Source organism: Anomaloglossus baeobatrachus, chromosome 12 (genome assembly GCF_048569485.1).
Source record: "Anomaloglossus baeobatrachus isolate aAnoBae1 chromosome 12, aAnoBae1.hap1, whole genome shotgun sequence".
In the NCBI taxonomy this organism is placed as follows: domain Eukaryota; kingdom Metazoa; phylum Chordata; class Amphibia; order Anura; family Aromobatidae; genus Anomaloglossus; species Anomaloglossus baeobatrachus.
Window position 1 is genome coordinate 88,645,255 of NC_134364.1, and position 139,588 is coordinate 88,784,842.

The 139,588-nt window shown below is 49.7% G+C and overlaps 1 protein-coding gene across 1 annotated transcript; it reads left to right on the forward strand.

The window, feature by feature from the left end:
* Positions 1 to 730: 730 nt before the first annotated feature.
* LOC142257922 (NACHT, LRR and PYD domains-containing protein 3-like) lies at positions 731 to 74,292 on the forward strand. The gene is made up of 10 exons (XM_075330212.1): positions 731 to 785; positions 15,449 to 15,525; positions 15,989 to 16,149; positions 16,750 to 16,927; positions 17,340 to 17,402; positions 69,756 to 71,433; positions 71,564 to 71,650; positions 71,785 to 71,955; positions 72,811 to 72,975; positions 73,818 to 74,292. The coding sequence occupies exons 2-10, from the start codon at positions 15,492 to 15,494 to the stop codon at positions 73,903 to 73,905; spliced, it is 2,625 nt and encodes an 874-aa protein (XP_075186327.1). The 5' UTR covers positions 731 to 785; positions 15,449 to 15,491; the 3' UTR covers positions 73,906 to 74,292.
* The last annotated feature ends 65,296 nt before the right edge of the window (positions 74,293 to 139,588 follow it).

Sequence of the window (139,588 nt, forward strand, 5' to 3'; positions counted from 1 at the left end):
GGTCATCTGGCGTAGCACCCCATCACTCTCCTTCTTAGTCAAATAGCCCTTACACAGGCTGGAGGTGTGTTTGGGGTCATTGTCCAGTTGAAAAATAAATGATGGTCCAGTTAAACGCAAACCGGATGGAATAGCACGCCACTGCAAGATGCTGTGGTAGGCATGCTGGTTCTGTATGCCTTCAATTTTGAATAAATCCCCAACAGTGTCACCAGCAAAGCACCCCCACACCATCTCACCTCCTCCTCCATGCTTCACGGTGGGAACCAGCCATGTAGAGTCCATCCGTTCACCTTTTCTACAAAAACATGGTGGTTGGATTCAAAGATCTCAAATTTGGAGTCATCAGACCAAAGCACAGATTTCCACTGGTCTAATGTCCATTTCTTGTGTTCTTTAGCCCATGCAAGTCTCTTCTGCTTGTTACCGGTCCTTACCAGTGGTTTCCTAGCAGCTATTTTACCATGAAGGCCTGCTGCACAAAGTCTCCTCTTAACAGTTGTTCTAGAGATGAGAAGGTGTGTCCAAACTTTTGGTCTGTACTGTATGTATATATATATATATATATATATATATATATACACCGGTATATTATAAAGATTAGTTTATACGATATTATGTGTATAACATTAAGAAGTACTGTATTGTTCCACCTTAATAACATAATATTTTCTTGAAGACTCCTGTAAATAGTTAACCAGAAGTCACGTCTGTCTCTAGTGCAGTTCCTGGGAGTGACAGCCTCTGTAGTTTCACTTTCAGAGATTTCAGGAAGAAACGTGAAGGTAAACTCTCTAATTCTTTTAATTTCTTTAAAATAACTTTGTCGTAAAACAGCTGAAATATCATCCGACATTTGCCATATAAAACATGACTGTCCTCGTGGGGAGTAGAGATCTTGACATTATTGCTGTTTCCATTATGTGAAGAGGAGAGGCTTGCTGAGAAAAGGTGGTGGCTAAAAAGATATGGGCATACTCAGGAGGCTTCTTAGGGAAATTTGGGTTCTGATTGGGACATTCATGGAAGGATAGGTGTCCTAACTTGGAGGGTTTGGTTTTGTAATGGATATTTTTGGCACTGGAACATTTCTGGATGGATTGTTGCTGTGATTGGGATATTCCTGTAAGAAGTGAGGTCCTCATTTGGGACATATTTTTAAGGATTAGGAACACACCTGGGTAGATATGAGGTCAGAATCAGGACATTCCTTTTAGGAATGGGGTCTTGAGTGGGTCATTTTTTTTGAAGTTTTGTACATTCATGGTAGGATTGGTGTCCAAATTGGTAGATCAATGGGAGGATTGGGGTCTAGATTGGGATATTGTTTGGAGGAATGCCATTCTAAGTTGCACTTTCCTTGGAGGAATTATATTGCGATTTTGGAAGTCTTTAAAGGACTGGAGTCCATATCGGGGCTATTTTGGGATAATGAGGGGGACATCTTTGTGAGGATCTGGATCTTCTTGAGTGTATTGCATGGATTTACAGTAGACAGCTCCACAAATATAGACCTCTTTCAAGAGCTGCATCACCACATATTTAGCCTCCAGCAACAGGTATTTCCATAGTCCACGTTCTATTTTTGAAACACAAATACGTTTGCTTGCTTTGTTTATGTCTATTTCTGGGAAATTAAAGTCTTGATTGTAACAAGTCTGGGAGGATGGAGGTTGTTACGGTTGCTGTGGCACTGGAGTCTATGTCCAGATTTCTTGCTACTGCACATGTGTGAGCACTGGAGACTATGTCCAGATTTCTTGCTACTGCACATGTGCAAGAGCTGGAGACTAAGTCCTATCTTGGAGCCATTGCACATATGCGGGTGAGATCATCGCTGACACGAGGTCACATGTCTCTGACACCTTCTATGCCGATTGGCTGCTGGTCATGTGCTTGTGACACGTGGTTACATGTCTCTGACACCTTCTATGCCGATTAGTCGCTGGTCATGTGCTTGTGACGCTTTGTTCGGTGATAGGCCAGTGTGACGTCATTCCTGTCGTTCTGGCAGCGGATTGGCTCTGGTGTCCTCCATCTTGGATGAGGCACAGAGTCTATATAAGACCCTGACACACGCCGCGCGGCGCTCAGTCCTCTTGGTTCATGCATGAGAGTAGACGCTCTGTGCACGTTCCTCTAGGCATCTCTCTGTCTATGCTAGGTGAGCGCTACCGGCAGGGTAGCGTTCTTATACCTTACAGCTTCGGCTGCAGTCCGTATCCTTACCTCTTAGGGGAGCGGACATAGGCAGGTACCTGAGGCACATGGTCTGGCTGGGCCTTGTGATTCTACTCGTAGGCGGACGTTGCCGCTAGGGTAACGTTCCTTATACTGCGTCTGGCAGTTGTTCGTATCCTCGCACACTAGGGGAGCGAACAGAGGTAGGAGCTTTGTGCGGCTTATGCTGCTGTCCGTCTCTTTTGCACCACTAGAAGAGCTGACCTAGGCAGGTGCCATATCTAGTGGTTCGTGTTCTCGCACACTAGTGGAGCGAACGCAGGTAGGAGCTTTGTGCAGCTTACGCTGCTGTTCGTCTCTTTTGCACCACTAGAAGAGCGGACCTAGGCAGGTGCCATATCTAGTGGTTCGTGTCCTCGCACACTAGTGGAGCGAACGCAGGTAGGAGCTTTGTGCGGCTTACGCTGCTGTCCGTTTCCTGGCACCACTAGAGGAACGGACCTAGGTAGGTGCCATTTCACACTCACTGCCTTTGTCTTTGTGATTATTAACAGAGACCATTCCACACACCCTCCAAGTAAGGGAGGAATTCCCTTATTTACTAATTATATTCCTCTGTGAGTTTAACAGAGGTATTGCACTCTGCCATAGTCTGCAGCAGAGTCTTTGCACGGTGGACCCTGACTGTCTGTTACTCCTTTAGGTTTTATTATCAGACAGCCCCCCGTAACATTAGGACTGAGCCAAGGGTCTGGCATTTATGGCAGAATATCAGCAGTTACACCGTTACATACAAGTACTTGAGTCACGGCTCAAGAGTATAGAGGATAAACCTCAGACCATGGTGACATCTGCACATGATCCTCGACTTGCTCTGCCAAACAGATATTCTGGCGATGCCAGATCATGTCGTGGTTTCATTAGTCAGTGTCAGATACACCTAGAGGTCAACTCTTCTCGCTTCTCTACGGAGAGGTCCAGAGTAGGCTTTATCATCTCCTTACTTCAGGACAAAGCCTTAGAATGGGCGACTCCCCTATGGGAGCGCTCTGATGTGGTTACTCTGAGACATCAAGACTTTCTTGATTCTCTTAAGGCGGTATTCATGGGTCCGCAGGTTACCCATGATGCGGCCCTGAGACTGTTAGATCTATTTCAGGGTTCTTTATCCACTAGTTCTTATGCCATTGCTTTTAGAACTCTGGTGGCAGAACTAGATTGGCCAGAGAAGGTGTTGATTCCTATCTTCTGGAGAGGGTTGGCAGGCTATGTTAAGGATGCTCTTGCTACTCGTGAGGTCCCTGCTTCTCTGGAAGACTTGATCACAGTAGCAACGAGGATCGACGTACGCCATAGGGAACGTAGACTCGAGGTCTCTTCCTCGCGCCCTAAGCATCGGGCTATTCCAGTTGTTGAGGGTCCACTACCATCTTCCTCAGCATCTGAAACATCTCCCACTCCTATGGAGTTAGGTCATATGTCCTCCAGACTACTCAAGTCTGGTCCTCCTATATGTTACGTATGTCGTCAGGCTGGGCACTATGCCAACAAGTGTCCTAGCCGTCAGGGAAACTCCCAGGCCTAGTAACCATTAGAGGGGGGTTACTAGAGACGTCTTCTGCACCCTCTAAGTGTTGTATCCCAGGTCAGCTCTCATTCTCTGTGAATACATGGCCTATTATGGCTTTTGTGGATTCCGGAGCTGACGGGACTTTTGTGTCCTCAGGATTTGTAAAGAGACACAATATTCCCTCTATCATGTTAGAGGCGCCTATTCCTGTCCATGTTTTTAATGGAACTATGTTGTCTGACTCCATTACATTGAGGACAGTTCCCTTGCGCCTTTCCCTGTCTCAGGGTCACATAGAGGAGATTTCTTTTCTTGTTTTGCCTGAGGGTATAGACGACGTCCTTCTGGGTCTCCCATGGCTTCGGACTCATGCTCCTCACATTGACTGGGAGTCCGACAGCATTATTAGTTGGGGTTCGAAATGTCAGTCTCGATGTCTTCCCTTACCACCTAAGGTCGTTGCGGTTGCATCAACTGATCTCTCTCCCATACCTACACCCTATTTGGATTTCGCTGACGTGTTCTCCAAACAGGGTGTTGAGGTTCTTCCACCCCATAGGCCGTATGACTGTGCCATAGACCTTATCCCAGGTTCGGTTCCACCTAAGGGCAGGGTTTACCCCCTGTCGATACCTGAGTCGGAGGCCATGTCGACCTATATAAGAGAGAGTTTAGAGAAGGGGTTTCATTCGTAAGTCTGTCTCTCCCGCAGGAGCAGGGTTTTTCTTTGTTCGGAAGAAAGAGGGTGATTTGCGTCCCTGCATAGATTACAGGGGTCTCAACGCAATCACAATAAAGAACAAATACCCGTTACCTTTAATTTCGGAGCTCTTTGACAGACTGAGGGGAGCTCAAGTTTTTACGAAGTTGGATCTGCGGGGTGCGTATAACTTGGTACGAATTCGAGAGGGTGACGAATGGAAGACCGCTTTTAACACCTGAGACGGTCACTATGAATACCTCGTCATGCCTTTTGGTTTATGTAATGCACCCGCAGTATTTCAGGACTTCGTAAACGATGTGTTCAGGGATTTACTGTTATCCTCTGTAGTGGTGTATCTGGACGACATCCTGATTTTTTCTCCTGATCTGGAGACTCATCGTCAGGATGTCGTTCGCGTCCTTTCCCGTTTAAGGGAGCACTCATTGTTTGCTAAACTCGAAAAATGTGTATTCGAGCAGTCATCCTTGCCTTTTTTGGGCTACATTATCTCACAAGAGGGTCTGGCTATGGATCCTGCAAAGCTCTCTGCTGTCCTGGAATGGTCCGAACCTCATTCCTTGAAGGCGGTGCAACGCTTCTTAGGATTCATAAATTATTACAGGCAGTTCATACCCCATTTCTCTACTTTGGTGGCCCCTTTGGTGGCCTTGACTAAGAAAGGTGCTAATCCCAAAGTCTGGTCTACTGAGACATCTCAGGCTTTTGAGGCAGTAAAAAGACACTTTTCAACTGCTCCCGTTATTCAAATACCCGATGAGAATAAGCCCTTCCTCTTGGAGGTTGATGCCTCTTCAGTGGGTGCTGGTGCGGTCTTGTATCAAAAGAACGGTGCAGGTAGAAAAAGGCCGTGTTTCTTCTTTGCTAAAACCTTTTCAAAGGCAGAGAGAAACTATACCATTGGGGATAGGGAACTGCTCGCCCTGAGATTAGCCTTGGAGGAGTGGCGTCACTTGCTGGAAGGAGCGAAACATCCTTTCCAGGTCTATACAGACCATAAGAATCTGACGTACTTACAAACTGCTCAGCGTCTGAATCCTCGCCAAGCCCGCTGGTCCTTGTTTTTCTCCCGCTTTCACTTCTCCATCAACTATCTGTCTGGGAGTAAGAATAACAAGGCAGACGCCCTGTCTCGCTCTATGGTTTCTACCCAGGAAGAGATTGACGAACCTCGTCTTATCCTTCCCTCCAGGGTTTTTCATACACTCTCCCCTGTGATGTTAGACCAAATCCCACCGGGCAAGACCTTTGTTCCGCCTGATCGACAGAATGATATACTGTCATGGGCCCACACCTCAAAGGTGGGTGGGCATTTTGGTATTAGGCAGACACGAGAGTTACTGGAGAGGTGATATTGGTGGCCACACTTAGCCAGTCACGTCAAGAGATATGTCGGTTCCTGCTACTCGTGTGCTCGCAACCGTCCATTATGGCAGAGACCGGCTGGGCTCTTGCATCCTTTACCAGTGCCAGATAGACCATGGGAGGTGGTAGGCATGGACTTTGTGGGTGATCTTCCGTGTTCACAGTGACATAGATTTGTGTGGGTCATTACGGACCATTTCTCCCGGATGGTTCATCTCGTACCGTTATCGAGAATCCCATCTTCCAGGGTACTAGCCAAACTATTCCTCAAGCATGTCTTTAGGCTTCACGGGATGCCAGATCGTATCATTTGTGATAGAGGCCCGCAATTTGCTTCCCGTTTCTGGCGAGATCTTTGTAGCCTTCTGCAAATTGAGTTGAATCTCTCTTCGGCATACCATCCGGAGACCAATGGTTTGGTTGAGCGTACCAATCAATCCATGATTATATACCTTCGACACTTTGTTGCTGAGAACCACGATAACTGGTCCTCCCTCCTACCCTGGGCAGAATTTGCCCTTAACAATTCTCTGGCTGAGGCCACTGGGCAGACACCGTTCATACTCAATAATGGGCAACATCCTAGGGTACCGGTACCGTTTCCCGCTGCTGCACCTCCTCCTCTTGTGGCCGACTGGGCAACTAATGCCAGAGAAGTTTGGAATCGGACTCAAGAGTCGATCCAAGCAGCTAAGGACCGTATGAAGACGGTGTCCGATCGGTTTAGTCGCCCGGCTCCTGTCTTTTCTCCGGGGGACTTTGTGTGGCTCTCTGCAAAACACGTGAGACTTAGAGTGAGCTCTGTCAAATTTGCTCCTCGCTTCCTGGGTCCTTATGAGGTTCTTCGACAGGTAAATCCTGTAGTCTACCAATTGAAGTTACCCGTCCATCTTAGGATCCATGACAAATTCCATGTCTCACTGCTAAAGCCGGCTATTTTGCCTCACGCTCGTGAAGTGCACTCTCCTGCCTCTGATTCCTCTCGCTCTAGCTATGAGGTAGGAGCCATAGTTGGTTCTAAGATGGTTAGAGGGCGCAGGTTCTTCTTGATAGATTGGGAGGGCTACGGCCCGTAACATCGCTCTTGGGAGCCTGAGGAGGCTGTCCATGCTCCCGACTTAGTTGCCGATTACCTGCGTCGCCGGTAGGGGGGGCCCTTGAGGGGGAGGTACTGTTACGGTTGCTGTGGCACTGGAGTCTATGTCCAGATTTCTTGCTACTGCACATGCGTGGGCACTGGAGACTATGTCCAGATTTCTTGCTACTGCACATGTGCAAGCGCTGGAGACTAAGTCCTATCTTGGAGCCATTGCACATGTGCGGGTGACATCATCGCTGACACGAGGTCACATGTCTCTGACACCTTCTATGCCGATTGGCTGCTGGTCATGTGCTTGTGACACGTGGTCACATGTCTCTGACACCTTCTATGCCGATTGGTCGCTGGTCATGTGCTTGTGACGCTTTGTTTGGTGATAGGCCAGCGTGACGTCATTCGTGTCGTTCTGGCAGCGGATTGGCTCTGGTGTCGTCCATCTTGGATGAGGCACAGAGTCTATATAAGACCCTGACGCACGCCGCGCGGCGCTCAGTCCTCTTGGTTCATGCATGAGAGTAGACGCTCTGTGCACGTTCCTCTAGGCATCTCTCTGTCTATGCTAGGTGAGCGCTACCGGCAGGGTAGCGTTCTTATACCTTACAGCTTCAGCTGCAGTCCGTATCCTTACCTCTTAGGGGAGCGGACATAGGCAGGTGCCTGAGGCACATGGTCTGGCTGGGCCTTGTGATTCTACTCGTAGGTGGACGTTGCCGCTAGGGTAACGTTCCTTATACTGCGTCTGGCAGTTGTTCGTATCCTCGCACACTAGGGGAGCGAACAGAGGTAGGAGCTTTGTGCGGCTTATGCTGCTGTCCGTCTCTTTTGCACCACTAGAAGAGCGGACCTAGGCAGGTGCCATATCTAGTGGTTCGTGTCCTCGCACACTAGTGGAGCGAACGCAGGTAGGAGCTTTGTGCGGCTTACGCTGCTGTTCGTCTCTTTTGCACCACTAGAAGAACGGACCTAGGCAGGTGCCATATCTAGTGGTTCGTGTCCTCGCACACTAGTGGAGCGAACGCAGGTAGGAGCTTTGTGCGGCTTACGCTGCTGTCCGTTTCCTGGCACCACTAGAAGAACGGACCTAGGTAGGTGCCATTTCACACTCACTGCCTTTGTCTCTGTGATTATTAACAGAGACCATTCCACACACCCTCCAAGTAAGGGAGGAATTCCCTTATTTACTAATTATATTCCTCTGTGAGTTTAACAGAGGTATTGCACTCTGCCATAGTCTGCAGCAGAGTCTTTGCACGGTGGACCCTGACTGTCTGTTACTCCTTTAGGTTTTATTATCAGACAGCCCCCCGTAACAGAGGTCCTAATTATGACTATTTTTAAATCAGTCAAGTTGGCCAAGACTGATTGGACTTAAACATATATAATAATTTAATATAAAGTCACCAGCATACTCTCATAACTGTCCCTAAAACACAATAAACTTTTGACTGAGGCAAGAGTTCATGTGTGTAGAGGACTAGAAATGAGCGATTCTGATTGGCAAAGATCAGAAAATGTTTAAATCGTACTATCTTTGGCCGGATCGAATTAGGATCAGACATCCGAGAATTTACCACAAAAATCGGCAATCTTGCCAAGGATCGGTAAATGTTGGAATGGCAAAAACCATCCTCTCCCTGCCCATGACAGTCAAGTATTGGCATGGCTGTGATTGGCCACTGTAAAAAATAAATGAAGCAAAAGGGTTAAAGCAGTACATACTTACTGCTCTAACTGCTCCTACGTCTGTACTTCTGGGGCTGATAATTATCCCTCCTCCATATTCACTGCTTTCACGAGCCATCGGTGTATCTGATTGGCTGCAATCAGACCCCTCCCCCAAACAGCGTCTGTGATTGTTTGGAATCACAGATGCTGTGTTCAGGTCTATATTGTGGTATAAATACATAAATATATTGATACCAGCACAGATAAAGCCCACAGTTACAGGCTGCAACCTCCAGCCGTGCACTTATCTTGCCTGTGTATCAAAGTAAGAGAAACCGCATGCAGTTTTTAAAAAAATCAAAAATAAAATTGAAGAAATAATTTTTAAAAAATGGCGTGCGGTCCCCAACAATTTTGATACCCAGTCAAGATAAAGCTGGGGGCTGGTATTTTTAGGCTGGGGAGACCCATGGTTATTGGGCCCAGCAGCTGCCCAGGATTGTTGCATCCATTAGATGCAACAATCCCAGGACTTTACCCGGCTCTTCTCGATTGCCCTGGTGCAGTGGCAATAGGGATAATAAAGGGTTAATCACAGCTAACATGTGCCACTAAGACCTGGATAGGTGATGGGGAGGGTCTATGACACTCCCCATTACTAATCTGTAAGTTTTCACTTAAATAAACAAAATAAACACAAACACAAAAATAAATCCTTTATTTGAAAAAAAGATACAAAAGTCTCTTACTTTTACAACTGTATTAAGCCCTAAAATAGGTCCGACGTAATCCACACGAGGTCTCATGATGATTCCAGCTCTGCTACATCTGAACTAAAAGTGTGAGGCAATAAAACATTCGAATTGTAAAAAAGGCGGTATCCGGGCACTGCACAGAGCCAGGCTACATCAAGTAGGATGTTTAACTCTTTAATTGCACTAATTAGTGTAATTAAAAAGTTAAACCTCCTACTTGGTGTAACCTTGCGCCCGGATACCGCCTTTTTTTCAATTTGAATTGGATCTCCAGCTCCCGTTAGGGAGCAAGCGGCCGGTGCAGCAGCACAACCCAGGGAATTAAGCACGGAGGGAGACTTCGCTACATATTACCCCAGCGATCCTGACCTGGGTTAACCCGACCGCGGGTTGCATGTGGGCTGACCGCTCACACAAGCTGTGGATTAGTTGTGCCTGCCAGCACAACAGTTGAGTGGAACCCAGGATAGCAGTGATGTGCACTCTGACCCGGATTAACCCTATGGAGGATGGTGGATAAGGAGAGTGCATATATTTGCTACTCCAGAGTTGTGCCTGCCAGCACAACATCTAGAGGTGAGTCCAACTTAATACTGCACTTTCACTAATCATTAGTTGTTTACATACAGGAGCGCTTTTCCTGTCTTTTTTCTTTTACAGGCAATAAAACATGTCCACACGCTGTAACTTCAGGCATAGACTGAGCCGCGCTATTAGTGATGAGGTCAATCATGTTATTTGCGGTCACAGCTGGAGGTTCCCACGGCCCTCCACCTGTGTCCGCAAGTAACCTGACCTCAGGGGACCTCAATAAACTTTCACTGATTTCACAGACCTGCATCTCCTGGCAGAAAATGGCGGGGGTTTTTTGCCAATAGATGCAGATTTAGTGCTAAAATTTTTACACCATATTCCAGCACTCAATCTACACCTTCTAGCAAAATAAATGTGGTAGTGATGTGAGGTTTTGTTTTGTTTTTTTTTGCCTTTTTGCCTGGAGGTGTAGATTGGGTGCAAAGAATATAGTGTAAAAATTTCAACACAAAATCTGAATCTCTCAGCAAAAAAATGCACAAAAATGGTTTTGACGGCGTTTTGGTGCACTTTCCTTCCAGGAGGTGCACATTTGGTGCTGAAATCTGGTGCAAACCTACCCATCACTAATCCAGGGCTTAGTGGCAGCTCACAGGTGACATTAACCCCTTACTACCTCAATTGCCACCGCACCAGGGCAATCGGGAAGAGTCGGGTAAAGTGCTCGGTAGTCGCTGTGACGACATGGACACCCAATGCCTAGCATGGGTTAAAGTGTCTTAAAATTCAGCCAGACATTTTGTTCTTCTGTGTTAACTCATGTTTGCTAAACTATTGTTTGGGACCAGACCCTTCGGAGAAATCATTGTAATGTAGTTGTGTATTGCTAAGCTAATGTAAATTACCTTAGTAGCCATTGTCAAGTCTGTGACTTGCAGACTTCATGTAGATATCCTCAGTCTTTCTATACACATAATTTAAATGAACATTATCCATGCAGCTTGAAATTCATCCAATAAGTGAAGCAACCCTGTACAACCAATCCGATAAGGGCACAGTTTATCCTAAGGGAAGGTTATGGCTATAAAAGGTGATTTCTTTAAGTCACCAGGGGTTGATGGATGTGCATGATCCAGTCTAAGATCTTAGGAGCTGGCTAGAGGATCAGGATACCTTGTGGCTTCAATCTAGGGACTCCGGTTCCGATTGGAGACCATATCCACAGTCTAGGGATTTCGACTCCGGCTGCCAGGATTATATCATCATACCAGAGACTACTTAAGGAAGAAACCCAGGTTGGGACAATTTGGTCACCTGGCTACAGACGTTGCAGACCTCAACCAGCTTCCTAAATCTGGCGTTGTTCCAGTCTCAGTGGATGCCCGCCAAAAGCGGGGTGCTGCTGGATTGGAGTAAATAGCCCTGGAAGCTCTGAGGCATGGACATTCTAAATCCCTGGTGAGCCAGCGGAAGGGTGAGACTCTGTTGCCTTTTACATTTGTGTGTTTTGCTGGTTATGTGTTATGTGCCGTTAATATTTTGGGATCCAATAAAGTCTTAATATTGTGATTCCCTCACCCTATGTTGTCTGAGTAGTGTTCCGCCCATGGTTAAGGAGGTCGTGCGTTCAGTTGGGATGAGCCCTGAGCCACGCTGTCTTTCTAAAGACGGCCGGGCCAGCGGACAAGAGCACCCACTGAGCCCCGTGTCTCCACAATTGGTGGCAGCAGTGGAACACTACTCAGCCTGGGTTATCCAGGGGAGTTGCAGAGGACTGGTGTTCGTGGACACCGTCCAGGGCTCAACAACCAGGGAGGCACATAAGCATACCTAGCAGGCCATAAGGGAGACATTCAGGTTTCGGACGCTGCCATGTCCAACTTCACCAGCTCAGCCATGGGACAAGGACCAGAGAGGAGATACGACCGAAGCAGTAAATGGATGCTACAGGATCTGTGCCAGAGGCGAAAGATTGACTACAGGAATGCTGACACTTGGTCGGACTTGATCCGGAAATTAGTTCGTTGGGATGCCCAGAATGATGCAGAGGACGATGAGGATCCCGCCGATATTGACCCAGAGGATTTAAACTATATGCCACATCATGTATCTAGTGACAATCGGGAATCAACTTGGTCCAACATGGCCCAAGCCACAGCATTGTTGGTTGCATTGGGGCCTAAATCCTCAAGAGAAGAGAGAGCTTGGGTTCTGGAATATGTTTATGGGATTCCAGCTGCGGTACTGCTAACACCAGCCGCTCGAGAAGGATGGCCCCGTTACCCAAGCATAAGCTGCCCCAAAACAAAGAGGCTGCATGCTTGGAGCCCGTCTGCCACTCCAACCAGTCAACATATGCCGAGATGAACCAACGAGACGTGAGGAATGCTACTCCCGAGAAACACCAATAGCTGAGGAAGTGGTTTACCCAGTCCACACACTACGGCAGGCCGGACACCGTACACTAGCCAACCTCCATCCCCACATCCAGACGGTCAAGGTAGGTGATATACAGGCTCAGGGACTTCAAGACACTGGATCTTCCATCACCCTGGTAAACCCAGTTGTTGTTTCCCCAGAAGACTATTTACCAGATTCCCAATTATCCATCACCCTGGCTGAGGGCCAGCGCTCGGACATCCCTCTGGCATGTGTGCAGTTGGACCTAAGGACCGACCAGGGAGAGCTCGAGGTGGAGATTATGAACAGCCTCCCCACACCTGATATTTTGGGAACCAACCAGGAAGCGATCGATGTGGGACTTGTGAACAGCCTCCCCATACCTGTCATTGTGGAGACTGACCAGAGCAAGGCTGATGTGGAGCTTATGAACAGCATCCCCACCCCTGTTATTTTGGGGTCTGACCATCAAGAGGTCCATATGGAGCTTATGGACAGCCTCCCCACACCTGTTGTTTCGGGGACTAGCCAGGAGGAAGTTGAAGTGGGGTTCATAGATGGCCCCACCAAGCCTGTTGTTTCGGATACCACCCAGAGGGAAGTGAAAGTGGGGCTTGTGGATTACCTGCTCACACCAGTCATTTTGGAGAATGACCTAGGACAAGGACTATCCAGCCAGTTTGTTACAGCCATCACCCACAGCCAAGCCAAACACCATCCTTGTGCAGATGTCAGATGTAGAAACCAACCCATCCGAGGGGAACCCTCCTCAATCTTCAGCCTCCTCCTCAGATGCAACGAATGTGAGTACCTCAGACCCAACTGTGGCCATTGACTGGGGGGAGATAGATGATAAGGAATTCAGGGAAGCCCAACTCACGGACCCCAGCTTAGTGCTTGTCTGCAATATGGCTGCTCAACCTGGGGGAAGTAATCAGGGGGAGGTGTATAGATGCAAGCCTCTGTTGCTGACCTCACCATTAAAAAGGACAATGCCGTCAAGAGGAGAAGGATGATCGGAAGCCCATCCTGTCTGGCTAATATTAAGAAGGGGGAGGAATGTGACGACATGGACACCCAATGCCTAGCATGGGTTAAAGTTTCTTAACATTCAGCCTGACGTATTTTTCTTCTGTGTTAACTCATGTTTGCTAAACTATTGTTTGGGACCAGATCCTTTGGAGCAATCATTGTAATGTAGTTGTGTATTGCTAATCTAATGTAAATTACCTTAGTAGCCATTGTCGAGTCTGTGACTTGCAGACTTCATGTAGATATCCTCAGTCTTTCTATGCACATCATTTAACTGAACATTATCCATGCAGCTTCAAATTCATCCAATAAGAGAAGGAACCTTGTACAACCAATCCGATAAGGGCACAGTTTATCCTAAGGGAAGGTTATGGCTAAAAAAAGTGATTTCTTTAAGTCACCAGGGGTTGATGGATGTGCATGATCCAGTCTAAGCTCGTAGGAGCTGGCTAGAGGATCAGGATACCTTGTGGCTTCAATCTAGGGACTCCGGTTCCGATTGGAGACCATATCCACAGTCTAGGGATTTCGACTCCGGCTGCCAGGATTATATCATCATACCAGAGACTACTTAAGGAAGAAACCCAGGTTGGGATAATTTGGTCACCTGGCTACAGACGTTGCAGACCTCAGCCAGCTTCCTAAATCTGGTGTTATTCCAGTCTCAGTGGGTGCCCGCCAAAAGCGGGGTGCTGCTGGATTGGAGTAAGTAGCCCTGGAAGCTCTGAGGCATGGACATTCTAAATCCCTGGTGAGCCAGCGGAAGGGTGAGACTCTGTTGCCTTTTACATTTGTGTGTTTTGCTGGTTATGTGTTATGTGGCGTTAATATTTTGGGGATCCAATAAAGTCTTAATATTATGATTCCCTCACCCTGTGTTGTCTGAGTAGTGTTCCGCCCATGGTTAAGGAGGTCGTGCGTTCAGTTGGGATGAGCCCTGAGCCAGGCTGCCTTTCTAAAGGTGGCCAGGCCGGCGGACAAGAGCACCCACTGAGCCCGGTGTCTCCACAGTCGCATCTAATGGATGCGACAATCCTGGATAGCTGCAGGATGCTACTTTTAGCCTGGGGACCCAATAAGCATGGGCTTCCCAGTCTGAGAACACCAGCCCCAAGCTGTTGAGCTTTATTTTGGCTGGGTATCAAAATTGAGGGGATACCAAATATAGGTTTGTTTTTTTTTAAATTACTTATGCAGTTCCTCTTATTTTGATACACAGCCACGATAAGCGCACGACAGGGGTCTGCAGCCTGTAGCTGGCTTCATCTGTGCTGGTATAAATACAGGGGGACCCTACATATTTTTCATTTTTTTATTATTATTATTATTATTATTAATAATAATAATAATAATAAAGTGTATGTTTATAGCGCCAACATATTCTGCAGCACTTTACAATCATGTGGGGGCTTGTACAGACATAAACAAAACAAAATAGCACATAGTTCAGCAGCGACAGTAGGAATGAGGGCCCTGCTCGAAAGCTTACATGTATTTATTTATTTAATTATTACCAGTATCAGGACATAAACAGCATTTGTGATTCCAACCAATCATAGATGCTGTGTCAGAAAGTGGGGGCGTGGTGCAATGGCAGCTAATCAGAGATGCCGGTGGAAGGGGAAAGCAGTGAATATGCATTAGGGATAATTATTGGACTCAGAAGTAGCGCTGCAGCCACAGGGAGACTTTGTAAATATGTACTACTTTAACCCTTTTTTAGTTTATTTCTTTTACAGCCCCCTAAACCATTTTACAACATGTCACTTTTGCCTCTCATTGAATTTAATGGGCTTGGCTAGGATCGCCGATCCGATGGGCAATCTCAGGCGGAATTGGGGATCCTGAACCGATCCTTGGCAGGACTTGCTGATCTCTATAGGGGACTAAAGAAGGACGACTGTCTGCAAAACGAGTGTTCGGCCAACAAGGATCAATTGATTTATTAACCATTTTTGATCTTTTTTGACTGCTCTTCATCATGTTATGATGGCTACACCGATGTGTCATATTATAAGTTCAACTCAATGGCGTTATGTCTAACTTCGACCTTACAAGCTATTAAACCATGTATTACTTTACACGTTGACACCCTTAAAATCTGCTACCTTGTTTTGACATTTTAGGTTGAAGTTAGAAGAAATCTTTAAACCGTGGAGAACAGAAGTGATGGAGCAAAGTTGTTCAAGAGTCATCAGCGATGGTCAGTAAGGGGACTCTGGTCACACCAATAATAAAGTTTTACAGCACATAGATACAGTATGTTCATCATGAGCATTCAACAGGGATCAAGAAATGGCTCAATTTCAGTTGTCTGCTAAGCCATCATCACATTGGTGGAGTTCAGCCTCATTAGGTTAAGTCTCCAGGTTGAGGAAACCACATTTAGTAGCCAACAAATGCATTGTTTTGTGGGTAAAACAGATACCTCTGGCAAAATTGTGCTTTGACCACTGAATGCAGCTGAGTCTTTGGGGAATGTGGCTGTCACTTCATGGAATACCATCCTTAAGGCTGATGGTTGCTCAAAAGATTGTTCACATGCATATGTCTACAGATGTTCTCATAAATGGTTCCACAAATATTTGTTTTTCACCATTTCCATAATTTGTGAGTATATTGAAACTGAGAAAAGTCATTAAAACCATGTGATTTTTTTTATCTAGATGACATTGAGCAGTTTTGCCGGCAACTGAAACAGTATGAAATGGGCACCCTGAGGATTCTGTATGAGTATTTCTGGAATGACCTGAAATATATAGTGGAGATATTGAACACACGGAACCTCCTGAGTGAGCTGAGCTCCCGAAATGTCCTCAAGCCGGGGGTAAGAAGAAAGTTGTTCATATAAGTACAATTAGTTATTTCCAAAACTATAATATGCACAAAAGTATTAGCTGGTTGGTTCATAGACAATGTTCTAATTGGGTCTTCAAGACCCTAAACTTAAATCACTTTCTTCTTTGATCTTCTAGTCAATAATGACTAATAAAATGAAAAATCTGTAAGACAATAAGAAAGCCACCCAAAATTTTCTACAGGGGTAATCCTCTTCAAGAAGTTGAATGGTAAACATTACATATGATAGGGTCAAGTATTAGTCTCAGAGGAGGGGAGGTCTTTTCCCAGCGGTGGTCTTCACTACTTAAGTTTGATCAGAGTGATATGAGATAGATATAAGTCGGTCATCTTGTACCAACAATAAGCCCATCGAGAAGTTTTATTGGAGTCCTTTGTCTAGTGAAACCTAGAACAATTCATAATCAGTAGACAGTAGGTTGGATTGATGATGATGAAGAAGCCATGTTCACGGTATTTGTGAGGTTGAGGCCTTAAGTGTTTAAGACATTTTTGTCATTTGCCACTTTTGCCCTCCCTATAATCCCTGAATATGAGGAATTGTGAAAAAAAATATTTTATATTTCAGGATTACCTTCAAACTGAGAAAGAATTAGGATCCTCTGCATTTTCGGAAATTCTAATTCAAGATATTCTGGACATGGGGCGAGAAGCTGTACTGGCGTTGTGGGAAATTCTTTTTGTACTACAAAATGATTATCAGCATCCTAATCTAATTGGAGTAATGGCTGAACTTAATGAAAGAGGTAACGATGTTGTTCATGACATGGACAGAACGTCTACCCTAATTCTTACTACTATTAGAAGAGTTTTACACCAGTCCTGCAAATTAGAGCAGGTCTCCTAGAAAAATAGGACGCACCTGTAAAAGTTATGATTGTAGTCAGTAACCAATGAGACCTAGAAATCTGCAGAGGAGATGCATATATTTTAATATTTTAGATGAATTTCAGCTCTAAATTATTTCTTTTTTTAAATTAGACACACCCTTTTATTGTGTTACAGTTTCTTAGCTTCAATTATACATTAAGCAGCTATTACGCCTAATCCTTAAATTATGTATTTTTGAACCCCATTAGTTCTGAATATTTATTGATAGGTACAATTGGCTAAAATGGCTTCAGATGACTGATTACCTGTTTATTTCCTTTATTGTAGGTGATACATTAGTGACACAGCATAATCTGGATGTAGACGGACACCAGTTATATCAACTACGTGGTAAATTATGCAACAATTTGGATTAAGTTTTTTGTGTGTTTTGTGTTTTTTGTAATTTGGATTAAGTGCAGGCAATTGTTGATGTTGAACTTTTTGTACTAATTTTAAGGGACTTTTCCACAATTTACATACAATGGGGAAAATACGGTCAGTATTTGATACACTGCTGATTTTGCAGCTTTTCCCACCTACAAAGAAAGGAGAGGTCTGTAATTTTTATCATCGGTAACTTCAAATGTGACAAACAGAATACAAAAATCCAGAAAATCACATTGTAAGATTTTTAAATAATTAATTTGCATTTTATAGCAAGAAATATTTGATCAAACACAAACCAGTAAAAATTCTGGCTCTCATAGACCTGTTATAATTTTTTTTTTTAAGAAGCCCTCCTACTCTGCACTCATTACAGGTATAAATTGCACCTGTTTGAACTTGTTACCTATATAAAAGACACCTGTCCACATACTCAATCAATCACACTCCAACCTTTCCACCATGGCCACGACCAAAAAACTGTCTAAGGACACCCGGGACAAAATTATTGACCTGCACAAGGCTGGGATGAGCTACAGGACAATAGGTAAGCAGCTTGGTGAGAAGTCAACTGTTGGTGCAATTATTAGAAAATGGAAGAAACACAAGACAACTGTCAGTCTTACTCAGTATGGTATTCCATGCAAGATCTCGCCTCGTGGGGTAAGGATGATTCTGAGAAAGGTCAGGAAGCAGCCCAGAAATACATGGGAGAACCTGGTAAATGACTTGAAGAGAGCTCAAAGATTAGTTAGTAACACACTACGCAGTCATGGATTAAAAACCTGCAGGGTACGCAAGGTCCCCCTGCTCACACCAGTATATGTTGAGGCCGTTTTAAAGTTCGCCAATGACCATCTGGATTATACAGAGCAGGCATGGGAGAAGGTCATGTGGTCAGATGAAACCAAAATAAAAGTTTTTGGTATCAACTCCACTCACTGTGTTTCAAGGAAGGAGAAGGATGAGTAGAACCTCAAGAACACTGTCCCAACGGTGAAGCATGGGGGTAGAAACATACTTTGGGGGTGCTTTTCTGCAAAGGAGGCAGGATGTCTGCACCATGTTGAAGGGAGGATGGGGTCATGTATCGCGTGATTTTGGCCAACAACTTCCTTCTCTCAGTAAGACCATTGAAGATGGGTCATGGCTGGGTCTTCCAGTATGACAATGACCCAAAACACACACCAGTAGGAGCGACTCTGTAAGAACCATTTCTAGGTCTTGGAGTGGCCAAGCCAGTCACCAGACCTGAATCCAATAGAAAATCTTTGGAGGGAACTGAAACACAATGTTGTCCAACGACAGCCCCAAAACTTGAAAGATCTCGAGAAGATCTGCATGAAGCAGTCACCAAAAGCCCTGCTGCAGTGTGTGTGTGTGTGTGTGTGTGTGTGTGTGAGACGCCCCTGGACTATTCAGGTCGTTACAGGGTACTGCACAAACGGCCCTCCCTATGCAGTATTCAACCCCCCTTGGTTCTGGGTCTCTATCCTGCAGTACTGCCTCCACCAGCATTCACAAATCCTAGATACACTTTGCACCACACCTGTCAGGCACACCAGTGGGCTACTTAAGCAGGAATAGGGCCGCCTACCTAGGGGTCAGACAGGCAGGTGGGAGGTGTCAAGCAGTTGAGGAGTAGTGAATGAGGAGCTTTGAGGAAGCGGGGAGTTGGAGCTCCCAGGGGAGAAGCAAACTAGGTCGCAGACGGTGGTCTGGACCTAGAGGAGTCGGACCCCCGATCGCAGGAGATTGAGGCTAGGTGCTTGGAACCCATCGAGGAGGACAGTCAGCAGCCTGGTCCTATCACCGGAATGGGACTGAAGGTACGGCGGGGTACACGGACCCTAGGTTGGGGAGAAGCTTCATTCGACCCGGCAATTAACCTGCAGAGGACAGGGCCTTTATGGACTGTTCTTACCAGGTCCAGAATCGGGGCACTAGCGCAATGAGGGGGATAGGGCTTTTCTAGCCAGCGGCCCATTAAAATCCCAAGCGTGAGCCCCGAGAGCAGGCTCTTCCACTTAGCCACAGTGGGGAGCCTGCTCCAAGCTACCGGGCCACTACGGACAATCTGAATTGGTGCCAGGAGGCAGGTTACAGACCACCGGCAGTGCTGCAGGGGACGGGACCCGGACAAGCTCCCCTTGAGAAGCAACGGCAGCCAGAGACTTGGTTTACCCTGTTGTCAGCGTCTGCTTCATTGCTGAGTGAGTACCCGACTGACCCCTGCACTGTGTTCCCTCATCACCATCCACAGTCCCGGGACTTACCCCTACCCGTGGAAGGTAACGCCATCTTGCTGCCCCACTCCATCACCCCGGGGACTCCTAACGGCAGCGGTGGTATTCCTCAATTACCGTACACCACGGGTGATGTCACAAACTATACCAAATCCCCTGTAAATAACCCCTTTCACATTTGAGTGTGGCCCCTAGGCCCCGGGTCCAGAGACCCTCCAGCCACGAATAATCACCACCCCCGGATCCGAGCAGTTCGATCCGCTGCAGGGGCGGCACATGTGCAAACCTCGTCAAGAACTACTGGAAACGTCTGACTTCTGTAACTTCAAACAAAGGTTTATGTTCCAAATATTAAGTTCTGCTTTTCTATTGTACCAAATACTTATTTCATGCAATAAAATGCAAATTAATTATTTAAAACTCATACAATGGGATTTTCTGTATTTTGGGGGGGATTCTGTCTGTCACAATTGAAGTGTGCCTACAATAACATTTACAGACTTCTCCATTCTTTGTATATGGGAAAATTTGCAAAATTGGCAGTGTAGCAAATACTTATTTTCCCCACTGTATTATTATTATTTATTATTATAGCACCATTTATTCCATGGCGCTTTACAAGTGAAAGAGGGTATACGTACAACAATCATTAACAATACAAGACAGACTGGTATCGGAGGAGAGAGGACCCTGCCCGCGAGGGCTCACAGTCTACAGGGAATGGGTGATGGTTCAATAGGTGAGGACAGAGCTGGTTGTGCAGTGGTCTACTGGACTGAGGGCTATTGTAGGTTGTAGGCTTGTTGGAAGAGGTGGGTCTTGAGGTTCCTCTTGAAGCTTTCCATGTTAGTGGAGAGTCTGATGTGCTGAGGTAGAGCGTTCCAGAGTATGGGGGATGCGCGGGAGAAATCTTGTACACGATTGTGGGAAGAGGAGATAAGAGAGGAGCAGAGAAGGAGATCTTGTGAGGATCTAAGGTTGCGTGCAGGTAGGTACCGGGAGACTAGGTCACAGATGTAGGGAGGAGACAGGTTGTGCATGGCTTTGTATGTCATGGTTAATGTTTTGAACTGGAGTCGTTGGGCGATGGGAAGCCAGTGAAGGGATTGGCAGAGTGGCAAGGCTGGGGAGTAGCGAGGGGAGAGGTGGATTAAGCGGGCTGCAGAGTTTAGGATAGATTGGAGGGGTGCAAGAGTGTTGGAAGGTAGGCCAGAGAGCAGGAGGTTGCAGTAGTCGAGGCGGGAGATGATGAGGGCATGCACTAGTGTTTTTGCAGATTCTTGGTTAAGGAAAGCACGGATCCGGGAGATATTTTTGAGTTGTAATCGGCATGAGTTGAAGAGGGCTTGGATGTGTGGCTTGAAGGATAGAGCAGAGTCGAGGGTCACTCCAAGGCAACGAGCTTGTGAGACTGGCGTGAGTGAGCAACCATCGAGTTTGATGGAAAGGCTTGTTGGAGGAGATGAGTGAGGAGGAGGAAAGACAATAAACTCTGTTTTGTCCATGTTAAGTTTTAGGAATCGTGCAGAGAAGAAGGATGAAATAGCAGAGAGACATTGTGGTATTTTGGTTAGTAGAGAGGTAATGTCAGGTCCAGAGAGGTAGATCTGTGTGTCATCGGCATAGAGATGATACTGGAAGCCGTGGGACTCTATGAGCTGTCCCAGGCCGAAGGTGTAGATGGAGAACAGCAGGGGTCCAAGAACTGAGCCTTGAGGGACACCGACAGATAGGGGGCGAGATGAGGAAGTGGTGTGAGAATGGGAGACGCTGAAAGTTCGGTCGGTTAGGTATGAGGAGATCCAAGATAGGGCCAAGTCTGTGATGCCCAGAGATGACACGTGGAGAAGACTGTGGAAAAACCAAGCGCAAATAGGGTTTTACCCCAATATGTACGGGGTAGGGAGGGGGGAGTAAGAATACTCACCAAATGCAGTTGTGAAAGTCACAACTACTATGAACGCATGTAATGTGGATCCCAGGCAGCAGCCACCAGCAGACAGCAGATCACAGAGAGTAAAGGAGAGAGGTGTTCACTTGCTGCGCCAAAGAGATCACTCCAGCAGATGTTCAGATTAATGCCACTTTATTAATCATATGGGTCAACGCGTTTCCGGAGCCTCTGCCCCCTTCATCAGGACCATCAAGAACAAGAAACATCAAATCTGTCCCAGTCGGACAGAGACATACATTTATATGGTATATATGACGTCATCAAAGCAAAAAAACAGGCGGGAAGCACAGCCACGCTGTCAAAACGTGACGTACTTCAAACAACTTACTCAATTAAAAAAGAATTAACATGTGTCGCCCATCAGAAAGCAGGACCAATGTGATAACACCACCACCATCTGAATCGATTGAAATTGAGAAAACTATATAGATAGGTGAAAAATCCAACAAAATATAATAGTGAACACACTATTCACTAAGTGTGCAATTTGGGGTTTAGTGTACAAAAGCCGTATATATCCCAGTTATAATGTATCCAAACTCGAAATGGAGAGGTACACGAACTTAGGAAGCACTCAGTCTGCAGATCCCAATGGGATCTGCAGACTGAGTGCTTCCTAAGTTCGTGTACCTCTCCATTTCGAGTTTGGATACATTATAACTGAGATATATACGGCTTTTGTACACTAAACCCCAAATTGCACACTTAGTGAATAGTGTGTTCACTATTATATTTTGTTGGATTTTTCACCTATCTATATAGTTTTCTCAATTTCAATCGATTCAGATGGTGGTGGTGTTATCACATTGGTCCTGCTTTCTGATGGGCGACACATGTTAATTCTTTTTTAATTGAGTAAGTTGTTTGAAGTACGTCACGTTTTGACAGCGTGGCTGTGCTTCCCGCCTGTTTTTTTGCTTTGATGACGTCATATATACCATATAAATGTATGTCTCTGTCCGACTGGGACAGATTTGATGTTTCTTGTTCTTGATGGTCCTGATGAAGGGGGCAGAGGCTCCGGAAACGCGTTGACCCATATGATTAATAAAGTGGCATTAATCTGAACATCTGCTGGAGTGATCTCTTTGGCGCAGCAAGTGAACACCTCTCTCCTTTACTCTCTATGCCCAGAGATGAGAGAATCTGTAGTAGGAGGGAATGGTCTACTGTGTCGAAGGCAGAGGACAGGTCCAGGAGGAGGAGGATAGAGTAGTGTCGCTTGGCTTTGGCGGTTAGTAGATCATTGGTGTCTTTGGTTAGGGCAGTTTCGGTAGAATGATGTGGTCGGAAGCCAGATTGAAGCCGGTCAAAGAGGGAGCAGGAGGAGAGGTATGAGGACAATTCAAGATGGACATGCTGTTCCAGTAGTTTTGAGGCGTAGGGGAGAAGGGATATGGGGCGATAGTTTGACACAGAGGATGGGTCAAGGGAGGGCTTTTTGAGGATGGGTGTAATAGAGGTGTGGCGCCCCTGAGGCTTCCGTCGCCACAGGTCATTGCACCCCATCCAGCGGTGTGATGCCCCATTCTGGGAGAGGAAGAGAGTGAACTCCGGTCCCCTGGTAAATCCACACTACACCCATTGTTAGGTACATACTGGGACCAGGGAAAGTGGCAGGCAACCCTCCCATGCTGCATGCTGAGAGGGGCCATAAGACCCATCCCTGCTCCCATAGGGTGGTAGCTTAGCAACTGGGGAGGTGGGAGGAGCCACCAGAGAGCAGATAGAGAAAGGAAGGTCAAGTTTAGTCAGTCTACCTCAGGGAGTGAGAGAGTGAGCATGTAGTTGGAGGAGAAGAACGAGAGAAAGGAGGGAGGAGGAGGCCTGCTGGAGGCAGGCAAGGAAGAAAGAAAGAAAGAAGGAAAGAAAGCTCCAAGTCAGACAGGAGCAGAGAACCAGAAGGAGACGCTTCCTGGTGAAGACCCTGGGACCCAGAGGTCCAGGTGACACCACGCAGAAGACAGAAGGAGTCGCAGGGCCACGGGTAGTCCTAGAGGTACCACGAGCAGTCCTAGAGGTACCACGGAGAGGGCCTGGAGGCGCCACGGGTAGTTGTAGGCTACGGTGGCCTGTTCCACAGTAACATCGGTGGAGGGATCAAGCTGCGACAGGGGACGGTCCCTAGAGACTGGAGGAGTGCAAAATCATCTCCAAACAGTAAAAACCGAGGCCCAGGGACGTTGTAAGCTCCCAGGGCCAGAACCCATAGCAGACTTCAAGAAAAGGGGTAATCAGCCGACAGGTGACCCCCAAGCCTGGAGGCTGTAGTGGAGGCCAAGCCAGGTCCATCCTAACAAAGGCAAGGCTAAGGAAGACAGCAGAAGAAAGAGACACTAAGAGAAGGGCACCGGCTTTCACTCTCTGAATCAGCCAGAAACGGCGGAGGTCCCTGACAGTGGTCCCAGCAGTCCAAGGGGTCCTACAGAGCTCTGACAAGAACTGTGAGTAAAAGAACTTGAACTGCACCCTTGGAGTTGCCTCTGTTATTTCATCTGCATAGACACTTATCAGCACCAACTGTGCCCTGGGCATTGCTCCACCTGTGGGGAGCAGTACTACCATTGCTGCCATAATATCATCCCGGAGGCCTCACACAGCAGCGGCGGCTTATTAGCCGCATACCACAGGTGGCGTCACGAACACAACCTTTATTCAGCAAGCCACATATTTTACTGACACCCACCAGGGCCACGGAGCCGGGCCCAGCCACCACTGACTACCACCGGACTAGTCCGGCCCGGCACCGGGTGTCCCATAGCCCTGGGGTGGGCGAGTCAACTTTGGCGTCACGAACAGGATTTCATGCCCGGTCCCACCGGGTACTGTGCGCCTGAAGAATCGTGAAATAGCCTGTGTTTTACTGTGAGAAATTGCCGCCATTGAAGCCACTGAGCGCGGGAAGAAGGGGGGCGTGCCAGAAGAAAGGGCGCGAAGAGAAGCCCCGCCCCCTTGTCCAAGAAAAGAGCGTGAAGCAGTGCCCGCCATAGAAGGCGGAGGAAGAAGAAATGGCGACTAGACAAGCTGGCTGGCTGGCAGAAAGAGTCTAAATGCCAGACCAGCAGATAAAGAAAATGTACCTTATCGCAAGCAGAGTGATGCCAGCCGTGATGGGCTGGGCGCCAGTCTGGCGCCAGATACTAGTGCAGCCTCCGGCCCCGCCTCCAAGAAGGGAAAGGGTGCAGCCGAGTGGCGTGGTCGAGCACCCGAGCAGTGTTCCAGTCAGCATTCCCCAGGTCGGCAGCATGGCGGAGGAGCTGCAGCAAGGTGCACCAGGGACCGGAAAAATGGATCCTGAGCTGGACCTGCTCCGGGAGGAGATGCGAACCTTGGCTCGGAGGCTGAGCAACATGGAAGTAGAGGCGGACCGGCAGAGAGAAACACCGCTGGTGCCGGAGGGCCTGGGTCAGTGGATGGATGCCGCGGAGCAGCAGCAGGGTGAGCAAAATGAACCCCCGACCCGTCCGGACCCATGGCCCCGCCAAACGCCATCGCCTAGCCCCTTCACCGACCCACTGGCCTTCCCCGCCAGCCCCGCTGACGCCCGGTGGGGTACCGGAGGCCTGCCGGAGACCACCGCAGACAGCGCCTGGGGTGGGGTGGACCCCGAACAGCTAGCGGGCCCCCTACCGAGTCCCCCTGTGAGCCTCCTTGGAATGACATCCCCGGGAGTGAACTGGGACGCAGCGCCCATTGAAAGTGGGGGACTTCAGCAGCCACTGCGCCCCAAGGAGACTCCCCTAGCAAACGAGCTGACTTGCCGGAGACTGGTGGTAGAGTACCAGAGGGAGTGGGAGGTCCGGGAGGAGAAACGGAAGGCCAAAGAAGCCTCTAATCTGGCCTCCAAGGAACAGGTCAGGAAGGCCCTGAAGGGATCCGAGGGCCCAGTGCGACGGGGCCTAGTAGTGGACTTCAGACAAGCTGGTGGCTGGGGCTTCATAAGGGAGCCCGGTCTGGGCAAGGACGTGTTTGTGGCCCGAAGAGACATCGAGGAGCACCTGCCCAGAGGCCACCCAGGGCGCGATGCCAAGCCGGGTGATGTGGTGGAGTATACACGGCTGATGGGGGACCGTGGACGGTACGCGCTGCATGTACATATCCTGCGGGAAGAAGCGGCCCCAGAAGAACCAGAGTGGCGCCGCACAGTGCAAGAGCGCAGCATCTCCCCTAGCAGCAGCACCACCTCAAGGCAGACCCAGGCCACAGAACTGAGCAGAGGTCCTGCGACAGCCACTCAGGAGACACAGACCAGGATCTCCATGGCGTGTGTGATGCAGGGAGCCCAGCCAAAGCAGGGCCCTAGAGACCACAGCAACAGCCCCCTGCAGACAAGCAGCCCTCTGCAGCAGCGCCGTGCAACACCTGCAAGCAGTCCCACTCCAATCCAGGCTGCAGAACAGCGCAGAAGGTCAGGGACCAGCGCCCAGGGGACCCAGACGATGATATCGTCGGCGTACCTGCTGCCAGGAGCAATGCCAGAGTGGGACCCTCGCATCTACCTTCGTGAGTGAAGATGAAGAGATGCTGAACTGTATATAGCCCCTGTCTGCCCCTCATTCTTTTTGAAGAAGTCCCTTGTGTTCTGCCCCTCATTCTTTTCGAAGATGACACCCTTTCCTGCTGTACTGCCCCTCATGCTTTTTGAAGACGTCACCCCCCATGTTTATGTGTTACCGGGCCACTGAACTGGAATGTGGGCCCCGGTGGATGTGTATGTGTCTTATGTAACCAGGCCATTGGACTTAGTGGCTGGTTGATTATGTCATTTTGTTGTTTGAAAGGAAACGAACTGCCAGGCTACTGGACTTGTTGTAGCCGAAAATGTATATAGTTGCACCCGTTGTGCCCCCTACCAGAATTATGGGGGAAGTGCCCAAACCGTGCAATGAACTGGAAGTGCACACATAGTTTCTTTATAAGAAGTTTGCAACGTTAAAGTAATTGTGCCTCCCATAAAGGGAAGAAATGTTTTATTGTTTTATGTTTTGCATACCAAAAATGTTTTGCAGTTCTTCCACATGTTTTTGTTGTTTTTCAGCCCGAGGACGTGCTGGGATTTGCTGTGGGGGAGTGTGGCGCCCCTGAGGCTTCCGTCGCCACAGGTCATTGCACCCCATCCAGTGGTGTGATGCCCCATTCTGGGAGAGGAAGAGAGTGAACTCCGGTCCCCTGGTAAATCCACACTACACCCATTGTTAGGTACATACTGGGACCAGGGAAAGTGGCAGGCAACCCTCCCATGCTGCATGCTGAGAGGGGCCATAAGACCCATCCCTGCTCCCATAGGGTGGTAGCTTAGCAACTGGGGAGGTGGGAGGAGCCACCAGAGAGCAGATAGAGAAAGGAAGGTCAAGTTTAGTCAGTCTACCTCAGGGAGTGAGAGAGTGAGCATGTAGTTGGAGGAGAAGAACGAGAGAAAGGAGGGAGGAGGAGGCCTGCTGGAGGCAGGCAAGGAAGAAAGAAAGAAAGAAGGAAAGAAAGCTCCAAGTCAGACAGGAGCAGAGAACCAGAAGGAGACGCTTCCTGGTGAAGACCCTGGGACCCAGAGGTCCAGGTGACACCACGCAGAAGACAGAAGGAGTCGCAGGGCCACGGGTAGTCCTAGAGGTACCACGAGCAGTCCTAGAGGTACCACGGAGAGGGCCTGGAGGCGCCACGGGTAGTTGTAGGCTACAGTGGCCTGTTCCACAGTAACATCGGTGGAGGGATCAAGCTGCGACAGGGGACGGTCCCTAGAGACTGGAGGAGTGCAAAATCATCTCCAAACAGTAAAAACCGAGGCCCAGGGACGTTGTAAGCTCCCAGGGCCAGAACCCATAGCAGACTTCCAGAAAAGGGGTAATCAGCCGACAGGTGACCCCCAAGCCTGGAGGCTGTAGTGGAGGCCAAGCCAGGTCCATCCTAACAAAGGCAAGGCTAAGGAAGACAGCAGAAGAAAGAGACACTAAGAGAAGGGCACCGGCTTTCACTCTCTGAATCACCCAGAAACGGCGGAGGTCCCTGACAGTGGTCCCAGCAGTCCAAGGGGTCCTACAGAGCTCTGACAAGAACTGTGAGTAAAAGAACTTGAACTGCACCCTTGGAGTTGCCTCTGTTATTTCATCTGCATAGACACTTATCAGCACCAACTGTGCCCCGGGCATTGCTCCACCTGTGGGGAGCAGTACTACCATTGCTGCCATAATATCATCCCGGAGGCCTCACACAGCAGCGGCGGCTTATTAGCCGCATACCACAGGTGGCGTCACGAACACAACCTTTATTCAGCAAGCCACATATTTTACTGACACCCACCAGGGCCACGGAGCCGGGCCCAGCCACCACTGACTACCACCGGACTAGTCCGGCCCGGCACCGGGTGTCCCATAGCCCTGGGGTGGGCGAGTCAGAGGCATGTTTAAAGCATGAAGGGAATACACCACTTGCTAGTGATAGGTTGAAGAGATGGGTTAGGGCTGGGATGAGGACTGTGGTGATGTTGGGGATGAGGTGCGATGGGAGCGGGTCCAGTGCACAGGTGGTTAGATGTGATCTTGAGAGTAGAATGGAGAGATTGTTTTCTGTCATTGTGGAGAAGCTGGATTTGGAGGAAGAGGGATGAGTAGCTATGATGAGGGGCTGTGGGGATTGTGGGCCAAAGTTTGCTCTGATGTTGTCAATCTTCCGCTTGAAGAAAGAGGCAAAGTCTTCAGCTGAGAGGAGAGGAGAGGGAGGTGGTGCCGGAGGACGGAGGAGAGAATTGAAAGTGTTGAATAGCTGTTTAGGGTTGTGAGAGAGAGAAGATATGAGGGATGAGAAGTAGGTTTGTTTTGCAGCAGTGAGTGTGGACTTGAAAGTGGTGAGGGACTCTTTATATGCAATGAAGTGCTCAGTGGAATGAGACCTCTGTATATCGCCTATTTACAGTATAGGAGATAAAATTCTGGTTGATTGGAGCCTCACTGATAAAACCAGGTCTCCCAAGTCCCTTGAATCTCCAAAGGCATGTGGCTGCTGCCCCATTCAGTGTCTGTAGGGCTGACTGATACTTTTGAGTGGCAAGACTTTGGCCAACCAGATGACCTCACTCTATGTAGATCATAGGAAATATAGAACATACATGAGGAACTCCCCTTTAAGTTTAATCCCATCCCCTCCTTGAAAAACTAGACCTAATGATTCATTCTTGCATTAATAGAAGTAAATTCTTCTTCTTCACTTTTTGTATGCTACTAAAGCTACCGTAAACATGTCCAAAGGTGTCCATTGCCAGACAATAGCCTAAAATAGTTACCTTTTTGTTAGTTCACTTACAAAAAAAGGTAAAAAGATAGCACAGTAGAATAGCATAAAACAGAGGCCTATGGAGAAACTTTAGCTATTACTGAGCTTCTTCTCTCTATGCAGAGAGAAACGGATAAAGCAAAGCTGCACATAGGTGCACATTGGATCTCCAAATGCAAGTCTCCTTTCATAAATTCTGCAGCTGTCTCCACTTCTTTGTAGTTTGCAGAGCTACCTACCGCTCCTTCCTTGTGGGTTGGAGAGGTAACAGTCTCTGCTTCCTTGAAAGATACAGAAGTAAAGAATCACACAGTGACTACTGGGATTCCACCAGTAAAGATGAGCGAACCGGCCGTGGTTCGGCTCTAGTTCGGTTCGCCGAATGGAGGTCTCGTTCGAGTTCGGTTTGGCGAACCACTCGAACCGCATAGGAAACAATGGGAGGCAATCACAAACACATAAAAACACCTAGAAAACACCCTCAAAGGTGTCCAAAATGTGACAAACAACTCACAACACAAACACATGGGAGAGTGACAAGGACATATACTCATGCAAAAACAAAAGAGCAGGACAAGGAAAAAGAGGAGGAGACACAGATATAGGCATGGCACGCCCTTCTAAAATCATGTAAAACACCGCAAGGTGACTCCAAGCGGAGTTCTCCCTTTTTTCCAAAAATTGGGCCACACACACACACCCACCCCTTCAGTGGCAGCACTTGTGCCCCAGTTGTACACTTCACAGCTAGATTTGCATCAAGCACATTCAAAAATACGCCATACTTAACCGTCCGCAGGATGACACCGGGGTAGGTAGCAAAGTCTTTCCTGATCCCAGCTCTGTGCATCTTGGCTCATTTTTAAAAACAATGTAAGCAAGGGTTACTCCAAGTGGAGTCTCCCTTTTTTCCAAAAATTGGGCCCCACACACACCCACCCATTCAGTGGCAGCACTTGTGCCCCAGTTGTACACTTCACAGCTAGATTTGCATCAAGAACATTAAAAATCCACAAGCATTTACTCTCCCCAGGATGACACAGGGGTAGTAAATTCCTTGTGGATCCATGACTTGTTCATTTTGATGAACGTTAGTTTGTCCACATTGTCACTGGACAGACGCGTGCGCTTATCTGTCATCACACTCCCAGCAGCACTGAAGACACGTTCAGAGACAACGCTGGCAGCTGGACACGACAAGATCTCCAAGGCGTAAGTGGAGAGCTCTGGCCATTTTTCAAGATTTGAAGCCCAAAATGAGCAAGGCTCCATTTGCAAAGTCATGGCATCGATGTTCATTTGGAGATATTCCTGTATCATCCTCTCCAGCCGTTGACTATGTGTCAGACTTGTTGTCTCTGGTGGCCTTGTAAAGGATGGTCTAAAAAAATTATGAAAAGATTCAATAAAATTGCTGTTACCAGCACCACATACGGTGCTGCTGGTACGGGTAGACTGTTGAAGATGACGAGACCGTCCCATGTTTGTCAAGTTACAACTGGGAGATTCACTACCTGCACCAGGGTTGTTTGGTGGAAAAGCCGAGCTAAGATCGAGTAACAGCTTTTGCTGATACTCCTGCATACGTGCGTCCCTTTTGTATGGCTGGAATTATGTCACAAAATTTGGACTTCTACCGGGGATCTAATAGTGTGGCAAGCCAGTACTCATCATCACTTCTAATTTTGACAATACGAGGGTCATGTTTGAGGTAGTGCAGCAAGAAGGCGCTCATGTGTCTTGCGCAGCCATGCGGACCAAGTCCACGCTGTGTTTGTGGCATAGAGGTGCTAACCGTTCTTTCTTCCTCTGACATCTCTCCCCAACCTCTTTCAACTGAAATTTGACCAAGGTCTCCCTCATCCGCTGAGTCTTCCATGTTCATGGACAGTTCGTCCTCCATTTCTTCATGTTCTCCTGCACCTTCCTCAACATTTCGCCTGCTACCATGCGCCCTTGTTGATCCCTGTCCCCCATGGTCCCATGGCTGCCGCGTTGGTGATGATGAACGTCTGGACCTTGGTGATGTTGTTGTCTCTTGCGCATATGAATCCTCCTGTAGTTCCTCCCCTTCCTGTTGTCCCACCCCCTGACTCCGAATAGTGTTTAGCGTGTGCTCCAGCATGTAAATGACTGGAATTGTCATGCTGATAATGGCATTGTCAGCGCTAAACATATTCGTCGCCATGTCGAAACTGTGCAGAAGGGTGCATAGGTCCTTGATCTGAGACCACTCCATCAGGGTGATCTGCCCCACCTCTGCATCTCGTTGGCCCAGGCTATACGTCATGACGTATTGCACCAGGGCTCGACGGTGCTGCCACAGTCGCTGTAACATGTGGAGAGTTGAATTCCAGCGTGTCGGCACATCGCATTTCAGGCGATGAACCGGCAGGCCGAAAGACTTCTGGAGCGATGTAAGTCGCTCAGCAGCGGTGGTTGAACGGCGGAAGTGAGCAGACAGTTTTCGTGCCCTGTTCAGAAGGCCATCTAGGCCGGGATAGTGTGTTAAAAATTGCTGGACAACAAGGTTCAACACGTGAGCCATACAAGGCACGTGTGTCACCTTGCCCAGGCGGAGGGCCGCGCCCAGGTTTGCAGCATTGTCGCACACGGCCTTACCAGGCAGCAGGTTGAAGCAGGTTCAACCAGGCAGCAGGTTGAAGGTTGGAGACAACCATTTACCAAACTCAGTCCCCAGAGCTGCCCACAACTCAGCCGCTGTGTAACTCTTATTTCCAAGACATTTCAAGCTAAAGACCGCCTGATGCCGTTGCGCTCTGCTGCCAGCATAGTAATGAGGGGTGCATGATTCCTTCTGCGCAGTTAGAACGCTGGTGGCCTGACCAGGCAGGCTTGGGGCGGAGGTGAAGGACCCAGACGAGGTGGAGGAGGCAGAAGCAATGGCGGAACTTGGACAGACAGAGGATTGACACACAAGTCGTGGGGACGGCAAGACTTGTGCAGCAGACCCTTCACCATCTATTACCATAGTTACCCAGTGCCCAGTCAGCGACATGTAACGTCCCTGTCCATGCTTACTGGTCCAAGTATCGGTGGTGAAATGCATCCGTTCACACACAGAGTTTCTCAAGGAAGCGGTGATGTTGTGTGTGACATGCTGGTGTAGTGCAGGCACACCTTTCTTAGAGAAGTAGTGGCGACTGGGCATCTGGTACTGGGGCACAGCGACAGACATAAGGTCTCTAAAATCCTGTGTGTCCACCAGGCGGAAAGGCAGCATTTTGGTAGCCAAGAGCTTCTTAGCTTTGTCATGGGTCGCAGGAAATGGCCTTTTATTTGTCCACATCTGAGGGACAGAGATCTGGCTGCTGTGTGTAGATGGTGTTGAGTAGGGTGTCCCTGGAAAAATGCAGGTTTGTGAGGAAAGTGCAGGCATAGACATGATGTTGCCTTCATCCAACGTTGATGCTATCGATGTCTGAGAGAGCTGTACACACGCACTTGTTTCCCCTTCCAAACCAACTGATGACCTACCAAGCAAACTGCCTGTTGCGGTTACAGTGGTGGAAGTTGTGCGTGGAAAACCAGGTGTGACAGCTGTCCCCACAGTCCTAGAAGATGAAGAGCGCACGGATGCACTGGAAGGGGCAGGCGGTGGATGGTTCGCTCCGCTAGGCCGCATTGCAGCACGGTGAGCTTCCCACTGGGACATATGATATTTATTCATGTGACGATTCATGGAAGAAGTTGTCAAACTGCTGAGGTTTTGCCTTCTACTAACAGAATCACGACAAATTTTACAGATCACATAATTTGGGCGATCTTTTGCTATATCAAAAAAGGACCAGGCTAGGCAAGGCTTAGAGGGCATGCGACCTGCTGATCCACCCCGACTAGTGCTCAGAGGCAGAGTGGTGGCTGAGGATGCAGTTGTAGACGTGCTACCAGTACTCCGACTCTGTCCAGGAAGGCGCAAGGTAACTTCGTCGTCAGTTGCATCCTCCTCCACCACATCTGTTGGTGTTGACCTCCTCGAGTGCCTGACTGTGGGTTGACAGTAGGTGGGATCTAGAACTTCCTCATCAATTGTTATGTTTGCACTTCCCTCACCCTCAGACCGAGCCTCTTTTTGCCCTGACCAAATATTTATGTTGTCATCCCAATCTGGTATCTGCGTCTCATCGTCATCAGTATGTTCCTCATTGTCTATAACAACAGGTGTTACAGTTTGTGAATAAGGGTCAACATTATGCTCAGAAACTTGGTCCTCACAGCACAAAGGTTCTGGGCATCACTGCAGACCATTTCCTGGTCTGTACTCACTGTAGTTTGGGAGCACACCTCTGATTCCCAGGCTATAGTGTGACTGAACAGCTCGGCAGACTCAGCCGTCTCAGTTCCACCATACTGTGCAGGGCGGATGGAGACTTCAGAGCTGGGAGAAAGCAAGTGTGACTGGGATGACAACTCAGAGGACTGGTGTTTTTTGGATGCGGTAGTTGAGGTGGCGGAGAGGGCACTTGTTGGACCACTTGAGATCCATTCAAGCATTTTCTTATTTTGGCTAGCATCTACCTTTGTTCCAGTTGTTCGTGTCCGTAAAAAAGGGAGCACATCGGATTGTCCATGGTAAGTAGTAGACATCTTACTTTTGCTGGAAGATGGTCTATCTTCAGCAGATGTTAATGGAGCTTTGCCACCTTCCCCACGGACAAACCCTTTTTTTCCTTTTCCAATACGCCTCTTCCCCTTCCCACCAGCATCTGTCATTTTGCCACTCATTTTGATTGCGACAAGATTGTGCACTTAAAATGTGGTAGTAAAAATTGAGAGGTGGTGTAGATTTCAGCGGTGGTCTAGCTTTATTAACAGCAGAATAATAAAGAATAAATATCCCTGACAATGCAACTACGGCCCTTAAACTGGCAGCATAGTTTGCTATTAGAATGGCTTAGTAACAATGAGTTTCAGTGTGCAATGCAGAAGTGCTGCAAATAGATTTGCACTAGTGGGACACTAATAGAAGTCCAACAGCCACTTTTAGGATGCCACTAAGTTTACTCAGTGTTTGCTAGTATAATGGCTTAGTAACAATGAGTTTCAGTGTGCAATGCAGTGGTGCTGCAAATAGCTTTGCACCAGTGGGACAATAATGGAAGTCCAACAGTCATTTTTAGGATGCCAGTAAGTTTACTCAGTGTTTGCTAGTATAATGGCTTAGTAACAATGAGTTTGATTGTGCAATTCAGTGGTGCTGCAAATAGATTTGCACTAGTGGGACACTAATGGAAGTCCAACAGCCACTTTTAGGATGCCACTAAGTTTACTCAGTGTTTGCTAGTATAATGGCTTAGTAACAATGAGTTTCAGTGTGCAATGCAGTGGTGCTGCAAATAGATTTGCACCAGTGGGACACTAATAGAAGTCCAACAGCCACTTTTAGGATGCCACTAAGTTTACTCAGTGTTTGCTAGTATAATGGCTTAGTAACAATGAGTTTCAGTGTGCAATGCAGTGGTGCTGCAAATAGCTTTGCACCAGTGGGACACTAATAGAAGTCCAACAGCCACTTTTAGGATGCCACTAGGTTTACTCAGTGTTTGCTAGTATAATGGCTTAGTAACAATGAGTTTGATTGTGCAATTCAGAGGTGCTGCAAATAGATTTGCACTAGTGGGACACTAATGGAAGTCCAACAGCCACTTTTAGGATGCCACTAAGTTTACTCAGTGTTTGCTAGTATAATGGCTTAGTAACAATGAGCTTGAGTGTGCAAAGAGCAGGAGGGTACAGTGGCAGGGTTGTGGGTCAGTGTACAGGAAAGGAAGACTCACTTTCTATCCCTCCTAATGGGGAAATGCAGCGAGGAAATCCCTGAGCTTAGCTACACAGACGCTGGTATCTTCTGTAGCTGTTAAAATCTGTTTCCACGGACCTGACTGTCACCTATGGCTCTGAGCCTGCTGGAATTAGCCCTTACAAGGGCTAATAAAAACTTCTATCCCTATTCTGTATAGCGCTGTGTATAGAGCGTACACAGCAGTATCGGAGACAGGAGATACGCCAGCGGTGACTGACACCCAGACGCAGAAGGCAGATAATGGCGTCTGGACGGGCAGATACCCGTTTTTATAATGCAGGGACATGTGACATGGACATCCTATCACACATGCCGTTGCTTCTCTGGCTAAAAGTCCACTTAGCTGTGTGTGTATCTGGGATTGGCTGACATGCTGGGCCGCCCCACTACACGCGCACGCTTAGGGAAGGAAGACAAGGAAAAAAAAAAAAATGGTGATCGCCATTATCCCACCAGCAGTGATCTGAATGCGCTGTTCCTGCACACTATACGCTGAAATTTCATAATAGTGTGAGTCACAGAGTGACTTACACTATTACAGCGGAAAGCCAGCTAGTAATTAGCTTGGCTTTTTGCTGCTAGAACCGTTCTCGAACGTAACTAGAACTATCGAGCTTTAGCAAAAAGCTCGAGTACTAGTTCGATCTAGAACAGCCTACCTTCAGTAGGTTAGGGACTGTCTCATATGGGTACACCTTGACGAGGTGAGACAGCTTTTTACCTTTTTGCAAAAATGTATACACTAAGTACCCTGTTATTAAGCACTTGCAATTTATTCATTTATAGTCAGGGTATTTTCCATGCAATTTTTCTCTTTGGTTTTTTTCTAGTCTTAAGGCTGCAATTCACATGCTTAATGTTGCATGTTTACTGAACATTGTTTCAGCTCAGTTTTTTGTTTTTTTGTATGTTATCTTGCTTTGTTGCAAGTTGGGGGCGCAGCCCTCCTAGTACTGAGACTGAACAGCTAATTGCGTCTCACTTTGCGGTGTATTTAATCTGGGACACAGCTGACCACTTGCCACCATTCATATTGGAGTTTTTGACATGACACAAGTCAGGTATTGATAATGTTTTTAACTTCAGTAGGTTAGGGACTGTCTCAGATGGGTACACCTTGACGAGGTGAGACAGCTTTTTACCTTTTTGCAAAAATGTATACACTAAGTACCCTGTTATTAAGCACTTGCAATTTATTCATTTATAGTCAGGGTATTTTCCATGCAATTTTTCTCTTTGGTTTTTTTCTAGTCTTAAGGCTGCAATTCACATGCTTAATGTTGCATGTTTACTGAACATTGTTTCAGCTCAGTTTTTTGTTTTTTTGTATGTTATCTTGCTTTGTTGCAAGTTGGGGGCGCAGCCCTCCTAGTACTGAGACTGAACAGCTAATTGCGTCTCACTTTGCGGTGTATTTAATCTGGGACACAGCTGACCACTTGCCACCATTCATATTGGAGTTTTTGACATGACACAAGTCAGGTATTGATAATGTTTTTAACTTCAGTAGGTTAGGGACTGTCTCAGATGGGTACACCTTGACGAGGTGAGACAGCTTTTTACCTTTTTGCAAAAATGTATACACTAAGTACCCTGTTATTAAGCACTTGCAATTTATTCATTTATAGTCAGGGTATTTTCCATGCAATTTTTCTCTTTGGTTTTTTTGCTGGTATCTTCTGTAGCTGTTAAAATCTGTTTCCACGGACCTGACTGTCACCTATGGCTCTGAGCCTGCTGGAATTAGCCCTTACAAGGGCTAATAAAAACTTCTATCCCTATTCTGTATAGCGCTGTGTATAGAGCGTACACAGCAGTATCGGAGACAGGAGATACGCCAGCGGTGACTGACACCCAGACGCAGAAGGCAGATAATGGCGTCTGGACGGGCAGATACCCGTTTTTATAATGCAGGGACATGTGACATGGACATCCTATCACACATGCCGTTGCTTCTCTGGCTAAAAGTCCACTTAGCTGTGTGTGTATCTGGGATTGGCTGACATGCTGGGCCGCCCCACTACACGCGCGCGCTTAGGGAAGGAAGACAAGGAAAAAAAAAAAAATGGTGATCGCCATTATCCCACCAGCAGTGATCTGAATGCGCTGTTCCTGCACACTATACGCTGAAATTTCATAATAGTGTGAGTCACAGAGTGACTTACACTATTACAGCGGAAAGCCAGCTAGTAATTAGCTTGGCTTTTTGCTGCTAGAACCGTTCTCGAACGTAACTAGAACTATCGAGCTTTAGCAAAAAGCTCGAGTACTAGTTCGATCTAGAACAGCCCCCAAAATCACTCGAACCGCGAACTGGAGAACCACGAACCACGAACCGCGCTCAACTCTATCCACCAGGTAAAAGGGAACCCCCAGTGAGCGCCGCAATAAAGAGGGTACACCTGGAACACGATACAATGGTAGGCCCTGGCGATAGGGAGAGGGGAGCAGGGTCACCTTCAGCATTCACCTGAGCCTGTTCCCTATGTGACGCCCTGGCCTATCAGGTCGTCACAAGGGTGCCGTGCAGTCTGCCCTTCAGCATGGTACCCGCTTCTCCTTGGTTACGGGTCCTGTCACTTTGGTGTTGCCACCAGCAGGTGTACACAAATCCTGAGGAACACACTGCACCACACCCACCAAACACCCATTGGGCAGCCTGAGGGGAATAGGGCCACCCAGATGGGGGGCTGGTCGAAGGAGGGCAGAAGTGTCAGTACAGTTCAGTAGTACAGTTCAGACAGTCGAGTTGAGTGGAGGAGGAGAGAGACAGCGGTGACAGACCAGGTCACGCTGTGGAGCTGGGATCCTGTACCCGTCCCAGGTGCCAGACGTTGGCCTGGCCAGAAGGAGCTGGAACCCCGGTTGCAGTATGTAGTGGCAGGGAGCACGGTGCTGTGGAGCAGTCAATTGTCTTCTCTACAGCAGCAGGAGTGGGACCTCTCAGTCCATCGGTCCCACCATCGCGCAGTCTCCCGACGTCTGTTGGGGCCGCACAAGTTCAGCTCAAGCCGGAGCCAGTGGGAGAGCGGAGGCCGGACGCCAATGCACCCTAGTGGGAGAAGCACAGACAAGAATTGCAGCAGGAGATTACTACCAGAGAACGGCGGCGGCAGGAGCTGGCCACTTGTAATAGAGCAAAGGAGCAGGTTAGGAGTGCTGCTTCACATGTTAAAGGGCCACGGTGCCATGGTCTGGTGGATCGCTTTGACCCCGAGCAGGGATGGGGTTTCATCCATGAAGGAGACCTCACAGCGGGGGTATTTGTGTCCCAGCGGGACATATCCCCGCACCTTCCCTGGAAACATCCTGGCCGCAACTTAGAGCCTGAAGAAATGGTCACTTACACCTGGCACTGCGGGGAGAGGGGTTGGTATGCCCTGGAGGTGACCAAGCATGTCATGTTTGAAGAAGGGTACATGTCCGCAGAGGTAGCACGCAAAAGTAAAGAGGCGTGGCTACGGGACCCGACCATATATTATTAGAAAAAGAAACAAACCGTATCGTAAAAATGTTAGGTATCTGTGTTTTCTGTTTGTTATTTTCCACAGTTTGCTATTTTTCATGTAGAAAATGTTAGAAAATGTGAGAACCAATGAAACACTAATTGCAGGGAAAGTAAGCTGATTTTCTCTAAATTTGCAACGGTTGTACTATGGTACAGGACTTTTGGTCAGTTTTATAGAGAGTTATGCATTTTATAGTTGATTAAAAAAGGACAATGGTCACAGGACCATGACCATGACCAACACAAACTTGTTTCTCGTAAAAAGACTGCACCTGTTGTGCCATCAGAGTCGTCTGACCAACCCGGGACCTTAACCCGACCAAGGACCTACGTAGGTTTCCAGGGGAACCAGGTTGTTTAGGGGTGGGGTTATTGGGATCCGGGACATTGGGACTGGACTGTCGCAGGGAGGGACCGCAACGTGGAAGTTTGGGTTCCCGCTATCATCAAAACCGCTAGCGTCCCCTGTGGCAGACGATCTCTAGTTTAAAAAAGGAAAAAACATTTGTAACGGTTTAAGAATGCACCTCCCCTATGTGGGATGAACCAGTTAAAATAAAATGTTAACAATTTTTCCTCTTTATAAAAAAAAAATGCTTGGTATTCTGTGGCTCGCGGATGAGCCACGTTTAACCAAGGGGGAATGTGACGCCCTGGCCTATCAATTCGTCACAAGGGTGCTATGCAATCTGCCCTTCTGCATGGTACCCGCTACTCCTTAGTTACGGGTCCTGTCACTTTGGTGTTGCCATCAGCAGGTATACACAAATCCTGAGGAACACACTGCACCACACCCACCAAACACCCATTAAGCAGCCTGAGGGGAATAGGGCCACCCAGATGGGGGGCTGGTCGAAGGAGGGCAGAAGTGTCAGTACAGTTCAATAGTACAGTTCAGACAGTCGAGTTGAGTGGAGGAGGAGAGAGACAGCGGTGACAGACCAGGTCACGCTGTGGAGCTGGGCTCCTGTACTCGTCCCAGGTGCCAGACGTTGGCCTGGCCAGAAGGAGCTGGAGCCCCGGTCGCAGGGGGTGGTTGCAGGGAGCACGGTGTTGCTACAGAGAGCTGGCTGGCTGCTCTGTGCTACAGCCGGGCAGGGACCAGAGCACAACGGGGTACGCGGACCCTAGGCTGGGAAGTAGCTTCACGCAGCCCTGTAATTCATCCGACGGGAACGGAATCTTCAGGAACCGTTCCCCGCCCGCTCCAGAATCGGGTAACTAGCGCAACGAGGGGGATAGGACTTCCCAAAAACGTCCAGAAAATCCCAAGCGTGAACCCTGAGAGCAGGCTCACCTTGCTAGCCAAGCAGGTGAGCGGTACCTGAAGCGCTCCAAGTGTAAGGGATCAACAAGTAGGACAAACAGTGCCAAGGGTCAAGGCTTCAGTTCAACAGGCAACACCAAGAGGATACGGACCCACCGTGCCCGTCCAAGGACCACAGAGTGCTCAAGAGTTTGGTTTACCTGGTGTCAGCGTCAGTGACTTTGGACTGTGTGAGTACACATCACTCCGCTTGCACGCGACGGGTGCCCCATGCCATCCATCACTGGACCCCGGGACACCACTCCCCTGCCCACGGAGGGGTTAACAACTTAAGCTGCCACACGCCAGCGTTGCCGCGTTCCCTAACCGGCAGCGGTGGTCCCTTATGTGGGTGGCGTCACAAACATTATCCCCAAACCAAAAAGCCCCCCTTTTTATTCCCGTGTAGCTGTGCGACCCCGTCTCGGATCCGGAGACCCCTCGAGCCACTGCAGATCTGGGTCAGAGCAGTCCGTCGGCTGTCGTGGGGCGGTACACCTGCACTCCCTAATATCCCTATTCTGGTTCTTTCACCCCGTAGTCAATCACCTGCCTAGGCCCTTGCCCTAAACTCACCCTGGCTAGTAAGAAGGACGGTGAGAACCCTAGTCTTACCACTGCAATAATCCAACGCAAGGGTAGGAAGACAGAGGGAAATAGAAGCAAAAGGAAACCACTCCAACAACTCCAAATCCACAGCTGCAATTGTCATGAAACTTTAGCTTCTTCCAGAACCAGGCTCCTTCCAAAGGAGACAGCTTAGATAACATTCTCTATAGCTGGCATCAGATGTTAAGACTCATGACTATTTATCGCAAAGGTGGATGGTCACAAAGAGCTGCACCTGAGAATAAGGCTCCAAAGGATAACCAGAAAGGAAAGAGTCTGTAACCCCTACAGCACCACAGGAATGCTAATGCATTTAACCATAAGATGCAAAACTGCGCACAATAAGGAGCTGTGATCTTCTGGTCTCAGACTCACCAGAGATCCCCCCAGGGCAGGGCACATCCATGACAGTACCCCCCTTCTACCATGGGCCTCTGGACCCACAGGACCAGATTTCTCTCAATGAGACACATGGAATGAATGCACTAATCTACTGGCATTTATTTCATATGCCAGTACCCATTACCTTTTTTTATGGGCCGTAACCTTTCCGGTGCCCCAAGTATTGGAGAGAATGGCGAACAAGGTGAAAATCCATGATTCTTGCCACATGAAACTCCAAGTTCCCATCAACAATAACTGGCTAGAGGCGGCAATAAAGATGACTCTACAGATTCAACATACTTTTTGTGTAATGACCTGTGAAAAACGTTGTGTATTGTAAGTGCTGAGGGTAAATCAAGCCAAAAGGCCACAAGGCTAATGACGGAGATCACTTTATATGGACAAGGAAAATTGTTTCTCCCCAGTAATCCTTGAAGCCCGTTCCCTACTGAATGTACAGAATTGAGTGTAGAATCCGTGGGCACAAAAAAAGCGTGACTTGCCAGTGGATTCATTGAAACGGTTATTTAATGCAAACTAAGCCAAGGGTAAGAAAAATAACTTATTTTCCTGGTTATTGGACACAAAACACCTTATGTAAGTCTACAAACTTTATTTTAAGCTTTCAGTTTGCCCATTGGATTGGAGATGTAACACTGAGGAAAAAGACAGATGTACCCCCAAACAAGAACAAAACACCCTCCAAAATTTAGAGATAAACTAGGTTCCCTGTTCTGTCACATCAGAGGGAACTCCTTGAAGCTTCATGATGTCGTTAACAAACACATGGGCTAAGGTTTTTACATTAGGGAGAGCAGATAGAGCAATGAAATGTGCCATTTTACTGAACCTACACACTAGTACTAAGATCTCTTAGGAATGTCAGTAATAAAGTCCATAGATACTTGAGTCCATGGTCTGGTAGGTATAGTCAAAGGTAGGAGAGACCCGGATGGATGAGTGTACAGGGTCTTAAAATGTGTGCAGACATTACAGGTAGATATAAAATCCACTATATCCTTATGCAACCTAGGCCATCAAATCTGATGAGAAAGGAGGTCATGGGTTGCTTTATTACCTGGGTGTCTAGTTAAGATGGAGCTATTGTGCCGCCCCAGCAGCGGATCGAACCGCTCGGATCCGGGATGGTGTCAGTTCGTGACTCGAGAGCCTCCGGACCCGGGGGCTTAGGGGCCACACTCTAAAGTAAAGGGGGATATTTACAGGGGAGTTGTAGTTCGTGACACCACCTGTGGTGTGCGGTAACTGGGGATACCGCCGCTGCCGTTGCGAGTACCCGGGGTGATGGAAGGGGCAGCCAGGTGTCGTTGCCCTCCACAGGTAGTGGTAGGCCGCAGGACTCTGGATGTTGCTATTGGGTGCCGTGAAGGGGAAATCACTCAGTTACTCACTCAGTCAATAAGCAGACGCTGACAACCGGGCAAACCAAGTCTCTGGGTGCTGCTGCCGTTCAAGGGGAGATCGTCCGGGTCCCGTCCCCTGCAGTGCTGCCTGGTGATCCGTAACCTGCCTCCTGGCACAAAGTGTAAATTCACTGTAGTAGCCCAGTAGTCTAGAACTTGTTGGGCCCCGCTCCCCACTATGGCTAAGTGTGGGAGCTTGCTCTCAGGGCTCACACTCGGGATTTTATTAGGCCGCTTGTATGGAAGACCTGATCCCCCTCGTTGCGCTAGTGCCCCGATTCTGGAGTTGGTGGGAACAGTCCATAAAGGCTCAGTTCTCTGCAGGCTAATTGCCGGGTTGCCTGAATCTTCTCCCCGACCTAGGGTCCGTGTACCCCGCCGTGTCATCGGTCATGGACCAGTGATAGGACCAGGCTGCTGATCGTCCTCTCTGACAGGTCCCAGGCACCTAGCCTCAATACCCTGCGACCAGGGGTGCGACTCCTCTAGGTCCAGACCACCATCTGCAACCTAGTAAGTTTTTACTGGGAGCCACTACTCCCAACTTCCTTCGCCTTATTCCTCCACTTAACTACTCTTCAACACTACCACTCAACACTCCTCACCCCCCTTCCTGACTTCTAGGTGGGCAACCCTATTCCTCTCAAGCAGCCCACTGGTGTGCCTGGTGGGTGTGGTGCAGGGTGTATCTAGGATTTGATTTGCTGTTGGAGGCAACACTGCATGATAGGGACCAAGAACCATGAGGGACTTGGATACTGCACTTAAGAGAGAGAGCGTACAGTACCCTGTAACGAACTGATAGTCCAGGGGCGTCACACTATGATGCTCCTTTAAAATTTTTAGGCTCAACTTTAAGAGTACAAAAAATTTCCCTGAGGGGCAAGAAGCAGGGGTGTTCTCATGCACCTTCAGCACCTCCCCCTCGAGTTCAGAACATAAAGTAGAGATGACCGCCCCTACTGTAAAATAGAGAGGGTCATCTGATCTTCTTTCCCCGGGAAAACTCTGGACAAAGCATTAGCTTTGACATTTTTCACCCCGGGATGAAAAGTAACCACAAAATTAAACCTGGAAAAAAATAATGACTGCTTATCTTGTCTAGGATTAAGGTGTTTAGCAGACTTTTGAGGTACAGAAGATTTTTATGATTGGTAATCACAGTTTCAAGGTGAACTGCCTCCTCTACAAAATGACACAATAACTGAAATGCCAGTTTAATGGCCAACAGTTCTCTATTACCAATATCGTAGTTCATTTTGACCGGTGACATTTTTGTGAAAAAGGTGTGCTACCCCCACACCAGCAGCCGTAGCTGCTCGGATCCGGATCTACGGTACGGCTCGAGGGGCTCTCCGGACCCAGTGGTCGCGCGGTCACTCCGAATAAAATGGGGACGTTTTTGTACGGGGTTGGTTGTAGGTTGTCTGTGACGCCACCCACGGTGTGTGGTGAAGTATGGCACCACCACTGCGGTTATGGGAGACCCGTGGAGATGTGATGGCAGCTGGATGTGTACCACCCCGCGGCCTCGGCTGCGGCCGCCGAGCCGCTTGGATCTGTGCTCGCGTTCTTTGGGTGGTGGCTCGATCCTCTCACGGACCCAGGGGTCACGTCGCTCTGCAAGGGGGTTTGGCGTTGCACACGGGGGATGCGGGTGTTTGGTTTCGGGATGATTGTTCGTGACGCCACCCACGGGTTGTGGTGACGGTGGGCACCACCGCTGCGGTGAAGGTACGGGGACTCCCGGGAGCGGTGTATTGGCGCAGCTAGATGTTGACCCCTCCATGGGTATGGGATGTTGGTCCCGGGGCCCGGTGGTGCGAGGGCCGGGGTGCAGGGTGCAGTGTTGCGGTGCAGCGCGATGCGGTGCCTGATGGCACTGGTGTACTCACGATTAAACCGCACAGAGTCCCTTTTAAACCAAACGAAGGTATGAAAAGGGCCCGCAGCCGGCTGCAGCTTCCTAGTCGGGTTGGCAATGTCCACCTTTCTCCTGCACCTATGTTGTAGTTTGACCACTGTGCTTGAGCACTGGTAGTTCGCTCCCCAGCGTGTAGATGTCGGAGGAGCTCCTTTGCCCGCAGGCGCTGGCCCTTGGATCTCTGGCCTTTGGCGGTGGCTACTATCCGGACGGGTTGTGCTTTTGCCGTCAAACGGGACTTTCGTGGGAATGAACCCCTGAGGTCCAGACTGCAATCAGTTAATTTGACTATGGTGGTGGCATATAGCCTAGTTCGGGGTCTGAGTACCCTGCCTGGTGCTCCGGTATCCTGTTAGCTCCCCGGTTCGGTTCCGGCGGGCCACTACCCTGTCCTGGTCCCTTACAGTTCCGCCGGTCGTGTTCCCGATCTCCTGCGGGCGGTCACTGTTGTCTGCCTGCCTGACTGTTTTGGACTCTCTCTCCACTCCACTGTCCTGCACTGAACTGTTTTCTGAACTGCTCACTGTTTTCCTGCCTCAGGCCAGCAGACTCCTTGGGGGGCGTGTCTTTCCGACTGACTCCGCCCACCTGGGGTGCCTGTCTAACACTGAGGGAGGCAATCAGGTCTTTGTGATTGACTGATGGTACCTTTCTAGTGTGGGGGTGTATGTGGTGAGTGTTGTGACCTGTGACCCCTGGGGTCCAGGGCGTCACATTCCCCCGTGGTTTAATGCAGACCATCCGCGGGCTGTTACGAACCGGCGCCGCCATAGCTGCAAGCAGCCTGCTGCGGTTCCTGTTGCACCCAGGCGCCGGCTGCCGTTTTTGGCCGTGCCTCGGGTCGTCCAGTTGGCTGCTCCTTCCACCACGTCTAAGTGTGGAGAGGCGGCTAGTGCGCATACGTGCGCAGATTTACCCCAGCCAGAGTCTAAGCCCGGTGTTTTGCCTAGTGAGCATGCTCAGCCTGATGGTGTTATTTCTGAGACTAAGTCCTCAGTCCAGGCTACTGAGCATGCTCCCACAATTAACCCTAACAGCCTCTTTGCACAGGTACTTGGACTTCGTGCTGTGTCTAAGTTCTGGGATGTGCCTACTGAGTATGCTCAAACTGATAGTCTGCTTTCTGAGCCTGTTGCTCAGGCTGCTGGGCATGCTCAGGCACTTAGTGCATCAGAGGCTAGGTCCGGTAAGGACCTCACTGAGCATGTCCGTGAGGTGGCAGGCCCTGATAGGGCAGAGGGTGTCAGGTGTCCTGATGACGTGGCAACTCCGGACTGGCTCGCAGAGGCCTGCCCCTATGATCTGGCACCTCACCATTGGTCGTCAGACGATGACTGGTGAAGTGTTTGGGGCGTGTTTGCCATGAGGTCATCAATGACGTGGCGGTTCCGGATAGGTCACATGTGACGTCACTGATGACATGGCACTCTGCTATTGGACCTTGGTGGTTCCAGCCTGGGTTTGGGGCGAACCCAGGTTATAAAAGGGGCTGGAGACAACATGGAGGTGCGCAGTCTTCATTTAGAGTTCTTGGTGGCATAAGCCTTGTTGGAAGCGGTAGGTAGGGCTAGGCGAACGGTGCCTGTCACGCCAAGATTCGTGGCTCAGCACGAGGGTCAGGCGCCGTGCTTCCTTGCTACCGTTCCTGTTGTGCTAGAGCAGTCCAGTGGCATTAACTGGGCTGCGGCTGCTGCGTCACCTATTCAGTTGTGCTTCCTACGCACACGGACAGAATACCTGTTGCGTCACCTGTCCGAGAGTGCCCTCTACGCACACGGACAGTGTACCTGCTGCTCCACCTGTCCGGTTGTGCCCTCTATGCGCACGGACAGCGCACCCCAGAACCCCTGTGAAGTTAACAGGGTGTTCCTGGATTGGGTGTGTGAACCTTATTATCCTCCTCGGCTTCCCAGTCAAATGGTACTGGTGTGACTACCTGGTCTGACGTGTCCTTTACACACGTGGCCAGTCGAGTGGTGGCCAGAAACGCTAATCGGAGGACCACTCGGCCTGACGTGTCTTACACACGTGGCCGACAGGGCGCTGTCGCAGCGGTCTTCTCGGTCAACGCTAACTGGTTACCATCCGGCCTGACGTGTTATTACACACGTGGTCCGAGTAGCGTCCGCTCCACCGAAATGCTAACTGGGTTGTCGTCCGGTCTGACGTGTCCCTACACACGTGACCGGTTCCTTAAGTTATCTCAGAGCCATCCAGCTCTATAGTCTCCGCCTAACCCACAGGGTGCCAGCAGCTCCATTACCATCTTTAGCACGGTGGGCCCCGACTGGCGATTGGGATATATACCCCTGGTCCTAATCTGCCGGTCCCCCCGTAACACGGGCTGCCCATCCACACCGGTTTATTTTGTTGTTAACTGCAAAAAGATAAATAACCGGTAAAACATTCAAAAAGCATTTTCATTTCTTCCCTTACGGGAGGCACATCACTTAAACCGTTGCAAACGGGAAAAACATTTTTAATAACATAAACGGGGACGGGTCCTTCCGCTTTACCACCCAAGCAACCTGAACCTTGATGCTGCCCCTAAGAAACAGGCAGCACCCCCTTTTCCCCAGTCCGGAAAACGGGAACTGGCCCAGGCCACCCAAGCGGGAACGGGTACGGTGCTAAGCACCTGGCAGTACTTCAGAGGTCCCACGTCCAAGGAGACCCCTGATCCGGAGGATGGTCACCAGTCCTGGTGGTGACGGGACGCCAGCCTGCTCTGCTGCGGGTTTTTTCGCCAACCAGCCTCTCCGGGGACTGGCAATTGCGGGGAGGGGCAGTTGGGCACTATTTACAAGCCCAATAGTTTTTGGGTGGCTTGCAGGTTCTCAGCCTTGTCTCTAAGGGGTAAAGGTGACAACATCAGTCCCAACGGGGTCGGGCACTTCAGCAGCCAACGGGCTACTAGAAAATAAACTGTTGGTCCCAATGGGGACTGGCACTGTCTGAATCAGGTGAAAGCCTCGGGTGATTATTGCTCATTCATTCAGATATTTACACAATCAATACATCGCACCCCTAAATAGCAGTTTCGCTGTACCTAAGCGGGGGCCTACCTAGATTAGGTCGTGTGGACCTTCTGAGCCCAGTGTCATCAGCGGGAGGTAGTGGGACAGAGGGGATAACTGGCTCCTCTTCTGTCAGGTATGGCAGATAGAGACCTACGGGGGCGTAGTATAGGTTCATCCCTGGGCACTGGTTCGGCTGGCTCGCTGGTGGATGTCTCCACCTCTCTTTCTTCCACGGGTTGTGGGAACGTTATTACGGGAACAATCACCATGCCATTCTGCATAGGCTAGTCCGCTGGAAAGTCGCCCATTACGGTATGAATCACCTCCTTTTTCTTTTTCCCGCTCGACACAGAGGCCGGAGTCCCATCCACCAGCCTTAGGGGATCTGGGCATCTCTTCAGGTGGTCTCTAGAAACGGTAGCCGTGGTCTTCCCCTGGTCGCGACTGATCGAATAAGTCTTCTCATTCTCCCATCCAGTGGGTTGCACGACATATGGTGTCCTCTCCCACTGATCATCGAGCTTGTGCGTCTTTCTCTTGCGTTTTAGTACCACATACACGGGTGCAAAGGGGGCAGCCGGAGCCCGCCTGTTGAAGCGCTGCTCCTGTTTTTCTCAGCTCTGGCGCAGATTCCTTTCCACATATTCCTGGATCTGTCGATACTGCATCTGTTGCTTGGCGTCCCAGCGGTTAGTGGATGAGAGGGCTTCAGGTGCTTCTATATCCATCTCCAGGTCTACGGGCAGCCGCCCCGGTCAGGCTCTCATTAGATATGCCGGCGTGCACTTGGTGGAACTGCAGGGGATGTTATTGTACATATACACCAGGTCAGGAAACTTTTCAGGCCACAGGTTCCTTTCCTCCAGTGGTAGCATCTTGAGGAGGTTCAGGACCAGGTGATTCATTTTCTCACACATCCCATTAGTCTGGGCATGGAATGGCGTAGTCCGGATCTTCTTACACCCATATGTGGCGCCCCAGGACCTGGTCGCCACAACAGCATTGCCCCTCCAAAGGGTTAATGCTGAGCCTGGAGGTAATTGGGGGAATCTTTGGCCAGTAAGTTCAACATCCAACGTAGTTTCTCCCTCAGGCCAGCAGGGGGATCTCTGAACCTGGAGTTCCAGGGAGCATTCCTTAAGTCTGACCTGAGGGAGGAGTTAGTGTTAGTCTGTAGAGAGAGAGCAGAGAGTCCAGACGCAGAGTGTGCTGTCTTGTGGAACTGGGGCCTGGAGCTGGAATAGCTTGGCCCAGTGAAGCAAGATTTGCAGAGAGGCACAGAAGAGACTCAGACATCGGAGTCTGTGGTTGCCAGGGTATAAAATCCTTCCCTGGTGGCCGAATCCGGAGGGCAGGAGAGCTGCAAGCCCCCTGGCCCATCAGCAATCTGGAGGTACAGCTGCAGTCCAAGGGCCCGGTGTGGACTCCAGCAGAGAAGCACCCGAGAGGGCCTGCGCAGCCTACCACACAGAAAAAGGGGCGAACCACCGGTCCCAGCAGCAAGAGGGCCATTGCTAAATTCAGAGTGCAGGGTCCTGTAGAAGAAAAGAAAGAACAGGGAGTAGGCCTCATACTCAACTAGCCAAGGAGATCACCCCCAGGCACTTCCAGGCCGGCCGGATCACCTTTACCACCTGTGACGGTCTCCCTGGACTACACTGTTGCCAAGTAAAAGAGGATACGGTAAAGAGACTACTGTTTGTGCCTGTTTCTTTCACTGCCTGTCGGCCCTGCACCGTATTATTCACACAACATCACACCATAGACTCTCACGAGCACCAACTGTTGCCCCGGGGTACCGCTCCACCTGTGGGGAGCAGGACCATCTAAGCTGCCATTCCATCAGCCCCGGAGGCCCCCTACAGCAGCGGTGGCTTAATAGCCGCAAACCACAGGTGGCGTCACGACATCCATAAATTTTATTCACCAGCCCTATTTAATTGACACCCACCAGGGCCACGGAGTCGGGCCCCGCCACCACTGACGACCCCCGGACTAGTCCGGCCCGGCACCAGGTGTCCCATAGCCCTGGGGTGGGCGAGTCACATACAAGTGATAGAACTCCTGGAACACCTCCGCTTCAAAGGCCCTGGTCTGTGAGCACTCTTTCCGGATAGCCGTGTGGTCGACAGAAGTAGGCCTGGAAGGCTCTAGCTGCAGTACGGCCTGTCAGATCTTTAACTGGGACAACCACCATGAACCTGGAGTAATGATCCACGATGGTCAGGGCGTACTTCTCAGTGTGCATGGGCTACATTCTCGACACCAGGCCTCCACAGACTCCCGCATCCCACTCCAGTAGAACAGCTCTCTCAACAACATCTCCAGCTTCTTACAATCGAAGTGTCCTGCACCATTGTGGTAGGCCTTCAGGACCCTGGGTACACTGGCTAGAGGGACCACCACTTGGCGAACCTTCTCATGGGTCTTCAGATTGATCATTTCCCGCCACAGCTTCCCTTGATGAAGGTGTAGCTAGTTTCTCTCCTTCCACAACTGTTGGGCTTCTGAGGGGGCCGCGGGATCCATCCGGGAGGAGCCCTGCGCGATCATGGCTCTAACCAACTGGACTGCACGAAGCCCACTTCCTGCCACCCCTGACCGGGCAGCGGGTCAAGGTTCACCTGCTGTTGGTTAACGCAGGGCTTCTCATCTCGGGGCTGATGTAAGGCGGGTAACTCAATTTCTTCAAGGTCGTCGTTCTCTACCCCATCATCAGGTTCGGTGCGGCATTCGAGACAGCGCATCCGCATTGGTGTTCTTGCGGCCGGCCCTGTACTTGATAGTGAAATCGTAGTTGGATAGTGGAGCCATCCACCGCTGTTCCAGGGCACCCAACTTGGCCATGTCTAGTTGTGTCAACGGATTGTTGTCCGTGTAGGCCGTAAACTTCGCCGCTGCGAGGTAATGCTTGAACCTTTCAGTTATGGCCCACACAAGGGCTAAGAACTCAAGCTTGAAGGAACTGTATTTTTCGGGGTTCCGTTCCGTCGGCCGAAGCTTTTTGCTAGCGTAGGCGATCACCCTTTCCTTCCCATCCTGCACCTGGGACAGGACCGCGCCCAGGCCCACATTACTGGCGTCGGTATAGAGGACGAATGGGAGACCATAGTCCGGGTAGGCCAAGATTTCTTCGCCCGTCAAGGCTGACTTCAACTGGTGGAAGGACTCCTCATGTTTGTCACTCCAGACAAACGGGGGGCCAGGGGCGCTCCCATTCTTGGTCTGTCCCACAAGGAGGTCTTGCATGGGTGCGGCCATCTTTGTGTACCCCTTGATGAAATGGCGGTAGTAGCCCACCAGGCCCAGGAACTGCCTGACTTCTCTCACCGTGGTCGGTTGTGGCCAGCTCTGGATGTCAGCAACCTTCTCCGGATCCGGGGCTACGCCTTTGGCGCTCACCACATGTCCGAGGTATTGCACTTTGAGTTTCAGCAGATGGCACTTTGACAGCTTCAACTTCATCCCATACTTGGAGAGGGCTGAGAACACTTCTGCCAGGTGCTCCAGGTGGGCCTCATACGTCTTGGAGTACACGATCACATCATCCAGATACAATAGGACAGTCTCAAAATTAAGATGCCCCAAGCAGCACTCCATGAGCCGTTGGAAGGTCCCCGGGGCATTGCACAGCCCGAACGGTATGCTGTTGAACTCTCTGAGTCCCATGGGGGTAGCAAATGCGGTCTTCTCGCGATCTTCTGGTGCGACCGCCACCTGCCAGTATCTGCTGGTAAGGTCAAGGGTAGAGAAATAATTAGCAGTTTTTAGTGCAGCCAGTGACTCTTCAATGCGAGGGAGGGGGTAGGCATCTTTCTTTATGCGTTATCTGATTAATCTTTCTGTAAGCCACACACATCCTCATGGTACCGTCCTTCTTCTTTACCAGCACCAACGGAGCTGCCCAGGGACTACAACTATCACGGATGACCCCTGCCTCCTTCATGTTCCTCAACATGTCTTTGGTGCATTGATAGTGTACTGGTGGTATCGGCATACACCTCTCTATGATGGGTGCATGCGTGCCTGTGGGGATATGATGTTGAACCCCTTTAATCCTCCCAAAATCTAGCAGGTGCTTGCTAAAAACCTGCCCATACTCCTGTACTACCCTGTATACCCCGTCTTTGTGATGTACCAAGGTAGATTCGGTGCCGACGTGTAGCTCTCGGCACCACTCCTGTAGTGGCGGAGATGGAGGATTACTACTCATGTCGGGTGTAGAGGTAGTGGTGGTGGTCTCATGGATGGTGTGGGGGTTGATGGTAAACAGCTTGGCTATGGTGGCGTAACGGGGGAGCCTAACCTCTTCTTCCCCGCAGTTTAGCACTCTCACAGGCGCCCTCCCCTTTTTGACGTCAATCACCCCTCTGGCTACCATTACTGTGGGCCAGTGCTCCGAAGGCGAAGGTTCCACCAATGCTGGGTAATCCCGTCCCTGGGGGCCTACTGCTGCACTACACCAAATCATCATTTCGCTTCTTGGCGGAACCACCAAGGGGGCTGCATCAATCACTCGCACCCCACCAATCTCTCCACCCGTCAGGCTCACCTGCTGCTGGTGCAGGAGGGCCCGGATCTCACGCTGTCGACCCCCTCCTGCAGTGGCAGACAGTTGCTGCAGCAAGCTCAACACCTCTCCCATACAGTGCTCAGTCACATTGGTCCCGAGGACTACTTTTGGGTTACGGTCACTGGACTCATTCAGCACCACAATCATCCCTTGGCATTTCAGCTGGGTCCGTCCCACAGTCAGGGTTACTTCCCTGAGTCCCACTTGCGTCATGGGGAGCTCATTGGCCGCAGTGATGGTCATGCTATCATCAGGAGGGACGAGTTCACTATCGGCCCAATATCGTTGGTACAATGAATAAGGCATAGTGGTTACCTGCGATCCAGTGTCCAGCAGGGCCATAGTCGGGACGCCATCCACCGCGAGGGGGATGATGGAGCGGCCTCCCACAAACCGGTCTCTCCAGTCGGCCGGGCCATGCGGGTCTACTCCTGAGGATTGGCCCTTGGCCTCAGGGGTTGCTCGTTTAACGGACATCGCCTAGAGTAATGGCCAGGCTTGTTGCACCTGTAGCACACGGGTGACCCATACCGCAGGTCGGCATTCTTCCTCCGCTGTATCCACGGGACGTCCTCCGGGCTGTCGGCAAGTCTGAATCTTCTCTTGGGGCTTGACTCTCGTCAGGAGCTGGAGTGCGGAGAGGATCCAGGTAAGATGTTCATTCATAGGCTGGACCTGCGAGGCCAGTGCTTCTATTGTCCCGACAGCAGTAGCAGGGGACGGTAGAGCCAAGGGAGGGGGAACCACTGAGCCGGGAGCGGTTTCAGCCGGTCAAAGGGCCTCGTCAGGAGCCTTGATGGCCCGCAAAAAACACCAAAAAACTGAGCACTGTAACTGTAACAAACTGTAACAAAAAAACCAGTAAACATGCAACATTACAAGCATGTAAATGACAGCCTCTAGACAAGAAAAAAACAAAAACCAAAGGTTAGGGACCGTCCCAGATGGGTACACCGTGACGAGGTGGGATGGCTTCTTACGTTTTTGCAAAAATGTATATACTAAGTACCCTGTTATTAAGCACTTGCAGTTTATTCATTATTTTTCAGGGTAATTTTCATACAATTTTTCTCTTTGGTTTTTCTTTGATGGCCCGCTCCTTTAGTACCGTAAAGTCTAAGTCAGCATGCTCCAGAGTCTATAACCGCAGCTGTTTGCGATCTTCGGCAGACCCCAATCCCTGCAAAAACTGCTCCACCAACATCTTGTTGCTGTCGGCGTCGCTGATGGTGTCCACCCGCCTCAGGGTCCGGAGGGCCGTCTGCAAGCACAGGGCATAGTCTCTAATACTGTCTGCGGGCCGCTGCCGACATTGGTAGAACTGCATCCGCAACTCAGCCTCGGTCCGGGTCTCAAAGGCGGCATGGAGTTTCTCAAAAATAGTGACTACTGAGGCCCAGTCCGTGTCGGTCCAGGTCTCCATCTCCTGCTCGGCTGCGGCAGTCAGCTGCCCGAGTACCACCGTCGCCCGCTGTCTGCCAGTCATGGCATACAGGTCAAGAATTGGGTTTATCTTTTTCCGGAACACCTGTAAAGCGTCCGGCTTCCCATCGTACTGGGGTAGCCAAGTAGCACCGGTCACGTACGACAGGGAGATCGGCATTACCTTGACGACCGCTGGACCTGCGGCCTCCCCTGCTCTGGCAACCGGAGCGATGGCCGCCACGTTCTCCTCTTCGGGCGCCGCCGCTCCTGCATCTGACGCCTCTCCACAGTCTCCGGTAGGGGCAAACATCTTCTTCCCGTCCACACTTGGTTTTTCTACAGCACTTCTCTTTTTTGGGGCGGGGCTTCACTTTCGCGCCTCCACTGCTCGGGGAAGACGACTCGAGCGGGAAACCTTCGCGCCCAACATGGCGGATCTTCAGATTTTTCAGCGGGATGCCGCTAACGGGGATCACAAGGCACACTTCTACCGGTAAGTAGACTGGTTCTATCGTGTTCGTGACGCCAGAAGTGTCGATGAGTACCGCCCCGCGGCTGCCGAGCCGCTCGGATCCGTGCTCGCGTTCTACGGGTGGTGGCTTGAGCCTCTCATGGACCCAGGGGTCACGTTGCTCTGCAAGGGAGGTTGGCGTTGCACACGGGGGATGCGGGTGTTTGGTTTCGGGATGATTGTTCGTGACGCCACCCACGGGTTGTGGTGACGGTGGGCACCACCGCTGCGGTGAAGGTACGGGGACTCCCGGGAGCGGTGTAGTGGCACAGCTAGATGTTGACCCCTCCATGGGTACGGGATGTTGGTCCCGGGGCCCGGTGGTGCGAGGGCCGGGGTGCAGGGTGCAGTGTTGCTGTGCAGCGCGGTGTGGTGCCTGAGGGCACTGGTGTACTCATGATTAAACCACACAGAGTCACTGGTAAACCAAACGAAGGTATGAACAGGGCCCGCAGCCGGCTGCAGCTTCCTAGTCGGGTTGGCAATGTCCACCTTTTTCCTGCACCTATGTTGTAGTTTGACCACTGTGCCTGAGCACTGGTAGTCCACTCCCCGGCGTGTAGATGTCAGAGGAGCTCCTTTGCCCGCAGGCGCTGGCCCTTGGATCTCTGGCCTTTGGCGGTGGCTACTATCCGGACGGGTTGTGCTTTTGCCGTCAAACGGGGCTTTGGTGGGAATGAACCCCTGAGGTCCAGACCGCAATCAGTTAATTCGACTATGGTGGTGTCATATAGCCTAGTTCGGGGTCTGAGTACCCTGCCTGGTGCTCCGGTATCCTGTTAGCTCCCCAGTTCAGTTACGGCGGGCCACTACCCTGTCCCGGTCCCTTACGGTTCCACTGGTCGTGTTCCCGGTCTCCTGCAGGCGGTCACTGCCGTCTGCCTGCCTGACTGTTTTGGACTCTCTCTCCGCTCCACTGAACTGTTTTCTGAACTGCTCACTGTTTTCCTGCCTCAGGCCAGCAGACTCCTTGGGGGGCATGTCTTTCCGCCTGACTTCGCCCACCTGGTGTGCCTGTCTAACACTGAGGGAGGCAATCAGGTCTTTGTGATTGACTGATGGTACCTTTCTAGTGTGGGGGTGTATGTGGTGAGTGTTGTGACCTGTGACCCCTGGAGTCCAGGGCATCACAGATGTTAACCCCTCCGTGGGTAGGGATGAATGCCCCGGGGCTCAGTGTCCTTATGCTGAGAATTGGGAATGCAGGGACCGGCGCCCCCGGCCAGGCCAGGGATAATACTCACGGTGGAAGAAAGCACACGAGTCCTGTGGTAAACCAAGGTGATGGTGGCCGTCTGCCGCAGATGGGTGTATCTGATCCCACACCCTTGTTTGGTAGTCAAAAGTCACTTTCCTCTGCACTGTTTTGTAGATGGGACTGCCTGGTGTAAAACACAGGAGTCCGCTCCCGGTCCTTTGGTTGGGAGCCGTGCCCATCTGACACTGAGCTGTGGGATCTATGGGCCCTGGCGGTTGACCTATCCCTCTCTGTGGGTGGTTGTCTACTTTTCGGGACTTAGGTTGGGACAGGACCTATAATCCTGCCCTCAATTGGTTAATTAGCTATGCCGTAGGTGCCGATCCCGGCTTCAGGGTCCAAGTACCCCCTCTGTGCGTATGGTTTCCGGTCGGTTCTCCGGTGTCTGTGTCGGCGGGCTACAACCCTGTCCCTGTCCACTCTGGGTCCCCAAAGCCATCTTCCCGTCTCCTGCAGACTCTGGCTACCGTCTGCCACCTAGCCAAGGTCTCATGGCTCCAACCCTGGCACCTGTCAGTTTCACCTCCACTTTGCACTTCAACTCCAACTAACAACTACTCTCAAACTTAATCTGACTGTTTTCCCTCCCCGGGCTGTCTAGACCCCTAGGTGTGTGTTTCCTAACCGCCTGGTCCCGCCCACTGGTGTGCCTGTCTTGCCATGAGGGGGGTGACTAGGGTTTCAGGTTGGCTGCTGTAACCCTTGGTGGGACTGTTGGTATGTGGGGGCTTCTATGTGTAAGTACCTGGTTTTCCAGGGTGCTACAAAGACACATGGATGCTACTTTCTAGAAGACAGCATTTGAGATAACACCTCCCTAACCCCCATCTCAGACACATTGACCTCAACAATAAATGGTTGCAAGACATCGGGTTGGATGAGCACAGGTGCTGTGGCAAAGCATCTTGCCAAAGAAGATGCTTTGGGCGAGGTCAGACCATCGTGAAAAATCTGTACCTTTCTTGATTGAACGAATGAATCAAAATATCATCAAGATATACTGCCACAAGTCTACCCATAAGGCAACAGGCAACAAATGTCATTGACAAAATATTGGAAAACAGCTGGAGCATTTATCAAACCAAAAGACATGACAGAGTTTTCATAATGCCTTCAGGAATATTAAAGGCCTTTTTCCACTCATCCCCTTCTTTGATTCTAATCAGATTGTAGGTCCCCCTGAGATCCAACTTGGAGAACCACTTAGCACCAACAATTTCATTAAATAAGGTAGGGATGAGCGGAAGAGGATTAGGGTCACGGATGGTCATTTGATTCAACTCGCAAAAGTCTAAATAAGGATGCAGAACTTCATCTTTTTTTTTTAACAAAAAAGAACTCTGCTGCCACAGAAGAAGAGGAGAGTCTGATATGTCCCTTAGTAAGACTCTCCGCGATAAAATCTTCCATAGCTTGGATTTCTAGGCCAGAAAGATTATACAAACTAGTTTTGGGAAGTTTTGCGACAAGTATACAGGACAATGATATGCACGGTGAGGAGGCAGATCCTGACATCCCTTTTCTGCAAATACATTCATAAAATCGGACAAAAAAGAGGGTAACACCTTACAAGAGACAGAAGCGATGACGGTATTCACGCAATTATTTTTGCAGAACTCACTCCACCTCACTATCTCTATAGATTGTCAGTCCACCACTGGATTACCCAAAATTAACCAGGGAAGGCCCAATACTATAGGAATGGGGAGACCTTCCAAGACATAACAGGAAAGGGGCTCCTTATGAAGATCCCATATGCGCTAGTTTACATTATTCACCACTTGTGTAAAATTTACCTGGCCAAGAGGCGCTGAGTCAATCGTGAATATGGGGATGAACTTAGCCAGCATATTACTGGAGAGACCATGCGTCCATGCTAACTGAGAATCCAAAATATTGTCTGCAGCCACACTATCCAAAAGGACAGATATGATCTCTGTTTTGACCTATAACAATCTCAGCAGGTAAAATAAACTAAGATGCACATGTGGAGGAAATATAAACACCCAAGTTGTAATCCCCACAGTTTTCTGACAACTTCCTTTGTTTAGAACACATTGGATAGACCCCGATAAAATGACCCTTATGACCACAGAAGAAACACTCCCCTGTCTTGCGGTACACTGCAAGTAATTTAGACTGTGAGGAAGACTTCCCTAACTGCATGGGATCATCAAAGCTTACAGGAAGGACTTCAGCCTTAGGGGTACTTTACACGTTGCAACATCGCTAACAATTGCTAGCAATGTCGAGCGCGATAGCACCCACCCCTGTCGTACATACGATATCTGGTGATGGCTGCCGTAGCGAACATTATCGCTACGGCAGCTTCACACGCACATACCTTGTCAGCGACGTCGCGGTGACTGCCGAACAATCCCTCCCTCAAGGGGGAGGTGCGTTCGGCGTCACCACGACATCACTAAGTGGCCGGCCAATAGAAGCGGAGGGGCGTAGATGAGCGGGACATAACATCCCGCCCACCTCCTTCCTTCCGCATTGCAGGTGGACGCAGGTAAGGAGATGTTTGTCGTTCCTGCGGCTTCACACACAGCGATGTGTGCTGCTGCAGGAACGACAAACAATATCGTACCACCAGCAGTAACGACATTATGAAAATGAACGACGTTACACAGATCAGCGATTTTTTACGTTGATGTGCTCGTTCATCGTTGCACCTAGGATTTACACATTGCGATGTCGCTACCGGCGCCGGATGTGCGTCACTAATGACGTGACCCCGACGATATATCGGTAACGATGTCGCAACGTGTAAAGTACCCATTAGTGTCACGATTCACCTGTGCGGAGCATCTTGCACTCAGGTGATGCTCTGCTGTACTACAGACCCGGCAGCGACATTATTTCTCTGTGCAGAGCATTTTGTATATTTGGAGATGCTCTGCTGTGTTTTTCTGAGTACTTGCGCTCAGGTTGTTTGACAGGAAAGGATTCCATGCAGGTTCTAGGAGATGCTGATTACTCTGATATTCCACCTTCATGGAAATTGTTCTGTTTCTTTACTGGGCATGCTCCCCCAGAACCTCACCTCACTTCCTGGTTCTTCAGTCCTACTCTGGCGTGTGTTTGTGCTTGTTCTGATCTGAGTTTCTTGACCCCGGACCATTATCTGACCATGCCTCTACCCACTCTCTATTTTTATCATTAACTCCAGGCTTTTGACCTTGGACCACTCCCTAACCATGTCTCTGTCTGCACCCTGAATCTATACATACTCTCCTGAAATACTGACCCTCGGCCTGTAACTTGACTGCGTTTTTGCTTATGTGATGCCCCAGGGGTGATGATCCTGTTCGGGGACGCCACAGGTCTTGTAAAGTCTGGCAACAGGTAATGTCAGTTATTTTAAATGTGTCGTGACGCCACTCACGGCTTGCAGTCAGGGATGTGGATGACCGCCGCTTCAGTTTTGCAAGCGTCTGGGGCTGATAGGGTCTGCAGCCAGGTGATATAGCCTCCTATGAGTGAGGCAGGCCCCAGGGGCATGGGTGAGCAGAGTAGCAGGTCCGGAATAATACAGGTGTGACGCCCTGGGTAAACCAGGGGTCACAGGTCACAACACCACACGCACCCCACATTCCCTGCAGGTACACACAAGGTCAAAACTTAAATTCTTGTTGCCTTCCTCCAGGGGCTGGTGTCCACACCAGGGGGTGGGCCAGGCGGTTGGCTCCACCCACCGAGGAGTTCACAGCTCTGGAGGCGGGAAAACCAGGCAGTTCAGCTAGGGCAGTGAAAGTGAAAGGAAGTGAGAGTTAAGCTAGGGGAGTGAAGGAGTAAACAGGGAGAGTTGAAAGTGACAGAGAAAAGTGACAGCAAGAAGCCTGAAGTTAGTCCGGGTGTGTGCCCCGGACTGAGACAGCAAGGTTGGCAGACGGCGGTGACCGTCTGCAGGAGAGATTGCTCAGAGGTTGCCGAAAGGACCGCAGATGGGTGGTGACCCGGCGGTACCGGAGCGGTATACAAAGAACAGTCAGCACCAAGGCAGGGGCCTTTCGGATCCCGGCAAGGCTAGGAGTCGCCATAATTTGCCAAATCCGTCAGTGAAGGGGACGACTGTCTCCCAACAACCAAGTCCCGATTGAAGGCAACAGTCCGACCGTTAAGGGGAGACACCGCCACCGCCAAGGCACCAGTTTCCCAGGGCCAGCGCCTGCGGGCAAGAGTGGAGCTCCTCCGGCTCATATCCAAGCTGGGGAGCGGGTTACCGGTGGGAACCCATCGCTACCAAACAACTACACATAGGTGCAGGGAAGAGACCGTCACCGTCAACTGCAGGGAACATCAGCACCGTAACCGTCCGAGGGACCCGTCCAACCAGCCGTTTGTTTACCGAGAACTGTGTCGTGTTTACTGGCTGAGTGAGTACCTCCGTGCCGTGCGGCACAGCGCTGCCCCTGCGCTCCTGCACCTCCACAGGCCCCACACCCGCCTGTCCACCATCCAATTCCATCACTGGGCCCCGGGATCACCAACCCCTACCCACGGAGGGGCAAAACAACAACTGGCTGCTCCATACCATCACTCCCGGGTTCCCCAGCCAGAGCAGCGGTGGTGTACACTCAATCACCACAACCGTGGGTGGCGTCACGGACAATAAACTATCCCAACAACCAAACCCCTTTCACTCACGGGCGAGGAGCGCCGCTAGAGTCCCCGGGATCCGGCCCATTGCTCGAGCCACCGAGCAGCAGCAGGCCGCGGTAGCAGCGGCAGCCGGACCCGAGCAGTGGGAGAGCGCGGCGTCCCCTCCTCCGCCGGCGACACAGGCAGAGTCCAAAAGTCTTTAACTGTTTTTTGCTCACTCTTTGTTGATATGGTGAGCGGACCCTGGTGATGCTGCGATAAGCCAGGTAGGACAAGGTATCCTTCGGGCCAGTCTGAGGGTAACTGTTAGCTCGCCTATCTAGCACTTCTGTTTTCGGATAACCCCCTGACCTGAAGTACCATGGGGTCTATCCAGGGAGTCGCTACTGCCTTTTCTCCCCTGTGTTTAGCCCATCTGCCGGCAGCGTGGACCAGATGAGATGGCTCCAGGCTCTGTCTCCTTATGGGTCCCTGCATTGGTGCTGAGGCTCGGACTCTGTGAGGTTGGTGAGGTACTTGTAGTTCCCCTCACCGGCCAGGTTTAGCAGGTAGATAAACTGGAGTCTGCTCTAGGGACCTGTTCCCCGTATGTGTCTAGTCACCAGGAGCACCTTTTCCAGACTCCTCCAGTGACCGTTCTCCCCCACTAACTGTGACTACACTCGCGCAGGGTCTGACTAGTGGCCGCGTGTGTCACCCTGGCAACCGCCGCTCACCACTACCAGACTGTCTCTCCTCCTTTCCTGACAGCCTCTGCACTCTAGCTCCCAGCCCCTCTGCTTCACCTTTTGATAAGATTTGAAAGCTAGCCCCCTCTGGAGTCTACCCAAGGGTCCCCTCTAAAGGTGTGGGAAACCTGGTTGCTATTTGTCTGTGTGTACACACCTCATTTTGGCCTTTAGGATTACCTGGAAGTACTGTCCCAGCATGGATGCAATCCTCAGTGGTGCCTGGCCAGGTCAGAGGCGCCACATTCCCCCTTGGTTATCGACAGCACGTCCTCGGGCTGCAAAGACAAGAAAAACAAAATATAAATTTTTCCCACACAGGGGAGATATTTACATATAAACATGCCAGGTACCATATCACCACCACCCACTACCCATGAGTCCTTAACCCAAGACCCGAATACGGAGTGATCACCAGTCCTTTTGGTGACCTGGTTTCGAACCATTCTGGCGACAGTTCTCTTTGTCCTGGTGGCATAGGGTAGGCCCCATAAACAGGCCTACCTGCTTCGTCTTTTTGTGTTGGAGGGCAGGCCCCATCAACAGGCGTGCCCCCTTGGTGGTGCAGAGCCATGACCCTCAACAGGCAGACTCTGGGGTTGGTACCACTGGGGTAACTATGTACACTGCGAGAGTTTTAGGTTCTAGCCAGTTCATAACCTATCGTCCATATAAAGTGCACATAACCAGGTGCAAGATTTAAAGATTTTACGCAAAAGTCCTTGCGGGCACATTTTTCTTAAATGCTACTTTAACCTTAAACATTTTAAACTGTACTTTTTCTATATTGATTTTCTAACATATACTTTTTCTATACCGTAGAAGGAGTTGACCAAGGTTGCTGCAGTTTGACCTACGCGGTACTATGCTGTCACCTGTCTGAGGTCGTGCCCTCCCTCCCGGTGTATGTGTCTCAATGTGAATGATGGGTGTACTGGGTGCTGATGCCTGTGTATGGTCTTCTGGTTCGGCTACACCTGGCTCTTTTAAGCTCTGAATAGGTTCTTTCGATCCTCCAACTTCTTCTCTGGGTTGAGGGAAGGTAATCACTGGGGTTACAATGGCTCTATTGTATTGAGGCCAACTTGCAGGGAAATCACCAAGCACAGTGTGAATCATCTTCTCCGTTTGTTCTTCGACTGGCGAAAAGTTAGGGACTTCCTCAGGGATTCTTAGCTGTTCAGGGCACCTCTTGAGGTGGTCTCTGGAAACCACAGGTGTCGTCTTTCCTCCATCTTTGCTGATGAGGCATGTCTTCTCATGGCTAAGTGTTGACGGTAACACGGTGTAGGGTTCTGCTTCCCAGTGGTTATCGAGTTTGTGAGTTCTCCTCTTTCTCTTCAGGACTTCTTCTCCAGGTGTCAAAGGAGCAGCAGGTGCATTTTGATTGTAGGCTTTTTCTTGTCTCTCCTGCTGCTGGGTCAGGCTTCGCTCCACACACTCTTGTACTCTCTTGTACTGGGCCTGGCAGATGGAATCCCAGTCGGCCCCTTGTAGAGGGTCTTCGAGGGTCTCAATTCCCATTTCCAGATCCACTGTCAGTCTTCCAGGTCTGGCCCTCATCAGATATGCCGGTGTGCAGTTCGTGGAACTCATGGGCATGTTATTATACAGTGCTGGCAAAAAGTATTGGCACCCCTGCAATTCTGTCAGATAATACTCAGTTTCTTCTTGAAAATGATTGCAATCACAAATTCTTTGGTATTATTATCTTCATTTAATTTGTCTTCAATGAAAAAAAATAAAAAAAATTGTCATAAAGCCAAATTGGATATAATTCCACACCAAACATAAAAAGGGGGTGGACAAAAGTATTGGCACTGTTTGAAAAATCATGTGATGCTTCTCTAATTTGTGTAATTAACAGCGCCTGTAACTTACCTGTGGCACCAAACAGGTGTTGGCAATAACTAAATCACACTTGCAGCCAGTTGACATGGATTAAAGTTGACTCAACCTCTGTCCTGTGTCCTTGTGTGTACCAAATTGAGCATGGAGAAAAGAAAGAAGACCAAAGAACTGTCTGAGGACTTGAGAATCCAAATTGTGAGGAATCATGAGCAATCTCAAGGCTACAAGTCCATCTCCAAAGATCTGAAAGTTCCTGTGTCTACGGTGCGCAGTGTCATCAAGAAGTTTAAAGCCCATGGCACTGTGGCTAACCTCCCTAGATGTGGAAGGAAAAGAAAAATTGACGAGAGATTTCAACGCAAGATTGTGCGGATGATGGATAAAAAACTTCGACTAACATCCAAACAAGTTCAAGCTGCCCTGCAGTCCGAGGGTACAACAGTCTCAACCCGTACTATCCGTGGGCGTCTGAATGAAAAGGGACTGTATGGTAGGATACCCAGGAAGACCCCTCTTCTTACCCCGAGACATAAAAAAGCCAGGCTGGAGTTTTCCAAAACTTCCCTGAGAAAGCCTAAAATGTTTTGGAAGAATGTTCTCTGGTCAGATGAGACAAAAGTAGAGCTTTTTGGGAAAAGCCATCAACATAGTTTACAGGAAAAAAAAGAGGCATTCAAAGAAAAGAACAAGGTCCCTACAGTCAAATATGGCGGAGGTTCCCTGATGTTTTGCGGTTGCTTTGCTGCCTCTGGCACTAGACTGCTTGACCATGTGCACGGCATTATGAAGTCTGAAGACTACCAACAAATTTTGCAGCATAATGTAGGTCCCAGTGTGAGAAATCTGGGTCTCCCTCAGAGGTCATGGGTCTTCCAGCAGGACAATGACCCAAAACACACTTCAAAAAGCACTAGAAAATTGTTTGAGAAAAAGCACTGGAGACTACTAAAGTGGCCAGCAATGAGTCCAGACCTGAATCCCATAGAACACCTGTGGAGAGATCTCAAAATGGCAGTTTGGAGAAGGCACCCTTCAAATCTCAGGGACCTGGAGCAGTTTGCCAAAGAAGAATGGTCTAAAATTCCAGCAGAGCATTGTAAGAAACTCATTGATGGTTACCGGAAGCGGTTCGCGGTTATTTTGGCTAAAGGTTGTGCAACCAAGAATTAGGATAAGGTTGCCAATACTTTTGTCTGGCCCATTTTTGGAGTTTTGTGTGAAATGATCAATGATTTGATTTTTGTTTCATTCTCTTTTGTGTTTTTTCATTGCAAGCAAAATAAATGAAGTTAATAATACCAAAGAATTTGTGATTGCAATCATCTTCAAGAAGAAACTGAGTATTATCTGACAGAATTGCAGGGGTGCCAATACTTTTGGCCAGCACTGTACATGTCCACCAAGTCAGGCAGCTTCTCTGGCCACTGGCACTTTTCTTCTAGTGGTAGAGTTTTCAGGAGGTCAAGAACAATGTGATTCATCTTCTCGCACATGCCATTGGTCTGAGGATGGTAAGGTGTGGTACGGATCTTCTTGCAGCCATAAAGGTTACAAAATACCCGGAACACCACAGCTTCAAAAGCTGAACCCTGGTCAGTGAGCACTTGGTCTGGGTAGCCATGTGGTCTGCAGAAATGGGCTTGGAAAGCTCTGGCTGCAGTCTGGCCTGTCAAGTCCTTGACTGGTACTACCACCAGGAACCTGAAGTAATGATCAACCATGGTGAGGGCATAGGTGTAGCCCTGTCTGCTGGGTGCCAACTTTACATGGTCCAGGGCCACTAATTCCAGGGGCCACTTGGTTTGGATCGGCTGGAGCGGTGCTCTCTGACTGTGATGGTCTTTTCTTCTGAGGTTAGAAGGGCCGCAGTCTCTATACCACTTCTCTAGGGCAGCTCTCATGCCCACCCAGTAGAATCTCGCCCTGAGGAGTGCCTCCAGCTTCTTCCAACCAAAGTGGCCTGCGCCATTGTGATAGGCTTCTTGCACCATCCGAGCATCCTTCTGTGGCACAATCACCTGCCACACCTTTTCATGCGTCTTTGGGCTGGTGATGCTCCTGTAGAGTTTGTCTTGGCAGATAAACAACCGACCTCTCTCTTTCCACAGGGGCTGTGCCGCAGGCGGGGCTTCTGAATCAAGGCTGGCGCCAGGTTCGGTGATCAGCTTCTTCACCAAGCCAACCGCTGGATCATTCTCTTGAGTCTCCCCCCAGTTGTAGTGAGGTAGCGGATTCAGGATCGCTTCTTGGTGGCTGGTGTGCGACTGCTGGCACTAGTTGGCTCCACGGTGGTGGAACGCTGGCAGCTCGATCTCTTCAAGGTCATCCACATCTTCACTCTCGTCTGCTAGGTGAGGCATCCTTGACAGAGCATCTGCGCTGCCATTCTTGCGACCGGCTGGGTACTTGACAGTGAAATCATAGTTTGCTAGCCGGGCTACCCATCGTTGCTCCATGGCACCAAATTTAGCAGTGTCCAAGTGGGTTAGGGGGTTGTTGTCTGTGAAGACAGTGAATTTCGTGGCTGCCAGGTAGTGCTTGAATCGCTCTGTGATAACCCAGACCATGGCCAGGAACTCTAACTTAAATGAGCTATAGTTTTCTGGGTTTCGTTCAGTAGGCTGGAGCTTCCTGGTGGCGTAAGCGATCATACTTTTCTTGCCTTTCTACACCTGTGAAAGCACTGCTCCTAGCCCCACATTACTGGCATCGGTGTACAGCACAAATGGTAGACCGTAATCAGGGTAGGCTAGAATCTCTTCACCCGTTAGGGCCCCTTTCATTTGTCTGAAGGAGTGTTCTTCAGCTTCTCCCCAGTTGAACGGTGGGCCAGAGGTCTTCCCCTTCTTTGTTTGGCCTACCAGGAGCTCTTGTAAAGGCGCTGCCATTTTCGTATAGCCCTTGATGAACCTCCTGTAGTAGCCTACCAGGCCAAGGAACTGACGTACCTCCCGAACGGTGGTGGGTCTGAGCCAGCTCTGGATGACTGTGACCTTTTCTGGGTCCGGTGCTACTCCTTCCGCACTGACCACATGACCTAGGTATTGGACCTTCGGCTTTAGTAAATGGCACTTGGATGGCTTCAGCTTCATCCCATATCGGGATAGTGCTTCAAAGACTTCAGTCAGGTGTGTCAAGTGGTCCTCATAAGTCTTGGAGTACACGATGACGTCATCCAGGTAGAGCAGGACGGTCTCAAAGTTGAGGTGTCCCAGGCAGCACTCCATCAGCCTCTGGAAGGTCCCGGGAGTGTTACAAAGTCCAAATGGCATGCTGTTGAATTTAAAGAGGCCCATGGGGGTGGTGAAGGCCGTCTTCTCCCGATCTTCTGCTACAGAGACTTGCCAGTAGCCACTAGTGAGATCTAGGGTAGAAAAGTAGTTAGAGGCTTTTAGTGCAGCGAGGGATTCCTCTATCCGTGGCAAGGGGTAGGCATCCTTGTGTGTTATCTGATTTATCCATCTATAATCCACACACATTCTCATTGTGCCATCCTTATTTTTTACCAGGACTAGGGGTGCTGCCCAAGGACTTCAACTGTCCCTAATGACTCCTGCCTCTTTCATGTCCTTCAGCATGTCTTTGGCGCACTGGTAATGGGCTGGTGGTATAGGCCTATGTCTTTCCTTAATGTGAGGATGACTACCTGTGGGTATGTGATGTTGCACCCCCTTGATTCTCCCAAAGTCTAGTGGGTTTTTATTGAAAACCTGCTCGTACTCCTGTATGACCCGGTGAACCCCTTGTTTTTGGTAGGCAGGGGTAGAGTCAGTCCCCACATGGAGTTTTTGACACCAGTCCTCTAATTGTTTTTGGGAGGCCTCACCCTCTTTTGAGTCAACTTGCGTCAGGGAGCCCACGGGATGTATAGCGTTATTTGGGCAGGTAAACAGTTTGGCAATGGTAGCGTATCTTGGCAGTCTAGCTTCCTCCTCCCCACAGGTCAGCACTTGTACGGGTACCCTTCCCTTGTGTACGTCAACTACCCCTCTGGCTGTCAGGATCATGGGCCAGTGTTCTGAATGAGTGGGTTCTACTACAGCCTGGTAATCCCGTCCTCTGAGACCTACCACTGTCCTGCACCACACCATCATTTCGCTCCGTGGGGGTATCACAATGGGGTTGGCATCTATCACCCGTACACTACCAATTTCACCGCCAGTCTGGTGTACCTGTTGCTTCCGCAGGATGACTCAGATCTCTTTTTGCAGGGCTCTCCATTGTCCGCCCTCAACACCCTCAGCAATCTGTTGAAGCAACAACAACACCTCTCCTAGGCAATTCTCAATGCCTAAAATCATTTGTGGGTTCCTTTCCTTAACATCATTATCCACAACAATTAGTCCTTGTCCCTTCATTTCCTGCCTCCCCACCTTTATGGTCACCTCTTTGACCCCAATCTGGTCTATAGGTTGTCCATTAGCTGCATAGATGATGAGGTCAGGGTCCGGTCGTCTGAGATCGTCGTCCGACCAAAACCTGCGATAAAGGACATACGGAATTGTCGTTACCTCAGAGCCGGTGTCCAATAATGCTAGGGTTGGGATCCCGCCCAGGGTGATGGACAGGACCGGTCATCCACTCACGTATTGGTCACGACAGTCAGCTGGGCCAGGTTTTCTTAATCCTGGGGACTGGCCCTTGGCCCCAAGTTTAGCCCGTTTAAAGGACAGACTCTCACATAGTGGCCTGCTTCCTGACAACGGCGGCAGATGGGTTGTCCAGATGAATCATAGCGATCGCTGCTCCTCCCTCGGGATGAGGGACCTTTTCTCCCTTGCATCCAAGGGACATCTTCTGGACTGTCAGCTAGCAGGATCCTGTGAGGGGTTTTGGATTCTGGTGGGAGTTGCATTGCTTTCAGGATCCGGGCGACATCCTTGCTGAGCTGTTGCACCTGGGTGGACAGGGCATCTGATGTTTCAGCTGAGGTTATGAGTCCTTTTGCTGCTACCAGGGCCTGCAAGGAGGATTCTGCTCCAGCAGTCGGGGTGTTGGCGGACCATGCTGGTTGGTTGGGGTCTGTGTCAATGGGGAGCTGGAGTGCTTTCACGGCCCTGTCTTTCAGAATGGCAAAGTCCACATCACTGTGTTCCAGGGACCACAGCCTCATCTGCTTTCTCTCCTCAGAGGTGTTCAGGCCCTGCAAGAACTGTTCTGTCATCATCCTGTTTCCCTCTGGATCACTGACAGGGTCCACGAGTTTGAGAGCCCGCAGTGCGGCTTGCAACCTGAGGGCATAGTCTCTAATGCTAACTTGGGGTCTCTGGAGGCAGTTATAGAAGCCCATTCTCAGCTCTGCCTCTGTGCGGTTTTCAAAGGCAGCTTTCAGTTTGATAAAAATGGTGTCTGCAGAGCTCCGGTCATCACAGGTCTAGGCCTCAGCCTCCAGTTCTGCTGCTCCAGTCAGTTGCCCCAGCACCACTGCGGCCCTCTGTTTGCCAGTCATTGCGTACATGTCCAGCAGGGTGTTGATCTTCTTTTTGAATCCTGTCAGGGTGTCCGACTTACCAGCATATTGGGGCAGCCAGGTTGCCCCTGGGACGTACGGTAAGGAGATCGTCATGATTGGGGAGATTTCAGCCGGCGCGGCTGTGGACCGGAGCTGGGCGCTGTTGCAGTCACCGCGCTGGGGCCAGGCGTCGCTTGGGCTGCGGCGCCCTGGCCAGGGGCAGTAGTACTCACGGTGTCCATCTTCCCTCAGAGTTCTGCTTTCTTCCTTCAATTAGGGCACTTCCTGTCTTCCTTTGCAGGTCACCTCCTACTCTCATGTGGTCAGAGCGCTATGGGGATTCTGGGATGGTCACTCCTCTTCGTGTGCGGTTACTCTGTCTGCACGCGCTGCAGCTTTCTGATGACGCACTTTCTAACGGTGGCAAAGAAAATGGCGGCAGTTCAAATTTTCCAATCGGACCACCAAGGCACACTGTCACCCGTCTGAACGGGTCTAGTCCTGGATACTGTTCATGACACCAAAAAGAAGATGTGACGCCCCAGGGGTGATGATCCTGTTCGGGGACGCCACAGGTCTTGTAAAGTCTGGCAACAGCTAATGTCAGTTATTTTAAATGTGACGTGACGCCACTCACGGCTTGCGGTCAGGGATGTGGATAACCACCGCTGCAGTTTTGCGAGCATTTGGGGCTGATAGGGTCTGCAGCCAGGTGATATAGCCTCCATTGAGTGAGGCAGGCCCCAGGGGCTCGGGTGAGCAAAGTAGCGGGTCCAGAATAATACAGGCAGAGTCCAAAAGTCTTTAACTGGTTTTTACTCACTCTTTGTTGTTATGGTGAGCGGACCCGGGCGATGCTGCGATAAACCAGGTAGAACCAGGTATCCTTCGGGCCAGTCTGAGGGTAACTGTTAGCTCGCCTTCCTAGCACTTCTGTTTTTGGATAACTCCCTGACCTGAAGTACCATGGGGGTCTATCCAGGCAGTCGCTACTGCCTTTTCTCCCCTGTGTTTGGCCCGTCTGCCGGCAGCGTGGACCAGGTGAGATGGCTCCAGGCTCTGTCTCCTTATGGGTCCCTGCGTTGGTGCTGAGGCTCGGACTCTGTGAGGTTGGTGAGGTACTTGTAGCTCCCCTCACCGTCCAGGTTTAGCAGGTAGATAAACTGGAGTCTGCTCTAAGGACCTGTTCCCCGTACGTGCCTAGTCACCAGGAGCACCTTTTCCAGACTCCTCCAGTTACCATTTTCCCCCACTAACTGTCACTACACTCGCGCAGGGTCTGACTAGTGGACGCGCGCATCACCCTGGCGACCACCGCTCACCACTACCAGACTGGCTCTCCTCCTTCTTTCCTGACAGCCTCTGCACTCTAGTTCCCAGCCCCTCCGCTTCACCTCTTGATGAGATTTGAAAGCTAGCCCCCTCTGGAGACTACCCAAGGGTCCCCTCTAAAGGTGTGGGAGACCTGGTTGCTATGTGTCTGTGCATACACACCTCATTTTGGCCTTTAGGCTTACCTGAAAATACTGTCTCAGCATGGGTGCAGTACTCAGTGGTGCCTGACCAGGTCAGGGGCGCCACACTTACTCCCTGTGTCCTGACATATCCTCCTGTTACCTGACCCCGGCTTGTCTGACTACTCTTCTGTCTATACTACCCGTAAGTAGTGACGAGCATCACACTTAGGAAGTACAAAAAGGGTCGGCGTCATCACTGGTCTATATCTGAGGCGTCGATCAATACGTATGGCCAGAGCCATGGTGGTCGGCAACGTATCAGGAGTCTCGTATATCCTCAATGCGTCCTTGAGCATTTCTGACACCCTGGCAAAAATGTCTCCTCAAGGCCGGGTCATTCCACCTGGTGTTAGTGGCCTATCTCATGAATTCAAACAAAATTTCTCCACTGGCTGATCCCTGCTGGAGCTTGCGTTGCTGAAACTCAGCAAGGGAGACCCAGTCAGGGTGATCAGTGATGAGGCCTAAGGCTGCAAAAAACTCATTGACCAACCGAAGCGACAGAGAGTGGGTCAGAATAATAGAAGCTCAAGATTGAGGGACTCCTTGGAAAAGAGAGAATACACAAAGCTGCATTTGGGATTAGGGCTTCAAAGGATAGCCAGATAGGAAACAGTCCTTAACTTCTACAGCACCAAAGGAAAGCAAACATATTTCAATATAAGATGCAGACATGAGCACAATTAAGCACTGTAACCTTCTGGTCCCAAACTTGCCAGAAATCCCACCTCAGAGCGGGACACACCCATGACATAAAGATCTTGGTGTTTTGTGCAGGATAGACAATGTTTGTTCAGACTGAAGTTATTTTCTGAGCTGTATGCCTCATATGATCAGTGGTGTTTGTGTCTGTTTATTTCAATTTATTTTAATTTAACCAGGTTGTGGTATTTTTCAGGTTGACTATATTCATTAACCTTTTGTTTTGGCAGGTGCACATGAGGAACATAAGACACATCTACAAGAAATGACAGAAACGTTAGAAGAACACAGTGCACCAGGACTTGTGCAACAGAGACGAAGTGGAAGCATTTCTACTTGCTACTTGGATCTAATAGTTGTTTCTACTCAACAGTTCAGGAATCGCACTCAACATGAGATACTAGAAACTGGAGGAAGACATGAGCATTATTTGAGAAAAGCACAAAGCACTTTGGAACGTATCTCACCCAACAGGCTGTTCCGTTGGTGTCACCGTTCTGGATGTACACCACATGCAGTCATGGTGAGTGGTGTACCTGGAGTTGGAAAGACCACACTAATGCAAAAGTTTGTCTATGACTGGGTGACAAAGAAACATTATCAAAGATTTTCTTTTATTTTCTTCTTTAAATTCCGGGAATTAAACAAATATGATAGTATCAGTTTGGAAGACATGATCCTCAAACAATATCCTTATCTAGACAGTCAACTTCATAACATTTTACGTGATCCAGAAAAATTGCTTTTCGTCTTTGATGGGCTAGATGAAAGTGTCCATGACATTGATTTTCATTCAAAAAATGCATGCTCTGACATCAAACAGTGGGAAAAACTTGATGTCCTTGTGGTTAGCTTAGTGAGACAACGTCTTCTCAAAGGGTCTTCAATACTGATAACTAGTCGACCAGCCAAACTGGCTTCTGTTGATATTGGTGTATTCCAAAGAGTTTCTGAGATCATGGGATTCTTCCCCAAGGAAAGGGAGACATACTTTAAACAATTCTTCAATGAAGAGCAATTATTTAGCAAGGTTTGGGAATATGTGAGAGAGAACGACACATTGTACACCTTCTGCTACATCCCATCATACTGCTGGATCATTTGTACAGTATTATCCATGTGGTTTACACAACAAATTAATTATGGTCACCTTCCACCAAAAACAGTGACACAACTTTTTGTGTCTTACGTGGCCAATATTCTCACTAATCACTCCCAAGTTACTGAACATCTCAAGGAGCTCATGATTTCCATTGGGAGGATGGCACAACATGGAGTAATGAATCAAATTCTTTCTTTTGATGCCAGGGACTTTGAAACATTTCAAGTGGACATTTCATCGCAATTACTATCCAGTTTCATAATAGAAAGTCATACGGGCACTTACTCCTTCCTACACCTCACCATACAAGAGTTCTTCTCAGCTTTACTCCATTTCTTGAACTTTTCTGAGACAGAAATGGAATCGACTCTTAATAGAGTCAAGTTATTTGAGGATGGTCGGGGTGAGATGTTCATACGATTTCTCTGTGGCCTCTCCGATGGCACCACTATATCTCTTCTGAGGTCTTACCTAGGCAGTATAACTTCCGCTTCTCAGCATGTCATTACGTGGCTCAAACAGGAAATTGAAACAAAATGGAAACCAGAAAAAGATCCTTGTGAGAAAATGAATCTACTGACTTATCTTTTTGAGTCCCGGAATAAACAGCTTGTTTGTAGCACAATAGGGACTCACGGGCAGCTCGACTTTTCAGAATTCCATCTTACACCTGTGGATTGCACTGTCTTGACTTTTATTCTTGAATCCTGCAAAGAAACTGAATACCTTAATCTAGATAGATGCTTCATCCATAGTGAAGGCTTGAAGAGACTCAAAGGAACTCTGCACACGGTTCGAACACTCAGGTAGGAAATCAAATTGATTTCTGAAGGACAAACACCTAAAAACACTGCATTTACATAAGAAAACAAATTATACATTTTGGGTATAGTTTTACTAACCTATCTTTGTTAATTTCCCATTACGCTGGCTTAGGCTTTCAAACAATGACTTGGCAGATGGTGATATGCAGTCATTATACGAGATCCTAGCTCAAGACACCTGCAGGGTACAAAAATTGAGGTGAGAACCTAAATTCTCCAATATATTTGCTAATTATTCCCACAAGTTAAATATCTTAATACCTTTCCTTGGAGAAGCCACAAACAGCGACATTTAGAGATTATGTATAACATGCTTCGTTATTCTTTTCACAGTTTGAGGAATAATTCCCTCACAACAGAATCATGTACTATATTGGCATCTATATTACTGGAAAACCAGAGTGTGACAGAACTAGATCTGTCCAGGAACAATCTGTCTGGTCCAGATTTCTCCAATTTGATGATTAGTCTCTCTAACCCATCCTGCACTATATCACATTTGTCGTGAGTAGTCTTTCTAAGTTTTTAATGTTTTAACATGCTTTAGTAAGATGCTTTAAAGGGGCAGTTAACATTGTAATCTTGGCATGGACTAGGCTTTAAGCATCTCATGTATCTCAACTATGATTTTGATTAACCATCTCTATTACGGAAAACATTGTAGCATAGAAAAGGGCAGGAATTTTTAAATTCTCCATAAAATCGACTCCCAATGTAAAAGTAGTCAGAAGTAAGCATAGTTGAACTTCTAGATAGTTTTAGGGAAATAAATGGTGGTATCAACCATTAGAATAGCATACACAATCACACATGCAGAACTTTCATAGACCGGGTGATCTAAGGTGATGAGGGTTAATGTTTATAAGGCCGTCCTCACCAAAATGCTCCCTTCCACTCCCCAGTTCGGAGTGAGGTGCAGTTAGGAAGGTAGGTTCCTAGAAATACTAAGCTAAAGGGTTTATTGATATAATTAACTTAATTTACTTTGATATAATTAATTACTTTAGTATGGACCTTCAGAATAGAGCGTGAAGCCTAGACATTATCTTGGTCTGCCGGGTGAGGCACGAGATTTAAATTATTCAATCAAGTGGGTCTCCAGAGAAAATCTACCTAGTGTTGACCTTGTTTAGAGATGTAAGGTGTACTCTATATGCAGATAGGTGCCTTAGAGGCACTCGTTGATGGGACTTCCGCAGGCACTTAACAAACCATGTGAAGACGCAAAATAAATAATCTTATTTACAAGGCACCAGGTTCCATTTAATAACAAGCCCCACCCGTCCTATGGTTAATTAAGGGAGTCGTTGCTTTTTGGGCTCTTTTTTGACCATTCTAAACCATTATATTTCTCCACAGTCTCCAGCAAATAAAGATGACGGATGAATATACTCTTCTTCTGACCTCACTAAATCAAAACCCAAACCTCACATATCTAGATCTGAGCCATAATTACCTTACTGATTTCAGTGCTCAACTTATCCAAGATCTTATACTAAATTCAGAAAGCCTGAAGGAGATTAGGTAAGTCTAACCTAGTATGTCTTCTCAGCCTTTACTCCTAAGGGTTTGTTCACATGGTATCTTTAATGTACCAACACACGTGCTGAATTTTACAAACAGATGACAATGCATGTAAAGAAAGAGGCGGTGTTTTTCCTAAAGCATTTTTTTAGCATCTATGCATTGTTGTTTTGCAGCCGTCATTTTTTTCCTGTGACTTAAGCACCCATGCATATTAGTCTTTTATCAGCCGCATGAACAGTCTGTGGTGTATAGGTGCCTCCCGACTTCCCCAGCAAATAAAGTTATTGGGAGAGAAGGATTCAGAATATCTGATTTTGTATCGCTGATCCTTATGTTCTTGGTGAGATAAGCCACCAATAGAGGAGTCTGTCAGCGGCATTCTCAAAGTTCATGGTAGGGTTGGTAAGAGTGAGCTCTTCTGTGTATGGAGAAGTCGGGAGGGATATTGATCAGCCCAAACATTGCTAGACTGACAGCTATATATGGCGGACATGTACCGCAAATCCACCCCCTATTTGAATCAATAGTGGGTGGGGTAGTACCCCTATACAGTTGATGAAGCTGTACAACTGAGCAGTTCCGGCCATTGCTGGCACTCGGAGCAGTTTATCAGCTGCAGTGCCTGATGTCGCACTCCCACCGATCAGATATTAATGACATCTTAAGAATAGGCCATCGGTGTAAATGTCTAAGACAACACCTTAGTAGACATTAATTCTCCAATTGACCTTCTTTTAATTACGTCCAAGGCGTAACGCTCTCAATCTTCCTTTTGATCTGATCACCAAGCTCAGTCATAGGAGATGAAAGACTTGAATTACTTTCCGTTTTTCTTGCAGGATTGACGTAAATGAATTATCCAAGGAAAATGAAAATTCTTTAAAAAAACTGGAAGAGCTTAGGTCGGGTTTACATGTCTGTGTATAAAATATAACAAGAAGATGAAGGCATCTTACAATGTGAATGCCATTATTAAAGGGCATTCTTCAAAGTGTTGTCCAAGATTGAAGTGGTTTTCGGCTACCTTTGTCATCAATCAGACTCCCACCGATCTGATACTGATGACCAAGCTAAAGAACAGGAGATCACTATCCTAATAGTAACTGTTGGGTCTCCTAAAACTTATCAAAAAGACTCCGTGTGCACATAGTCTTGGAAATACCATTTAAACTTTATTATCTTATGATTCACATCTAGGAAAACATTCCAAAATGAATTTTATATTTAAATACAACTTCTTCCCTTTCTTGTATGTGATCTTCAAGTGACAGAGTGTCACTAAACGTTTTATTCCATATACATAAAGATACAATAAAAAATTCCTATGTCTCAAATGTCACTTTAGTTTCTCAACCCAATTTTACTTCTGTTATCATGTACAGAGATTTTCCACAGGGCCTGCAGGCTTAATTATTTTTTCTTCTTGACATGTATGGAAGGGTACATTTTCGGAGATGTCAAATGATCCACTCATTCAAGATATTAGATATATATGTATGTACTCACATTAGGGTCAGCTGACATGGTCTCTTCGAGTTATCAATATATGATATATATAATAAGCTCTTATTAGCCCGGTAATTACCAGATAACATACTCTACGTTTGGAATCTTTAAAGTGTGTTGTGATGACCATCACAAGGTGGCGCTAGACATTACTTGTATACAGTAAATGGATAGGTAGTCAGACACCCCGAGATTATAAACCAAGAAGACACAACAGTACACAGGGGGCAGACAGAGTTGAGGTCAAGATACAAGCCAAAGGTCAGGGTTCCAGGAGAGTACGTACAAAATACAGGGAGCATGAGGGGGCATGGTCATGAGGAAGTCCGAGGCCAGAAGCCAGGAGGTCACAACAGAATCAGGGGAGGACAGGCAGAGACGATTAAATGGCAGTCCGGAGTCAAGACACCAAGATCTGAACACTGAGCACCACAGGAGCCAACAGCACAACTGTAAACAGGAAGTACGACTGGTGGCGTCCTGAGCTAACACGCTCCCTAATGAAGCAGAGCAATCACCGGGAATGAGTAACATCTGCGAGAGCACCTCCCAGGACCAGCCTGAAACCCAGTGCTGTGAAACAACCAGCAGAGCATTCATTCTGCAAAATGCTCTGCACCATAGCAACACATACTGGCTCAGCAGGAGAGCATAGCAGAACGATACAGAATGTTCTGCACATAGGAATCGTGACAGGTGCGCTCGTTCTTAGCAGGTTGACATTCTATCTAAAGTGCCATAAGATGGACAATGTTCCATCATCATTTACAATCATCATTAATTGGTCATAGAATTTTAAGAAACCAGATATATCAAAATCACGATTAACATTTATCTATTCAATACATTTCTCCTCTTTTAACAACTCCACCTGTTATCTCCTCTCCTTGCTTGTTTTATTTGCTCTAAAATTTGAAATCTAATTTGCGAGATGTTATGTTTCAATTTTTCAAAGTGGTTTGCTTTTGGCAACAATACATCTTTCTTTCTCCTATATATACTAATCCAAATGGACATTTCAAGGTATTTTAAAATTTCTGTCACAAGTTAAATAATCTTTGATTTTATAAGATTTCCCTCTATGTGGATGTTGAAAAGATTCCCCAGGAATGGCATTTGAACAATGAACACAACTCCGACACAGAAAAATGCCTTTTTTCTGGCTGTGTTTGAATACATTTTTTTAGGTTCCATGTCTGCTCTGATTAGTTTATCTCTTGTGTTTTTTGATCTGTAGTATCAGATCATTGGAAGGGATTGAATCACTTCTACTTTTAAGAAAGAATTGATGAAAAATATCCCAATGTCTATTCAGTATCTTATGAATGTAATGAGACCATGGATGGTATTCATTTACAAATACCATCCTCTTGATTTTTCCTTTATTGCTTGATCTGATTTTGTTCTTCTCTAGTGACAACAGTTTTCAAGGATAAGCCATTTGTTGAAATTTTGTGACATCTCATCTAGTCTCACTTCTAATGTATGCGTCTGTTACTATTCGTCTTTCTCGCTAATCCTGTGAAAAGGGTAGTGCTTTCTTCAAATTCAAGGAGTGATTGCTTGAAAAATGCAAGAGATTATTTCTATCTGAAGGCTTATAGAAAATGTCTGCTATTAAATCATTATTAACTCGTTTATATACCATTGTGTCCAAAAAGTTAACTCTCTCTACACTAGAGGTCATTGTGAAATTCAGATCATCCTAAATACTGTTAATTTCCTCCACAAAGATATGAACAGTCCGAATGTCACAGCACCACATGCAAAGATCATCTATAAAGTGTTTCCAAAAAATACAATGCTTTTTAAAAATATTCTTATAGATGTTCTCCTTTTCAAAACATGCCATATAAATTTGCATATAGAGGGGCGACATTTGAACCCATCGCGGTCCCACTCCGCTGTCTGTAGTATGTGTCCTGGAAAAGAAAATAATAATTTTCCACTAGGATTAATGATAAAAATTGTAGAAAAAACTTTTATTAATTTCACACACCACATTTAGTTCAGAAAGCAAATTGTACTTTTTGGTTGTAGTTTTACCTTTATTTTTCCATTGAGTTGGTTCAGTGCTTTCGAAAAATGACTTGAAAGACAGTGATATGATGTCATTTTATGGGATCCTAACTCAAGGCGCTTGCAGGGTACAAAAATTGAGGTAAGAATCTAATTTTTTCAAAATTCTTTCTAATTATTCCAACAAGCTAGACCTTATCCTCAGAGAAGCCACTGATAGTTGCATTTAGAGATAATGTATAACTTGTTTTTCTTGTTTAGAAAAGTAAACAGTTGAACTTGTCAATGTTTCTGGGAAAGGAAACATAGTATCAACCATGAAAATCACAAGTACATAACTTTTTAATGAGCAATTGATATCCCCCCTCCAGTTGTTGGTGAGGTGCAGCTAGGGAGGTAGGGTTCTTACAAAGGATCCACTAGGGGATTTATTGATATTGATTATTATTATTATTATCATTTATTTATAGAGCACTATTGATTCCATGGTTCTGTACATGAGAAGAGGGTTACATACAGAATACATATACAAGTTACAATAGACAGACTGGTACAGAGGGAAGAGGGCCCTGCCCTTGCGGGCTTATATTCTAAAGGATTTTGGGGAGGAGACAGTAGGTGGGGTGTAGCTTGGGCGGCAGCTCCACACGGTAGTGGGGTAGCAGCTTCGCACGGTGGTGGGGTCATTGAAGGTTATAGTCATTTCTGAACAGATGAGTTTTCCGGTTCCGTTTGAAGCTTGCGGGTGTAGCAGGTAATCTGACGTGTTGAGGCAGTGAGTTCCAGGAGACTGGGGATGCTCGGGAGAAGTCTTGGAGTCGGTTGCGTGAGGAGCTAATGAGAGATGAGGGGAGAAGGAAATCTTGGGAGGACCATAGATTACGTTTTGGAGTGTAGCGAGAGATTAGTTCAGAGATATATGGAGGAGACAGATTATAGATGGCTTTGTAGGTCAGTGTTAGTAGTTTGAATAAGATACGATGGAAGATTGGGAGCCAATGGAGGGATTTGCAGAGAGGAGAAGCGGGGTGCTATTGAGGAGAGAGGTGGATCATTCGGGCAGCAGAATTAAGGATGGACTGGAGAGGGGCGAGCGTGTAAGCAGGGAAACCACAGAGGAGGATGTTGCAGTAGTCGAGGCGGGAGATTATGAGAGTGTGCCGCCTCCGTGACAGCAGCCTGCCGCTGCTCGGATCCAGACCTTCCGGTGGGTGGCTCAAGGGTCTCCAGTCCCGGGGGTCTCACGGACACTCCGAATGAAAAGGGATGGGGGCTGGTGGATGTAGGACGTATATGTATGGGCTGAGCCGTATTAAGTTCGTGACGCCACTCACAGTGTGTGGTGAGGTTGGACACCACCGCTGCAGTTACGGGGCACCCAGGGGAGATGTTATGCAGCAAGTTGTTAACCCCCTCCTTGGGCAGGGATGGTGGCCCCGGGACCCGTTGGGGGGCTTTTGGTGCAGGGAGATGGGCGACCACAGGGTGCTGGTGTACTCACTATTAAGGAAACACATGAGTCTCTGGTAAACCAAGGTGATGGTGGTCGGTGTGACCACCCGGCTGCATTCTGGTTCCTCCACCCGGCTGGTGGTCTCTGTCTTTCTCCTGCACCTTTTATATCTCCCTCGGTGGGCTGTTGTATTCTAATAGGGACTTTGGGTGTGACAGGACCACTACTCCTGGCCTCAATCGGTTAATTAACCGGTTCCAGTCGCTTCTGGTCCCTGCTTCAGGGTCCGAGTACCCCACTGTGTGCTCCGGTTTCCAAGTCGGTTCCCCGGGCCGGTACCGGCGGGCTACAACCCTGTTTTGGTCCACCTCGGTTCCACTGAGCCGTCTTCCCGGCTCCTGCAGACGGAGACCGCCGTCTGCCTCCTAGCCAGTGGCACCAGGGCTCCTACCCTGGTGCCATTCAATTTGGGGTTATTCGCCTCTGCTGGAGCTGGGCACAGCTCCAGCCCACACTCCTCTCCAACTTGAACTCTAATACTAGACTGTTTACTTTCCCGGGCCCGGGGCTGTCCAAACTCTTCGTTGGGCGTCTTCCAACCGCCTGGTTCTGTCCTGCCCTGGTGTGTCCATCTAGTCCTGAGGGAGGTGACTAGGGTTTAAAGGTCGGCTGCTGTTACCTGTGAGGGAAGGTGTTGTGCAGGGGCCTATTTGTGACTACCTGGCCCAGCCAGGGCATCACAAGAGCATGCACTAGCATTTTTGTAGATTGAGAAATAAGGAAAGGGCGGATTCTGGAAGTATTTTTGAGTTGAAGATGGCAGAAGGTGGTCAGGGATTGGATGTGTGGTATGAAGGACAAGGCAGAGTCAAAGGTCACTCCGAGGCACCGAACTTTGGGTGCTGGGGAGAGCGTGATGTTATTTATTGTAATAGGTAGATCAGGTAGAGAGTGTAGGTGAGATGGAGGAAAGATGATCAGTTAAGTTTTGGCCACATTGAGCTTTAGGAAGCAAGAGGAAAAAAAGGAAGATATAGCCGATAGGCACTCTGGGATTCTGGACAGCAGAGAAGTGACATCTGGACCAGAGAGGTAGATCTGAGTGTCATCGGCATATAGGTGGTACTGGAAGCCATGGGACTTTATGAGTTGTCCCAGGCCAAATGTATAGATGTAAAAGAGTAAGGGTCCCAGGACAGAGCCTTGAGGGACACCAAGAGAAAAAGGATGGGATGAAGAGGTTGTGTGGGAGAGACACTAAAAGTGCGGTTGGAGAGGTATGAAAGAGATCCAAGAGAGGGCGAGGTCTCTGACACCAAGGGAAGAGAGGATCTGTAGTAGGAGGGAGTGGTTGACAGTGTCAAAGGCTGAGGATAGGTCTAGAAGTAGGAGTATAGAGAAGTGCTTGTTCGCTTTGGCAGTAAGTCATTTGTGATTTTTGTCAGGGCAGTTTCAGTGGAATGATGTGGCCGGAAGCCGGACTGTAGGTTGTCAAAGTGAGAGTTAGAGGAGAGGTGGGAGGAAAGTTCAGCATGGACGTGCTGCTCCAGGAGATTTGTGATGACTTTTCATGTACTTTTCTCATCATAAACTTGGTTGAGGAGGCTAAACAAATTTAGTATGGACTTCTGCTACAAAGGGGATGAGCCCAGACATTATTTTGATCTGTCTTGTGAGGGCTGGGATTTTTATTAGAAGATCTAGTAAGGCCAGAGCAAAAAAAAAAAAGATTGAGAAAATATAGTGATTACTGTCTGAATAGTGCCCCAATCTTTGTTTAGAAATTTGATGTGTGTGTTGTATATGCAGACAGATGTGACTTCTGCGAGCACTTAAAAAATCAGGTGAATGAGCAAAATACATAGTACCATATTGTCTGTAATAACGTCCCTGGTGTCTTAGGGTTGGCGAAGTGAGTCATTACTTCATGAGCACTTTATTTGACCATCCTGAACCATTATGTTTCTCCACAGTCTCCAGTGGATAAGATGATGGATAAATATGCTCCACTTCTGACCTCACTAGACCAAAACGCACACCTCACAGATCTAGATCTGAGCCATAATTTCCTTACTAATGTCAGCGCTGAAATTATCCAAGATCTTATACTACACTCAAAGTCTGAAGGATTTTAGGCAAGTGCAGCGTAGGGGACTTTGCATGAAGCATCTCTCCTCAGGTTGCATTCCAAGCATATGTGCACGTGATGTCCCATAAGCCAGCATACCCGACAAGTTTTACAAGAAGAAACTGTAGGTAAAAGTGTGTTCTTTTTTTAAATTCCAGAGGTGTGTCCATCAGCCAAACCATCGCTCGACAGACAACTATATATTGTGTATAGTGAGTGGCTTTGGACGTTTACTGCAGTACCACTATATAGTTGATGGAGCTCTTCTGGGCATTTCCGCAATGGAGCACTTCTGGCTGCTGCCAGCACTGGAAACAGTTAATTGGTGTGGTGCCGGGTGTTGTTAGTCACCAATCAGATATTGATTACCTATCCTAAAGACAGTGTCACATTTCTGGACAACCCCATGAAGTTTTACCGTTTGCTAATATTACTCATACAATTGAACTTCCCTAAAGGCTGTGTGCACAAAACAAAAACACAAAACAAAGAATTTTTTATAAAATGCTGATTTTTTTTACTAATATATATATATATATATATATATATATATATATATATATATAAAAATATATATATATAAAAATATATATGTATATATACTAGAAGGTGGCCCGATTCTACGCATCGGGTATTCTAGAATTTACGTATTGTGTAGTTCATGTATGATTTTTGTTATATATATATATATATATATATGTTGTTGTGTGTAGTTACCAAGTGTTTGTGTAGGGGCTGTACATGTTCTGGATGTTGTCTGGGTGTGATGGGGGGTGAGAGCGGTGTTGTTTGTGTGTTGCGTTGTTTGTGGAGCGCTGTGTGTCTGTAGCGTTGTGTGTGTGTTGTGCAGTTTGTGTGTGTGTGGTGTGTTTTGGGGGGAGGTATGTTTTGTGCAATGTGCGTGTTGTGCGGTATGTGCGTATATTTGTGTGTGCAGCGTTGTCTGTGTGTGTGGGTGTCTGTGTAGGGCAGTTGTTTGTGGTTCCCAGTGTGTGTGTGTGGTGTGGTGTGTTGTGCAGTGCGCGCGCGCATGTGTGTGTGTTGGGGGGAGGTGTGCACTTCCCATCGTGCTCCATCCCCCATGCAGCGCACTCCCCATCGTGCTCCATCCCGTATGCTGCGCACCCCCCATCGTGCTCCATCTCCCATCCTGCGCACTCCCAAACGTGCTCCATCCGCCATGCTGCGCACTCCCAAACGTGCTCCATCCGCCATGCAGCGCACTCCCCATCGTGCTCCATCCCCCATGCTGCGCACTCCCAAACGTGCTCCATCCGCCATGCTGCGCACTCCCCATCGTGCTCCATCTCCCATGCTGCGCACTCCCAAACGTGCTCCATCCGCCATGCTGCGCACTCCCAAACGTGCTCTATCCCCCATGCTGCGCACTCCCAAACGCGCTCCATCCGCCATGCTGCGCACTCCCAAACGTGCTCCATCCCCTATGCTGCGCACCCCCCATCGTGCTCCATCTCCCATCCTGCGCACTCCCAAACGTGCTCCATTCGCCATGCTGCGCACTCCCAAACGTGCTCCATCCGCCATGCTGCGCACTCCCAAACGTGCTCCATCCGCCATGCTGCGCACTCCCCATCGTGCTCCATCCCCCATGCTGCGCACTCCCAAACGTGCTCCATCCGCCATGCTGCACATTTCCAAACGTGCTCCATCCGCCATGCTGCGCACTCCCAAACGTGCTCCATCCGCCATGCTGCGCACTCCCAAACGTGCTCCATCCGCCATGCTGCGCACTCCCAAACGTGCTCCATCCGCCATGCTGCGCACTCCCAAAGGTGCTCCATCCGCCATGCTGCGCCAGCATCAGCCTCTCTCCTCCCAGCATCAGCCTCTCTGTCCCCAGCATCAGCCTCTCTGTCTCCAGCATCAGCCTCTCTGTCTCCAGCATCAGCCTCTCTGTCTCCAGCATCAGCCTCTCTGTCTCCAGCATCAGCCTCTCTGTCCCCAGCATCAGCCTCTCTGTCGCCAGCATCAGCCTCTCTGTCCCCAGCATCAGCCTCTCTGTCCCCAGCATCAGCCTCTCTGTCCCTAGCATCAGCCTCTCTGTCCCCAGCATCAGCCTCTCTGTCCCCAGCATCAGCCTCTCTGTCCCCAGCATCAGCCTCTGTCCCCAGCATCAGCCTCTCTGTCCCCAGCATCAGCCTCTCTGTCCCCAGCATCAGCCTCTCTGTCTCCAGCATCAGCCTCTCTGTCCCCAGCATCAGCCTCTCTGTCCCCAGCATCAGCCTCTCTGTCCCCAGCATCAGCTTCTCTGTCCCCAGCATCAGCCTCTCTGTCTCCAGCATCAGCCTCTCTGTCCCCAGCATCAGCCTCCTGCAGCATCAGCCTCTCTGTCCCCAGCATCAGCTTCTCTGTCCCCAGCATCAGCCTCTCTGTCCTCAGCATCAGCTTCTCTGTCCCCAGCATCAGCCTCTCCGTCTCCAGCATCAGCCTCCCCATCCCAGCCTTCCCCAGGATCAGCCTCTGTCCTCTCAGCCTCCTCCAGCACGCCGTGCTCCTCTGCCGACACTCACAGATCCGATCGCATCCACTCACACACACCCACACACACCCACCCGATCGCATCCACTCACACACACCCGATCGCATCCACTCACACACACCCGATCGCATACACTCACACACAAAGACACACACACTGACGATATTGCACATACGCGCTGATACTCACAACATCCGGGGATATCACATGCTTCTGGCCATGTGATCCCCCGGCAGGTCCTGGAAGCTCACAACTGCACAGTATCGCCGCCGAGAAGCAAGCGATATTCCAGGATGTTGTGAGTATGTGGATGCGATGTGATGTGTGAGGTGTGTGTGAGTGTGATCTGATTTGTGTGTGTGTGTGTGTGTGTGTGCTGTTATGTGTGTGTATGTTCCGCAGCTGCAGGACCTTGATGTGTGGATGCGATGTGATGTATGTGTGAGGTGTGTGTGAGAGTGAGTGTGAGCCGGTGTACACTGGTAACTATGATACACATCGGGTAACTAAGGGACCTTAGTTACCCGATGTTTATAATGGTTACCAGCTTTCACGGCCTCCGTCAAGATCCCAGCATCGCAAGGTTATGTCTGGCGCTGCCGGGATCCTGACGGAGCCGGTGTAGAAGCAAGCGATATCCCAGCATGTTGTGATGTGTGAGGTGTGTGTGAGAGTGAGTGTGAGAGTGAGTGTGATCTGATGTGTGTGTGTACTCACCTGGGAATCGGAGCTCCCTGTCAGTTGGGCCAGAGCGAGCGTGCATTGCGTGAGGGGGGCGGGGCCTGCAGAGAGCCGGGGCGAGAGGCCAATCCGTGTGGGGGGGCGGGGCCATGGCGAGCCCAGCGGCCAATCAGCTTTGTGTCACCGTAAGGACACAATTTCGGAGCATGACAGACAGACAGATAGACAGACAGACAGACAGACAGAATAAGGCAATTATATATATAGATATATATATAAATATATATATAACAGTACAGACCAAAGTTTGGACACACCTTCTCATCTCTAGAACAACTGTTATGAGGAGACTTTGTGCAGCAGGCCTTCATGGTAAAATAGCTGCTAGGAAACCACTGCTAAGGACAGGCAACAAGCAGAAGAGACTTGTTTGGGCTAAAGAACACAAGGAATGGACATTAGACCAGTGGAAATCTGTGCTTTGGTCTGATGAGTCCAAATTTGAGATCTTTGGATCCAACCACCTTGTCTTTGTAGAAAAGGTGAACGGATGGACTCCACATGCCTGGTTCCCACCGTGAAACATGGAGGAGGAGGTGTGATGGTGTGGGGGTGCTTTGCTGGTGACACTGTTGGGGATTTATTCAAAATTGATGGCATACTAAACCAGCATGCCTACCACAGCATCTTGCAGCGGCATGCTATTCCATCCGGTTTGTGTTTAGTTGGACCATCATTTATTTTTCAACAGGACAATGACCCCAAACACACCTCCAGGCTGTGTAAGGGCTATTTGACTAAGAAGGAGAGTGATGGGGTGCTACGCCAGATGACCTGGTCTCCACAGTCACCAGACCTGAACCCAATCGAGATGGTTTGGGGTGAGCTGGACCGCAGAGTTAAGGCAAAAGGGTCAACAAGTGCTAAGCATCTCTGGGAACTCCTTCAAGACTTTGGAAAACCATTTCCGGTGACTACCTCTTGAAGTTCATCAAGAGAATGCCAAGAGTGCGCAAAGCAGTAATCAAAGCAAAAGGTGGCTACTTTGAAGAACCTAGAACATAAGACATATTTTCAGTTGTTTCATACTCTTTTAAGTATTTCATTCCACATGTTTTAATTCATAGTTTTGATGCCTTCAATGTGAATCTACAATTTTTAGAGTCATGAAAATAAAGAAAACTCTTTGAATGAGGAGGTGTGTCCACACTTTTGGTCTGTACTGTACAGTCATGGCCAAAAGTTTTGAGAATGACACCAAAATTATATTTTCACATGATCTGTTGCCCTCTGGTTTTTAATTGTGTTTGTCTGATGTTTACATCACATACAGAAATATAATTGCAATCATATTATGAGTACCAAAACGTTATATTGACAGTTAGAATGAATTAATGCAGCAAGTCAATATTTGCAGTGTTGACCCTTCTTCTTCAGGACCTCTGCAATTCTCCCTGGCATGCTCTCAATCAACTTCTGGACCAAATCCTGACTGATAGCTGTCCATTCTTGCATAAGCAATGCTTGCATTTTGCCAGAATTTGTTGGTTTTTGTTTGTCCACCGGTCTCTTGATGATTGCCCACAAGTTCTCAATGGGATTAAGATCTGGGGAGTTTCCAGGCCATGGACCCAAAATCTCTATGTTTTGTTCCATGAGCCATTTAGTGATCACCTTTGCTTTATGGCAAGGTGCTCCATCATGCTGGAAAAGGCATTGTTGGGCGCCAAACTGCTCTTGGACAGTTGGGAGAAGTTTCTCTTGGACGACATTCTGGTACCATTCTTTATTCATGGCTGTGTTTTTAGGCAAGACTGTGAGTGAGCCGATTCCCTTGGCTGAGAAGCAACCCCACACATGAATCGTTTCAGGATGCTTAACAGTTGGCATGAGACAAGACTGGTGGTAGCGCTCACCTCTTCTTCTCCTAATAAGCTGTTTTCCAGATGTTCCAAACAATCGAAAAGGGGATTCATCTGAGAAAATGACTTTACCTCAGTCCTCAGCAGTCCACTCCCTGTACCTTTTGCAGAATATCAGTCGGTCCCTGATGTTTTTTCTGGAGAGAAGTTGCTTCTTCGCTGCCCTCCTTGAAACCAGGCCTTGCTGAAGCAGTCTCCGCCTCACAGTGCGTGCAGAAGCACTCACACCAGCCTGCTGCCATTGCTGAGCTAGCTCGGCACTGCTGGTAGTCCGATCCCGCAGCTGAAACAGTTTTAAGATACGGTCCTGGCGTTTGCTGGTCCTTCTTGGACGCCCAGGAGCCTTTTTTGCAACAATGGAAGCCCTCTCCTTGAAGTTCTTGATGATGCGATAGATTGTTGACTGAGGTGCAATCTTTGTAGCTGCGATACTCTTCCCTGTTAGGCCATTTTTGTGCAGAGCAATGATGGCTGCACGTGTTTCTTTAGAGATAACCATGGTTAACTGAAGAGAAACAATGATACCAAGCACCAGCCTCCTTTTAAAGTGTCCAGTGGTGTCATTCTTACTTAATCATGACTGATTGATCGCCAGCCCTGTCCTCATCAACACCCACACCTGTGTTAATGGAACAATCACTAAAACAATGTTAGCTGCTCCATTTAAGACAGGAATGCAATGATGTTGAAATGTGTTTTGGGGGTTAAAGTTCATTTTTTTTAGCCAATATTGACTTTGCAAGTAATTGCTGTTAAGCTGATCACTCTTTATGACATTCTGGAGTATATGCAAATTGCCATTAGAAAAACTTAAGCAGTAGACTTTGTAAAAATTAATATTTGTAGCATTCTCAAAACTTTTGGCCATGACTGTATATATATATATATATATATATATATATACATACAGTGTAACCTTGGATTAAGAGTAACTTGGTTTGAGAGCGTTTTGGAAGACAAGCAAAGCTTTTTAAAAATTTGTAACTTGCTTTAAGAGCAATGCTTTGCAATAAGAGCAAATACTCACTTTGCACGCTTCCGGTTCCGTGCTTTCATCACGCTCTGACACACTCTGGAGGTAACTTTCTGTACATATGTACTGTATACTGATGTCTGGGCTCTCTGCTGGAGCTCAGTGTGTGTTATTGCAGGGGAGGGCTGAGGCTGAAGCCGATGACCTGGCACTGACAGCCCGACCAGATCTGCAGCAGTTCACAGTCCTGCAATAATGCACACTGATCCCGGCAGAGCTGCCGCTGACACTATGGAATCCCGTCCTGCTCCCTCCTCACTGCAGCCTCCTGCCCGGCACCATGATGGATGACGTTATACTCACCGTGACAAGCTCCTTTTCAGCAGGAAGAAGCAGCAGCATCAGGTGCACGGTGACGTCATCCTTGCAGACACAGCCCACACAGCGTGCAGTGAGCGTGTCTGCAGCACAGTGACGGCCAGGATTGAAATTTTATAAAGGTACAGTGTGGTTCTGAACCTATGCGGCGTTAATAAAATGGTGCCCACATAGATGGTGGTGGGGGCCCCCCCAGAAGCTCTTGTGGTGGGGACCCCGGGGCTGGAGCCCCGCCTGCCTCGCCTATAATCCGGCCCTGGTTGCTGCTGCAGGTATGATGTTGTTCGTCGTTCCTGCGGCATCACACAAAGCTATGTGTGACACCGCAGGAAAGAAGGAACATCTCTTTACCTGCGTCCACCGGCCAGGAAGGAAGGAGGTGGGCGGGATGTTACGTCCTGCTCATCTCCGCCCCTCCGCTTCTATTGGGTGGGCGCTTAGTGACGCTGCAGTGACGTCGCTATGACGCTGAACGCACCTCCCACTTGAGGGAGGGATTGTTCGGCGGTCACAGCGACATCGCTGCAAAGGTATGTGCGTGTGACACTGCCATAGCGATAATGTTCGCAATGGCAGCGATCAACAAATGTCGCACGAACTACGGGGGCGGGTGCTAGTGCTAGTTCTCAGGTCTCTTTATACCGCTGCTACAATTATTGCACTGTGCTGTATTATTGTTGCTCTTCTGTGTTCTAGTGCATGATGACTCTGCTTGCTGCTGCCACTATCCATACCTACTACTGCTGCTGCAACTGTCCACACAGCTACTCTTTTATGTTACCGGGCGCTGCTGCTGCAACCACCCATCTTGGCCTTCGCTGCTGCAACTACCCATCTCGACCGCTGCTACTGCAACTACCCGTCTCTGCCAAAACTGCAATACCGGCTGCTGCTCCTAATGTCAGAGACTATTGTAGTTTATCCATGGTGCCAGCCGCCAGGGCACCGTGATCCCCTGGGGCTGCCCTTGTTGGCTACCTACCAGCGTGTTAGCCTAGTTGCACCTCCAGTGGCTTTAGTGAAGACTCGGCAGCCATTCAGATTTGCTCCTCCAGGTCAGTATTCGGTGCCTTTGGTCCAGTGGAACAACTTACCTGCTGCTTGCCCTGCGAGCATAACATATATGTTGTTTTGATTGCTTGTTATTACATTTTTTTCTATGGCTGCAAAGGCCTAAAAAACGGTAATCTTGTCGCTTTGATTTTTTTCTGATGACGCGGTTTACTGTTTGGATTAATTTATGTGTTGATAGCTTGGCTTTTATATAAACACAGTGACATACCTCCCAACTTTTAAAGAAGGAAAAGAGGGACAAAGTTTGCGGCGCGCGTAGCGCGTCGCGGCAAATTTTTAGGCCACGCCCCCTAACCACACCCATTTCACAGTCACGCCCATATCCACTCCCCATCCACACCCATTCAGCACAAACACGCAGGCAGCCGGCGGGCCTCCAGCACGGACACGCAGGCAGCCAGCGGGCCTCCAGCACGGACACGCAGGCAGCCGGCGGGCCTCCAGCACGGACACGCAGGCAGCCGGCGGGCCTCCAGCACGGACACGCAGGCAGCCACAGTGAGGCGGCCGGTCGCCTTCACAGACAGGCGGCCAGCCGCCTTCACAGACAGGCGGCGGGCCGCCCGCACAGAGAGGCGGCCAGCCGCCCGCAGAGAGAGGCGGCCGGCCGCCCGCACAATGAGGCGGCGGGCCGCCCGCACAGACAGGCGGCAGGGGGGCGCCCGCACAGACAGGCGGCAGGGGGGCACCCGCACAGACAGGCGGCAGGGGGGCGCCCGCACAGACAGGCGGCAGGGGGGCGCCCGCACAGACAGGCGGCGGGGGGGCGCCCGCACAGACAGGCGGCGGGGGGGCGCCCGCACAGACAGGCGGCAGGGGGGCGCCCGCACAGACAGGCGGCAGGGGGGCGCCCGCACAGACAGGCGGCAGGGGGGCGCCCGCACAGACAGGCGGCAGGGGGGCGCCCGCACAGACAGGCGGCAGGGGGGCGCCCGCACAGACAGGCGGCAGGGGGGCGCCCGCACAGACAGGCGGCAGGGGGGCGCCCGCACAGACAGGCGGCAGGGGGTGAGGGGGGAGGGAGGGAAATCAGCGCTGGGGAGATTAGTTTACTGTACCAGCAGCAGCACAGGCAGCGCTCCTCTCTATGCCACGTCTACTAGGATGGTAGGAGGGAAAAGCAGGGAGGCGGAGAGAGAGTGGGTGGGCGGAGCCCGGGAGCCGGCCGTCCCGCCCGTGGCAACGGGACAAACAACGTAAAGCGTGAAAGTCCCGCTGTATCCGGGACGGTTGGGAGGTATGCAGCATGTTAGAATGTGTACATAAGATCCCGCTGGTGGTGGCCGCAGCTTATAGGCCCCAAATCTGGTGACAGGTTCCCTTTAAAGTGAACCTGTCAGGTGCAATATGCACTCAGAGCCAGGAGCAGTTCTGGGTGTATATTGCTAATCCCTGCCTAACCGTCCCTGTATACACTAGCATAGATAAAGAGATCAAGAACAAATATTTTTAAAGATCTTATATCTTATGCTAATGAGCGCGGGGACTAGTCACAAGGGCGTTACTTCACTTGGCTAGTCGGCTCGCATAGCATGTTAGCATGTTATTACGCCCCTGTGTGAGTACTAACACGCTATATGAGCCGACTAGCCAAGTGAAGTAACGCCCTTGGGACTAGTCCCCGCGCTAATTAGCATAAGATATAAGCTCTTTAAAAATACTTTTTCTATAGATGCCTTTATCTATGCTAGTGTATACAGGGACAGTTAGGCAGGGAATAGCAATATACACCCAGAACTGCTCCTGGCTCTGAGTGCAGATTGCACCTGATAGGTTCCCTTTAAAGGGAACCTGTCACCAGAAATTTAGCAAAAAAAATAAAAGATTCCCCTCTGCAGCTCCTGGGATGAATTCTGGAAAGGTTCCTGTTGCTATTGTGTCCCCTTTGAGACCTAAAATAATACTTTATGAAGTCTTACCTTTTTGTATGCAAATCTGTTTTTATGGTCACGGGGGCGGGCTGCCTGGCGTCCGTTATTCCCCCTCCTGCCGTTGTACGCCGTCCCCCATTGCTCATTTCCATACATGAGGACGCCTTCCTCATGTAACTGTCCTCCTGAAGTTTTGTGCATGCCCAGTGCCACTCTCGCGGGAGTAAGCACTGTGCAAAGTGTGAACGCTTTTGAGGTGATTGCGCAGGCGCGAGATTATGGGCGGCGCTGTGATTGTCATCAGCAGCGTCATCCAAGTACCTGCCCATAATCTCGTGCCCGCGCTTCTCACTCTGCCTCCACCGTTATGCGCAAGCACTGGCCATATGAACCATGTTACCTATTACCGTGGGCGCGAGATTATGGGCGGCGCTGTGATTGTCATCAGCAGCGTCATCCAAGTACCTGCCCATAATCTCGTGCCCGCGCTTCTCACTCTGCCTCCACCGTTATGTGCAAGCACTGGCCATATGAACCACGTTACCTATTATCATGGGCGCGAGATTATGGGCGGCGCTGTGATTGTCATCAGCAAAGTCATCCAAGTACCCGCCCATAATCTCGTGCAAGCGGTAATAGGTAACATGGTTCATATGGCCAGCACTTGCGCATAACGGTGGAGTCAGAGGGAAAAGTGCGGGCACGAGATTATGGGCGGGTACTTGGTTAACGCTGCTGATGACAATCACAGCGCCGCCCATAATCTCGTGCCTGCGCAATCACCTGAAAAAGCGTTCACATGCGCAAATCTTCGGGAGGACAGTTACATGAGGAAGGCGTCCTTGTGTATGTAAATGAGCAATGGGGGACTGCGTAAAGCGGCAGGAGGGGGAATAACGGACGCCAGACAGCCCGCCCCCGTGACCATAAAAACACATTTGCATACAAAAAGGTAAGACTTCATAAAGTATTTTTGTAGGTCTCAAAGGGGGCACAATAACAACAGGAACCTTTCTAGAAGCAGCCCAGGAGCTGGAGAGGGGAATCTTTTATTTTTATTGTGAAATTTCTGCTGACATGTTCCCTTTAACTGGTAGGGCAGCCAGGATAAAGCAGAGCTGAAGCTGTTGGGAAGCTAGGACCCAGCAGCTCCACAGGCAGGAGACCACTGATCGGTAATAGAAGCCTGCAGATGTCACTCTGCATAGGTTATTACTGGCCAGTGCTATCTGCAGGAGAGAGAAGTGCTGATTGCACGGTCTCCTCAGCTTCCTGACTCCCCGCGTGTCTGCAGCAGTGAGAAGCCGCACACGGGGAATCAGAGAACAGCTGCAGAGAAACGCAGGCTCCAGGACTGGGGGGGTCGGCTCTGGGGGAGGGGGGGTCGCTCTGCTGCAGGGGGTGATTCATACCTCAGCAGCAGTCACAGGAGTAGGTGCGCGCTCGGCTCTGTAATGAATAGTAGAAGGGAGAAACAGCGAGGCGGGGCTACAGTGGGTGGGTGGAGCCGTGACAAACAGCCTCACGGGCGGGACCCGGGATCAAAGGCTCAGAAGAGGGACTGTCCCGCTGTATCCGGGACGGTTGGGAGGTATGCAGTGATATCAAATATGTGTATTTTTTAATTTTATTTTTTTTTTTAATGTGGTAAAGGGTGATGTGAAGTTTTATTTTTAAAACTTTTTTCTACTTTGAACCTGCAAGAGTCTGACCACTTGTTCTATATAGAGCAATGCTGTTTACAGAAGAAATCACAGTCACTTATATAGCACTATTAATTCCACAGCACAGCGTTTTACAGATGTGATTGTACCGCCCCGGGGCTCGGCTGTCTGCCGAGCCGCTCGGATCCGTGCTCGTCGGTGGGTGGCTCGAGCTCCTCACGGACCCGGGGGTCACGTTGCTCTGAAGGGGGGTTGGCGCTATGCGTAGGGACTTCGGTGGGGAGGTCCATGGCCGGAGCCGCGGTTGTTTGTAGGGGATTTGAGTTCGTGACGCCACCCACGGATTGTGGTGAATGGATGGACACCACCGCTGCTGTTGACTAGGCTCCCGGGGACGGTGTTGCGCAGCTTGGTGTTAACTTCTCCGTGAGTAGGGGGATGATGGTCCCGGGGCCCTGAGGGAGGTGCTAAGGCAAGGGAATGGATGCATGCTGGGGTGTCGGCGCGGTGCGCAGCCCGAAGGCACCGTTGTACTCACTATTACAAACACGCTGGAGTCTCTGGTAAACCAAACAAGATGGTGAACTGTGCCCGCAGCCAGCTGCAGTTTCCCCTTATCAGGTTGGTGGTTACCGCCTTTCTCCTGCACCTTACTTATGTAGAAAATGTCGACTCCTATGCTGGAGCAACGGTAGTCCGCTCCCCGGCTTGGTATGTACTGGGAGAGCGCTCTTTTCCCGCAGATGCTGGCCCCTCGGGTCTCTATGCCTGGGCGGTGGCGTTACCCTAATGGTTGGGCTGTTGTCTTCAGTCGGGTCTTAGGTGGGATAGGTCCTTAAGTCCAGTCCTCAATCAGTTGATTTGACTCAGCCCAATTGTTTCTGGGCCTCGTACTGGGTCTGAGTACCCCTCCTGGTGCTCCGGTTTCCAATCGGTTCCCCGGTTCGTTACCGGCGGGCCACTGCCCGTCCCCGGTCCCTACGGTTCCACCGGCTGTAATCCCAGCTCCTGCAGGCAGCCACCACCATCTGCCTCTTTGCCAGAGGTGACTGGGCTCCAACCCAGATACCTAGTGTAGACTATGGCAGGCCTGGATACAGGTCTGCCCTTGAACTCCACTCCACTCCACTGTCAAGACTAATCTCTTTTCGACTACTGTTTTTCCCACCTCCGGGCCTGTGAACTGCTCGGTGGGCGGAGCCAACTGCCTGGCTCCGCCCCCCTGGTGTGAACATCAAACCCAGAGGGAGGTGACAAGGGTTTTGTAGTTTGGCTGCTGTCACCTTACTAAGGGGGGGGGCATGTGTGTATGGGACTACCCGTGACATCCTGGCTAGTCCAGGGTGTCACATGATCATCTCATCAGTATCCCACGGCTGCACGCCAATGAGGACTCACAACAGCATGCCCCCCTGCCAGCATGCATTAAATGCCGCTATCTGAGATTAACAACAGCATTTAACAGGTTAACAGCCACAGGTGGAGTACCGCACCAACCAAGGCTGTTAGAGGCATATGAAGACTGAGTAATTCAACCCTTTATCAGCAGGGAAAGATTCAGGATCGGCGTATGAGCTCACATCAAAGGCAGGGAAATTATTCATGACGTGCATAGCAGGGTTAATGCAGCAGTCAGATGTTAGCCGGCAAAAGATAGGCTGCCTCAACTTGTTGGCCACTGCTTAATGACTGTCCCTCAAGTTAAAATTTGCCAACCTGCTCCTAATCTTCTCCATAATGCAGGTTTTGTAATACATTGTGTAGCCACATCCACCCCATATCTTACCATTGGTTTCTTAGTTCTCTTTCCATACACAGACCAGACAGAACAGAATTAAGGTCCAGTCACACTAAGCAACTTACCAGCGATCCCAACAACGATAGGGATCGCTGGTAAGTTGCTAGGAGGTTGCTGGTGAGATGTCACACTGCGACGCTCCAGCGATCCCACCAGCAACCTGACCTGGCAGGGATCGCTGGAGCGTCGCTACACGAGTTGCTGGTGAGCTCACCAGCAACCAGTGACCAGCCCCCAGCGCCGCGTGGAAGATGCTGCGCTTGGTAACTAAGGTAAATATCGGGTAACCAACCCGATATTTACCTTGGTTACCAGTGCACGCAGCTACACGTGCAGAGAGCAGGGAGCAGCACACACCGCTTAGCGCTGGCTCCCTGCTCTCCTAGTTACAGCACACATCGGGTTAATTACCCGATGTGTGCTGCAGCTAAATGTGCACAGAGCAGGGAGCAGCGCACAATGCTTAGCGCTGGCTCCCTGCTCTCCTAGCTACAGCACACATCGGGTTAATTAACCCGATGTGTCCTGCAGCTACATGTGCACAGAGCAGGAGCCGGCAGCACAGGCAGTGAGAGCGGCGGAGGCTGGTAACAAAGGTAAATATCGGGTAACCATTTACAGGGCTTCTTGGTTACCCGATGTTTACATTAGTTACCAGCCTCCGCAGAAGCCGGCTCCTGCTGCCTGCACATTTAGTTGTTGCTGTCTCGCTGTCACACACAGCGATCTGTGCTTCACAGCGGGACAGCAACAACTAAAAAATGGCCCAGGACATTCAGCAACAACCAACGACCTCACAGCAGGGGCCAGGTTGTTGCTGGATGTCACACACAGCAACATCGCTAGCAACGTCACAAAAGTTGTTCGTTAGCAGCGATGTTGCTAGCGATGTTGCTTAGTGTGACGGGGCCTTTACCGCAGTGGCCTAGTGGTTGCAAGTACAAAGGCGCTGCTGAACAAACGTAACAAGTGTCCATTAGATGGCTCCAAATGTGCCACTTTTATTAAGACGCCTTCAAGTGTTAACAAATTGGCACAAATCGCTCCATCTTGGCACAATATGCATAAAGTAGGGATTGCCACTTAATAAATGTTGGCTGTTTCCTCTGAATAGTGACCATTGCTGAGTTCGGCCCCCCTCCTGGTTGCCTCCGGGGCCACCTCTCTGCTTGTTGAACCTCTTTAGTCATTTTTTTACTCTTATACAAGGTCCTGTGTCTCCTGTATTCTGCTGCTCTATGTCTCGGTCTTCATTCTTCTTTCAGGTAGTGTGTAGTGCACAATGTTAGTGCCCCAATTACAGAGACTGAACCCCATAATAATTGTAGTGTAATTTGGGCCAGGAGTTGAATTTATGACATCTATTCTCTGTAGTGACTCCTCTATACTGCCCGATTCTAGTTGTGGTATATTCAGGGTAGTAGTGATCATTCCCATCATTATCACTGTGTGAGGAGAAATTCAGACAAAAAAACCACACAACACGATATATATCTAAATTTATGTTTGTTTTTTATTAGAAGATCAATAAGCAGCATTGTATTGAAAGTATACTGGCCCTTTGAGAAATGACACAATGGTCACAGTGCCTCTCAGGTGGCCCCCGTGTGGACTACAGAACCAGCTGCAGTCATTGGGGAGCAGCTGAGAGGCACTGGACCCAAAGATCCAGAGGAAGGCGAAGAAACCCCCCGGAGAGTTCTGCCTCAGGGGGGAAAAAAATTCCTTCCTGACCCCAGTTCTGGCGATCGGATATTTCCCTGGATCACGTCAGTCCTGCTGCAAATTGCAATATATTTATATGTAATTATTAGTGATGGGCGGATAGTAAAATATTCGGGTTTGGATTGTTGGATCGAATACCCAGTACTATTCCAGTATTCATCACGAGTAACTGACCTAATGCAAGTCAATGGGGAACTCGAGTGTTATTTTAAGGACATCTTCAAAAAAAATGCTTGGGTTCCACATTGACTTGCATTAGGTTAATTATTCTTCATTAATACTGAAATAGTACTCGGTATTCAGTACAACTAATCCAAACCCGAATATCTATTGACCCATCACTAGTAATTATAAGCTATGAAGCGCTAATCTTACAAAGAAAAATATATACACACCCTGCTCCTAGGAGCTTACAATCTAATATACAATATGACATATACACACAAACATATACACACTCAACTTGATGCTCACACACATACAGACACATATGCCCACAAACACACACATACACACTCACCGCAAGACACACATACACAAACACACCCCCCCTCAGTGCTGCAGTGCTGCGGACAGAAACGATCACCCCTTAATTGCTGGGACTCCACACAAACCATCACAAATAAATCCTTTCATTACCTGGATGCCATACAAACCCTCACACACCCCTTTAGTAGTGGGGTGAAATAGACACTGACACACAGTCCCTTTATTGCTGGGGCCACACAAACAACCTTTCATTCTTGGAACATACACCTTCAGTGCTGCAGTTCTGGGAAGCGATCATACACAGACACACACACACTTACACACACACTTACACACACACACTTACACACACACTTACACACACACACTTACACACACACTTACACACACACTTACACACACACTTACACACACACTTACACACACACTTACACACACACTTACACACACACACACACACACACACGCGCACACACACACACACACACACACACACATACATACCTTCTAGGTCTGAACCTGAAAATTCTTCTCGCTTGATAATTGTAGGTCCTATGACAGCCTTGTGAAAGGGCCAAGAAGAAGTAAAACATGCAGCTAGTTATTGCTTGGAACAATCATGGTGATGAGTCCATACAGTACACACTGCTGATCTCTTCCGTGTCCTGCTGTGCTGTGTGTGCTGTGCAGCGAGTCCTTCTTCACCCCTCTCCGATGTTGCCCGATCCTGCAGTATTCAGTGAAGAGCTACCTACCTGGACCAGTCGTCTTCAACCTGTGACACAAGATGGTTCTGGATTAGAGCTTTGTACATTCTATAGCATTTATGATGTCATGTGAGGTCTATGATATCAAGTGCACTGTGATGTCATGTGCCTTGTGATGTCATCATACCTGGAAGCAAATCAACCTTCATGTTAAAACAATAACTTTATTTAATTAAAACCACACACAATTGAGTACAGCACAATAAAAATTTGCTACAACGTTAGTCATAAATCAATATATACCTCAGAGGGGGAGGGGCCCAGGATGGATTCCCTAGACTTCCCCTACCTGGCCGCAGAGGTTGGTACTATGCAGAGATTGTTCACCCCACCTTCTGATAGACGATTGATTGGCTGTCTCGAGCATGGCCCCGCCCATAGAGGCCAGCATACTATTCAGGCCTCGGATGGAAATGAGCCCTGACTGCCTAGCGTGCGTTCCAGCTACTTGCAGGGAGTTTTCTTCCTGGTGACACCATATGTTAACAGGTATAAAAAAGCTGCCTTTGAATACAACATGGTCTATCTGGCTATATGAGCCTCAGGTCCAATTTGGGATGCCCCTGATGAAACCCCTGGCATATGGAAAGGGAGAAACGCGTCAGGCGTGAGGCTAGTCAAGCTACGTTATTGTGTCATTTGGGACATCTGTTATGCTGTGCAATATTATTTGCCATTGGGTATATTGTGCTTTTTGCTATTGAGCGCTATTTGTCATTTGGCAAGTATGATACTATTTGCATAATGATCTGTTACTGGGCAGGCCACTAATACATCTCATGTTATTACATATGACATTGCTAATACAGGCAGGGTCGGACTGGGGTGCCAGGGGCCTACCAGGAAAATTAACTCTAGGGCCCGCACTGTAGCTACCATAAACGTTTTTATTACTTGTTCATTTTCGGCTTCTCTCAGTATAACTTGCGCCTTTTAGCAAACTCTACAGTGCGCATAGAGCCCTGTCCTGTGCCTGCAGATAGCGCATAGAGCCCTGTCCTGTGCCTGCAGATAGCGCAGTAGAGCCCTGTCCTGTGCCTGCAGATAGCGCAGTAGAGCCCTGTCCTGTGCCTGCAGATAGCGCATAGAGCCCTGTCCTGGGCCTGCAGATAGCGCAGAAGAGCCCTGTCCTGGGCCTGCAGATAGCGCATAGAGCCCTGTCCTGGGCCTGCAGATAGCGCATAGAGCCCTGTCCTGTGCCTGTGAGTCGCCCACCCAAGGGCTATGGGACACCCGGTGCCGGGCCGGACTAGTCCGGAGGTAGTCAGTGGTGGCTGGGCCCGGCTCCGTGGCCCTGGTGGGTGTCAGTAGAATATGTGGCTTGCTGAATAAAGGTTGTGTTCGTGATGCCACCTGTGGTATGCGGCTATTAAGCCGCCGCTGCTGTGTGAGGCCTCCGGGGTGATGATATAGCAGCAATGGTGGTACTGCTCCCCACAGGTGGAGCAATGCCCGGGGCACAGTTGGTGCTCGTGAGTGTCTATGCAGCTGAAATAACAGAGACTACTCCAAGGGTGCAGTTCAAGTTCTTTACTCACAATTCTTGTCTGGGCCCAGGGGCCCTTGGACTGCTGGGACCACTGTCAGGGACTTCCGCCGTTTCTGGGTGATTCTGAGAGTAAAAGCCGGTACCCTTCTCTTTAGTGTCTCTATCTTCTGCTGTCTTCCTTAGCCTTGCCTTTGATAGGATGAACCTGGCTTGGCCTCCACTACAGCCTCCAGGCTGGGGGGTCACCTGTCGGCTGATTACCCCTTTTCTGGAAGGTCTGCTATGGGTTCTGGCCCGGGGAGTTTACAACGTCCCTGGGCCTCAGTTTTTACTGTTTGGAGATGATCTTTGCACTCCTCCAGTCTCTAGGGACCGTCCCCTGTTGCAGCTTGATCTCTCCACCGATGTTCTTGTGGAACAGGCCACCGCAGCTCTAAACTGCCCTGGACAGCTCTACAGACTACCCGTGGCCCTGCGACTCCTTCTGTTCTCTGCGTGGTGTCACCTGGACCCTCCGAGTCCCAGGATCTTCACCAGGAAGCGTCTCTTTCTGTTTCTCAGCTCCTGACTGACTTGGAGCTTTCTTTCCTTTCTCTTCTCCTCCTTGCCTGCCTCCAGCAGGCCTCCTCCTCCTTCCCCACTTTCTCTCATTCTCCTTCTTCAACTACATGCTGGCTCCTCACTCTCTCACTCCCTGAGGTAGACTAACTAAACTTGACCTTCCTTTCTCTATCTGCTCTCTGGTGGCTCCTCCCACCTCCCCAGTTGCTAAGCTACCACCCTATGGGAGCAGGGATGGGTCTTACGGCCCCTCTCAGCATGCAGCATGGGAGGGTTTTCTGCCACTATCCCTGGTCCCAGTGTGTTCCTAGCAATGGGTGTAGTGTGGATTTACCAGGGGACCGGTGTTCACTCCCTTCCTCACCCAGAATGGGGCATCACACCGCTGATGGGGTGCAATGACCTGTGGCGACAGAAGCCTCAGGGGCGCCACACTCCCCCACAGCGAATCCCAGCACGTCCTAGGGCTGAAAAGACAACAAAACATGTGGGAGAAATTGCAGAAACATTTTTGTTATGCATAACATAAAACAATAAAACATTTCTTCCCTTCATGGGAGGCATAGGTACTTGAACGTTGCAAACTTCTTATAAAGAAACATCTAAGTGTGCACTTTCAGTTCATTGCACAGTTTGGGCACTTCCCCCATAATTCTGGTAGGGGGCACAACAGGTGCAACTATATACATTCTTGGCTACAACAAGTCCAGTAGCCTGGCAGTTCGTTTCTTTTTCAATCAACAAAAGTGCAAAAACTCAACCAGCCACTAAGTCCAGTGGCCTGGTTACACAGGGCACATAAGACATCACATTCACCGGGGCCCACATTCCAGTTCAGTGGGCCGGTAACACATAAACATGGGGGGTGACGTCTTCAAAAAGTACAAGGGGCAGTAAGGCAGGGTAGGGTGTCATCTTCAAAAAGAACATTAGGGCAGCACAAAAGGGACATCTTCACAAAGAATGAGGGGCAGACAGGGGCTATATACAGTTCAGCTTCTTTTCTTACTTCTTTACATGTAGGGATTCTTCTCCGGCTCCCCACCTGGCAGCAGGTAGACAGCGGTCAGCACAGTCTGCGTCTGCTGGTCTTGGCGGGCCGCGCCTGGCATGGCGGCGGCCTGTATTCGAGTCGCTGCTGTGACCGATTCTTGACGGGCCGCACCTGGCGTGGCTGCGGCCTGGGCTTGGCGGGCCGCATCTGCAGCGTGGATTAACGTCGCCGCTGCGGCGGGATCTTGCTTGTCAGAGCGGGGTATCGCTGCTGGGGCCTGAGCTGGACGGGCCGGACTTGGCGTCGCTGCTGCGGTGTGGATGGGCGCTACTCCGGCAGCGAAATCTTGGCGGGCCGCACCTGGCGTGGCTGCGGCCCGGATCGGCGTCGCCGTGCCGGGCGTCTCTCCAGGGACCGCGGGAATGGCAGCGGGGGTTGGGGCACTCACGCCGGCAGGGGCAGCATGGGACTCACCCAGATCTAGGCCGGAGATGCTCTGCAGCAGGATCGGCATCGCTGGTGTGGACTCTGGATGGACGTGGGCATCACCCCACGCAGGCCTCGCTGCACAGACTTCTGCAGACTCCTCATGGCCAGCACCATCTCCTTCCCCCACGCGGCTGTCTCCCGTCCGCTCTGCTTCTTCATCTCGTCAGCCATCCTTCCGACCTCAGCCTCCAGCTCAGCGGCGGTCACAGGTCTGATCCAGGTAAGCTCTTCCTGGCCTCCGATTGCAGGAGCCATTTTCTCTCTCTGCTGGTCTGGCATTTAGACTTGTTCTGCCAGCCGGCCAGCTTTTCTAGGTGCCATTTCTTCTCTCCCCGCCTTCCATGGTGGGCACCGCTTCGCGCTCTTTTCTTGGACAAGGGGGCGGGGCTTCTCTTCGCGCCCTTTCTTCTGGCACGCCCCCCTTCTTCCCGCGCTCAGTGGCTTCAATGGCGGCAGTTTCTCACAGTAAAACACAGGCTATTTCACGATTCTTCAGGCGCACAGTACCCGGTGGAACCGGGCACGAAATCCTGTTCGTGACGCCAAAATTGACTCGCCCACCCCAGGGCTATGGGACTTTGCACTCCTCCAGTCTCTAGGGACCGTCCCCTGTTGCAGCTTGATCCCTCCACCGATGTTCGTGTGGAACAGGCCACCGCAGCTCTAAACTGCCCTGGACAGCTCTACAGACTACCCGTGGCCCTGCGACTCCTTCTGTTCTCTGCGTGGTGTCACCTGGACCCTCCGAGTCCCAGGATCTTCACCAGGAAGCGTCTCTTTCTGTTTCTCAGCTCCTGACTGACATGGAGCTTTCTTTCCTTTCTCTTCTCCTCCTTGCCTGCCTCCAGCAGGCCTCCTCCTCCTTCCACACTTTCTCTCGTTCTCCTTCTTCAACTACATGCTGGCTCCTCACTCTCTCACTCCCTGAGGTAGACTAACTAAACTTGACCTTCCTTTCTCTATCTGCTCTCTGGTGGCTCCTCCCACCTCCCCAGTTGCTAAGCTACCACCCTATGGGAGCAGGGATGGGTCTTACGGCCCCTCTCAGCATGCAGCATGGGAGGGTTTTCTGCCACTATCCCTGGTCCCAGTGTGTTCCTAGCAATGGGTGTAGTGTGGATTTACCAGGGGACCGGTGTTCACTCCCTTCCTCACCCAGAATGGGGCATCACACCGCTGATGGGGTGCAATAACCTGTGGCGACGGAAGCCTCAGGGGCGCTACACCTGCAGATAGCGCAGTAGAGCCCTGTCCTGTGCCTGCAGATAGCGCAGAAGAGCCCTGTCCTGGGCCTGCAGATAGTGCATAGAGCCCTGTCCTGGGCCTGCAGATAGTGCATAGAGCCCTGTCCTGGGCCTGCAGATAGCGCATAGAGCCCTGTCCTGGGCCTGCAGATAGCGCAGAAGAGACCTGTCCTGTGCCTGCAGATAGCGCAGAAGAGCCCTGTCCTGTGCCTGCAGATAGCGCAGTAGAGCCCAGTCCTGTGCCTACAGATAGCGCAGTAGAGCCCTGTCCTGTGCCTGCAGATAGCGCAGTAGAGCCCTGTCCTGGGCCTGCAGATAACGCATAGAGCCCTGTCCTGTGCCTGCAGATAGCGCAGTAGAGCCCTGTCCTGTGCCTGCAGATAGCGCAGAAGAGCCCTGTCCTGTGCCTGCAGATAGCGCATAGAGCCCTGTCCTGTGCCTGCAGATAGCGCAGTAGAGCCCTGTCCTGTGCCTGCAGATAGCGCAGAAGAGCCCTGTCCTGTGCCTGCAGATAGCGCAGAAGAGCCCTGTCCTGTGCCTGCAGATAGCGCATAGAGCCCTGTCCTGTGCCTGCAGATAGCGCAGAAGAGACCTGTCCTGGGCCTGCAGATAGCGCAGAAGAGCCCTGTCCTGTGCCTGCAGATAGCGCAGAAGAGCCCTGTCCTGGGCCTGCAGATAGCGCATAGACCCTGTCCTGTGCCTGCAGATAGCGCATAGAGCCCTGTCCTGTGCCTGCAGATAGCGCATAGACCCTGTCCTGTGCCTGCAGATAGCGCAGAAGAGCCCTGTCCTGTGCCTGCAGATAGCGCAGAAGAGACCTGTCCTGTGCCTGCAGATAGCGCAGAAGAGCCCTGTCCTGTGCCTGCAGATAGCGCAGAAGAGCCCTGTCCTGTGCCTGCAGATAGCGCAGAAGAGCCCTGTCCTGTGCCTGCAGATAGCGCAGAAGAGCCCTGTCCTGTGCCTGCAGATAGCGCATAGAGCCCTGTCCTGTGCCTGCAGATAGCGCAGTAGAGCCCTGTCCTGTGCCTGCAGATAGCGCAGAAGAGCCCTGTCCTGTGCCTGCAGATAGCGCAGAAGAGCCCTGTCCTGTGCCTGCAGATAGCGCATAGAGCCCTGTCCTGTGCCTGCAGATAGCGCAGAAGAGACCTGTCCTGGGCCTGCAGATAGCGCAGAAGAGACCTGTCCTGTGCCTGCAGATAGCGCAGAAGAGCCCTGTCCTGGGCCTGCAGATAGCGCATAGACCCTGTCCTGTGCCTGCAGATAGCGCATAGAGCCCTGTCCTGTGCCTGCAGATAGCGCATAGACCCTGTCCTGTGCCTGCAGATAGCGCAGAAGAGCCCTGTCCTGTGCCTGCAGATAGCGCAGAAGAGACCTGTCCTGTGCCTGCAGATAGCGCAGGATTTCTTGCAGCCTCTTATTTATTGTAGTTAATTATGGAATCTGTTATTTACAGTCAGTCGCAGTTTTTCTTACACACGGACATTCCTTGTCCTAGGAAAACCACTGAGTCCATCAGCCAAACAATATTCAAAGTGAAGCAGAATGTTCTCCAGCATCTTCATATGGAAAAGTTTACTAAAATGAATCCCCCCTATGCCACCATCTATCCACCATATAGGGTCTGTCCCCACTCACTTGGGAAATCCCCTATAGAGTCAGTATGTGGTGGTGTGAAACATTGCCACTCCAATACATTTTTCCATTTAGAGACTCCGGTGAATATTTGCTTCACTTTAGTCTGATATTTATCTAGTTTTTTCTGTCTTTGTTATCATAGTGGTATCTGTAGCGCCCCTGAGACCCTCGGGGCACTACAGGGAACTGCATCCTCTTGAGGATGCCGGACCTACCCCCTGGGACCTGGAGTACCAGTGCCGATTCCACCAAAACACGACCAAAATCCTAGTTCTCCACTGCACACTGGGCATAGAGGGTTAACCATGTAAGGGAATGGTCGCCATGGGAACGAGTCGCTCGGTATAGCCAGCCTGGTGGGAGGGGTCAGCAGTCAGTCGGTAGTGAGTCGAGTGGCAGATAGAAGAGGTGTGCGGACGTGCCTGAGCTGGGTTCGTGTAACGGTGACCGGGGGGCACAGGAGAGAGGTCGCCAGGACGGGTACCGGAGATACTGCTGGGACCAGAGCACGAACGGGGCACAGGGCCCTAGGTCAAGCGTCAGTTTCATACGGTTTAATAAATACCTGCCCAGTGAGGACACCTTCACGGACTTCACTGAACCAAATAATCCGGGAGCATCAGCAGTAAACTAGGATCGGGGTTCGGACATTTACCTCCCTGCAGGGTTCGCACTGCCCGCCGTATGGAGGAGACTGTACCCCAAAAGGGACGTTGGGGCTCACAAACGCTCCATCCTATGGGGACCCAATCAACTGAGAGTGCCGGGGACAGTGCAACCTAGGTCATTACATTGGCACTGATACTCCAAGGGACCTGAACCAGTGGTTCAAAGGTCAGAGTGAGTAGAGACTGTTAAAGACAACCTGGTGTGGTCTCCGTTATTACCCTGCAACATCGCCCAGGCACAGCTCTACCTATGGAGGACCTAACACCATTGCTGCAGACACCACCAGCCAATCACATGCAACTATTCCACAGCGTGGCTGGCCAGTAAAGGTCTAAAAGATGAAAAAATAATGACATGGCCCCCTCGTTCACCTGATCTGAACCCCGTAGACAACCTGTGGTCCCTCATAAAATGTAAGATCTATGGGGAGGGAAAACAGTACACCTCTCGGACCAGTGTCTGGAGGCTGTGGTGGCTGCTGCACACAATGTTGATCGTAAACAGATCAAACAACTGACAGAATCTATGGATGGTCGGCTGCTGAGTGTCATCATAAAGAAAGGTGGCTATATTGGTCACTCATTTTTTGGGGTTTTGTTTTTGCATGTCAGAAATGTTTATTTCTAAATTTTGTGCAGTTATATTGGTTTACCTGGTGACAATAAACAAGTGAGATGGGAATAGATTTGATTTTTATTAAGTTGCCTAATAATTCTGCACAGTAATAGTTACCTGCAAAAACAGATATCCTCCTATGATAGCCAAATCTAAAAAAAAAACCCACTCCAACTTCCAAAAATATTAAGCTTTGATATTTATGAGTCTTTTGGGTTGATCGAGAACATAGTTGTTGATCAATAATAAAAAAAAATCCGATAAAATACAACTTGCCTAATAATTCTGCACACAGTGTATTATATAGGGTCATTATAAGCAGGGTGATCTATTTCAAGTGTTTGTTTCTGTTAATGTTGATTATGGCTTACAGCTAGAGTTAAGTGAGTACCTAACTATTCATACTCGCTATACTCATAACGAGTACTGTCTAATACTCGCATATTCGTTCCGAATAGCGTGTGCAATGCAAGTCAATGGGGAAAAATATATATAGCCGAGCAGAAAGGTATAGAAAAATGTGGTAACAATTAAAATATAACCTTTAATATTTATCGTTTTTAAAAATATATAAACCACACAACATAGATGGTTTGTAAAACCAAACCAGATAGGAGCAGTTGTATATTGCTCCTAATAATGCCAATACAGGACAATTTCACTAAACAGCGGGGGAGGGGCAATTTCTCCCTCCGCAGTGATAATTATATAGACAACACAAAACACGTTGTCAAACACAATCACAATTGTTCAGCGGGGTCATATAGACAAAAAACCTTACTGATACCCAGGGGCGTAACGACCGCGGTCGCAGCGGTCGCCACTGCGACCGGGCCCGCAGGGTTTTAGGGGCCCGGCAGCCGCTCTGCACAGCCGGCTCCTCTCTGTAACAGAGGAGATGCGCTGTGTAGTGGCCGACTACGCGACCGCCAGGGGGCCGGCCTGTGAGTCAGGGGGCCCGGTGTCAGCAGGGGGCAGAGGGGCCCCCTGACCTGGAGAGACCACCAGGCGTTTCTGAGCTGCGGCAGAGCAGAAGCGCTCCTGCACAGCAGACGAAATCCATCCTTCCAGGACCTGCGATGATGTCATGCCCATGTGACTGTGTGGGAGGAGACACAGGATGCCGGGCAGAAAGCATCAGAAGATACGGATTCCTGAAGGAGACATGGACACATGATGACTGGTAATGAGAAAAGAGGGGGCACGAGGGGGAGGGGAGTGCAGGGTGAGTGGCATATGAGGGCTGCAGACTGTGACAGAAGGATGTGAAGGGCTGCAGAGTGTTTGAGAGGGGTAAGTTGGGGTACAGGCAGGGTGAGATATGTGGGGCAGGGTGTGTGACATATGGGGGTGTAGTGTGTGTGCTATGGGGGGTGCAGGCTGTATGGGGAGCAGTGTGTGTGACATATGGGGGCAGGGTCATAACTACCGTGGTTGCAGGGGTCAAAAGGAGAAGAGAGGTACTTGTTTTTTTATTTTGCTGGCTCCATGACACATGGAGGCCTGGAGGGGCCTTGCTGCATGACACATGGAGGCCTGGAGGGGCCTGGCTGCATGACATGGAGGCCTGGAGGGTCCTGGCTGCATGACATGGAGGCCTGGAGGGGCCTGGCTGCATGACATGGAGGCCTGGAGGGGCCTTGCTGCATGACACATGGAGGCCTGGAGGGGCCTTGCTGCATGACACATGGAGGCCTGGAGGGGCCTGGCTGCATGACACATGGAGGCCTGGAGGGGCCTGGCTGCATGACACATGGAGGTCCTGGGGGCTGGCTGCATGACACATGGAGGGCCTGGGGTGGCTGGCTGCATGACACATGGAGGCCCTGGGGTGGCTGGCTGCATGACACATGGAGGCCTGGAGGGGCCTGGCTGCATGACACATGGAGGCCTGGGGGCCTGGCTGCATGACACATGGAGGGCCTGGGGTGGCTGGCTGCATGACACATGGAGGCCCTGGGGTGGCTGGCTGCATGACACATGGAGGCCTGGAGGGGCCTGGCTGCATGACACATGGAGGCCTGGAGGGGCCTGGCTGCATGACACATGGAGGCCTGGAGGGGCCTGGCTGCATGACACATGGAGGCCTGGAGGGGCCTGGCTGCATGACACATGGAGGCCTGGAGGGGCCTGGCTGCATTACACATGGATGCCTGGAGGGTCCTGGCTGCATGACATGGAGGCCTGAGGGCCTGGCTGCATGACACATGGAGGCCCTGGAGGGGCCTGGCTGCATGACACATGGAGGCCCTGGGGTGGCTGGCTGCATGACACATGGAGGTCTATGGGACTGCATAAAAAACATGAAGGACACCTTATACATGGACTAGGGGTACATTATACATGGAGGAGTATGGGGCTGCATAATACAATATGAAAATTGATGGGGCTGGATTATAATACATATAGGACTATGGGGGCTGCATTATAATATATGGAGGACTATGGAGGCTACCTTATACATGGACTATGGAAGTGCATTATAAAACATGGAGGACTATGTGGTGCAGTATAATATATGGAGAACTATGGGGTGAATTTTAATACATGGAGAACTATGGGAAATGCATTATAATTGAAGGGCTACTTTATACATGGAGGATTATGGGGGTGCATTATAATATATGGAGGGCTATGTATCTGCATTCTAATATATGAAGGGTTATGTGAGACCCTTTATACAATTATTTGGAAGGCTATGTGGGGGCTGTTATAGTATTTTGAGAACTTTATACAGGGGGGACAAAGATACAAGTATGGGATGGAAATGTTTTGTGCTGAGGGAAAAAGGCTCTTTCCCTCAGCAGCCAACTTTCCCATGCTCTGCTATACATCTCTCAGCACCCAGCTTTCCCATGTTCTGATATACATCTCTCAGCACCCAGCTTTCCCATGTTCTGATATACATCTCTCAGCACCCAGCTTTCTCATGCTCTGATATGGGAAAGCTGGGTGCTGAGGACAAGATAAATATCAGAACATAGGAAAGCTGGGTGCTGATAGAGGGATTTCAGGGTGCTGTGGGTGAGAGCCAAGTGTCAGCGTCATTATCCTGTACCCCGAGTGTCAGTGTCATTATCCCTTACCCCATACCTCCCAACCGTCCCGGATACAGCGGGACTTTCACGCTTTACGTTGTTTGTCCCGTTGCCACGATCGGGACGGCCGGCTCCCGGGCTCCGCCCACCCACTCTCTCTCCGCCTCCCTGCTTTTCCCTCCTACCATCCCAGTAGACGTGGCATAACAGAGAGGAGCGCTGCCTGTGCTGCTGCTGGTACAGTAAAATCTCCCCAGCGCTGATTTCCCTCCCTCCCCCCCCCTCACCCCCGGCCGGAGCCTCTCTGTGCGGTCGGCCGGCCGCCTGTCTGTGCGGTCGGCCGGCCGCCTTTCTGTGCGGGCGCCCCCCTGCCGCCTGTCTGTGCGGGCGCCCCCCTGCCGCCTGTCTGTGCGGGCGCCCCCCTGCCGCCTGTCTGTGAAGGCGACCGGCCACCTCACTGTGTGGGCGACGGCCGCCTCACTGTGGCTCCCTGCGTGTCCATGCTGGAGGCCCGCCGGCTGCCTGCGTGTCCATGCTGGAGGCCCGCCGGCTGCCTGCGTGTCCATGCTGGAGGCCCGCCGGCTGCCTGCGTGTCCATGCTGAATGGGTGTGGATGGGGAGTGGATATGGGCGTGACTGTGAAATGGGTGTAGTTAGGGGGCGTGGCCTAAAAATTTGCCGCGGCGCGCTACGCGCGCCGCAAACTTTGTCCTTCTTTTCCTTCTTTAAAAGTTGGGAGGTATGCCTTACCCCAAGTGTCTGTGTATGTGGAGGGGGGGCCCAGATCTAAACTTTGCACCGGGGCCCATCCAACTCTAGTTACGCCACTGCTGATACCTCTCTAGAAAAGAGGAAACCAAAATACTGTTATCCAATATATACAAGGGTAGGGGCCAGAATTATAGCCACACATTACCCCTCAGTTGGTAACCATCTGACCTTAGATGCTCCAGGACCTCCCAACGCGTTTCATAATTCACTTATTCCTTAGGGGATTATGGTCATGAGGGAGCTTTGATATAATGGACCTCCAGCCTGGTGTGTCTGGGCCTGGCATTAAGCCAATTGGTGGAGCATACAACACTTTTTACCATTATTCAATGGGGAAAAACTAGCAATGTAACGAGTAACCTGAATGCTGAACTTTTCGTGGGGGTAGCAAATAGTGTGGCATTCGGGTTACTCATTACATTGCGAGTTTTTCCCTATTGACTTGCATAGCACATGCTATTTGGGATGAATAAGCGAGTATTAGACAGTACTCGTTATGACTGTAGTGAGTGCGATTAGTTAGGTACTCGATCAACTCTACTTACAGCAAATGAAAACCCAAAAATCATTATCTCAGAAAATTAGAATAATTACCACAAAATACCTGCAAAGGCTTCCTAAGTGTTTAAAATGCTCTCTTAGTCTGGTTCAGTAGGCTACACAATCACGGGGAAGACTGCTGACTTGACAGATGTCCAGAAGGCAGTCATTGACATACTCCGCGAGGAGTTTAACCCCTTAACGACCTTGGACGTACTGAGTACGTCATGGTCACATGGTGCTAAACGACCCATGACGTACTCAGTACGTCCTGGCGAAATCGCGGTCCCGGAGCCCCTGGGAGTGAAATTTGTTTACCTAAACGGTGGATTCGGGAAGGAGGGGACCTCTGCCTGACCTCAGGAGGGGTGGTGCCTCCTCCCCGAACCTACAGAGGCTGTGATTGGCTGACGAACGCCGCTCAGCCAATTACAGTCACTGTAATGTGTCAGCCATTGAAAATGGCTAACACATTGCAATCCAGCCATAATCAGTGCTGCTGTAGCACTGATGACTGGCTGGAGCTGGGTGAACTTTGTTTCACCCGCCCCCAGCTCTGATTGGAGAGACCGGCCTTGTGACCGATCTCTCCCAATCACTGTGGATCTTGTGCCGTCACCGCTACCCTCAGCTTCACTCCGTCCGTGAAAGCTGATGAGAGCGGTCGCTGCAGGTGCCCATCGGTAAGTTATAGCACCCCCATCCCCCGCCGCTCCCCGCCGAGATCCCCCGCCGAGATCCCCCGCCGAGATCCCCCGCCGAGATCCCCCGCCGAGATCCCCCGCCGCTCCCCGCCGAGATCCCCCGCCGCTCCCCGCCGAGATCCCCCGCCGCTCCCCGCCGAGATCCCCCGCCGCTCCCCGCCGAGATCCACCGCCGCTCCCCGCCGAGATCCACCGCCGCTCCCCGCCGAGATCCCCCGCCGAGATCCCCCGCCGCTCCCCGCCGAGATCCACCGCCGCTCCCCGCCGAGATCCACCGCCGCTCCCCGCCGAGATCCACCGCCGCTCCCCGCCGAGATCCACCGCCGCTCCCCGCCGAGATCCACCGCCGCTCCCCGCCGAGATCCACCGCCGCTCCCCGCCGAGATCCACCGCCGCTCCCCGCCGAGATCCACCGCCGCTCCCCGCCGATCCACCGCTGGTCGCCACGCCGCTTTACACGCCGCTGTCCCTGCCCGCCACGCCGCTGTTCCCGCCGCTGTCCCTGCCCGCCGATCCACCTCTGCTGCCCGCCACGCCGCTGTCCCTGGTCGCCACCGTCCCCTTTCAGTCGCACCCACCTTTTTCAGCCGCCGCTGCACCCGATCGGCCGCCGCCTCCATCGGCTGCCACTGCACCTAATCGGCTCCCCCCCTCCATGTGCTGCCTCCCCCCCTCCATGTGCTGCCTCCCCTCCCCCCCTCCATGTGCTGCCTCCCCTCCCCCCCTCCATGTGCTGCCTCCCCCCCTCCATGTGCTGCCTCCCCTTCCCCCCTCCATGTGCTGCCTCCCCTTCCCCCCTCCATGTGCTGCCTCCCCTTCCCCCCTCCATGTGCTGCCTCCCCTCCCCCCCTCCATGTGCTGCCTCCCCCCTCCCCTCCCCCCCTCCATGTGCTGCCTCCCCCCTCCCCCCCTCCATGTGCTGCCTTCCCCCCTCCATGTGCTGCCTCCCCCCATGTGCTGCCTCCCCCCCATGTGCTGCCTCCCCCCCATGTGCTGCCTCCCCCCCATGTGCTGCCTCCCCCCCCATGTGCTGCCTCCCCCCTCCCTCCATGTGCTGCCTTCCCCCCATGTGCTGCCTTCCCCCCCATGTGCTGCCTCCCCCCCCATGTGCTGCCTCCCCCCCATGTGCTGCCTCCCCCCCATGTGCTGCCTCCCCCCCCATGTGCTGCCTCCCCCCCCATGTGCTGCCTCCCCCCCATGTGCTGCCTCCCCCCCCATGTGCTGCCTCCCCCCCATGTGCTGCCTCCCCCCCCATGTGCTGCCTCCCCCCCCATGTGCTGCCTCCCCCCCATGTGCTGCCTCCCCCCCATGTGCTGCCCCCCCCCCATGTGCTGCCTCCCCCCTCCCTCCATGTGCTGCCTCCCCCCTCCCATCAGACTCTGCCCCCCTCCCTGATCTGCTGCCTGCTCTCTCCCATCCTTTTCACCCTCCTTCATCTGCTGCCTCTTCTGTCTGCTGTGATTCTGCTGCCTAGATCCATCCTGTAAGGTAGGTATCCCCATCTCACCCCCCCATCCTCTGCCGCTCCTCCATCCGCTGCGCCATTTCCCATCATCCATCCGCTGCGCCCTTTCCCATCCTCTGCCGCTCCTCCACCCGCTGCGCCCTTTCCCATCTTCCATCCGCTGCGCCCTTTCCCATCTTCCACCCGCTGCGCCCTTTCCCATCTTCCATCCGCTGCGCTCTTTCTCATCTGCCGCCCCGCCCTCTCGCATCGCATTATCCAGCGCAGTTGCTCGCTTCCAGACTGCAGTGGATGATGCGATACGAGACTCGTGCATTGCTCTCACGTTTGGCACTGGTCTTAGTGGCAGGCGCTCTTTTTTTTTTTTTTTTTTACTGATGTCTGTATTTTTTATTTCGCCAAACTAATTTTTTTTGTATGGGGGGGGGGGGGCTAGTTTCCAAAATGGGATCACATGTGGGGGAGCTCCATTGTTTAGGCACCTCAGGGGGGTCTCCAAATGAAACATGGCGTCTGCTAATAATTCCAATCAATTTTACTGTGAAATGGCGCTCCTTCTCTTCTGAGCCCCGCCGTACGCCCAAACAATTGATTTCCACCACATATGAGGTATCGTCGTACTCAGGAGAAATTGCACAATACATTTTATGGTGCATTTTTTTCTGATACCCTTGTGGAAAAAAAAGCTACCTGTTTGAAAAAACAATTTTGTGGTAAAAAAAAGAATAAAATATTTTCACGGCTGAACATTACAAACGCTTGTGAAGCCTCCAGGGGTTCAAAGTGCTCACTAAACAGCTAGATAAATTCCATGAGGGGTCTAGTTTCCAAAATGGGGTCAATTGTGGGGGAGCTCCATTGTTTAGGCACTTCAGGGGGGTCTCCAAATGAAACATGGCGTCCGCTAATAATTCCAACCAATTTTGCTGTGAAATGGCGCTCCTTGCCTTCCGAGTCCTGCCGTGCGCCCAAACATTTGATTTCCACCACATATGGGGTATCTGCGTACTCAGGAGAAAATGCACCATAAATTTTATGGTGCATTTTTTCCTGATACCCTTGTGATAAAAAAAGCTACCTGGTTGAAGCAACAGTTTTGTGGTAAAAAAAAATTTTTTTCTTTTCACGGCTCAACGTTATAAACTTCTGTGAAGCCCCCAGGGGTTCAAAGTGCACATCAAACATCTAGAAAAAATATTTGAGGGCTCTAGTTTCCAAAATGGGGTCATTTGTGGGGGAGCTCCATTGTTTAGGCACCTCAGGGGGTCTTCAAACCCGACATGGCGTCCGCTAATGAGTGCAGCTAATTTTGCACTCAAAAATTCAAATTGCGCTCCTTGCCTTCCGAGTCCTGCCGTGCGCCCAAACATTTGATTACCACCACATATGGGGTATCTGCGTACTCAGGAGAAAATGCACGATACATTTTATGATGCATTTTTCCTGATACCCTTGTGAAAATACTAATTTTTATGGCTAAAGTAACATTTTTGTGTTAAAAAAGTAAAATTTTCATTTTTTCGTCTACATTGCTTTGGTTGCTGTGAAGCTCCTAAAGGGTTAATAAACTTCTTGGATGTGGTTTTGAGCAGAGTGAGGGGTGCAGATTTTAGAATTGGGTCACTTTTGGGTATTTTCTGTCGCCTAGGTTTCTCAAATCACTCCAAATGTGATGTGGTACCTAAACAATTTTTTTTTGTAAATTTTGTTGGAAAAATGAGAAATTGGTGATGAACTTTGAACCCTTCTAACTTCCTAACGGAATTTTTTTTTTTTTCAAAAATTGCGCTGGTGTAAAGTAGACATGTGGGAAATGTTATTTAGTAACTTTTTTGTGTGACATATTTCTCAGATTTATGGGCATAAAATTTCAAATTTTGAAAATTGCAAAATTTTCAAAATTTTCGCTAAATTTCCGAAATTTTCACAAATAAACGCAAAACATATCGGCCTAAATTTACCACTGACATGAAGTACAATATGTCACGAAAAAACAATGTCAGAATCGCCAGGATCCGTTGAAGTGTTCCAGAGTTATAACCTGTCAAAGTGACACTGGTCAAAATTGCAAAAAATGGCCGGGTCTTTAAGGTGAAAACAGGCTGGGGGCTGAAGGGGTTAAGGCTACTTTCACACTTGCGTTTTTTTCCTTCAGTCACAATCCGCCGTTTTGGAAAACAGCGGAATCCGTTAACGGATTCCGCTGCTTCCCATAGACTTGTATGGACGATGGATTGCGACTGATGGACCTGCGTTGCCTCCGCTGGCCGACGCTGCGTCCGTTGCGTTGCATCCTTCACACAACGCAATGCAACGGATGCCGTTCAATGCAAGTGTGAAACTAGCCTAAGCCACAAAAGGTCATTGCTAAAGAAGCTGTTTTTTCACAGACTCCTGTACCAAAGCTTTTTTAAAGCATATTAATGGAAAGTTCAGTGATAAGAAAAAGTGTGGTAGAAAAAGGTGCACAAGCAACCGGGATAACCGCGGCCTTGAAAGGATTGTTAACAAAAGGCCATTCAAAAATTTGGGGGAGATTCACAAAATGTGGACTGCTGCTGGTGCCATTGCTTCAAGAGCCACCACACACAGACAGCGGCGGACTGGAGTACCTGGGGCCCACCAGGAAAAATCAATCTTGGGGCCCACCAGCACCATGCAGTTACCGTACTGTATATAGGAATAACATATGTCCATAAACTCTTTCAAAATGAATCAACTTTATTAACCAATAAATAACCAATAAAATAAGTCAAAACCAGGAGTAGAACAATCGGAGTAAAAGTACAATAGAAACACGGGCACCACTTCTGTATTTATCACTCACTCCTGGTTTTGGCTACAAATACTGAGGTAAAAAAAACTCACAAAATATGCAACACGTGAACGTGGCCAAAGAAGCAGTAAATGAACCAAGCCTACTACACAGATTTGGCACCAAAACCAAGCTTAGGCTATATTCATATTCAGCGTGTTCTTTTTCTCTGCGGCCAATACCTGCTTTCTTGGCAGTAAGAATTTCCATTTTCCGGTATTTTTGTGGCATTTTTTGGGTGTGGATTACATGTGTGCTTTTTCTACAGTACATGTGTGATAAAGGTAGTTTTAGTCATCAAAACACTTCAAAAACACTGTGAAAAAAAAGCTATTGCAGTTTTTTTTTTTACTTTTTTTGTTGCTTTCTATGAGTGCAAAAATGCTGTAGAAAGTGATGTGCTGCAGATTTAAAAAAATGCTGCAATTCACAAATTCAGTGAAGAAATAAAAAAATAACCAAACATGTGCATGAGATTTTTGAAATCTCACAGCTTTTGCTTGTACTGTTAAAAGCATCATGGAATTTGTATTAAAAAAACACTGCAAAAAATGCTGCATGTGAACAAAGCCTTAGACTAAGTTAATTGTGTACAAACACATGTAACGTTGAACCGTTTTTTTTCATTTTTTTCTGAAAGGTTTATTTTAACCTTTTAGGAAGAGGGGAGAGAGAGAGAGAGCGAGAGACAGAAACAAAGAAAGAGACATGGTGCGTTGCTTGTGACGCACCGAAAAACGTTGCATACAGTGTTCCTCCCCACCACCGGTCAGTCGATCTGCCGCGCGGCGGATACAGCTCAAGGCCATCCGTCACAATCCGCCGCTCATACAAGTATATGGGAAGCAACGGAAGCCGCCAAAGCATTTTTGGCGGTTCCAGTTGTTTCTCAAAGCGGCGGATTGTGACGTCCGGGAAATAGCGGAAATGTGAACTTACCCTTAAGGGTGCTTTACACGCTATGATATCATTGCCGATATCGCTAGCATGCATACCTGCCCCCATCATTTGTGCGACACGAGCATATCGCTGTCCGTTGTGCACAAAATCGCACACCCCCGTCACACAGACTTACCTGCCCTGCGACATCGCTCTGGCCGGCGATCCGCCTCCTTTCTAAGGGGGCGGGTCATGTAGTGTCACAGCGACGTCACACGGCAGCCATCCGATAGAAGCGGAGGGGCGGAGATGAGCGGGACGTAAACATCCCGCCCACCTCCTTCCTTCCGCATAGCCGGTGGAGGCAGGTAAGGAGATGTTTGTCGCTCCTGCGGTGTCACACACAGCGATGTGTGCTGCCGCAGGAACGAGGAACAACATCGCTAATGAGCGTTTAATGATTTTTGGTTTTAGGACGACCTCTCCGCGGCAAACTATTTTGGCCGCTTTTGCTATCGTTTTAGGTCGCACAAAAGTGTCACACACTGCGATATCGTTAATGACGCCGGATGTGCATCACTAACGGCGTGACCCTGACGATAAAACATTAACGATATCGTAGTGTGTAAAGCCCCCTTTAGGGTATGTGTACATAACATCTTTTTCAGGTGGATTCTGCCTGGAATCCAACTGAAAATGAGCAGTAAAAGAAGTTAGAAGTGATACACTCAATTTTTGCTGAAGCCACTCTCCATTAGGACAGAGTCACACTTGCGTATGACTCGCCCAAGTGCAGGGAGAAAATCTGGCATTGCACTCGGCCCCATGTAAGACAATGCTGCAGCTCTGACCTGTGAGTTTTCCTTCAGCCCGAAACTGACTGAGGAAAAAATTGCAGCATGCTGCAATTGTCTGCGAGAGCCATGTCACTCGCACCCATACAAGCGAAAAAACATCGGACTGCACTCGGATGTTATCCAAGTACAGTGCAATATATGCACAGGCTGACAATGGAGGAGATGGGGAGATTAACCCCTCACTGTCCTGTCCTCCACAGTGCCCGACCTCTCCTCCGCAGCTGTGATCCGATCTCAGGAACAGATCACAGTCACATGACACTCGGCTTACACTCGCAGCAGATCCTGAGCTGAGGGTCATTAGCAGATCGTATGAAATGCTCTCGCTTCACATACCATACGAAAGTGTGACTATGCCCTTATAAGAGTAAAATGAGTAAAGATGCTGGCGGATCCCCAGTAGAAAACTATGGCAAAGCCACCAGTGAGGACAATGCAGGAAAAAGACCTGGTGTAAAGGTCGTCACACAAGTGCTACACAGTTACTGGACCTCAGAATATCTTTCTGTTTTGTTATTTTTCAAACATACTCACGCAACCATGTCACCAAAGTATATAGACTCCACACCAATGGAAAAAGGTCATAGTATAGGATATACCAGTCACATATTACCCTGTATATGTCATAAGATGTCTGTACATAGTATATCACATCCAGAATACAGGACTGTGATGGTGGGATATTGTGGGTCATGTACCATTTTGTGTGGGTTCATGTTTAGGCGTTGTTCACTATCCATTATTTGTACTGCTTATGTGGACATTCTATTGTCTGTAGATAATCACCCCCTACAGTGTTTCTGTCCCTAGGTCTGGGGGAGGGGATTCAACTAAACTCTCTGTTTTACTTGGAGATTGGCAGTCTGTTGGAGAACTTCGAGAATGAAGCAGGAAGATTGATCCTCTGGTAGAAGCTGAGACTTCAAAGAGAGAGACCTGGACATTTATCGCTTACCAGACTATATTTGTGTTACTGGATTAATTGGACTATATTTGTGTTACTGGATTAATTTTACCCTCTTTAAATTGTTTTTGCCATTTGAGTTTTGAACTGCAAAGCTGAGTTTTTGCCCAAATTTCTGCCACAAAAAGGCACCTTTTTGAACAGCATAGTGTGCACAAGAAACCCAAATTCCCATAGACTTTGCTTGAAAAGCAGAACACATCTATTTTGGCATTAAACGCTGCAGTTGAAAAAGCAGGTAAAAAGCAGATAAAAAGCAACGTGACCACATAGCCTTAAAATGTATTTGAGGAAAGCTCCTGGACGGTGACATTATTATATGAAGGGCCCAGAACAGGGACATTATAACATACAGGGCCTAGGACGTGGACATTATTACATAATGAGGACATTATTACATGCAGGGCTAGGACGGGGAACATTATTACATATAGTTCCCAGGACAGGGAACACTATTATGTACAGGGCCATGACTGTGACATTATTACATACAGGGCTATTATTACATACAGGGTCCTGGACTAAGACATTATTACAAACATGGCTAGTACAGCTAGGATGGGGACATTATTACAGTCAGAGACCAGGACAGGGACATAATTACATACAGGGCCAGGACGGCGGCATCATTAAAGGACGGGGGAATTAAAGGGAACCTGTCAGGTCCAATATGCACCCAGAACCACGAGCAGTTCTGGGTGCATATTGCTAATCCCTGCCTGTCAGTCCCTTTATATAGCAGCATTAAAAAAAAGAGATTTTTAGAAAAAGTATTTCTAAAGATCTTATATCGTATGCTAATGAGCGCAGGGACTAGCCCCAAGGGCGTTGCTTCCCTTGCTAGTTGGCTCCAATAGCATGTTAGTACTATCATGCTAATGAATGTGCAGCTTCAGAGGATGATCTCACTCACCTCTCCGCTGCCATCTCCACCTGACACTGGATTTTGGCTCAGTGCGCATGACCCCGGAGTTTGTCATGCGCACTACTTCAGTGTGAAGCCAGGACACGTACACCCAGCTTCATAGTGCACATGACCCAAACTCCGGGGTCATGTGCACTGAGCCAAAATCCAGCGTCAGAAAAAAGTGAAAACAGGGAGCGCATGTGAAGAGTCTCAGGACAGGAGTAACAGTGAGGCCGGTAATTAAAACTGCTCACCTGGAGTGGTTGTGCAGCCCTCGCACAACTACGGTAATAGACGGGAGTGTAATGTTCCGCTGTCAGGAGGATTATTCGTAATATCCTTCCAGGGAGACGGATTCCTGTATGCCTGATCCAGCCGCGAGTTAGTGGAGGGAATAGGCGTCCAAAAGGTCCTGGTTTTGATGAAGCCTCCGTTGAAGCAGCTCTTGCCATGGACCCCCGAAGGGGAAAATAGGTATTAATAAAGGTGAATCGTGGTCTCGTAGAGCACTAAGGAGTCTACAAAATTGTTTAGTAAGTTTTATTTGTTTTATCAAAGCCACTCAGAAATCCAGCGTCAGGTGGAGATGGCAGCGGAGAGGTGAGTGAGATCATCCTCTGAAGCTGCACATTCATTAGCATGATAGTACTAAGGCTAGCTTCACATCAGCGTTTTACTGCCGGTCGGCAGAAAAACTGAAAACGCATGTTGCCAGATCCGTTGTCTGCTCAATGACTTGCGGCAACATGGATTTGCATGCGGCAGGGTCTGGATCCGGTGAGTTGCAGTTTTTAACTATGTTTCCAAATCACAACATGTAAAGTTTTTTGCCTCCGACCAAAAACTGCAGCTCACCGGATCCTGTACATTGCAGCACTAGCTGCAATGTATTTCAATGGGCGGCGGATCCTGTTTTCCCACTTCCGGTAGTATGCGGCTGGAATGATCCTTTTTGCCGTTGAAAACATGGTGAAAAGGACATAGTTTTCTTTCAAATACTTCAAAATCTTTATTCAAACCTAAAATCTATAATATACATTTATATATGTATTAATAAATATATAACTTTCAAAATAGAAATGTTAATGTGTATATATATATATATATTTATTTAATTATCTATATATCTATATTTATAAGTAGCATTATATCTAACAATATTCATGTATCTCTACCGTATCTCTAGCAATCTATCAAACTTTCCATTTTCGTTTTTATTTATAGAAAATTAAAAATAAACCTATCTATCGATCTATATATATTTATTTCCATAATCTTGCTTACTTCCTATCTATATATATATTTTTATGCATCTATCAATCTATCTATATTTATCTCCCTATCGATCTATATATCTATGTCTCTCTTCATTAGCTAACTATTGGATTTGCTATTTTTTTTTTTTTTTTTATTACAAATCTCTAATCTCTCTCAGTCGGTCGGTCTCTCTCTCTGTCTCTCTCTGTCTGTCTGTCCATGTCGGTCTATCCCTCTCCCCCCTCTCTCATACTCACCGATCCCCAATTACCGGCACGGCATTGCGCGGCATTCACACTGCTCTGGCGGCTTCTCCACTTTTGAAAAAGCCGGCCGCTCATTATTCAATCTCGTATTCCCTGCTTTCCCCGCCCACCGGCGCCTATGATTGGTTGCAGTCAGACACAATGAGTGACAGCTGTCAGTGCAAGCAATCACAGCAGCCTGTGGGCGGGTCTATATCATGAAGTAAAATAAATAAATAAATTAAAAAAAACGGCTTGCGGTTCCCCCCAATTTTGATACCAGCCAGGGTAAAGCCATACGGATGAAGGCTGGTATTCTCAGGATGGGGAGCTCCACGTTATGGGGAGCCCCCCAGCCTAACAATATCAGCCAGCAGCCGGCCAGAATTGCCGCATCCATTAGATGTGACAGTTCCGGAACTGTACCCGGCTCATCCCGAATTGCCCTGGTGCGGTGGCAATCGAGGTAATATGGAGTTAATGGCAGCAGCCCATAGCTGCCACGAAGTCCTAGGTTAATCATGGCTGATGTCTCCCTAAGATACCTGTTAGTTAAAGAAAATGAAGACATACACCAAAAAATCCTTTATTTGTAATAAATGAAGAAAAACAACAATCTCTTTCACCACTTTATTCAAGTCCCCAATTAACCTTCCATGTCCGACGTAATCCACCGAGGTCCCACGACGACTCTTTCAGCTCTGCGAAATTAGAAGCTGACAGAGAGCGGTCACAGACCACGACCGCTCCCTGTGACCTCCCCGCAGTGACTGAAGTGAGTCGCGCTATCAGCGATGACGTCACTCAGGTTACCCGCGGCCACAGATCTCAGCTGGAGAACTTCAGCTGTGGCCGCGAGTAACCTCAGTGACGGCACCGCTGATAGCGCAGATCACTTCTGTCACTCATGTGATTTGTCAGAACCGGTGAGAACATCACTGGTGACAGAAAATCAGGCCATGACACAGAGACAGAGCCGCGGGATGACAATGAAGTCGGGTGAAGTTCATCCGACTTCATTCTGTTTGCGCGGCTCTGTCTGTGTCTGCTGTCAGCGGCCATTCAACTCTGCTACATGGCTCTGTCTGTGGCTGCTGTCAGCGGCCATTCAGCTCTGCTACATGGCTCTGTCTGTATCTACTGTCACTGGCCATGTAGCAGAGCTGAATGGCAGATGACATAGTAAAAACGGATCCGTCAAAACTAAGCCAAAAAACAGCACCCAAACGCATGCAAACGCAAGTGAACGGTCCGTTTTTATGCTGGATCCGGTAGATGGATTCAGTAAAAAAACGTTCAGGTCACTAGCGGTGGCATGCGTTGTTCTCCTTTAAAAACGGATCCTGTAACATGCAGTTTGCATTTTTTTGCCTTAAGGCAAAAAAACGCTGATGTGTAGCCAGCCTAAGGGCCGTTTCAGATCAGCGGTATTCTGCCGCACTCGCAGATCTAGCATAAGGGCAGTACAGTACTTTACAGTTCACTGGCAAGCTCCGGGCACATAGGGTCATGTGACCGGAGCATGTGTCAGCATGTGACCGGGGCTTGCCGCACTGTCTGTGAACTGTTAAGTACTGTACTGCCCTTGTGCCGGATCTGCGAGTGCGGCAGTATACCACTGATGTGAAATGGCCCTAACATGCTGTTGGAGCCGACTAGCAAGGAAAGCAACGCCCTTGTACCTAGTCCCCTCACTCATTAGCATATGATAAAAGATCTTCAGAAATACTTTTTCTAAAGATCTCTTTATCTATGCTACTGTATACAAGGATGGTTAGGCAGGGATTAGCAATATGCACCCAGACGGGTATATAGGACGGTGACATTATTACATACAGGGTCCACGACTAAGACATGATTACAAACAGGGCTAGTACATTCAGAGGCCAGGACAGGTACATTATTACATACACTGTCAGGAAAGGGGCGTTATTACATGACAGAGACATTATTACATACAGGGCTAGGACGGGGGCATCATTACAGGACAGGGCAGACAGGGAATATTATTACAGATGGGGAACCTTATATTACAGGATAGGGCCTATAGATTTTCTGGGGGCACAGGGTGAGGGCGGCACACAATACAGCACAACCAGTATTCAGATTAATGAATAGTATACTGTGGCTACAGACATCAAATGGTGCATAATGGGCCGGCACTTGGACTAGTTTAAACACAGTGGCGGCATTAATGCAACAAACGGCGGGAGGCCCCACACATAGCTGCTAAGCCCCCAGCCCAGGGGGCAATTGCCTCCCGGTCCAGCCCGCACCTGCCCCTGATGCATATAAACAGATCACGGGGGCCCACTCAGGGGTGTGCGAAGAGATCACGGGGCCCACTCCGAGGCGTACATACAGATCATGGGGCCCACTCGGGCGTGCATAGAGATCATAAGGGGGCCCACTCAGGGGTGTACATACAGATCATGGGGCCCACTCAGGGGCGTGCATAAAGATCATCAGGGGGCCCACTCAGGGGTGTACATATGTACATACAGATCATGGGGCCCACTCGGGTGTGCATAGAGATCACAGTGCCCACTCACGGCCGTGCATACAGATCACGGGGCCCACTCAGGGACGTAAGTAGAGATCACGGGGGCCGGGGCCCACTCAGGCCCGTGATGCCCTGTGGCCTGGGAGCTGCCTGAGGGCATTATACTGTGAGGGGACAGCTGCACTACAGGCCCCCAGCAGCAGGACAGATGGTGGAGGCGGCTGGAGCACTCTCTGGGGACCCCCTGGCCTGGGGCTGGCCCCATGAAGGTGACTGGTGAGGTAAAGAGCCCCCTGCACACACCTCCGGGCCCCTGCGCACCCCCGCTGGGGCCCCTGCTCGCCCCACTGACCCCCTGCCCGCCCCCCTGGGCCCCCGCCTTCTATACTCACGTGCTGCTGCTCCTGCAACCTGGCCTGGGGTGACGCCGGGTCTGTCCTCCGCAGCGCGATGCTGCAGTCACCTGCACAGGAAGGAAGCAGTCATCGCTCTGTGACTGCCTCCTCCTGCAGTGTCGCTGCACAGAGAGTCAGAGCAGCACTGACAGTGACAGCATGGAGAGAAGGGAGATCACTCTCCCTGCTTGCCGCTGCAGAGGGAATGGGATTGTCACTAATCATATCGGCAATGTGCCAATGTGATTAGTGAAATTACCGGCCGGGGGGGCCTCTCACACATATCCATAGGGGCCCAGGGCGGGTAGGGGGGGCGTGGCCTAGGGGGCGTGGCCATCAATAGCAGGGGCCCACCGGGGGTTCTAACGATCTGCTGGTGCGTCAGTCCGCCCCTGATACAGTATACCATTATACAGTTAAGTATATAATATATACTATATAGCATGTCTATTAATTTGCATTTGTGGATACAGTGTTATTTTGTGTTATTTTGTTATTTTGTTCAGTGTTATTTTTATTACAGTGTATTTTTTCGTGGTAGACTCATTTTATTAGGTAGTATGTTAGGTTGAAATTGATATCAGCCTTTAAATGAATAAACAACAGTTGTGAGAGATTATGCTAGCTGTATGAAAAGATTGTTTAAGGATCTTTAATGACTTCCAAATCATGTGACCAAAGGTCTCTTAATCACAGTAGTCTAAAAGAATTACACAGGAGACAAGCTGGTATGCAGGACTAGTGACTCGCCCACCCCAGGGCTATGGGACACCCGGTGCCGGGCCGGACTAGTCCGGTGGTAGTCAGTGGTGGCTGGCCCCGGCTCCGTGGCCCTGGTGGGTGTCAGTAGAATATGTGACTTGCTTGTTAATGGTTGTGTTCGTGACGCCACCTGTGGTATGCGGCTATTAGGCCGCCGCTGCTATGTGAGGCCTCCGGGATGATGTTATGGCAGCTATGGTGGTACTGCTCCCCACAGGTGGAGCAATGCCCGGGGCACAGTTGGTGCTTGTGAATGTCTATGCAGCTGAAATAACAGAGACCACTTCAAGGGTGCAGTTCAAGTTCTTTACTCACAGTTCTTATCAAGGCCGGCAGGAACCCTTGGACTGCTGGGACCACCGTCAGGGACCTCCGCCGTTTCTGGGTGATTCAGAGAGTAAAAGCCGGTACCCTTCTCTTAGTGTCTCTTTCTTCTGCTGTCTTCCTTAGCCTTGCCTTTGTTAGGATGAACCTGGCTTGGCCTCCACTACAGCCTCCAGGCTGGGGGGTCACCTGTCGGCTGATTACCCCTTTTCTGGAAGTCTGCTATGGGTTCTGGCCCTGGGAGTCTACAACCTTCCCTGGGCCTCGGTTTTTACTGTTTGGAGATGATTTTGCACTCCTCCAGTCTCTAGGGACCGTCCCCTGTCGCAGCTTGATCCCTCCACCGATGTTATTGTGGAACAGGCCACCGTAGCTCTAAACTGCCCCGACAGCTATACAGACTACCCGTGGCCCTGCGACTCCTTCTGTCTTCTACGTGGTGTCACCTGGACCTCTGGGTCCCAGGGTCTTCACCAGGAAGCGTCTCCTTCTGTTTCTCTGCTCCTGTCTGACTTGGAGCTTTCTTTCCTTCTTTCTTTCTCTCTTTTCTTTCTTTCTTTCTTTTCTCCTCCTTGCCTGCCTCCAGCAGGCCTCCTCCTCCCTCCTTTCTCTGTTCTTCTCCTCCAACTACATGCTCACTCTCTCACTCCCTGAGGTAGACTCACTAAACTTGACCTTCCTCCCTTGGTCTGCTCTCGGATGGCTCCTCCCACCTCCACAGTTGCTAAGCTGTACCCTATAGGAGCAGGGATGGGTCTTACGGCCCCTCCCAGCATGCAGCATGGGGGGGTAACTGCCACTTTCCCTGGTCCCAGTATGTACCTAACAATGGGTGTAGTGTGGATTTACCAGGGGACCGGAGTTCACTCTCTTCCTCTCCCAGAATGGGGCATCACACCGCTGGATGGGGTGCAATGACCTGTGGCGACGGAAGCCTCAGGGGCGCCACACTAGCATTAGGGAGAATGGGGAGCAAACTGAGCAATTTCGCAAGGCTCCATTCTTCTAGGGTCCCATATCCTGATGACAGGACTGCTTGAGGACCTTTATGACATCATGTCATGTGACTAAAGGTCTCTTAACTGCAGGAGACTAAAGCTGAAGAGGAGACAGGCTGGTATGTATGTGCGGTGTGAGTGAATAAATGGATAATAGAGGGATAGATGGATACATGTGTTACACTCAGGGTTTGGATTGTTATGTTGATGTTCCAGAATGTGATACTAATGAATATATTTTAAATGCAAGAGGACGAAGGAGTATAGTGCAAACAATGTTATGAACTTTATTAATACAAATGTATAAAACACTGAATCACATACAACATTGATTAAAAAATCAATGACGTACAGAACATATAAGCAAGTGTGGAGAGCATAGCTGAAAAAATCTGTTGTAATGTGAAATACCGCTATAAGACACTGAAAAGTACGTATACAGTGCCACCTAGTGGCTGAATAGCAATATTTCATATTAGAATACATGAAAAATAAAAGCATGGGCCAATAGAAGCACTAAACTCACAAGAATATAATAAAACTATCAAATACTATTAAAATCCATCTAAAAACAATTGTCTATCCATCCTGTAATTAGAGGACTCAGGTATGACAAACAAGATATATGGAATACAGCGGTTGTAGTGATAGATTATCTAACAAAAGATTTGTAGACAAGAACTCCCATCGGTATTAGGTCAAATACAATAAATATCATAAAGAAAAGTATATAACATATATAACCCATATGGAGATATACCTGGGAGAGAAAAAAATATGTATAAACCAATCTGCATTTTATGAATATTAGGACCTTATCTAATTCCCAAAGGAATACACAGATGTAGAAGTGTAATAAGATTACGCAGTGGAGCTAAGCAGCCCACACAAACAACCGCAAAATCAGCATACAAGCATGGTAAAGAATTGCCACTGTATACCTGGGCAGCCTAGACTATTAGCATGGCTAAACACATGATGGAAAGATATACCCTGGCTCAGATATATATACAGTACAGACCAAAAGTTTGGACACACCTCATTCAAAGAGTTTTCTTTATTTTAAGGACTCTGAAAATTGTAGATTCACATTGAAGGCATCAAAACTATGAATGAAAACATGTGGAATTAAATACTTAACAAAAAAGTGTGAAACAACTGAAAATATGTCTTATATTCTAGCTTCTTCAAAGGAGTCGCCTTTTGCTTTGATTACTGCTTTGCACACTCTTGGCATTCTCTTGATGAGCTTCAAGAGGTAGTCACTGGAAATGGTGTTCCAGCAGTCTTGAACGAGTTCCCAGAGATGCTTAGCACTTGTTGGCCCTTTTGCCTTCACTCTGCGGTCCAGCTCACCCCAAAACATCTCGATTGGGTTCAGGTCTAGTGACTGTGGAGGCCAGGTCATCTAGCGTAGCACCCCATCACTCTCCTTCTTAGACAAATAGCCCTTACACAGCCTGGAGGTGTGTTTGGGGTCATTGTCCTGTTGAAAAATAAATGATGGTCCAACTAAACGCAAACCGGATGGAATAGCATGCCGCTGCAAGATGCTGTGGTAGCCATGCTGGTTCTGTATGCCTTCATTTTTTAATAAATCCCCAACAGTGTCACCAGCAAAGCACCCCCACACCATCACAACTCCTCCTCCATGCTTCACAGTGGGAACCAGCCATGTAGAGTCCATCCGTTCACCTATTCTACAAAGACACGGTGGTTGGATCCAAAGATCTCAAATTTGGACTTATCAGAGCAAAGCTCAGATTTCCATTGGTCTAATGTCCATTCCTTGTGTTCTTTATCCCAAACAAGTCTCTTCTGCTTGTTGCCTGACCTTAGCAGTGGTTTCCTAGCAGCTATTTTACCATGAAGGAAGGAGAAAGGACGGGACTCAGCACCAATTCCAGGATAGGAAAAATATAAATCCAACGAAAAATATATAAAAGTGTAGAAACTTAATTCAACGATTAAAAATCCAAGAAAAACATCATCGGTTCCATGAAAACATCATGGCTTGACGCGTTTCGGACAGTTGGAATGTAGATAAGTCCTTAATCATAAGCATGCTTGTTGGATTTATATTTTTCCTATCCTGGAATTGGTGCTGAGTCCCGTCCTTTCTCCTTGCTATTTCCTCTACGGACCTGCCTGTCCGGTGGACATCCTGCATCCCATCTGAACTGAACGGATACATATATGGGTGAGCTGAATTTTTCTTTCTTCATTTTACCATGAAGGCCTGCTGCACAAAGTCTCCTCTTAACAGTTGTTCTAGAGATGAGAAGGTGTGTCCAAACTTTTGGTCTGTACTGTATACATATATATTGTATATACAATTATTAATGCACCAGACAGTTAATATATAAACACTATTATATATCGTTCACTGTGCAACAGTAGTGTGGAGGTCCCAGTTGTCCAGATGAATGGTCCGAATTGATCTTATTAATTTCATGCAAATGACATTTCCAAACCATCCCATAAATATGTATGGTATTCTTATATCTGTTAGAAAAGGAGAAAAATAATTATTTTTTATAAATACCGTGTTTACTACATAGAGAAATTCCCTAAAGAAAAAGAGGTAAATAATGCGAGGGGGCAAATAAAAAGACAAGAAGGGCAAAATAAAAGAACTGAGATTGATATGATAATATTAACACTAAAAATATTATAGACATGAGGCAAAGCTCAGTGTTATGTTAAGCCCTTTCAGCACCATTGTGTCCAGGGCCACTATTCACTTTGCCTCCCGTTGTGCAAGAAATTTCTTGGTATTACCACCCCAAATGTCCCCACAGATCACATCTATCCCTCTAAATATGAGGGATTAAGAGTGGCAGCCATGGTGAATTTTAAAGTGATGTGGCAATGTTTTTAAGTGTGTAATGTACTCCACTGTCCTGGCTGCACCAATGCCCCTCACATGCTCCCTGACCGTAACTTGTAACTCCTTGGAAGTGAGACTGTACCGCCCCATGCTCGGCGGCAACCGAGCCACTCGGATCCGGACTCACTGGATGGTGGCTTGAGCGTCTCTGGACCCATGGGCCACTTCGATCTGAAAGGGGGCTGGCGCTTTTAGGAGACATAGGTGTACGGCCGGAGCCATGTTTGAGTTTGTGACGCCATCCACGGGTTGTGGTGAAGGTGGACACCACCGCTGCGGTTACTGGGCACCCGGGGGAAGATGTTATGCAACAAGATGTTAACCCCTCCGTTGGCAGGGGTGGTGGCCCCGGGACCCGTTGGGGTTTGTTGGCCGGTGCAGGGAGGTGCGCGGCCGGATAGCACTGTTGTACTCACGATTAGTAACACACACGAGTCTCTGGTAAACCAAGTTGATGGTGGTCGGTGCCCGGAGCCGGCTGCGTCTGGTCCCCCACCCGGTTTGTGGTCTCTGCCTTTCTCCTGCACCGTGTTGTGTATTTGTGGGCTATCTGCGCTTCAGCGTCAGAAGTCCGCTCCCCGGCTTTGTGGATGTCGGGAGAGCCCTTTTGCCCGCAGACGCTGGCCCGTGGGATCTCTCTGCCTGTGCGGTGGCTTTCTATCCCCCTCGTTGGGCTGTTGTCTTCAGTCGGGACTTTGGGTGGGAAAGGACCTATAGTCCAGACCGCAATCAGTTAATTAACTCAGTCGAGTGGCTTCTGGACATCGTTTCAGGGTCTGAGTACTCCCCTGTGTGCGCCGGTTTCCGAGTCGGTTCCCCGGGTCGGTACCGGCGGGCCACTACCCTGTCCCGGTCCACCACGGTTCCACCAAACCGTCTTCCCGGCTCCTGCAGGCTGAGGCCACGGTATGCCTCCTAGCCAAAGGTGCCCGGGCTCCAACCCTGGCATCTGTCAGACTCCTTCACTCCACTCCCTCTTACTGACACTCACTGGAAACTGACACTGACTGGTTTCCCGCCTCAGGCCCTCTAAACTCATCAGTGAGCGTAGCCAACCGCCTGGCTCTGCCCCCTGGTGTGTCCATCAAGCTCTTAGAGGGGTGCCTAGGTTTTAATGTGGTTGGCTGGTAACACCTTTTTAGGGGACATGTGTTGTGCGGGGCTCTACCTGTGACTACCTGGCTAGTCCAGGGCGTCACAAGACCAATATAACTGATATAGCATGCGCCCATGGCAAAATGTACCACATATGTTGTACTGCATGAGACATGATGCCTAATGTTAAAAATTCTCTCTCCGTTTGAGGATTAAAACGCGGTGCAGCGCAGGACATAGGTGCAGGCAAGACAGTGGCCACATGGGTAACAACCAAGCAGAGGACCTCTTGAGCCAAACGGACTAGTTATGTATGTTGTGTTATGGATGGTGTTTCTGTTGGCTTGGCTGTTGCTGGTTGTGAAAAGGTTAAGATTCTTCCTGAAGATGTTTCTAGGCTCCCTCTAGTGGCCATTGTTGGAAGTGTGTCAGGTTCTTTGCTTGTCACTAAGACAGGTGCAGGGCCTTGCTCTAATCCCAGTGGGTCAATCATGTCCAGCCCCTGATGTTTAAAGGAAGGTATGCTGCCTCAAACTGACCCCGGTGATATAGTTTCCTGTGTCAGTCTAGCTCCAGTGAACATGTCTTGAACACCAGATCTTCCTGTCATGTCAGCCGTGTGCCTGTGACCCACTAGACATTTCTCCAGTGTGCGGCAGCTTGGTTTTTTTCCCTTGGAGATCTCTAGTGGTGTCTGCTGCAGTCTGTCTGCTTTTTGGATGCAATTTTTGCCTTTCCCTAGTCATCTTGATCTCGCTTTTTGGAGCCTGGGATAAGTACTTTTTTCCTGTGACTGAATGGTTTTCATGCATTTTTCTCTTGTGTGCAAAGTTTATGTGATTCTGTTTCAATTCATTTTGATGTGCTATGGAAACTGTTCATTCTCAGTGAAAAACCGCATCGTGAAGTTTTTTCTCTCTGTCTGAACATTGTTCTTTGTTTTTTCGCTCAAATATGCGTTTATGTTCCATTGTGTTCCCACTTATGATCTTCATCAAAAGGGCATTGCTGAGAATCCAGTGAAGGCTTTGTTCCACCATTTTTTGCATATTCACTTTTTGTTGTATTTAGTATTCCACTTCTATGTACTGCTCATGTGACGCCCTGTACCCCAGGGGTCACAGGTTACTACACTCACCACACCCCCCCCCCCCACACACTAGAAAGGTACCACCAGTCAACCACAAAGACCTGATTGCCTCCCTCAGAGTCAGACAGGCACACCAAGTGGGCGGAGTCAGGTGGAAAGACACACCCCCCAAGGAGTCTGCTGGCCTGAGGCAGGAAAATAGTAGACAGTTCAGTACAATAGAGTGGAGAGTAGTGGAGTACGGTTCTTCGCGGGGCCTGGGTTGGAGCCTAGGACCCCCCAAACAGTCAGGCAGGCAGACGGCAGTGGCCGCCTGCAGGAGATCGGGAATACGACCGGTGGAAACGTGAGGGACCAGGACAGGCCAGCGGCCCGCCGAAATCGAACCGGGCAGCCAACAGGATACCAGAGCACCAGGCAGGTACTCAGACCCCGAACTAGGCTATACGCCACCACCATAGTCAAATTAACTGCGGTCTGGACCTCAGGGGTTCATTCCCACCAAAGTCCCGATTGAAGGCAACAGCCCAACCCGTCCGGATAGGAGCCACCGCCAGAGATCCATGGGCCAGCGTCTGCGGGCAAAAGAGGCTCCTACGACACATACATGCCGGGGAGCGGACTACCAGTGCCCAGGCACAGTGGTCACACTACAAACACAGGTGCAGGAGAAAGGCGGACATTGCCAACCCAACTAGGAAGCTGCAGCCGGCTGCGGGCCCCGTTCATCCCTCCGTTTGGTTTACCAGTGACTCTGTGTGGTTTAATCGTGAGTACACCAGTGCCATCCGGCACCGAGCTGCACCGCAACCCTGCGCCCTGCACCCCGGCCCTCGCCCAACCAGGCCCCGGGACCAACACCCCTACCCACGGAGGGGTCAACACCTAGCTGCGCCACTACACCGCTCCCGGGAGTCCCTGTACCTTCACCGCAGCGGTGGTGTCCACCATCACCACATCCCATGGGTGGCGTCACGAACAATCATCCCAAAACCAAACACCCGCATCCCCCTGTGTGCAATGCCAACCACCCTTTCAGAGCGACGTGACCCCCGGGTTCGTGAGAGGCTCGAGCCACCGCCCGCAGTACGAGCACGGATCCGAGCGGCTCGGCGGTCGCAGCCGAGGCCGCGGGGCGGTACACATCAACTCTTCTGGCGTCACGATCAGGATCGACCCAGTCTACTTACCAGTAGAAGTGCGCCTTGTGGTTCCAGTCAGCAGCGTCCCGCTGAAAAATCTGAAGATCCGCCATCTTGGGCGCGAAAGTTTCCCGCTCGAGTCGTCTTCCCCGAGCAGTGGAGGTGCAAAAGTGAAGCCCCGCCCCCAAAGAAAGAAGTGCTGTAGAAAAACCAAGGGGGGACGGGAAGATGATGTCCGTGCCTACCGAAGATGGCAGGGGGGCATCAGCTGCAGGAGTGGCGGCGCCCTAAGATGGGAACGTGGCAGCCCTCGCTCCGGGCGCAGGAGCGGGGGAGGCCGCACATCCAGCGGTCGCCCAGGTAATGCCGATCTCCCTGCCGTACGTGCCCGGTGCTACTTGGCTACCCCAGTACGATGGGAAGCCCGATGCCTTACAGGTGTTCCGGAAAAAGATAAACCCAATTCTTGACCTGTATGCCATGACTGGCAGGCAGTGGGCAACGGTGGTACTCAGGCAGCTGACCGGCGCAGCCGAGCAGGAGACGGAGACCTGGACCGACGCTGATCGGGCCTCGGTAGTCACTATTTTTAAAAAGCTCCAGACCGCCTTTGAGACTCGGACCGAGGCTGAGTTGCGGATGCAGTTCTACCAATGTCGGCAGCGGCCCGCGGACAGTATCAGAGACTATGCCCTGCGCTTGCAGACGGCCCTCCGGACCTTGAGGCAGGTGGACACCATCAGCGACGCCGACAGCAACAAGATGTTGGTGGAGCAGTTTCTACAGGGACTGGGGTCTGTTGAAGATCGCAAACAGCTGCGGTTATGGACTCTGGAGCACGCCGACTTAGACTTTACAGTACTAAAGGAGCGGGCCATCAAGGCCCTGCAAACATCAACTGGTGGCGCTCCTGACGCGGTCCCTTGGCCGGTTGAAACCGCTCCCGTCTCAGTGGCACCCCCTCCCTTGGCTCTACCGGCCCCTGCTACGCCCATCAGGACAATAGAAGCGCTGGCCTCGCAGGTTCAACGTATGAATGAAGATCTTACCCGGATCCTCGCCGCACTCCAGCTCCCGATGAAAGTCAAGCCCCAGGAGAAGATTCAGCTCGCTGACAGCCCGGAGGATGTTCCGTGGATGCAGCAGAGGAAGAACACCGACCTGCGGTATGGGCCACCCGTGTGCTACAGGTGCAACAAGCCTGGCCATTACTCTAGGCGATGTCCGTTAAACGAGCAACCCCTGAGGCCAAGGGCCAATCCTCAGGAGTAGACCCGCATGGCTCGGCCGACTGGAGAGACCGGTTTGTGGGAGGCCGCCCCATCATCCCCCTGGCAGTGGATGGCGTCCCGACTATGGCCCTGCTGGACACTGGATCGCAGGTAACCACTATGCCTTATTCATTGTACCAACGATATTGGGCCGATAGTGAACTCGTCCCTCCCGATGATAGCATGACCGTTATTGCAGCCAATGGGCTTCCTATGACCCAAGTGGGACTCAGGGAAGTGACCCTTACTGTGGGACGGACCCAGCTGAAACGCCATGGGATGATTGTTGTGCTGAATGAGTCCAGTGACCATAACCCAAAAGTGGTCCTCGGAACCAATGTGATTGAGCACTGTATGGGAGAGGTGTTGAGCTTGTTGCAGCACCTGTCTGCCACTGCAGGAGGGCGTCGACAGAGGGCCTTACAGCGTGAGATCCGGGACCTCCTGCACCAGCAGCAAGTGAGCCTGACGGGTGGAGAGATTGGTGGGGTGCGAGTGATGGATGCAGCTCCCTTGGTGGTTTCGCCAAGAAGCGAAATGGTGATTTGGTGTAGGGCAGCAGTAGGCCCCCAGGGATGGGATTACCCAGCGTTGGTAGAACCCTCACCTTCCGATCACTGGCCCACGGTAATGGTAGCCAGAGGGGTGATTGACGTCAAAAAGGGGAGAGCGCCTGTGAGAGTGTTGAATTAGGGGAGGAAGAAGTTAGGCTCCCCCGCTACGCCACCATAGCTAAGCTGTTTTCCCTCGACCCCCAAGCCATCCATGAGACCACCACCACTACCTCTACTCCCGACATGAGTAGTAACACAAGAGTTGTGCCGAGAGCTACATGTCGGCACCGAATCTACCCCGGTACATCACAAAGACGGGGTATACAGGGTAGTACAGGAGAAACCAAGGAAAAAATTGTGAAAACATACCCTGCTGTAACTAAATAAAAGCATAGTGCATATAAACATAGGGTACTTAGTAAACACTGTTTTTGATCAAAAAAAGCATAAAGCTATCCCACCAAACGTCAAGGTGTACCCAGTTGGGATAGTACCTACACTCTCTAATACTAAAACCTTACCATGGGTCTAAAATAGGCCTCAATGTGGCTAAGGGCTGAGAGCGACCGGGTCCCAACAGGACACACACAGTCAGGGGGATTCACAGAATGAAATGTCCAGCTCGCTGAGAAGGGGGCCACTCCCTGTTTGTACTGAATACAAAAAAAATTACAGCGTGAGATCCGGGACCTCCTGCACCAGCAGCAAGTGAGCCTGACGGGTGGAGAGATTGGTGGGGTGCGAGTGATGGATGCAGCTCCCTTGGTGGTTTCGCCAAGAAGCGAAATGATGATTTGGTGTAGGGCAGCAGTAGGCCCCCAGGGATGGGATTACCCAGCGTTGGTAGAACCCTCACCTTCCGATCACTGGCCCACGGTAATGGTAGCCAGAGGGGTGATTGACGTCAAAAAGGGGAGAGCGCCTGTGAGAGTGTGGAATTAGGGGAGGAAGAAGTTAGGCTCCCCCGCTACACCACCATAGCTAAGCTGTTTTCCCTCGACCCCCAAGCCATCCATGAGACCACCACCACTACCTCTACACCCGACATGAGTAGTAACACAAGAGTTGTGCCGAGAGCTACATGTCGGCACCGAATCTACCCCGGTACATCACAAAGACGGGGTATACAGGGTAGTACAGGAGTATGGGCAGGTTTTTAGCAAGCACCTGCTGGATTTTGGGAGGATTAAAGGGGTTCAACATCATATCCCCACAGGCACGCATATACCTATCAAAGAGAGGTATAGGCCAATACCACCAGCATACTATCAATGCGTCAAAGACATGTTGAGGAACATGAAGGAGGCAGGGGTCATCCAGGATAGTTGTAGTCCATGGGCAGCTCCGTTAGTGCTGGTAAAGAAGAAAGACGATACCATGAGAATGTGTGTGGATTACCGGAAGATCAATCAGATAACGCATAAAGATGCCTACCCTCTCCCTCACATCGAAGGGTCGCTGGCTGCACTAAAAACTGCTAATTATTTCTCTACCCTTGACCTAACCAGCGGATACTGGCAGGTGGCGGTCACACCAGAAGACCGCGAGAAGACCGCATTTGCTACCCCCATGGGACTCTGCGAGTTCAACAGTATGCCGTTCGGGCTGTGCAATGCCCCGGGGACCTTCCAACGGCTCATGGAGTGCTGCTTGGGGCATCTCAACTTCGAGACTGTCATATTGTATCTGGACGATGTGATCGTGTATTCCAAGACATATGAGGCCCACCTGGAGCACCTGGCAGAAGTGTTCGCAGCCCTCTCCAAGTACAGGATGAAGTTGAAACCGTCAAAGTGCCATCTGCTGAAACCCAAAGTGCAATATCTCGGACATGTGGTGAGCGCCGAAGGCGTAGCCCCGGATCCGGAGAAGGTTGCTGACATCCAGAGCTGGTCACGACCGACCACGGTGAGAGAAGTTGGGCAGTTCCTGGGCCTGGTGGGCTACTACCGCCATTTCATCAAGGGTTACACGAAGATGGCCGCGCCCATGCAAGACCTCCACATGGGACAGACCAAGAATGGGAGAGCCCCCGGCCCCCCGTTTGTCTGAAGTGAGAAACATGAGGAATCTTTTCACCAGTTGAAGTCAGCCCTGACGGGCGAAGAAATCCTGGCCTACCAGGACTACGGTCTCCCGTTCGTCCTCTATACCGACGCCAGTAATGTGGGCCTGGGCGCAGTCCTGTCCCAGGTGCAGGATGGGAAGGAAAGGGTGATCGCCTACGCTAGTAGAAAGCTTCGGCCGACAGAACGGAACCCCGAAAACTACAGTTCCTTCAAGCTTGAGTTCTTAGCCCTTGTGTGGGCAATAACTGAAAGGTTCAAGCATTACCTCGCAGCGGCGAAGTTTACCGCCTACACGCACAACAATCCGTTGACACATCTAGACACGGCCAAGCTGGGTGCCCTGGAGCAGCGGTGGATGGCTCGACTGTCCAACTACGATTTCACTATCAAGTACAGGGCCAGCCGCAAGAACACCAATGCAGATGCGCTGTCCCGAGTGCCGCACCTACCTGATGACAGGGTGGAGAACAACGACCTTGAAGAAATTGAGCTACCCGCCTTCCATCGGCCCCGAGATGAGAAGCCCTGCGTTAACCAACAGGAGGTGAACCTTGACCTGCTGCCCGGTCAGGGGTGGCAAGAAGCCCAGGATCAGGAACCCAGATGGATCCCGAGGCCCCCTCAGAAGCCCAACGGTTGTGGAAGGAGAGAAACCGGCTGCACCTGCATCAGGGGAAGCTGTGCCGGGAAATGATCAATCCAAAGACTCACGAGAAGGTTCGCCAACTGGTGGTCCCCCAAGCCAGTGTACCCAGGGTCCTGAAGGCCTACCACGATGGTGCAGGACACTTCGGTTGGAAGAAGCTGGAGATGTTGAGAGAGCGGTTCTACTGGAGTGGGATGCGGGAGTCTGTGGAGGCCTGGTGTCGAGAATGTGGCCCCTGCACCCTGAGAAGGCGGGATGAGGCCAGCCAGAAGGCCCCCCCCTTCGGCCGATCATCACCCACCAGCCATTGGAGTTGGTTGCCCTGGACCATGTCAAGCTCACGTCCAGCCGAAGCGGGTACACATATGCCCTGACCATCGTGGACCATTACTCCAGGTTCATGGTGGTTGTCCCAGTTAAAGATCTGACGGGCCGTACCACAGCTAGAGCCTTTCAGGCCTACTTCTGTCGACCACACGGCTACCCGGAAAGGGTGCTCACAGACCAGGGCTCGGTCTTTGAAGCGGAGGTGTTCCAGGAGTTCTGTCACTTGTATGGGTATAAGAAGATCCGGACTATGCCATACCCTGCCCAGACTAATGGGATGTGTTAGAAAATGAATCACCTGGTCCTAAACCTCCTCAAGACGCTACCACTGGAGGAAAGGAACCTATGGCCGGAGAAGTTGCCTGACCTGGTGGATATGTACAATAACATCCCCTGCAGTTCCACCAAGTGCACACCGGCATATCTTATGAGAGCCCGACCGGGGCGGTTGCTCATAGACCTGGAGATGGATATAGAAGCACCCGAAACCCTCTCCTCCACTAACCGCTGGGACGCCAAGTGACAGATGCAGTATCGACAGATCCAGGAATATGTGGAAAGGAATCTGCGCCAAAGCCGAGAAAAACAGGAGTAGCGCTTCAACAGGCGGGCTCCGGCTGCCCCCTTTGCACCCGGGGATGTGGTGCTAAAGCGCAAGAGAAGGACACATAAGCTCGACGACCAGTGGGAGAGGACCCCATATGTCATACAACCCACTGGATGGGAAAATGAAAAGACTTATCTGATTAGTCGCGACCAGGGGAAGACCACGGCTACCATTTCCAGGGACCACCTGAAGAGATGCCCAGATCCCCTAAGGCTGGTAGATGGGACTCCGGCTTCCGTGCCGAGTGGGGAAAAGAAGAAGGAGGTGATTCATACCGTAATGGGCGACTTTCCAGCGGACTGGCCTATGCAGAATGGCGTGGTGATTGTTCCCATGATAACGTTCCCACAGAGAGATGGAGACATCCACCAGCGAGCCAACCGAACCAGTGCCCAGGGATGCACCTATACTACGCCCCCATAGGTCTCTACCTGCCATACCTGACACCAGGGAAGAGGGGCCAGTTATCCCCCCTGTCCCACTACCTCCCACTGATGACACTGGGCCCAGAAGGTCCACACAACCTAACCTAGGTAGGCCCCCGCGTAGGTACAGGGAAACTGCTATTTAGGGGTGCGATGTATTGATTGTGTAAATATCTGAATGAATGAGCATTAATCACCCGAGGCTTTCACCTGATTCAAAGAGGAAAATCCTCGTTGGGACCTAAAGTGTTTGTGGTAGCCCGTTGGCTGCTGAAGTGCCCGTCCCCGTTGGGACTAATGTTGTCCCCTTTCTCCCCCCAAAGACAAGGCTGAGAACTCGCAAGCCACCCAAAAACTATTAGGTTTGTAAATAGTCCCCAACTGCCCCTTCCCGCAATTGCCAGTCCCCGGAGAGGCTGGTTGGAGGAAGGACCCGCAGCAGAGAAGGCTGGGGTCTGGTCACCATCAGGACCGGTGACCATCCTCCGGGTCAGGGGTTACCTTGGACGTGGGGCCCCTGAATGACTGCCGGGTGCGTATCACCGTACCTGTTCCTGGTTGGGTGGCCTGGGCCAGTTTCCGTTTTCCGGACTGGGGAAAAGGGGTGCTGCCTGTTTCTTACGGGCAGCATCAAGGTTCAGGTTGCTTGGGTGGGAAAGCGGATGGACCCGTTCCCGTTAATGTTATTAAAAATGTTTCCCATTTGCAATGGTTCAAGTAATGTGCCTCCCGCAAGGGAAGAAATGAAAAAAATGCTTTTGAATGTTTTACCTGTTATTTATCTTTCAGAAAAAACAAATAAAAACCGGTGTGGACAGGCAGCCCGCGGACGGTCTGCATTAAACTAAGGGGGAATGTGACGCCCTGGACCCCAGGGGTCACAGGTTACTACACTCACCACACACCCCCACACTAGAAAGGTACCACCAGTCAACCACAAAGACCTGATTGCCTACCTCAGACTCAGACAGGCACACCAGGTGGGCGGAGTCAGGCAGAAAGACACGCCCCCCGAGGAGTCTGCTGGCCTGAGGCAGGAAAACAGTAGACAGTTCAGTTCAGTAGAGTAGAGTGGAGAGTAATGGAGTACCGTTCTGTGCGGGGCCTGGGTTGGAGCCTAGGACCCTCCAAACAGTCAGGCAGGCAGACGGCAGTGGTCGCCTGCAGGAGACCGGGAATATGACCGGTGGAACCGTGAGGGACCAGGACAGGGTAGTGGCCCGCCGGAACCGAACCGGGGAACCGACTGGAAACCGGAGCACAGAGGGGGGTACTCAGATTCTGAAACGAGGTCCCGAATCTACCGGACTAAGTTAATTCCCTGCTTGAGGTCTAAACTTTAGGTCCTTTCCCAACCAAGTCCCGACTAGACAACAGTCCAACGAGGGGGATAGAAAGCCACCCCTCAGGCAGAGAGATCCCACGGGCCAGTGTCTGCGGGCAAACGGGCTCTCCCGACACACACACAGCTGGGGAGTGGACTCCCATCGCTGAAGCGCAGGCAGTCCACAGCTATAAGACAAGGTGCAGGAGAAAGGCGGGGACCACCAAACCGGGTGGGGGACCAGACGCAGCTGGCTGCGGATACCGACCACCATATTCTTGGTTTACCAGAGACTCCGGTGCATCTGTCAGAATGAGTACAACTGTGCCCTCGGGCCGTGCACCGCCCCGCACCACACCAATCCGTCCGCACCCTCACAACCGGACCCTGGGACCATCAATTCCCTACCCATGGAGGGGTCAACACTTGGCTGCGCAACACCGTCCCCGGGGGCCTAGTAAACAGCAGCGGTGGTGTCTACATTCACTACAACCTGTGGGTGGCGTCATGAACTTAACCCAAACTACGGCCCTGGCCGTAAACCTACCTACCAACCCCCTACGTAGCGCCAGCATCCTTTCAGAGCGACATGACCCCGGGTCCGGAGGCGCTCGAGCCACCCACCGACGAGCGCGGGGCGGTACATTAGTCTTGTTGGACATTGTATATGTTTCTGCCTATGGCAGTTGCTACTAAGCCATTTTTGTGACAACCTCTTTGGATGCTAATCCTGCCTGGTGCCCTACACAAGAGTTCCCTGAGGTAGTGGGTGGAGGATCATGTGTCCTAAGGGAATTTTTGATCATCAGGAGTTGGCATATATTAGGGTTTTTGCTGGCTGTACCCAGTGATCTATCCTATCCTTTGTGTCTCTGTGTCCAGGCCTCTCTTTGCTCAAGTCTATTCCTAACCAACTCTGTATTCTTTTATTCTTATATCATCGTCAATATACAGTTAGGTCCAGAAATATTTGGACAGTGACACAATTTTTGCGAGTTGGGCTCTGCATGCCACCACATTGGATTTGAAATGAAACCTCTACAACAGAATTCAAGTGCAGATTGTAACGTTTAATTTGAAGGTTTGAACAAAAATATCTGATAGAAATTGTAGGAATTGTACACATTTCTTTACAAACACTCCACATTTTAGGAAGTCAAAAGTAATTGGACAAATAAATCAAACCCAAAAAAAATATTTTTATTTTCAATATTTTGTTGCGAATCCTTTGGAGGCAATCACTGCCTTAAGTCTGGAACCCATGGACATCACCAAACGCTGGGTTTCCTCCTTCTTAATGCTTTGCCAGGCCTTTACAGCCGCAGCCTTCAGGTCTTGCTTGTTTGTGGGTCTTTCCGTCTTAAGTCTGGATTTGAGCAAGTGAAATGCATGCTCAATTGGGTTAAGATCTGGTGATTGACTTGGCCATTGCAGAATGTTCCACTTTTTTGCACTCATGAACTCCTGGGTAGCTTTGGCTGTATGCTTGGGGTCATTGTCCATCTGTACTATGAAGCGCCGTCCGATCAACTTTGCGGCATTTGCTGAATCTGGGCTGAAAGTATATCCCGGTACACTTCAGAATTCATCCGGCTACTCTTGTCTGCTGTTATGTCATCAATAAACACAAGTGACCCAGTGCCATTGAAAGCCATGCATGCCCATGCCATCACGTTGCCTCCACCATGTTTTACAGAGGATGTGGTGTGCCTTGGATCATGTGCCGTTCCCTTTCTTCTCCAAACTTTTTTCTTCCCATCATTCTGGTACAGGTTGATCTTTGTCTCATCTGTCCATAGAATACTTTTCCAGAACTGAGCTGGCTTCATGAGGCGTTTTTCAGCAAATTTAACTCTGGCCTGTCTATTTTTGGAATTGATGAATGGTTTGCATCTAGATGTGAACCCTTTGTATTTACTTTCATGGAGTCTTCTCTTTACTGTTGACTTAGAGACAGATACACCTACTTCACTGAGAGTGTTCTGGACTTCAGTTGATGTTGTGAACGGGTTCTTCTTCACCAAAGAAAGTATGCGGCGATCATCCACCACTGTTGTCATCCGTGGACGCCCAGGCCTTTTTGAGTTCCCAAGCTCACCAGTCAATTCCTTTTTTCTCAGAATGTACCCGACTGTGGATTTTGCTACTCCAAGCATGTCTGCTATCTCTCTGATGGATTTTTTCTTTTTTTTTCAGCCTCAGGATGTTCTGCTTCACCTCAATTGAGAGTTCCTTAGACCGCATGTTGTCTGGTCACAGCAACAGCTTCCAAATGCAAAACCACACACCTGTAATCAACCCCAGACCTTTTAACTACTTCATTGATTACAGGTTAACGAGGGAGACGCCTTCAGAGTTAATTGCAGCCCTTAGAGTCCCTTGTCCAATTACTTTTGGTCCCTTGAAAAAGAGGAGGCTATGCATTACAGAGCTATGATTCCTAAACCCTTTCTCCGATTTGGATGTGAAAACTCTCATATTGCAGCTGGGAGTGTGCACTTTCAGCCCATATTATATATATAATTGTATTTCTGAACATGTTTTTGTAAACAGCTAAAATAACAAAACTTGTGTCACTGTCCAAATATTTCTGGACCTAACTGTATGTTAAGGGCTTTAACTATCTCTTTGGCGCTGTTCTGAGGCAAGTTAGGATTCCTTTCTTCATCTTTGAGGCTAGCTAGTTTCTTAGGCAGTGACGAGGCATCTAGGTAGAGTAGGTACGCTCCACCGCTATTTCTAGTTGTAAATATATAGTCAGGGGGTTGCTGCCAGTTAGTTTTAAATCACTCTTGTGCTCTATTTTTGGGGTTTACCTGTTTTTCTCTTGGGGTAGTAGTTCATACTTCTTGGATTGCCTCTATCCCTGGATAGAGAAAGAGTTTACCCTTGAGTAAGGATATTTACGGGAATGTCAGAAGTCTCCTGGCCATAAAATGTTGTGTAGTGGCTTTTCACAAGGATATCCTTGAGGTTCCTTGCTCGTCTTGGGGTCATGAGGTGCACATCAGATAGGGCCTCAGCAAGGACAGGGTCAGTCATCAAGATAGGGCAATGTTTATTTAGTACAGATCTCATTGTTTTCCATTCATGGTTATATGT

Excerpts from the sequence above, each read along its gene's own strand:
- LOC142257922 (XM_075330212.1), top strand. The coding sequence starts at position 15,492 with ATGGAGCAAAGTTGTTCAAGAGTCATCAGCGATG. Across the intron at positions 17,403-69,755 it reads CCAGTTATATCAACTACGTG|GTGCACATGAGGAACATAAG; the intron begins GTAAATTATGCA and ends TTGTTTTGGCAG. Across the intron at positions 71,434-71,563 it reads CACACGGTTCGAACACTCAG|GCTTTCAAACAATGACTTGG; the intron begins GTAGGAAATCAA and ends ACGCTGGCTTAG.